At 38.8% G+C, this 123,415-nt stretch overlaps 1 protein-coding gene across 1 annotated transcript; it reads left to right on the plus strand.

The window, feature by feature from the left end:
* The first annotated feature begins 9,656 nt into the window (after window positions 1–9,656).
* TMEM131 (transmembrane protein 131) lies at window positions 9,657–115,351 on the plus strand. Its single transcript, XM_075737682.1, has 41 exons — window positions 9,657–9,893; window positions 30,236–30,297; window positions 42,903–42,943; window positions 52,464–52,532; window positions 62,514–62,637; window positions 63,604–63,720; window positions 64,569–64,691; window positions 65,405–65,485; window positions 68,803–68,953; window positions 69,069–69,125; window positions 70,115–70,176; window positions 75,276–75,384; window positions 77,272–77,380; window positions 78,216–78,369; window positions 78,471–78,641; window positions 78,970–79,080; window positions 79,167–79,301; window positions 79,783–79,887; window positions 80,946–81,032; window positions 85,208–85,360; window positions 85,515–85,590; window positions 85,705–85,822; window positions 87,788–87,926; window positions 88,036–88,145; window positions 88,531–88,597; window positions 89,577–89,728; window positions 90,446–90,588; window positions 91,723–91,909; window positions 93,051–93,236; window positions 96,750–96,908; window positions 97,473–98,065; window positions 102,551–102,726; window positions 103,927–104,054; window positions 105,471–105,595; window positions 105,745–105,900; window positions 107,030–107,207; window positions 107,552–107,673; window positions 107,781–107,877; window positions 109,387–109,484; window positions 110,677–110,840; window positions 114,302–115,351. The coding sequence occupies exons 1-41, from the start codon at window positions 9,731–9,733 to the stop codon at window positions 114,596–114,598; spliced, it is 5,655 nt and encodes a 1,884-aa protein (XP_075593797.1). The 5' UTR covers window positions 9,657–9,730; the 3' UTR covers window positions 114,599–115,351.
* Window positions 115,352–123,415: the final 8,064 nt, after the last annotated feature.

Raw genomic sequence — 123,415 nt, forward strand, 5'->3', positions numbered from 1 at the left:
CATGGTTTCTCATCTCTTCTCATCAAAATTTATAGATCTTCTGTAGAAACAATATTGTTCAAAGTCTCAGTGTTCCCTCTTCCTGCTTTTCTGTCAATGTAACCATTTTGCATCTCAGTTTTCCGGCTTTAAACGGATCACAAGACTTATGAACCACACAAGAATCTAAGAAATGTTCACGTACCAATATTTTTAAGTGTTTTGCCTTCCCCATATTTTAGAAGGGACATGGAGGTAAACCAGAAAGGATGGTAAATAACCTTGTTTTATGCAGGATCAAGAGTTTAGTACTTGCATATTCTGGACATGACCGGCCTCCACTGGGCTCAGACTCTCAATTACGATACTGAATGATCTTTGCTCTCTATCTGGCATGACATCCGCTATGCAACATTTTTATGCAGCTTTATTGTTAAAATGTAGGTTATCATGGCAAGTAGGTACTTTGGCAGCTAATTTGTTAGCTTGGTTTGTTCTTTTTCTTCTTGCAGATTTATTTGTTTGTTTCATTTTTAAGCGTGATGTGGCTTTCTGGATACTTCCAATACCAACAGATGTTGCTTAAGGGAGAAGCTGGACTCCCCAGATCCATCTGTCGCCGTTGTTTGCCCAAATGGTTCTCTGGGGATTTTTCTGTTACTAGTGTTTCCATGAAAGCAGGCTGATGGCTGGCTGCACAATCCCCAGCCAGGAAATCCCCTCTGCTGCTTTTCATCTAGTCCCTTTCTTCTGACACGTCCACTGCTCTGGTGGCCTACAAGGAGTCAGGCCTCCTCCTGGAACAGCTATTTTGTTCACCTGAGACGCTTGTGCAATCGCACTGTGTCAAAGTACATTGAGAAGCAGAGGAATGTTGGCAAGAGAAAATTCTGTATAAGCTATGATTAAGACATTAGCAGGACCACTTATTACCCAATTTTCTATCACAGCAACCAAGATCAGAGGTTTTGTCTTTTATTTCCCTATGAAAACCTTACCTGGATCAAGTTGAGTTGTAGTCAGTGCATAGATTTTCTGCAGGACTCCGTCCTACTTGGGTTTTTCAAGAACTTGCAAGTGTACTTTATTCAGTTCAGCCCTCTATGACCATCTCCTCCCCATTCACCACCTAAATCATTTCTGCACAAGTAAGTCTGGATTTCATTGCTTACTGCTTGTTTTGGAGCCACAAGAAACCCATTTGTCTTTGAAATGCTTAATTTCATTTCAAAGGAATTTTAAATATGTCAGTTTAGAGCTGCTCTGGTTTTAATTTTTTTTTTCCTTTGGTTTCAATATATTGTCATTTTTACATTTTACTTGAACAATCCAAAAGGGATTATATACTATGAAATATGAAATTATATACTAAAAGTGCTGTTGTCACAAGAGCAGTTTGCTTCCACTGAGCAATGCCTGCCAATTCACTCATGTATCCGTGTACAACTGCTGCGGAAGCCCTTGCGAGAGCTTAGTTAGACTACTGCGACTAACCGAAAGTGTCCATGTGGAGTGTTGCATGCAGTTGCTTGTGGTCTGAGCTAGCTGGATGTAAGCCAGACTGATCTGGATATCAGGTAGCTGCATTAACCAAAAGCTCAGAGCTGTGTTGATAAGTCCTGCAGAGAGAGCGGTTATGGTAAACGCGATCACAATGTCACACCGCTGCGGTTTCAGTTTTCGTATCAGCATTGGCCTGCATCCTGGTAGCTCAAAGTGTAAGAGTAGGCAAGCAACTCTCCACACCCATCCACGTAGACATAAACCCTGAGGTATGTATAAGTTCTTTTAATATTCCGTAAAGGACATCAGTTCCCAAATGCTCTGCCTTCTCTGGGTTCTTGATTCTCCCCCCTGTTCTTGCTGTTAGATGAAATTCCACCTCCATCATGATGCATGCCCAGACCTCTATACCTCAGTTCAGACAGGCAAGGCTGACAGCTCTTGTGCTGCTGATGGGAGAGCAGCACCTGGAAGAAGAGCAGCAGGTTCTTATTAAAAACAAACTTCAAGAAAATTGACTACTTATTCAGAAGCCTCAGCTCAGGCTTCCTTGGCCCTCCAACCTACCGCAGCTCCTCATCCAAGGCAGCGCTTCATCTTTTGAATCTTTTTGTACTCCGGTATATAACAAAGGACTGGGATGTCTCATGCTCAGCAACATCTCAGCTTATGCAGACTGGGGTTTGATAGACACTAGATGATACAATTTTGCAGTACTGTAAGACATGCTAGCCCAGTTAGGATGAGCCGGCACCAGGAACTGCAGCTAATTCCAGAACTACTGGCTATATCCCGTTTGCAGAACTGCTCAGCCCCACGCTGTTACTAAAGCCTCTTGCAGGAGTTGTGTTACTCCTGTCCCACTCAGCTGGTGCCAGTTCTCTTTTTCTGCCCTGACAGATCTGGTATCTCCTCTGAAAGGTGAAAGGGAGGACACAACACTCATGAGCTCCATACTTCAGCTCTGCAGACCACACTCTCTCCCCCAGAGACTGCAGCACAAAAAGGACAGCACAGCACATTTTAAAAAAAGTTGAGGAGGTCACAGATATACATGGAAGCTGAAGGAATAGAGCCTTGAACAATCACACTAGTACAGTCTATAGCCCTCGGGGCTAACCCTCACCCCAAAATATCTCTGCTTTGCTCCTTGGAAGCCTTTCTTTCCCAATGTGACAGATGAGATAATAAGCACTTGGAGACATGTTAAAGTGATGCCAGTCAGTCCACAGCAATAAAATACCAGGAAAGGTCTTTCCAAACCTACAAAGCTGCACCATGAGAGACTACCCTAGCTTTTGGTCTCATCTTTTTTTTTTTTTCTCCTATTTTAACATGCAGAACTGAAAGAGATGCTTACCCACAGCACCAAAGGGGAAGTCTAACAACAGTGAAGAGCCATCATTTATACAATCCAACCCAGAAACAGAAATGAAAGAGACAGCAGAAGACCAAAAAAGAAGAAGTGCATACCCGAGAGCCTGTACCCAGAATGCCAGTACTAATGATAACATAGGCTACCTGAAAGGACAGGAAAATCCAGGCATCCACCTACTCATTTTTCATATCATGTAGCATAAGATTCAGTTAAGATGGAGAAAATATCTAGAGCTGTCTGAAGGGCAAAGAGAAGCAGCTAATCATCAAACTATCCAAGTGCCTCCAGAAAAGAGATTTTAAAAAGATGGAGAAGATGCCATACCACAAGTACATAAAGCAAGAAGAAGCACATGGAGCTGCTTTCAAATCTTAAGGCATTTAATCAAATTCTACCATTGGAATTTCATCCTGCCTCATCCTCCAAGTTGATCTCCATGCGCAGATGTCTCTGACTTTGAGGATCAGGTCTCCTTCTTTGAGGACCAGGGGCCCAGGCAGCAACCAGAATCCACAGCGCCTGATGTGTGCCTTCTTCGCATGCTTCATCTATTCTCTGTTCAACTTGTGAATTGAAATCAACAGCACCTCACAAAAATGCCTTTCTATGCTATAGGGATATCTGGGTTCCACGTGCATTGCCAGGTAATCTGGGACTGAATAAAATCTGGCCAAGAATTTCAGGTGGAGGTGCCTCTGGCTGGGCTTCTGAATCTGCATGGAGACAACTGGATAAACAATCAAGCATGCTGACCTTTTCCAAATTGCCATGAAAATCACTTGCACTTCACCAGTCTGCGTATTATCTAACATCTTTTCACCCAGGCACGGATGCCCTTTGATGGCACTGGCACATCATTGCAATGTTGTTGGATGTGCTCATCAGAAAAGATACACATAGCTAACTATATCACCATTTTGGTCAAATCCCATTTAACTGAAAGATCAGATTTACAATGAAGTTTCAACACTCAGAAAAGCTTTAGGAACTTAAGAATGTCGCCTGTGTATCTTTGGGCTGAACAGCGTATTTGGCTGGTCAGCACTCTGTTCAGGCCCATTCATTTTCTATTTCTTCCTCTTTTCTCTGTCTCTCTATTGCATCAGTGGATTGCTTCTGCAGTCAACGGTGTTTTTGCACTAGATGCCTCCTCATCCATCAGAAAAATCAACATACAGCGTTCACAAGAAAATCAGCAGCTATGTAGCATAATTCTGTGGGTAGCACGCTATGATACCATGTCAGCAGTCTTGGTTTTCTACCAGACTACCATTGAGAGGAGTCCTGTGTTACGAAGTTCCAGTGTTGCTGAATCAGCATGGAGTACAGGGGGAATAAATATCACACACCTTTCTGTCACACCAAAATACCTGTCATAGCTACACCAGAGATTGTGCCAGGCTGCCAAAGATTGAGGGGGCAACACTACTGTGCTGGCAGCAAAAGGGGGCTGTATTGCCGTTCCCTTGGGGAATCAATCTGGAAAGTCTGCAGCACACCAGCAAGGCATCTAACAAACACGTGGTTGTTTCCTTCACTGACAGTACAGAGCTAACCTGGTGTTGACATCTGCTGCTACGTTGGACTTTCTGGTGGGATTGAGCCCTTTGTGCTGTACCTCCCAAGTTCACTATGTCCCAGTGCACAGCACCGCATGGGATAGGGCATGAGGACACTGACAATGCATTAGGTCAAGTAACAGTGATCCATCACCCAGCACGGAGATCTCATGTCACTGTATTACAGCCGCATGACACCCATTCCTAGCCAACCTCCTCTGGGTGCCTTCAACTTTCATATATCAAACCTCTATGCAAGACACAACTAATTAGGTCATCCCAGATCAGACCAGCCCACTCTGTCTGGTGCTAGGGTCACAGTAGGTGAGAGGGCCTATGATACGGCAATTGCATGACACTGATGTAGCAGCAGGGAAACTACTGTGAAGTAGTGGTCAAATGAATGAGGCTGATGCTTATTGCATGCAACTTTCCAGGTATGTATCCACCCCAACAGCTCACATTATAGTTCACAATAGTGATACTACAGCTAGCACTATTGCCAGCAAAATACTGCATTGTTTCTTTTATTAGAGGAAACAGGTAGATCAAAATCACACACAGCGTCACGGTTTTCATCATGGCAAAGCTGAAAGCAGGTTCTCATTGGGCAAGTGTGTATCATAAATGACGAGCCATATCAGAAGGTAATCATCCCTTTTTCTGAGAAACTAACTTCTTGATCATTACATTTAGTTCATAAAATGTAAAATTCTTATAGAAACAAAGGGTATTTTTTCTCAACAAAAATTATATGACATATCTTGGATTTTCATTTATGTGTTTGATCATATGAATGATTAAGTGAACAGAAAATAGAAGTAAAACAAATAATAACAAAGCAAATTTACCACTGTTTATCTAGAAAATAAAGTCATTAAGTAAAAAGTAACGAGGGTTCACTGAAAATAAATCTTGTAGACAATCTTGAATATTAAAACCCCAACATATCATATCTACTCTGTTTTCTTCATGCACAAGTTTCACAATGCCACGAAGAAAATGTTGGAAACAAAGCCCTCCAGTGACTTGAAGCTGGTGTATACAACGAAGCAGAGGAGGAAGCCCAGGGCCACTTGTCCTCACTGCAGGGTTGCCTTCAGCACACAAGTCCAGCCAAGTACCAGAGCTGCAAAGTATCAGCAAATAAAAGACACACCGCAGATCCACAGGGTGGTAAACCCAGTTTCAGGGTGTTCAAAAACGTAGCCAAGTGATGCAAAGCACTGAAGTGATGCAAACTCATTTTGGCAGCTCAAGCTTATTGAAACATTTCTGAAAGGACAACTTTTCCCTAGCAGACTCAATGCTGGTATGTGCATCGCTTCTGTGTAATCCATCATAACGTCGAGGCAAATGAGGCAATTTAAAGAACAGCAGCAAGAATTATCTGGAAGAGCGGTTTTATAGAGAAAGGTTAAAACTCCTTAATACATCCAGTTTTGTTAAAGCAGAGGTAGATGGAGGCATGTCTCCAGCCAGCAAATGCTTAAGTAATGCAAACCTTAAGGATGGGAGGAAATACTTGGGCTTATACATATGGGAACGAGTAGGAGTAAATGAAAAGAGGGTGGTGAAAGACTGAATATCAGAAAATCTTGTTGGCAGTGAAGAGCAGACCTTGTGCAAATTTTTCAGAGGAAGTGGTGGGAATTCTTTTTGTTATTTAAAAAAGAATTTGAAAAATAGTAATAAACAAGCTAGACAGGAGTAAGTCTGTACTAGCAGGAGAGTTGATTGGATGATCCAATAGTCTCCTCTCTCCCCATTTTTTTCTTTGCTTGGATTATTTTCAACCAATTGACCATATACAACATTTGGTAAAAGCAAATAGAAAGTAACCTGGGGCACATTCACGACAGAAATTTCAATGCCAATTTAAGAGACTGTGTTTCCCCCTGTGAGTTCCTATCCTCCCAGCAGAACCTGAGAAAGGGTCCCATGAAGATTTCTCATTTATTCAAGTGCAACATCACTTGGATTTGATCCACATCCCCCAGAAGAGGTAACCCCCTGCAGGAGAGACAAGGAGGTTCAAACATTTTATTATTACTCTTGGAGTCTATCAGGCAGATAACCTCTAATTAGTACCAGCAGTTGAAGAGGTTACAGCTTCTAACTAACTGCTCTGCCACTCTCCCAGAAGTTTCTGCCTCCATAGCAAAGGTGGCAGGAAACCACACATCTGTATTTTAGCAGTTCTGGTTCCTTGATCAGAAAAAAAGAGTGTAAACTATCAACGAAGGTAATGTCCATGACAGCTAGATGTTGACAATTGGGTGCACTTAGGAGGAATACTTTAAACTACCATAGCTCAATAAATGTCACGATCTTTAAGTACACACCTGTCCACTGAAGATAGGGCAAGACTGAAGGTAGACTGACCATATTTCCTCTGGTGTTAATTTTACTGTTTTAGCAATCATGCTAACAAAGCTGACAATGGCTGCAGAATTCAGAGTATGGCTCCCCATTTCAAACTCTTTCTGATGTGTTCTCCAGTAGAACAGGCCATTTCTTCATCTGACGAGTCAGCTGTTGAACTTTAGTTCAACAGCAATTTCTGTTTATCAACACATGTGCATTTCCAAAAGAACTACATTCTATGTCTCATCACAGTTTATTATAAGAAGGGGTTTTTTTTTTAGTATATGAATTGTTTTTTAAAAACTGTTCAATAGGCTCAAGCAATATTGCAATACCCAAATGTTTATGCACTACATGCATAAACCAACTTGAAGAGCCTTAAACATTTATGAAATAACATAACCCAGATTAATTCAGAAATAAATTAACAGAATGCTTTTTGCTTTATCATTTACAGACATTGAACCATATTGTATTGTTTTTTTTCTGCACAGAAAACAGCGGGAGTCCTGGACAAAGATGAAAGGGAGAATATGTACTGTGAGCTATTTGTTTTCTACAATCTGATAATATCTTTTGAAAAAGACATTCTGTATAAAGAACAATTAAAAACTGCCCATATTTTAATGCTGTAAGGTTTAAGATTCATACATACCATAATGGTAGGACTCACAGTTGTTCTCTCATTTATATCATGGCCTTTTTTTTAATAGCACAGTTGGCATTTCCATTTTTACTCCAAAGCAGATTTTGCCATCCTTACATCTTAGTTTCATTAGAGTTCCCATTCATTTTAGTGGGTAGGATGCTCTACAGCATGAATTAGAGCAAGAAAATTTGGCTGCTCAGTTGTGCAACACTGGATTTGAAATACAAGAAATAGAAAAAACTGACTTCTTTTTCCAGAAAAGTAATGCGTGTACAGCAGAAGCAGCCCTGTTAAGAAGGTAAAATCAAGATCATACAGGGTCCACTGTAATAAAGCAGCAGCACTAACTGCTGTTTGTCTTTCTGAGTTCTTTACTTAGATTTGATTGAGCTCTTTGATGTACATACCTATCCCCCACAGAAGTCAACATATGGGCTTCTGCTCATGGCGGTGATTGGGCTTTGTATTTACTGTGGTCTGGGTGGTTCTGAGAACTGTGAGCTCATGCTCCTAAGTCACTGATTCATGTATGTGCTTTTTCAATGCAGTGGTCAAAAGATTATGCAAATTTGAAAGATCAGTAATTGCACAGAAGCTTTTAACTTGATTGCTCACAGGTCTTCTGGAAATGATCACTGTTGCTGGGTAAGGTTTCAACCCAATGTTTCTAACTTTCCTTTTCTCCCTCGAAAATAAATCTAGTTGATGCTGTGGCCATAGTTCAACAAAACAACAGCATCCAGAATTTCAAGGCATCTTTGGGGTGTTCTGACAATAAAGAACAGTGTACGTTACGATTGTGTAAGAGCCATAACAAATTGCTATTTTACTATTTTTAGTTAGGCTGTGCATTAGTCAGTCCCTTAGAGACTCTGGATCTATTAGGCTATCCAAATCTATTACGCTGTTGTGACAGCTGAAATTCAACCACGTGTTCAAGCACTTCAAACCCAATGTAAGACGTTGATCACATAGGGAAGTGAATGATTAAGGAATGGAGCATGGGTGCATACAGCTTTTTACTCCAACAAGCTAAGCCAGTTCACCAGTGAACAGAGACAATTTGTACTACGGACTTTTCCCTCTGCCGCTTTACCTAAGATGACTTTGGCAGTATCAGACCTGGTCTTGGACAGCCAATATCCAGAGCAAGCCACAGCTGCAGTTCCCATCTTTTATCAACAGCCTCACCACACCGCACGCCTGGTATCACAGCTCCTTTCAGCACGCATGAAACACACCCACATGCCAGTGCAACGTTGCGTTTACATGACAGATATGCAACCTCGTACTTGCAACGACATGCCTTCTCCCCGGTTGCAAATTTGCTGCATGCATGTCACAAAGGCCCTGTGGCCACCCGCGTCGCTGAAAGGGATGGTGACAGGTATAGGTCTTCCCTCAAGAGCGGCAGACGTGTGGTATCACACCCCTGCTCTGGCACCGGGCCTCACACTACGCCTCAGGCGCGCAATACCTCGCTGTCCTCTGACTTTATTGCTGGCGAGGGTGCTGCGCGGACAGGCCCGGGAGCGGGGAGGCAGGTTCCCTCACCGGGAGGGCTACCGGCGTCCCTGCCCAGCAACCCCCGCGGCTGCAGCAGCGCGGCCGCGGGGCGGAAACGTAAAACACGGGAAAAGGGGACAAACACCGGAGAGGAACGTCCCCGGCGAGAGGCCGTTGCCCCTGCTGGGCACAGACCACCCCGCGGCAGCGGACCTCCCACCACCGCGGCTGGCCAGGCGTGGCAGCCCTGCGCGCAGCCCCTCTCCCGCCACCATCTTGAATGTGGGCAGAAGAAACCCCGATGCCCTCCGTACAGAAACAATGACAGCGACACCCGAACTCTTCAAGAGACGGGGAGAGGGGTGTACTTAAGAGGCGGGATGACCCCATCAAGTCAGCGAGCACCTACAGAAGACCTAAAATCACCTTTAAACAATAAAACAAACCAAAACAAGCACCCTCCCCAAACTCTCTGCCCGGGACAGTAGGAAGCGGTAGCTTGCCCGCACTTAAAATGGCACCTGCTTCCGCTCTCGCCTGGTTAACCCCGCCCCCTCAGGCAGGGGGCGGGGCAGCAGCGGGTACGCGCCCCTGTGTGCGGTGCGCGGCGCTGGCCACACACCCCCCCGGTCCCTCCCCCCCTCCCCGTGACACACGCGTCAGGAGACGCAGCGCGCTGCAGGGTGTCCGCCCCTCCCCGGCTCCGCCCCGCCCCTCCCCGAGCTCCTCCGCGCGCGCGCCGTGGCCCTGCCGGAGAGACGGCGGACCCGCACCGGCTGCGGCAGCGCGATGACGGCGCGGCGGGAGGCGGCGGTGGCGGCGGCGGCGGCGGCCGCCGGCTGCCACGGCTCCCCCTTCCCTCGCGCCGGCAGGTGGGCGGCTGCCTGGCGGGGTGCGGCGCTGCGCTTCGCCTTGGCGGTGCTCATCCACACGGCCCGGGCCGAGAAGGAAGGTGAGACCCAGATTTCCTTTCTTGTCCTTCCCTTCTTCCTCCGGCGGCGGTTGCGGGGCCGCTGGCGGCCGCGGCCCGCGCGCTCCCCGCTGGCGACTGTGGCGGCGGGGGGGGGGAAAGCCGGCGCGGACGCTTGCGGGGGGCGGCTAGTGAGGCCCTCGGCCTCGCCGCCCCTTCCCCCTCGGCGGGGCTGCCGCGTCCCGCTGCCCGCCGTGCGGCTGCCGCGCGGGGAGTCGCTGGCGCTGCCGTCGTGTCCCGTACCCGTCCGTGTCCGTCCCCGTCCCCCTCCGTCCCCGTCTCCCCCCCCCCCCCCGCCTCGACTACCGGGGTGCGCCGGCGGATCTGCGGGTGTGTGGGGGAGTGTGATGGCGCGGGGGGAGTCGCTGACATTGGGGCGAACTTGGTGGGGTTTGTCCTCCCTGACAGCGGCGGGGATGGAGCTGGAGCTGCCCTTTAAAAAAAAGGAGAGAGAGGGAAAGAAAGAAAGAAAACCCAAAAAACCCCTAAGGCTTTCTGGCGTTGAGCTGGTTTCCCTGCGTCAGGCTTCCAGCAGGAGACCGAGCCAAGCCAAACAGACGGGCGAACCTGCCTGAGAAAGGGCAAAACTGCAGGTTCGGAAGTGACGGAGAAGCCCCCCTTCACCTCCCCGAACTTTTGACAGGTGTCTGATGCCTTTGCGAGGTCGCTGGCGTTTTCTGCAAACTTTAGTGAAAGTCAGACGGGGACTTTTTAACTTCTAGCGTCTTTGATTTTGGCACGTTGTCTTTTCATTGTGGTTTAACAAGGAAAAAAAGCCCCGAGCGAAACACCTAAGCGTATTCCGTAGCATTGCTGAGAACAGCTTTCAAGCATTTCCAAGGTGCAGACTCATGGTCTACTTAAAAGTGTGGCTGCGTGGCAGCCTTAAAAAGTAGCAGATAAATGTCATATATTACAGAATCAGGTGAAACAGATTTACTTTGGCTGACACGAGAATTTACTTTTCAACCAAGTTGCTGCACTGGAGGAGGCTATGTTGGAAGGGGATTGAAATGTATCAGGCCAGATGGAGTCCGACAGGATGAAATAGAATAAGAATAAAAAGAATAATATGGAATAGGAGTTTAGTGAGGAGGCTGTAGTCATGTGTTGAGACCAGACTTGAGGGAAGAAACACATCCTAGCAATGCATGTATCAGAATAAAAGTAGATATGCCTTTCATTTTCTAATGAAGGGGTCAATTTGAGTAATTTCCTAGTAACCTGTTTTCACAAATACAATGATGGTGATATTAAGGTGATAATAGAAGCCAATCAATTTTAAGTCACAGCCATTCTTGTTCACTTGACTCTGTCTTCAGAGAATGTAAAGTTTAGAAAACAGTGTGAAGAAGATAGTATCCTTGGACTGATGAGAATTTGTAAGTTCTATCAGTTCAGTGTGTAGTGTGTTGAGATACTAGAAAAGTTCAAATGCTTCAAAAATACCTTTTGTTTTTTAACTCTGCTTTTGATTGTATTCCTTAACATGTAATAGCTTATATGAGTTTATATGCCTTATCAGTGATGTCATATACCAGTATGATGGAATTGATTCATGCCCTAAAAGTTGTAACATGGTCTGGCTTTGTTCATTTGTGGACGAGATACTGGTTTTTTCTCTATGGACTTCCTTGGCATTCCCAGATAAACAAAGGCAGGTTTAGATTCACAGAGTTTGAACGGATGTGATTGAAGTCCTTCAAGAAAGTGGAATAGTTTGATACCATTTCTTTCTATTGATACAGTCTATTACTTAAAGCTTATCCCAGCAACACTTCTGTAATTTTCAAAAAGTGAATGATTCTCGTACAGAACACAGGTTTCTCCAGTCTTTTCTGATTTCTGATACTAATTTTTCTTCCTGATTTCTGCTGCTTGAGTGTAGTCTGAGTAGTGCATTTAAGCTTACTAATAAGTCTTGGTTTGGTGTGGGGGTTTTTTGGCTTTGTGGTTTGGTTTTTTTTTTCTGTTTTGTTTTGTATTTTAATTAATCTTTTATGGATTCCTTAGAAGAATTCATTGATGTTCTGCATATGTGGATCACACATTGAAAACTGTTTTCTTGGAGTTCTTCCTTTTGCTGAGTGCAATGCCTGTTTCTAGCCCTGGATAAAAGAACAGTGGAGTTTTAAAGCAAGACAGGGTCAGTTAGTGACTTGTGAGATCCAGTCCCACTGGAGCTCAATCCATCTGCCAGTCTGCAAGGGGCAGTAACTGAGCATAGGAGAGGAAGGACCAGCTTGGCCAGCAGGCCTTCAGACCAAGGTAGGAGCTCAAAATGAAACACTGGTTCAGAAGAAAGGAGGGGAGGGTGTTTCGGGCTCTATCCTTCAGTGCCTTAGCTTCTGCCAGGTTGTGTCAAGTTAAACACAGTATGATACAGTTTTAAAAAAATAATAATCTGGAAGTAAGGAAATAGCTAGGAATAGCCTTTCCACCCCCCAAATGTGGACATATATGTCTCGCTACAGCTGCAGGAAGCAAGCTGTGGAGAGGGATTAGAACTGAGGTTGTGCATTCTTGCTCCTGTACTATTTCTACACTGCTGAGTCGAAGGTGACTGTAGTAAGACACAGTGCAGTTTGTATTCTGGAGAAGTTGCTACAGAAAAAAAAGATTGACAGACGCACGTGCTTAGATGAATGATAGGAGTGAGAGAAGAGTAGATCAGAATATCACAAAATAAAGTGAAAAATGAAGGTGGAGGACACTATTTTCCTCTTACCTTGCATGTGTGTGAGGAGGAACTGTGGGAAAGATGGAGCTGATGCACAGAAGAGTAATACTGGCTTCATGCGTCTATGGAGAAGGAGCAGCAAGCAGTTCTTTATGGAGCTGTCACTAGTAGGAAGAAGATTGATGCTGGAGTGTTCCAGATTGACGTGACTGCTTCTGGTCCCCAATCTTAGTTAAAAGAGTTTGAGGGTAAAAATGTGACATAAACAGCTATGCCATTTGTCTAACAGCAAAAAGCAAAACTGAAATCCTTTGTGTATACAAGCTGTAAATCAAACTCACAGGGAACAGTGATACTGCTGTATGATCTGTCTGTGCTACAGAAATAGAACTTGTGGAAAGTATCTGGTATCTGAATAAATATGAGAGCAGCCAAGAAAACTTAAACATCAATTTCAGACTAAACACTGATGTGTTAAATTTTTTTTTTTTTTTTTTTTTTTTTGTCTAGCTGGGTACTTAGTGCCCATGTATTACTGAGTAAGACTGAGAAGAAAATTGTAAATGTTCATTTCTCTTGGGCAATCTGTGAACCCATGGCAAAAGAATGATATGGCAGGACAAAAAATGGTTCTTTCAGTCTCGGAGAGCCTCTGGCCATCTAGGAGGGGCAAAAATATAATTTAAGAGTTTCTTTTGCAAATATATATGATTTTCAGGCTTTTTGTAAGCGCATCCTTTCCTAGTGTAATTATCACATTCTGTATTGCCACATGGTTTGGGGACAACTTTCAGTTTCTATTTGAGCATGTGTGGGTTTTGTTTTGGGTTTTTTTTTGTTTGGGGCTCTTACACAACAGCCTTCTAAGCTTCAGGTTGAAGGAAGCCATAGTAATAGCCTTAAGCCCCATGGTCAGTAAAATATTTTGAAGACAAATGTCTAACATCAGCATGCTTTTTTACCTGGAAATGGTTTTGTTGGTTTTCCTTTATATTAAATGTGTAATTTCCTTTTAAAAAAAAATAATCTTCATTTTATGCAACAGCATTTTTTAAAATGCTGCTTTTTATTTGGTCAGCTGACTGAAAGCCTGTTGAGGCTATTTTCATAGTTCTCTTACCTACCCTCCTGTTCACAATATTGGTGCAATTAGAACAAGGTTGATATTTAGGCTTGGTTCAATCCCTAACTGTAACTTTTGAGGTTACATCTTAGTGCTGGATCTAGGAAAAAATTCTATTTAAGCATCTAAGATATGATACCAGATAGGTCGATGAAAATGCTGAATGTTCTTTTAGTCTTAAGCTTGACATATTCTATACTAACATCCTAGAAACTAAGATAGTTGCTGGGTGTAAAGTAATCACAGGAGAGTTGAAGGGGAGGTGTTGTCATTACAACAGTGCACTGGGTTGCTGAATCCACTTTTGTCATTCCGTTTAATCTCGGGCAAGTAGCTTTTCCTTTTTGATTTTTACCAATATCTAAAATACCAATCCAGGGTACTTCATATGAGTATTCAAAGTGGATTAATGCTGGAAGGTAATGTGGGAGAAAGCTTATATATTTAAAATAACATTATAAAAATCTCTTCACATATACTGCTTGTTTGTCATGTCCTGCAGTCAGAACTAATAGAAAGCGTGCTGCCATTTATTTTAATGCTAATGTTTTGACCCTGACTTAAAAAACGATCAAGAAAGAATGACCTCAGTCAAACTGAAAACACTCTAGGAACTGAAGTAGCACATCGAAATCGTGAACAGTGTGAGGAAAACACAGTGCGTAAAAAATGATCATTGCTGTCTCACTGTGTTTTTGAAACTTAAGTATGGGAGAACTGATTAGATTCACACTATGTCTTTGTTCTTGTGAATGATAAATATTAACCATGTGCTTGGATTGAAAGGTCTCATACTTGTCTGTGGAATCTTTGGACTAAATTAAATATAGGGAAAAATTGTAATACAGTGTACAGGAAGTTGAGACCCCGTGTTCTCCATGACGATCCATATAATCTCGAAATGGTTGCTATTCCCTCCTCTGCATCTCTTTCTCCCTCGCCAGTCTCCAGTTATATTGCATGTGTGAGGCAGGCTGAGGTACCGTCACCTGTAGAGGTCGATTGAAGGATAGTGTGCTGCAGTTCAGGGCCCTGAATTGTAAGCTCTTGACGGAATTTGCTATGTATTTTTATAGTGTATTTGTATGATGAAGCCCCTCCAAAGTTTGCGGAAGTCTATAGACTTTATTTAAAGCTTTCAGTTGTGATTTTTGTGATTGCCAGTATTGCAATATGGGTTACTTTGAGTCTCTTGGATACATTTGTGCATGTTAAAATTTCAGCTGTTTGCAGTAAAGCTTGGACATTTGCTGTGTTTTACTTAATTTCAAAACCTACCCAATTTTGCTCTGCTTAAAGTGATACATGTTATGATTCCATGCTGTGTTTTACTAGGCTTATACATATAAAGAATCTTTCAAACTGTAAACTTGGTAAATGGTCTGGAAGTTCGACAGTGAATGGTGGATGTTGTGGTTCATGCATAACCAGCAGTAAAAGTTGTGTGACTGAAGCTCAGGCTAGAACCAGTTTGGTTTGTTCCTGTGTTTGTGTGTTCAGCAAGAATAAAAATCAATGAAGATCTGTTTTATTTCTCTTGCTAGTAACTGCTGTCCAGTGTGATGCCTCTGACTCAGTCTACAGCATGAACTTACCTGGGTGTAACAGGACCTGTGAGAAGGTGTCTTTTTTACTTTAAAAGACAGAATTGGAAGTAAATCTGTACTCTTCATGGTAATAAGTAGGGATACTCAGAACTGAACAGGGTAATACTTTGAGCAGCCTGCTCTAACTGGTCCCACTCTGAGCAGGTGATTGGTCTGGGGGCCTCTGGGGTCACTTCCAGCCTGTGTTATCCTCTGGTTCCAAAAGGTGAGCGCATTGAGTGCTTATTAGGAAAGCAACCGGTTTAATCCATTCACCTGTGGTAGTCACCAAATTGGAGTTTAAACTACAGATATTTTAAAAAGCCTTTCTGTTTTTTCTAAGAATTTTTGTTATTATTTCAGCATTTTTAATACCAAGGTAGAGGATGCAGAATTTCTTCTTGCGTAGAATCATAGGGACTACATCAGTGTGTTGCTGAAATGGCCTTTATTTTGTGATTGACTTGTTTGGCATTAGTAACCTAGGTCGTTAATTTGGAAATAGAAACATAGTTTACTCACTGTCTCTCACCTTTTTTTATATGGAGGAATTGTTAATAGTCCAGATATAGAGGCAGTAATTCTTGCCACTGACTTCCCTTTTTCCATTTTGTAAAGCTTGTAAACTGAAAATGTAGATGCCTGATTTAGGAAATCAAAGGAACCAATGACCATGAGAGTTAAAGGGGAGGTATTTATCTCTCTAGTCATACAGGCAAAGAATAATCTTGTGTCAGATATGAGTTTGTTAGAGGCAGCTGGTAAAATTTTAACATATGATGCAGGAATGTTGGGCATTTCTGTTTTCTGAAGTGTCTATATGGAATAATTAGTGATTTACTGACTGTAGCAAGGATGTGATGCAGCATCTGCATTTAACACTTCTACATCTGTTTTTAACACTTTCTGATAAGCAAGCTTGGATAACTTGTGCTCTGGAATATTAAAGGGATTAAACTAGGATTGTGTGCACTCACGCTCTCTTTATTTTTAAAAATCTTGGATGTAGTGGAGAAATAGCAAAGAGGTGAAGGATCGCAATGTAATTCCACTCTCTGAAGAGGAGAAAAAATTGAGGAGTTCTACACTAGTTTGATATTTTACTGCTATACTTACCAGATCTCTTTCTCACTAAGACTATCATAGAGACATTTTAATACCTCTCCTCCTACTGCTTGGCATGCATAGCAGTAGCGAACCATCCGAGAACAACTGGAGTTTTACTGTAGTTAGTGAATGGTTTTAGAGATACGTGAATGAAATGTGATGGAAGGGGGTGTGTAGGAAATGAAACTATGTACCTAACAGCTCCTTCTGTCTAGGTACTGAATGAAGTTACAAAATGTTATTTAATAGAACTGTTTAGCTGACTCTAATACAACATGCTTAGGTTTTTAAAGTTACTTGACCAATGTAGCCATTAACATTGCTTCATAAAACAATCTGCCTTAACAGTGATGCCTATCTGAGGTTTTGGTGGGGTTTTTTCAGTTGAATATCTAGATCTGTGTTGGACTGTACAGATTTGGTGTAATAGAATGTGCACAGACTTTTTAAAGTTACTTAAAAAAAAATCCCGAACAACAGCTTGGTTATAGGGTGTTTTTTAAAGTTATTTAAGTCAGGAAGTACAGCTAACAGTGGTGTTAAACAGATTAAGTCACCAGTTGAGGGAGTGATGATGGAACAGGAGACAAAGTTACAGGCAAACAGGGTACTGATTTAAATAATTTGTAACACTTTCTTCCACTAAACCTCTTATATGCCCTTTGATCAACTTCACTTTTTAGATCCATAGATGTGAAGTATAATGGGGTCCTTGTAGAGTAGGGCGGTAGTGAAGGAAAAAATAGCTGAGAGAAGTTCTCAAAGAGGAGGTTTTTAAAGACGGAATTTTACCTTTTGAAAATTGAAAGCTTGCTCCTTTCCTTACAGGCATACTCTGTTGGAGACATCTCAAGATAGTTTCTTCAGTGTGAAATTGGGTGACTTCAGCATAGTTGGATGTGACTGGCTTAGGGAATTTCTTTATTTTTGTAATAGATAAGCTGCAGACTGAAAATGTCTGGCTCATTGAAGATGGTGGAAGATACTGATATTGAGATAAAGCAATCAGTTATTTTTCATGACATCTGCTTCCAATAGGAGATTTTGGGTCCCCCATTTGAGATATTGATATAGTATGCTAAGTGAATTTAAAAACTGGTTATCTAAAGCTTATAAATAAATATTAAATCATCTAGCAATACAGAAAAAGTGTTAATGAATCAGTGGTTTACAACAAAATACTGTACAAATATTTGCAGGTGGAGTTTGTATATAATGGTAAAAATTATCCAGGCAACTACATAAACTGCAGGGTGTTTGGTTTTGGTTTATTCCCAGTAGTGGTTCATGCTCTACTCTGGAGGCTGGTTACAAGGATGCTAGCCAAGGCTGGCTCTATTCTGGGACCTGTCCTGCTTAACGTCTTTGTCACTGCTCTGGAGCTGCAGTGTACCAAATCTGGGACTGGTCAGTATGCTAAAGGGCAGGGCTGCATTTCAGACGGATCTCCCAGGACAGAGCAATGAGCTGACAGGACCTTCATGAAATCCCAAAAGGACAAATGGAAAGCCCTTTGCGTGGGACAGAAAAAAACCACTTGCAGGGGATACAAGCTAGAAATGCTGAAGATGAGTCAGCAGTGTACCCTGGCAGCATACAGGAGTGTAGCCACTAGACTAAACAAAGTGATTATTCCTGTTTACTCAGCACTTAATAGACCACACCTAAACCACTGCATCCAGTTTTGTTCTCTTCCATCCCACTGGAAGGCTGCAAAGATGGTCGGTGGGCACATAACCTATGAAGAAGAGCTGAGGGACCCAAAGCTGCATGGAGGTACCTGCTTTGAGGTAGAGGTTCATGAAGAAAATGGAGCCAGACTCCTCAGAGAGATGCATGGCAGGAGCCTGAGAGACAGTGGTCATAAAGTGAAACAGGGAAAGTTTTTTTTTGCACCAGGACGTGCTGGTCTGTGATGATCCAAGTAAGAAAGGCACTCAGGCACTGTAAAATATCATTGAAAATGCTATTTGTTAGAGCTAACGCTATAAAGAGAGAATAGTGTAGATAATCTTACATCTGTTTTGATGCTGGGAACTCTGAGTTGTGCAGCATCAAACAGGCCTCTGTCCATGTGCAACATACTGTGCAGACCCCATCCATAGAAGGGGTTACCTCTGATGGTCCTTTGAGCTATTGTTCGATTTCCTTAGAAGAAAACAATTCTATTACTAGTTTCTACTGTCAGGCAGAAAGGGTGCTCACATGAAAACTTCTAGATGCACCTTTAGATAAAGGCAGGGCCACCCAGGTAGTAAGTGGGAGCTGCCTGCAGGCTCATCCTGCAGCCGGGGGTATGTGCAGCAGAGCACGGGCCTGAAAGCCAGCCCATACATGCAGCACAGCACAGGCATGCACCTACTCGGGTTAGCTCTTGCCTGGATCACGAACTCCTCGATGTACTATGGTCTTCGGTCAGGATCATTACAATGTTCTGACGTGACGCAATGAGACCATATTTCACTATGAGGACAGTCAGGCATTGAAACAGCTTCCCTAGAGAGGTTGTGGAATCTCTGTTCTTGGAGGTGTTCAAGGCCCAGCTAAACAAAAGCCTGAGCAACATCGTCCAAAGTCACTGTTCACCGTGCTTCAGTGGAAGGTTGAGCTAGATGACATTGTCAGGTCCAATCCACCCTGAATTGCTCTGTCTCTGTGTTTTGGGTCTCACTCATGATCTCAAAAACTAGGTTGGAAGTTGCGATAACTTTGTCACAACTGATGGGAATATCTGTAAGACAGGAGAATTCTGGGTTTCCACGTAACTCCATGGTGAAATCAGTGCTATGGTAGTAGTAATTTAGATATAATTTAGATAGAAGCAGATTGTAATTGGATCCAGGAAGTTCCACGTGTCACTGCATCACTGAAGAAATGTGATCATAGAATGAAAAAAGGGCCCTGTCGGCCATTCCTTGTTTCTATAGTCATGCATCACATAGGCTTTATTTGTCCACTAGTTTTCATTCTCTTGAAAATTTGATTTCCACAGGAATATTTGTATCCTTTTTTTTCATGCAAAGGATAGTATAGCCATTAGTTTCCATCTTTGCTAGCTGCTGGCAATATGACAATAAATTGGATTGTGGTTGACATGTTAATATACAAGATGTATTAAAGTAATACTTAACAATCCGTGCAACTCATATGTCTGAGGAAATGCTGAGAGATCTGGATATTGAATGTTGCCAGGTTTGGCTGTTCCTTTTTTGCAGCAGGGGACATGGAATACTTGGTCCTTGCTGGAAACCATTTCCTTCTTGTATGTTTGCTTTGGTGTTCTGGACCTGTGTGTAACTTCAGTCTGTGGAGCCATCAATGGGCATAAATGACCATTATCTAGTGAGACCCTTGCACCTAGCTGTCCTGCTACTTGTTGTGATAGAAAGGACTGAAACACTTCTCGCACTCTGAATTATTGCTCCTAAATATAAGAAAGGTGTGTAGGGAACTTTTATATAATGATATAGCTGCTTTTGTATTATCATATAGCTTGCCAGTTCCCTTTCATATAGGTTAACAAGGTCATGATCTGCCCAAATAGCTTTGGCTTAACTGTATCTTCCAAAATAATGAAAAGATGAATAAATTCATTGGTTTTGGGGAAACCTGTTTATGTCTGATACCGAAGGAAAGACTGCTTTCATTGACAGGGACTGAATCTTCACAGTTGAAGTTACTTTGCCAATTAGTACTACTGAATATTATTATCTGATGGAGAAAAAACTGAAGCAAACTTGCAGTTCATCAGGGAAAATTTGATCAGAGTTCCAGTACTTGATGAGTCCCATGAATTCTTCCTTTGATTAAATTGAATTTCTCTAGGGAAAAAGACATTAGAATAAGGAACTCAGAAATTGAATAAAAAATTATTTATTTAGCATGATTTAATTGTTCTTTAAAAGTACTGGTATCAGGGAAAAAAATTCTAATGCTGGAGGGCCATTTAATCTAGCAAAGGTATGCATCTGGGTTGAGACTTGGTGCTAGGCATGTCAAAGTAGAAATGAGAGGTATTTTTGAGTGAAGATAATTGACTGTTGTCTTAGTTAAGGGGCAGCTTAGTGATGTGTTGTATTTGCAATCTTTAAAGTAGAATTAGATGTCTCTTCAAAATGTGTTCTGTAACTAAGCCTAAGGCTTTGGAATTATTGGGTGAAACTGTGATCTGTGTTGTGCAGGGTGTCAGCCTAGGTCATGATAGCAGTTTCTGAAAGAGTCTGCCCAGAAGAGATTGTTTATTTACTTCTGAGGGGAGCTTCCAAGGTACTTTGGGTAACTGAATTGAATTTCTGCAGTTAAACATACTTAGGCATTTCATTTCCGTATGCCTACTTGTGCCTTTAATTTCTTATTAATGTTTTCAGATTTTTTTCCCCTCACACTGGAATTTCCCCATTATGTTTCATTCTTCTTGCCCTATATTTTATCTTCTTTCAAAACTTGCTACAGTTGTTCTTCTCCACCCATTTCTTTTCTGGCTTTATCAGACGTTGCGGCCATCTTTTTCCTGCTGGTCTGTGTTCCTGCATGGCAAGTCAACAGACCGCTTTGCTAAATAATAAGTAGCATTACTGCCACATCATTAACGCTATGGCTTTAACGTTAGGCTTTTTCTACCTTTTCTTGACCTTTGATCGTTGTATTTATAGATTTGGTATGGTAGCTGATTAAGTATTATAGTGCTGCTCTTTTACTTGTCCTCCGGGCTTAATAGGTGTTTTCAGTGGAGAGTTGAGTAACAGTGGCGACATGAGCACGGAGAGGGTGGGGATACTGTGCTCCTCCCTCCGAATGATTCTTCTTTCCAGTTGTAATTTAGTCTTAACCAAGTTGCAAGTGTTATGCAGCAAAATCTAAATTAATGAGTTGTCCAAGTTCCCTTATTTTTCTATAAATTCGTGAAGCTATAACCTGAAAAGTGACTTTAAAAAAAAAAAAAAAAAAAGAGGGGAATCAGGGCAGGGAGGAGAGCAGAACTCTGTCACTCTGTAAGCCACTGTTGCTGTGTCATAATGTTGGTTAAGATGAGTGATACAAAGCATCCTCTGTGGCAGGTAGCAAGTTAGGAGTAAGGGTAGAAAACTGAGCAGTGTCCACAGAACATAGCTGTAGCTCCTACCAGATTGGAGTCACATTGCCAGCAAGATATTTAGATGTTGGGAGGTACCTGTCTGGTGCTGTAGTCTTCCTCTTCTGTGGGGTTTTTAGGAAACTCTGAAAATCCCATCCACCTTCCTCTTTTCTACAGCGTACACAACAATTCTTGCTCTCTGTGTAGGTTTAAGGTCATTAATCAGCCTGGATGTACCGTTTGAGTAGACCTTTGCACTGTGTGCAAGTTTGGAAGGCTGATGTTAATGGGAATAGCAACAATTATTGTCAGTTAATGCATTGTTCTCCTGAGGCTGCAGAATCTATGAACTGACTGCCATTTCTTGTAAACTACATTTTAAATGTTTCTAGATGCTGTAAAGGTTAGAATTCCGATAATCTATGTTGTCGGTGCACACATCCATTTGCAGTGCTACATGAGTAGTAAAACTTATTGCAACAATTTGAAGTTTCTGATCTAAAATTTGAGAACTAAAGTGTGGTGAAGATTTAAGAATAGTTTGGAGGGGCTGCTGCTTTCCATCCTTTCATTGCAGAACAGGTTATCTTGTTTTTGAAGCTAGTTACAATTATTTTTATGTCAGTACAAGCTCAATAATGACAAATTTATAGAGATATAACCTAATTTAGCATATTTTTAAATTTTTTAAATATTTTAAATCACCATCATTAGAAAGAATAAAAAGCTATAATTTGTGTGGCCCACAGCCAGAAAAAATGATACTATTTGCAGATGTTGGGTTTCTCTTTAACATCCTTTTAATTTTTTCCCTCTCTTTAAATGATTTATGAGAAGTTTCCATGAGTGTCAGAAGTATTGTTCTCTTTGGCTTAAAACTAATGTGTACTAAAGTCTTTCTCCAGATGAGACATTTGTCTCTTCTCTTTTTCTTTTTTTTTTTTTTTTAAATTAATTTAAAAATAAGTGTTCTCGTTCACACCCCCCACCCACGAAATCTTCATGAAAAAACAGAATTGGATATTATTTCCTGAGAAGTGTTTTGGAGCCAGCAATTAAACATCTTTGGAGGAACAGATGAAATTATTGAAATGTTTAAAAGTAAAGCACCAACTTAAAGCAAATGGTTTTAATAGGTATTTTAAAGCATGTAGCAACTTTTAAAGTGAAGTTTTATGATATTTATTGCTTCCATCTGAAATAGACCATTTTGGTCAGTGGCAGATAACTTTTAAAACTCTTGTTACAAAAAATTCAGGTTAAAATAAAAATTGTTCTAGCTGAAGTGGATGAAAATGCAAAGTTCTGTAAAGTGGAAATATAGGCTGAATACAGAATAAGCATCTGAGAATAAAGGTATTCGAATGATGTGTGATTCTTTTTTCTGTCCATCTAAAAATAATCTAAAGTAATTTTCTTAGAAAAATAACTAATGAAAGCAGACTGCTAGGTGTAGTATGTGTTACTTTCAGCGAGCTTTTTTGTTTCTAGGTATGTTTCTATAGTTTTATTGCAAGGCTATATCTATTTCACAACACATCCAACCAGTTCAAACTCTGTAAAAGAAGCTTTCAAGCGGTTGCACCATCTTCTAAACCCTGAAATAAATGTCGTGAGCGAGGTGTGTGAACTGCATCTTCAGGATGGAGACTCACTTTCTTCCTTTCTCAGACTAAGCAGTAGTTTCATTGTTTGTCTGGGGCCTGCGTTCTGAATCAGAGTGGTGCTGTCACTTTCTGTTTTGTGGCTTGCTTTAAAAACTGAATTGATCACTGAATTCCTAAAAAATCTGCATCAGCCTTAACTAAGGGGAAAAGAGATGAGTGGATTAAAGCAATGTGACAGCTCTCCTTACTAGGAAAGGGCCTCGCTGTGTAAAGAAGCCTGTCTTGTGTCTAAAGTCAGAAGTGACACAAGTAAGTTAGTGAAAGATTATATGCAGACTTAGTTGGGTAACAGTGTATACACTCAAATTTGTAGTGTTGTGTGCAGTAAAATGCAAATTATTTGACCTTTTTTCTCCCCTCACTGTGGAATAGTGAGTCATGCACTCAGGTATTGTGGTGCAAGTGATCTATTGTCTCTGTTTAGCTTGTACTAACTTGGGCATAGGTTGGTGCATATGAACTTATTTGAGTATGTGTTGTATAAAGTCATGCAAGTAATTTTTTATAATCAGTAGTACAAAATGAGGTTTTTAATGAAAATTCTATCTTTGTTATTTAACTTAATGCATTTCTTTTTCATTTCATATGATGATTAAAGTGCATTGTCTAGGAATGTTTCTATTTCAGCTAAAATGTAAACAGAAAATAAAAATTTAGCAAGATGGCTTTTTGAGGGATGGTAATTAGGGATTTTAATAAGGAAAAAAGAATTAGTATATTTCTATGTAAAAAGACTTCAAAGTGAGTTATTTTTGCATATGATCTGTATTAGTTTGTGTGTATTTACTGTCTTGGCTGCGATGGCTCTTCCTGAGGTCTGTTATTATCCAGTTCCTTTCGTTGTGGACTACTGGAAAAGAAACAAATGAATTGGCTATGTAAGCTCAAGAGAATTTAGCTGGAAAGGGAGCCTGTGGGCTGGTGGTTCTCTCTGAGCCGCCTGCCTGAGGTTCACTGGCTCATAAGAGAATGATCTTTTACATTTCCAGTTGTACATACCTGTTGGGATGTAGGCAGAAATTCAGGCTGATGGCTACACTGACTCTCCCGTCTTGGAGAATAGGCCTTTCTTTAAACAGCTTTTATTGTGGTGAACACTGAACTGGGATGTGTTTCTTGAGGCTCACCAGACTTTTGTTTTCTTGAAGCCTATAAAAATGGTGGCTTGTATTATGGTGTAATGCTGTTTTTCTTTATCCGTATAGGATTTAAGAATTTTCCTCCCGTAATAATATTATTTTATCATTCTATATCCACCTGCCTCTATTTCACATGGTGCTCAATTTTCCACTGTTCAAGGATGATTGAAATTGTGTGATTGTGCATGAGCAGTTAATTTGTAGTCAAAGCTTTAAAACCAACTCGTCCAGTTTTAGTTGTGCTGTTTAACCGGTAGTGATACAAATGCTGTAATTACAATTACATAGACAGAAGTGAATGACACTTAGCACTCTGTAATTGACTCATGTGGTTATAGTTACCTTGAAGTGAGCTTAGTCATTAAGACAAAGGGTTAGGAATTGAACTTTTAAAAAACTTGGTGTGAATTAGGAGAGATTTAAATAATCTGGCCCTGTTTTATTAAGTTGGGACACTATTTCCAGAATTTGGGGAAAATTCATAGACTAGATGATACCAGGTTGTATAACTACAGCTTATAAGAAAATTGGTTTAGACAAGAGTTAAGGGAGTATATGGCTCTTATAAGCATGTAAGAGCATATATAATGATGATTAACATAAAAATAAATGAAGGTACTGTATTCTGGAGAACTAAGTAGTATTCCAGAATAGTATTTTTATAAGCATATATGCCAGAATATATGTTCCTCTTGAAATGAAGAAATTGACAGCAGCTAAAGGAAAGAAAAATTTCACAAAGCTACCTTAAAAACCAGACCTCAGTCAGAAGTAGGCCTCATAACCTGTGAACCATGGAGAATTTTTTTTTATTGTTGTAGACCAAGAGTCTTGGCATATTCAGTGGTCTCACATTACATGCAAATTTATTCTGTTATGTGTAATTCAGGCACATCTAAAGATTGATGTTCGGTAAAGTGATTTTAATATTAAGTTTTGGGTTACTTTAGAGAAGTGTAGGATTTTAAAATTTTCTTCTAGTTACTTGACACTTTATAGGTCTGTACTTTTCTTATTTTAAGCTAACATGTAAAAGGCTGGGACCAGAGACAATAAAACCAGAAATGTGTTTGAGCAAAACTTGGCTGCTAGCTATGTAAACTTGTGACAAGATGCTGATTAAGCTTTGAGAAATTTAAGTGAGTTCAGTATCTCTTTAAGCCACTGTTGTGTCCATTGTTATTACTTCAGATATTTATCATCGAGCACTGTGATATTGTTGGAAAGAGCAGGAAAAAGCATTTAGAAATCTACTGGTAATAATGACTAGATAGTGTTTTTACTGTTCCAGAAAGCTGTGGTTTGGGGGCAGGGATTATGGCTGTGGTGATGTTTGTTTTGCCATTTTTTAAAGAGTTCGGAAAAAGTTTAGAAAAGTTTAGAAAATGCTCTCTGTAGAAAAAAGTGCTTTGGAGCAAGTGGAAAGACCTACATTCGCAGCTCTCTTTCTGATATTTTTTACGAACTTTTCATAGAGAGGCTGGCTTAAGCAAAGAAGTTGCACTTTAAAGGCTGTAAATTGAAAACAAACAGAAATTGAAACTTAGAGTAATTGTAGTGTTTGCTGTTGCTTGTATCGCTTCTGTTAATAGTGACCTACTGTCTGAAAAGAAGAAAACAGGGTACGCAAGCTAGAAGGTGGAAGAATTTAACCCTGAAATCACTTAATATCCTAGTAGTGAGTGTGACTGAAAATTGTCATGGATTCTCCTGAATTTGATAAATTTGCTTCTTGGGGGTGCTTGAAAGGGTAAAGGTTTTCTGCTGAGAGGGATCTGCGTATACCTCTTGGAAGAAAATATTCTGTTTGGCAGAGGCAAGGAGGAAAGGAGATGGTGATTCTTCTGGCCTTGAAATCTGTGGATGTGAATCTTCATCCTATTCCTTCTGTGGGCCCCCAACATGCTAATAGCATTTAAAGTTTGACTAATAACTATTATAATCAGCCTTCAGTTGCCTGCAGGGTCAGGAAGAAATTATTTTCCTAATGTGTAATTTGGCTTCTTGACCGCTGATTTGCACAGTGGCAGATCACGCTGTGACAGCTGAAATGCTTCCTACCCTGAATGTTACGTTGTGCCCCTTTCATAGTAGTTGCTAGTCATGTGGCAGGGGTGACCAAAATGGCACAATCAGCAGTTCTTAATTTGCTGCAGTTTACTATTCCAGAGTATTGAAGTATTGGCTACAGTATTAGAGTGATAATGGAGCATGATGGTATCAGCCCGGACTTTGGGCAGAAGTTTTTCCAGGAGAAACTGTTAGGGACTTTGCAAAAACAGTCATCTTCCTCTGTAGCACAGGGAATGGTTCACCTAATAAAGCATGCCCAAGTGATCTCATACTTAATTGTTTAGGTCTTTTGGCATTGGTAATAACCTAGTCTCTATTGGTGACATACATATTTTGTGTAAAAGGACAGAAAAGACTATTTTTGGATTTGCACTGCAGAAGTTTGTGAACTTACTTAGCTCAGGTAGTACAAGTGCAAATGGTGAGCAACTGCTTCTGATTCTGGAATGGGCAAAAGGAATACTCAGAAGGAAACATTCTGCTCTTGGGCACTGTCTGCATTTGTCCTCTCCGTGGTCCGTATTGGACAGTGCGAGAACTGCTTTTACAGGGATTTCGGTGGTTCTTTATGACTCGTCAGTGGAGCTTTTTTAAAATGTAATTGGCTTTGCCTCATTTGAATGAGGTGACTCGTTGCTTCATCCTGAATTGAGAGTCTGAGAAGTCAGTTGCAAAAACAAGCTTTCATCTCATGAAAATGTAGGTATTTACTTGTCACTTCCTTGCGTCGATGAAATAATGGATAAAGTAGAAAGAAACGCTGGAAAGTTAGTCTAAAACAAAGTAAAAGGTATAACCACAGAAACCTCATCACAGTCTCAGTTGAGATGTGACTGCTGCGAAATGGCCAGCAGCCAAGCTTTGCAGCGCATCTGACTTCACCTGGCACTGTCATCTGGTCGCTGAAAACATTTCTTAAGTGATACAGTGATGAATGGCACTTCTATTTAACAGTGTCATCCACTCGAAATGTTCTGTAACATCTGTTGCTTTGTTCATAAGTTGCAACAAAGATGAAATAACTGAAGAGTGGCTGAGAAAGTGTTTGGGGTTTACAGAAGGGCTGCCTGCATTCCAGCTGCTTGGGTAGTAAGCTCTGGCTACTTTCTCTGAGCTTCTCTGTGTGTTATCCTTCTGGAAGAATTGTTGCTCCTTTCTGTTCTTTTTACCTACAGTGCATCATATATATAAAACAGGTTAAAAAGTCTCAGGAAAATACTAAGGATTTGTGATGTGATGAAATACTCTTTCATGTTTTACTGGTTGTTGATAGATTATGAATATAAAAAGCTGTTTTCTAATGAATTTTTTTGTTTGTGCCTGATGTCACAGTCAAATTCTGTCTAGTCCTTGTTTCCAAAGCAGAAAGCTAGAAAACAGAAGAATGCAAAAAAGCCCAACCTCAGAGGCACCATTCCTTTTGATTACTAGGAAGATGTGCTTGTAATAATAAATTCTTTTATTAAATTGTGATCACTAAACTTGCAATAAAGTACATGAGAAAATGCAATTCCATTCTGGATTTCTCCCTAAATTAAAAATTGAATTTCCTCTCCATATCAGCTACTCTGTAATTTGGGTTTGTTTGGGTTTTTTGCACAGAAGATAGACATGACATTTCTATGAAATTATGATTAACTGTCATACTTTGCTTTTTAACCTAACATATCAAAGCTTCATTTTCTTACACCTTGTGCTGCAGTCCTCGTAAAGATTTTTTTTTTAAGTGGTTTTAAAGACAAAATTAATCAGTGACTTGAATGTTTTACATATGTATTGCCAGTTAAATTTACAAGAATCCACTTGTTCTTTGTTGCTAGGATTAAACTTTAAATTGACAGACCTACTCCAGTAATTTAAGTTTAAAGCCCAAATCTTTATAAGCTGTAGGACTTCATCTTGTAACAGCCGTTTAAATGCTCTTTTGGTTTGTTTCTTCTAATCTCTTGTCCTGTCTTCTGTGTAGTTCTTCAATATAAATGGTTGACCAAACCCTCAATTCTTGAATTAAGGATGACTTTTGTTTGTTTTGGAAATAATTAAGGTAGTAACAATAAACACACAAAACAGTTTTCTAAGATATTGCTGACGTGACTGACTAGTACTGCTCATGCCACTGCTAATATTGCAGGACATGCATATTGTTTATAATCTGAATCCCCCCCTTCCCCTGTGTGGTGATTTTCACACTTCCACATGAGCTGGGCTTTTTTTCTCAGCTTGTGTCACTAAACAATAGAATTCTGAGGTATGGCAGCTTGGAAAGTAATTGTATAAATTCTGTTGTTTGGGGGTTTTGTTATTTGTTTGGAGGTGTTTTGCATACCCAAAAAGACTTTTGGAGATAACAGCAGCAATCTCTGTTTTGTGTTAACTTTTACTTTTGGTCATATGAAAGCCAGGTTGTGGAGTTTGTACTTTTAGGAGAAGGTATCAAAATATGGGGGGGAGTCAGGGATGCAGAATGGGACGTGCAAACAGTGATATTTTAAATAGCAGATTGGATTTTAGCTGCTGAGTGAGGTGTCACTAAAGCAGCCAGTGAAGAAATGCTTGGGACAAATATGTGTCCAAAATACTGTTTCTCTGTGTGGTATATGCCTTTACTCCTGTCTGCCAATAATGCTCTTTCCTTATTGCTTTCTGAAAATAATGTCACTTTTTTTTTTTTTTTGGTGTCACTTTTCATCATAGACCCAGGTGGCAGTGTTGGTGACCTTATAGTAATTGTTCTTGTTAGAACACTTAGCTTCAAAGTGGGAGATGAAGGTTTAAATCTTCTCCAAATTCTATCTTGGAGAAGCACACAGTATGCTTCTGCGTGGTGGGAAATCCGTAACTACTTCTTGCTGAAGTTGTTCCTCTGTGTGAAAAGATGGGTGTTATCACTCTCTCGACTTCATCTAGCTGAATGGTACAGGCAGTCATGGAATAAGGTTGTAGGGTAGGGAGGAGTCATTTATAGAGTTGTTTGGGGTTTTTTTAATACAATTCTCTGGTTTGAAGTTGTTACTGTATTTTATTCTAAAGACCTGCTTTTGTGTGTGTGAATAGTCTTTTGGGGAGTAAAATTTAGACCTCTCTGAACTTTTCATTCCTCTTTAACTCATGTTCCTTCTTGTACAGATTATTATATTTCACAGGAAGGGCAATGCCCTTATTTCTTTGTCTTTAGAAGAAAGTAGCGTTCCCTACATTTTGAGAGGAACTGAAGAACAATTGCCTGACCAAACATTTAGCGGAAATGAGTGGAGGAGGAATGCTTAATTTGAGGATCCTATTTGTGACTGAGGCACGAACTTTTCATCAAGTTTACTCATATGATGCAACTGCTTCTAAACTGTTTCAAATTTACTTACTGTCAAGATGGAGAGAGTTGTTGCCACACTATTAGGGAATGGTGTGAACAAGGCAGTCCAAGTGTACAATTAAGATTTTAGATGTATAAATGAAACTGAAAATCCATTTGTAAGTGTCAGAAATTTTTGTGGGCTTAGATGTATTCAACCAGTATGACTGACTGGGTACCTAAACAACTGAGTTTAAGTACTGAATTAGCTTGGTACAGCCAGTCTTTGTAGGGAACCTAGAGGAAGTTGTTCACTTTGGAGTTAAACATTTTTATGCCAAAAGACTGATTTGCAAAATGTGGTGCTTATTAATATGAACATCTTGGAACTGGAGCTGTCAGAGAAAAATTAGTATCACAGATTTGTGTTTGGTATTTCATTAGACTCTGCATTGTAATCTTGGTTTGTCATAGCTCCATCTACAAAATGAGGTACAGCAGATTTTAGATGTTTAAGTTGCTCTTTTTAATTTAATAACAAAATGTTTTCCTGTTAAGTTACTTAGTTTTTTGTTTTTCTTTGCAGCTTTCATCCAGTCGGATGGCATAATAGAAATGCTACGTTTTGATGAAGGAGACCTATTGCAGGTATGTAGTCCAATTAAATCATCTCAACTAGCAATGTTTCATCCTCTTTTTGATAGCTGCTTTTTGAAACTCATGGGTGAGTGGATTTTTGAAAATAAGCAAACATCAAACTTAAGTCAAAAAACTTTCAGACCTTCTAGAGTTATTTTCAGCAGTATGCTTTGGTGTGACCTGAGGTGCTGGCTCCCTGATCTTTTGTGTTGAGAAACTAGTGAAGTTTACCACAGGTTCTGTCTGGCTTGTTTGTCCAGGTTTTTTTTTTTTTTTCCCTTCAGAAAAAGGAGGGGATGCTTTGTGTTTAAGACTCACCTTGACAGTAGAGTTGGGATGCAATCGGATAGCACAACTAGAGGAACTGGGAAGTGTTGCAAGATGCCCAAATATAAAGGCAGCCCTTGGGGCCAAGCTGCCACTAGCCTTAAAGAAAGTTCAGTTTAATGCAGTGAGGTAATTGCTGTTGCAAATACATTTTTGGGGGGTATAATGTTGCCATTCTTGTCAGCTTTCTTTTGGCATGAGTCAAAACAGACAAAAAGTTAACTTTAAAGAATACATGCTGATATTTTGAGATGGTGGTGGTAGTAGTTGGGATGAAATGCATAGCAACGTGGCTTGATACTTTAGAACTAACTACATAGTTCTGAAGTTCTATTGACTAGAATTTCATACACATGCGTTTTGTGGATTGTATTTATGTTGAGAATACCTTTTGTTTAAATTCCTTGATGATGTTAGTCCTGGTAGTTGAGAGGGAGGAGAGGAGAAAGAAGAAAGCAATTGTTTAAATGATTGGAACACATGGCATGTGACTGTGTTCAACTTCATTTGTTACCAGTGCAGTGCTTAATTTCTAATTCCTATCTCCCATCTAGAACAGTCAACAAATTTAAAAGCTGTATAGTTCTGGGCCTGTGATAATATTATTTGTTTCAGATTTATGAAGGTGGTTTTTTCTCCCCTCCCCCGAAGTTGTTTGGGTTTTTGTTTGGTTGGGGTTTTTTCCCTTCTTCCACTGCTTGGTCCTTAATGTAAATCAAGAATAACTTGCTATAGATTTTAAGATCACAATGTACAAGGATAAGATCCTTCAAAATTATCCACTCTGGTGTCAGAAAATGTTTCAGTTAAAAACTAACAAATAAACACACACACCCCCCCCAAAAAAAACCCACCCAACCCAACAAAGCCACAAACAAGCAAACAAAAAAGCCCCAGTTTCCTCATTAAACAGTTGTTTAGAAGTCATGTGCTAAACACATTCTCGTGGTAGATGCCTATGTAGTCTTATTTTTGGACATACAGAGTAGAATGGTGGAATTTTTCCATATAGTGGTTACAGTCGCAATTATTACAGTTTTTCACATAGAATTTCTTTAACTTGCATGGAGATACCACCAATCAGTATAAATATAGGAGAAAAAATCACGAGACTTAGTTTCTTTTCTTTTACATACTTTATCAGAATATATATTGTTTGACAAGAGAGGTTTAATAAAAATGACGGACAGTGTTGGCCCAACTTTTAAGAAAAAAATTATCTAGGTGAATTCACTTACCTACATTTTAGTTGTTTGTTTGTTTTCTCCCCAGGATTGTGGGTTTTTTAAAAAACTAATTTATTTTAATCTTACAAATCTGAATTAATTAATTTATTTATTTTAACACACTGTTGATCACTATAGTTCTGAGGACTAGAAAATAATGTTGCTGCTGTGAACCACCTCAATAATTAATAAAAAGATGGAGAAGTAAAATGGATCGTTAATCATTCCAACTTTATTGCAAGAAGCAACAGAGACAGGGAAATTAGTTTAAATATTATGGTGGGACAAAGTCAAGGAATTCTGGATGTTGCACTGTAAACTTTACAGTGCTTTGGATTGCATTTGGCTGCCGCTTATACACTGCTGAATATTTGATTTAAAACAAAGCAAAAGAGACAAAATTTCTAATAAATTGTTTTTATGTTTTATATTACAGTTGTGGCTCTTTAGCCAAAAATACCTACGTAAGTGAAACCAGTTCCTTTTAATCAGAATGATACAGCACGTTTTCTCTAGCTTACAATTTATTTGGGTTTTTTCCTGTAGATTTTAATATGGTGACCTCTTGTGACTACTTACTGCAATTAAAAGATAAACCCAAAGCAAATATTTTGTCATAAAAACAGATTTACATCTTATGAACAGCAGTTACTAAAGTTTTAAACCTACTTTAGTGTCATTGAATGTTTCTTTTTCAGGCTTTCTGTAAGTTCTCACAAATGTTTGTTGATTCTAGGTCATACATCATTACAGCACAAATATGATGTAGTAGTAATTGAGTATTGTCTAATGTTATGTCACCTTCAGGTCTTTCTTTTAATATAAAAAATAACTGATTCAGTTAAAATGATTAATAATCATTGAAGTGCCAAAGGCATCTCCAGTCTTGGTTTATTTTCCCCCCCTCAGATAATTTGATATCTTTACAATGGAAGCAAGCCTTTTTCTTGTTGGAAGGAGTTGCTTTCCAAGTAAGGTAAATCAAATGCCGAGCCTTACATAATTTAATCATTAGGGATTCCTGCCATCCCCCTCCAGATAGGTGAAACACTCCTTATGTGTTTCAATCACATTTTAGGACTTTTGTAGTAAAAAATAGATGAAATGTGTTGGAAAATTGGGTTTGACCAGACTGACTCAAAATCATTGTTTATTGAAAGAGCATAAATCTCTAAATATCTAAGTAACCTTGCATTTAGTAAAAATAATCTGGCAGTGGAAACTTCATTGGTTCATGCTAGTGGATAACACTAATGAAGTGGAGACTACTTTCTCGGTGTGGACTTGCAGTATGTGGATTAGAAAGTGCTACACCGTGTAGCTTTGCCGTCTGTCTTAGCAAAAGTGAGAATTTTATTCTTTAACATACATGTTTAGATTAAAGGTTTATATCTGAATAAATTTATGCTACTTCTGCCCGTGGATTCAATTACGATAATGAGACAATTTCCTAATTCTGTCTGTTCTTCACATGAATGGTCCCTGTAAGGACTCAACAATTTTTTTAACTCTTCAAATGATTTATTTGAATCCTGAACATAAGGTAAGAATTGTATTAGTGTAAATTGTCCATTGCTCAATGCAATGTAGGGTTTGGGTTTTTTTCTTCAATAGCAGACAATTTGCAGATGTCTATATAATTGGTTGACACTTCAGAATCATAGATTTCTTTGGTTGGAACAGACCTCAGGAGGTCACCTTGTGCTTTCTTCAGGTAGTGTTGTGTGTAGATGGACTACCCTTGGCAGATGCTTGACTGTTCTGTTCTTGAAACCTCTAGAGAAGTAACTTTCACAAGTTTCCTTAAGTGCATATTTGTTTCATGTCTAAGCTGTACTAAAAGACACCTGTAGCTTCTTCATGGAAATTTTTAAAAACAACCTGTAAGGTTCTTTACTGGATTTTTATTTGTTTATTTAATACTTAAAGCATAGCATTTAATTGGGACATTAGTACTCCGTGGCTTTGATAAAGGACAGAGTAGTTGCTTCCCTGTGTAGTAACACTTGTTTTAGTAATTCCAAAATGAGTTGTAAATTTTTGACAGCATTTTGTTGGCTTGTATGGTTTGTATTTCACTATGTTCTCCAAACACATTCTTTAGTGCACTACCACTTAGTGAGTTACTCCCAGTTTTAGATTTGAGCTCTCCTTCAGCTGAATTTTGCTTTGTCAGTGTCAGGTCATCTCCTCCATGTGTCCTGATTATTCGAACCCTTGTCCAGACCTGACAGATGCTTCAAGCCCCTGACAGTGATGTCATCTGCAAATATTAGGGGTGCTGAAATAAACTACAACAGTTACTTTTAATAATTTATCCTTTCATGTTAAGCCAGCATACTGTCTCACTTTTTGAGGACTTTATTTTGAAAAGCAAACAGTAAATTTATTTTTCAGAGCCAAGTTTTCATTTGCTTTGAGTTCATAAAGGACTGTTTCCCAGGTCATTCTATTTATTGTGAGAGTTCTTGCCTTGGGTATCTAATGTTTTCCTGCACAATGTAGTTGGGGCTGCTATTTTCCAGAGTGAGCGATCTTCTATTCAGACTAAGTGTTTAGAAAGTACTTCTGCTTATGTAGTAGTATTTTTAAAGTATCATATTCGTACAATGAAAAAAGGAAAATGGTAAAGCTCTTCAGTGAAATTCTCTTAATATAAATCACTACACTTACCCTTGCTGCAATAATCTTAAGTGTATGAAATGCTTTTTTACAGGCGAGCTCCTAGAAATTATTTTACTGATACTTACTGGTTTGCAGAATAGTTAAAAGAGGAGAAAAATAAAATCTGTGTGATTACATATACTTTATACATATTTGCTGTCTTTGTTCATAAACTGCTGTAAACTGCTAGTCGCAAAAGCTGGTAATGAGAATTACAATGGTCCTAAATGTCAAATAGACAGAACCTTAACGTGGCTTGTGGTGGCTTTGCAACGAGGAAGCTGTGGGACTGAGGTACATGCATGGGAATCAGCAATGCTGATTTCTTACTTAAGGGATTTTAGTATTTTCTACACGATCTGTACTTCATTCTGTATGGCACGGTAGAGAAGTATCTTAACAGAAGTGGCAACCATTCAGTTCTGGTGTATCAGCGATAGTGTTTTCAGAGTGTGAAGTTTAAATGTATTTTTTTTATTACCTTGAATTTTCATATTGTACATTGACTTTTTTAAAAGGCTTTTGATATGATCTCCATTGATACCCATATAGCCAAACGTCTAAGATACAGACCTCATAAGTGAGCAATAAAATGGCTGGACCATTGACCTCGATGGGTGTACTCTGTGGTACAAAGTTCAGCTGCCAGTTACCCCTCATGAAGCTTGATATTGAGGACAATACTGCTTCATGTCTTCGTTAGCAGCCTTGATGGTGGTATAGTGAGTACTCTCAGTAAGTTTGTGGGTGCTACCAAATTGGGCAAAGTAGTTGATACACTGGAAGGCAAAGCTGCTATTCAGAGGGACTTTGGCAGGCTGACAGGAGCCTCATGACATTCAGCTAAGGCAAATGGAAGTCCTGCACCTGGGAGAGAATAAACCTGTGTAACAGGACAGGCTGGGCAGGGACTGGCTAGACAGCAGCACTACAGAAAAGATCTGGGGGGTTCTGGTAGACAACTAGTTGAATATTAGTTATCCGTGTGCCCTTGTAGCAAACAAGGCCACCAGCCTACTGAACTATATGAACAAATGTGGAGCCAGAAGATAAGGGGTGTGATTTCCACACCCCTACCCCACCCCTCCCACCCCCTATCACTTCAGAACTTGTGGGGTTGCAGCTGGAGTACTGTGTCCAGTCTTGGCTACCCAGTAGAAGGAAGTCACTGACATACTGGAGCAAGCACAGCAGAGAGATACCAGGATGATCAGGGACTGGAATGCTTCTCACATTAGGATGTGTTTCTTCAGCCTGTAGAAGAGCAGACCAAGGGGAAAACTAATTGCTGTGGGCAGTGTAAAGTTGACAAAAGTCAGATTTTTCATTGTGCTTAGAGGAAGGATGAGAGGCTTTGGACACAAATTTCAGTGTGGGACATTCCAAACCCATGTAAGGAAAAAGGTTTTTATACTTCAGGGTGATGAAACACTGGACCAGGTTACTCACAGAAGTTGCAAAATTTCTATCTTTGGACATACTCAGAACTCTGGCACAAAGCTGTGAGAGACCAGCATTAACTAGACCTCCCCTGAGCAAGGGTTGACTAGGTGGCTTCTGGAGCTTCCTTCCAATGTGTGTGATTTTATAAAAGAATAAAAGCCATTCTAGTTCATTGCCATCACTTGCGAGCAGCTGAAGTCCTTCTGTTGCTCACTAAAAAAAGGGGCAGTTTCTTCTTGTAGAGGAAGAATTGCCATCCCCAGGCCTCAGTTTAAAAGTAATTAATTGATGCCCAGGAGTAAGCGACTGTTGCAAAGCCAATGTCAATAGCATGTGTTGCATCAGCTAAAGTCATCTGATGTTTTTGTTTCCTTATCTGAGTTTGGGTCATGAAGGAGCATGGCAAGAATGACTCAGTTCAGTCCACTTTCAGCTACCTCCCAAATTACAGCATTAAGTTTTTTCATTACCTTAAGCAAGATATTCATCGTTAATTGTGTTTTTTTAATTATCCTACTTATTAGCATAGAGCTCGTGAATGCAGCAGTGAAGATTTAAACTACCATCTACGTATCGTTTTCGTAGCTGCCTCTTAACATATAGTTGCAAGCAGCACACGGCTTCTCTACAAGAAGGAACCAGACTTACTATAAAATAACAATATGTAAAAGGTTTACACAGAATTAAAACTGGAAGAGTCTTTTAAATTACTGTGGATACTCTTATGCAGGAATACCGAAAGCTTTGGTTGTTGAGAATTTTGGTAACATTAAAGAGCATTTGTCCAGAAACCTCAGGTCTTGATTAAGAGCACCTCTCTGCTCTGTGTCGCCCTGCCCCCCGCCATCCTTGTTTAAGACATTAGGTCTTTAATTCAGTTGCTTGAACATAGATAAACAGTGCTATTTGAGTTGCCCTGGGCTGTCCCGGACATCTACATGGATCTGGCAGATATGGCACAGGGCAGAGGAGAAACTGTGTGCCCTTCAGGATGTCAGTCTGAGACCAGGCAGGTTGCCCTAGGACATTAATCTCGAGTGGCAGCAGATGCCTATGTTTAGATGACTGAACGCAGTGCTAGGTAATATGACCTCTTACCAAGAAGTGAAGAATAGCTATTATAACAAACTGATGAGACATTAAAATTAACTTCTTTTTTTGTTGGTTGTTTTTTTGATGGGATGTTTTTGTTGTCTGGCTGAAGTTAACAACCATGGGTATGTCTTTAGAGACAGCCTTCAGACTGTGAAGTGTGGGTTTTGATTCTCCATGTGTGCAAGGTTGTCTGGTATCATTCCACAACTGTACTGAGACTGTAAGGTGTGCTTTCAGGTACAGATTCTCTGTGAAATCTTTCTTAAGTGTATGAGCCTCTGGAGAGAAATTGTTTTAAGGCTGAAACTGGTGCTGGCTGACTGCCTTCAAATTTTCTAACTCACTATGTGCAAGTTGTCTCAAGATCTTTATTCTAAAATCCTTTTGGTTTATAGTTTAATCCTTCTAGGGTTATATAAGAGATAAATTAAGGCATGCAACTGTTAGTAGCAACAGCCTAAATGCATATGCTATCTTTAAATAAAAAATAAAATAATCTATTTCCAATACTGAAACACAACCTTTTGGGTGGAAGGATTATAAACCCGCAGTACTGGTAAAAGTACTCTTTTCCCTCTCCTGCTTCTTTTTCCCACTCAGTTGTATATTTCTGCTGGGTTTTTTTTTGTGCTGACCTTAGTTTTTATTGTTAGTCAGTTGGATCAGGAAATAATTCCACCTGATTTTTTTTTCCCTTGTAACTTAGCTTATTATGTCTCTTGAAATATTAATAGTGTGCACATGCAGCCTTGTTCCTGATCTGTACATTGTAAGGTAGTATTTTGTTATTTGTAATACTTCTCCTGTACAGATAAGATTTAATAAATTTCTCCTATAAATCATACTTTGCTAATGCTGCTCTATGACAGATGTATCCTATATAGGAGAAAAGAATAAACTGTATTTATTAAAGAACATAATTTTATTTCTCTTTACCTGATAAACCAGCAGTATTCAACAAAACCTACACTTTAAATACTGAATTGATCTGGTGCATGGTTTTAGTTCTTGGCATTTATGTTTGACAGTTTTGTGCAGTCACACAGGAAAAATAGCATGCCATACTGCAGCACAGTAGGTCCACAATTTTACTTAAAGATCAAATAAAATATTTAGAACATGTAACTGAACACATTTGTATGTTTTTTGTTTACTGCACGACTGTAAAGATTGACGTGTAATAAAAATGAGTGGTAATTATAGATACTACCACATGAGATTTATTTTTGGTTTAGTTCCATGATGCTGTGGCTGATGAGCTGCTGAAGTTGGTATGGTATTTCTTTGCTCTTGATTGACCCTGATTTAAAAAAAAAAAACCACAAACCAAACCCAATAAAAAATCCACCTAAAAACACAAAACAAAACCCACACAACCAAATACCCACAAAAAAACCCCAAACAAACAAAAAAGCAAGCAACCCCTTGCTCAAAACCCAAAAAGTGTCATTGAAATAAATTTATCATTTTGCTTGTATTTAACAGACATCTGAAAGCAAAAAACAGGCTTTTCTTTGTAAGCTTGAATCCTTGATAGATTTTTGCTCTTAAATATATTTCAGACATATAATGTCCTACCAAAATTATTCGTGATGTTAAACTTTATGTGCCGATATTAAACTAATATTTTCCTAGCAAATCTGAAATTTCAGAATATATGAGGGAAAACTTCAGTGTATGATCAGCTAGAGAATTCATTTCTCAACAGTTAACTATAGCCATGGCTATGTAGTAGTTTAGCTATTGTCAATGATATGTATTTCCATTCGTTTCTTTATTTTTCTGGAGTTAAATTTGATCTCTACTGCCCTGAGTCTAAAAGCTGGCCTGGGTGGGGTCTTAGACTAAGACTAATATTAGGGGTATTGGCTACCAGTTATGGTGCTGTAGAGCATAGATAACAACTTTCTCCACGGAATAATTTAAAACTTAATAGAACATGCTGTCTTGTTAGAGCCAAGGCTAGTTCTCAAGGATGGGATGGTCTTGGTAATGCCTATTTTCATTGCCCTGTCATAGGATCTGAACCTGTTAGCTCCATCATCTGACTGTCAGGTAACTGCTGGTAATTAAATTCTGTGCTTTAGTTACACTTCTAAAGAAAAATCAATTATTGAAAGGAAGGTTGTATTTAATTGTAGTAATAATGCACTTTCAAGGACATTGGTAAGGAATACAGGGTGTTTATACATCTGTTATCTTCACAGAGTAAGTTTGGTTGTTGTTGTGGTTTAACCCCAGTTGGCAGCTCAGCCCCACCCAGCCGCTAGCTCATTCCCCCTGGCAGGATGGAGGAGAGAATCGGAAGAGTAAAAGTGAGAAAACTTGTGGGTTGAGATAAAAACAGTTTAAAGTAAAAGCCGTGCATGCAAGGAAAGCAAGACAAGGAATTCACTCACCACTTCCCATGGGCAGGCAGGTGCTCGGCCATTTCCAGGAAAGCAGGGCTCCATCATGCATAACGATTACTTGGGAAGGCAAATGCCATCATTGTGAACGTCCGCCCTCTTCCTTCTTCTTCCCTCAGCTTTATATGCAGGGCGTGACATCATATGGTATGAGATATCCCTTTGGTCAGTTGGGCTCAGCTGTCCCAGCTGTGTCCCCTCCCAACTCCTTGTGCACCCCCAGCCCACTCACTGGTGGGGTGGTGTGAGAAGCAGCAAAGGCCTTGGCTCTGTGTGAGCACTGCTCAGCAGTAACGAAAACATCCCTGTGTTAGCAACGCTGTTTTCAGCACAAATCCAAACCATAGCCCCATACCAGCTACTATGAAGAAAATTAACTCTATCCCAGCCCAAACCAGCACAGTTGTATAACCGTATTTCACAGGAACAGTCTCAGCAATTTTTGATTGTCTCCCTCCAGTAGGCAGGAAAGTCAGTGGTGTGAATGCACAGCGTGGAGGAATGGAACTGGTGAAATCGGGAGAAGAATGGCTTTAAATGGCTGTGCTGTAGTAAAAAAGGGAGGGATATATGCAGTTGTTTGGTAGAGAGGAATGGCAGATGATTGCAGTTAGTAGAGGAAACACTTGAAATGGATTTGGGGCATTTTTTGGTACATCTGTATTACTGATTGTATTGCATAGATTTTCAGATCGCAACCTTCCTCCTCATCAACACGTGGAGCGTACCGCTTCCTACGTGCATCAGAGATGTGCAGAAAGCTCATAAATGCTGGGACTTAATGAGCAATTTGTTCGTTAGCCTAGATCAACGGCAGCTAGCTGTGGTGAAGATCAGTGTGCTTCTCAGCTACCATCAAATACCTCAGGCTCTTGAGTCCTCAAAAGCAAGCAGTAGTCTGTTGCTACTGAGTAGGCTGTGCAGCATCTCTTGCAGAGCCCTCAAAGCCAGATGTAGTCTGGTGTGCTTTTAGAGAGAATTGGTACATCTGCAAGCTGTAGGCAATAGTCACATAGCTTAAAATAAAAAAGAAGAAAAGAAAAAGAAAATTGGAAAGGCAGACAGTGATTCATGGTTGTCAGACTTCTGATAGAAAAGTAGATAATAAGAATGAGCATATGTAATTATAAGTAGCTGTTTGAAGCTTATTAAAACCATTTTTAAACTGCTCAAGCAATGCATATTTTCTGCAGAGCTTATGAAATCATGCTGTTGTGAACTAGAGGAGATCGCTGGCCTAATGGTTTGAACGAGTGCTTGTATGAAGGGTTAAACCAGCTTTTGACAGCTCAAGTTCTTTTTGGATGGAGAGAAAATCTTTTCAGCTGATTCATTTTCATTCCGTTTCTTACCTGTTTTTTAAATAGAGAAATTAATGAGTAGCAGTTTAAAACCAGAAGGTTTGCTCTCATTTTTCCAGTCTGATGAGAAAAAAAAATAAGGTATGGAAGGCAGAGGTATGTTTTCTGATTAAATTCTTTAGATTTTGGAGCTAATCAATTAACTTGTTAGGCAGTACTTCCTAGGAAGTTTCAGATACAAAACATTTTGTATCTTAAGCGTTCATCAGTTAACTAAAACTGATTTTAAATTTCTGTTTTCTTCATTTTAATTGCATTTCTCTTACTATTCTGAAACAATTCACTATAGATTTTTAGAATTTATTTTTATCTTACTGGAAATAGAAAATGGAGGGTGACATCAGAAATGAAGAAGCTGAACTAAAAGCTTGTCAGTATGTGAGTAGTTTACCTTAGCTAGGAAAACTTAATGGAAAGATTTGCAAGCCAATATATTTTAATGAAAAATAAGAAATGCCCTGTTTTCCTAGTTACAGTACAAATGTAATATGTAAGTTCAAACGAAAGCTTGCTGAGTTTAAATGAAAACTTGCCGATTTTTAAATTATAATAAAATCGGTAATATAAAACAACTTACCTTGTCTCTTAGCATTCTGTTCAGTAAGGAAAAAACTCCACTGTACTCCGATCATGTACTTCAAAGTGTAATTTCATGTGAACCCCTTCCTCCTGCAACAACCCTTTAGCAATGCAGTCTGCCCCTTATTTCAGAGGTTTTAAAACAAATAAAGCTAATTAATGCTCTCCCTAGGCATTTAAAACTGTAAATAAATCCTCAAATTACAAACAGATTAGCTTTGTTTTATGATATGCTTCCAGCTTTCTTTAGTTTGATACGAATTGCAGGGTCAGTAAACTAAATAATTTTGTTTCAAATCTGAAACGCTACTTAGATTTGCAGCCCAGAATTGGTCCTTGACATGAATCAAACATTAATGTTTGTGGATTAAGTGGTTTAATAGTAGTAATTATAACATTTCAAAGAAGTGTCTCCAAAAAGCAAAATAGAAATTCTTTTATTAGAGGACTTTTTAAGTAAAGATTTTTTTAAAAAAATTATTTTAAGAAAAAATACTTTTATCTTAGGAAAAGCAAAGTAGGAAGGTGTAATTTGTAGGTGAAATAGAAATTAGTGAAGTGCCCAGCCAAGGGTCTTGATTTTAGTTCTGAAATGAGACACGAAAAATTTGCGTTCCCCTTGCAAACAAATGACATCCTTACACTAGAGGTGGACTGTGACAGGTGAGCCAAGGTGCACCATAAACTTTATCGGACCTGTAAGCTTTCTTCCCGCTCCCAGAAGATAAATACTTGTCTTGGCCGTGGAATGCCTTTAAGAGTAGGACTGAAATCCTCAATTTGATCCCCAAATCCTATGGGAAGACACAAGTTTTCCAAGTCAGGTATGTTTTAATGTTAGCTGTATCAGGAGGAAATTCCATACACAGCCTTCTCAACCAGTTGGGATTTCTTAGACAAGGGTAAACTACTGGAATTTCCTAGACAACCCCATCCTCCTTGTTTTCAGGTAATCAACCGTACTGTCCAGCGGAGTGGTAGTAAAGGTATGAATAGTAGAGGCTAGAAGATCATTAGCAGGGAAGGAGATGAAGTTTCCTAATAAAAGGGAGATTATAGTGTTCTTTGTTTTCTAGTTCATTAAATTACACCAGTGAGATAATTGCTTGACTGTTAATTTGTTTTATATGCTTTTCTTTGTAATTTGTTTCTTACATCTATGCTAGGTTTTTCTTTTGCTCCCCTACGATGTTATAATTTCCTGTACTCTTTTCCTCCTCTCAATTTTTAAGTTGTTAAGTTGCTGCTTGTCTTACAGTTTGTAGGAGTTCCTGCCACTGGAACTGACAGCAGTTCTTGGCTGGGGCCATACAGTTTTTTGGTAGAGGCTTAATTTCTTTTAAGTAATTAATTGGAAAAAAACAATTTGCATTTTCTGCTCCAGATCAGAACTTTTCCTTTTGTCTTTCAAGATCTGATCTACTGATTGCTTACAGTTGCTGGGGTTTTTCCCACAGGAGGTATAATGCTGTCAAGTGTCTTAAATTTAAAATTATTTTTTTCTTTTACAGACTGAGAGAACTATAGGCCTCAGTTCATATCAACAGAAAAGGTAAGCATGAATGTCTAGAAGTTTAATACAGCCATCCTATTGCAAGATTTGTGATATTTTTTGTAAGAATAATAAAGTTTTAGTGTAAACAAGACCAAATACAAATCGTGTAATTTTCCCATTATTTGTCTCATACAGAGGAAATTTAAACTAAAATGTAAAACAATTTTTAATATTGGACAGCTAAATCACTTCACATACGGAATAAGAAATGGAAGAATTATTTAATTCACTTTGTAATGTATACCAGAGAGTAACTCTGTGTAAATGAAGAGGGGGTAAACTGAGACTGCTTGTAGATTTTTATTTTTATTTTTGAATCATTTTATTGAAGTCTTATTGGGAAAGGAGTGGGTTTGTTTATCTGCTTCAAAAGTTCTTGGGGTCCTTTTGAAGGAAAACTTTATGATGTTACTTTCAATAGGTTCTTCCCTATCCCCGCAGTCTGTGTCACGTTGTGTCGTCATGTTGTGTCATCCTGTTGTCATGTCGTTCCTCCCCCCCCCACCCCAAGCCATAATCCATTATTGAAGAACTTTGCATGTATAGTATCTGAGAAGGAAAAGAAGTGGCCTCTTGTTTTCCCTCATCCCTAATTTTTCTCTGGAGACTCCTCAAATATTCCTGTATTTTTAATGAGTACCTTGAACAGTAATAATGAAGCTTGTTTCTTACACAGTAGCATTCAACAAACTGTCATGTAAAGCATAGCTTATTTTCAGTAAATACAGCTAGATTTTTTCATGGGCTGCTTCCATTTCCTTCCCAGGAAATCTAGCAGAAGGATTATTCTTTTTCTCATTTCAGATGAGTATATGAAAAGTTCTTATTTTACTATGTATATAGTTGCTTAAACATGGGCTTAGGAGCGTTCTCTTTGCAACAAGATTTGAAAAATCTCTGGAAAAAAAGCAATGATTTTCATTTTTCACTTAAAAGCCTTGATCCTGTTTGTATCACTTGCCACCAGTCTCTGCTGGCTTTTGATTGATCCTGTGATGTAGATCTCCTGAATTGCATGAAAACACTGTAGACTTTGGCTTACCTAGTACTAGGTTTCTAAGTTTACTTGGAACTCAGCGTTTCAGGGGGAAAGAGTGAACATGAAAGCACTGAAGAATGTTACGAGGAAGTGGCAGGTCTTTCACTCCAGGTGAAATTAGAATTATAAATTCACCTTATCTTTATTGTGATAATCTAAAAGAGAAGAGTTAATATTATGTATTGAAATAAGGCAGTTACTTCATATTTTGATCTGAAGCTTGAGGCAAGTGTGTATTTTGGTAATGTGAATTTTGTCAAACTTGTATTATACGAACTTCTCATTTGCTTTTTAATTAAAAAAGTTGCACTTAGTCATTCTCCATAAAACTTGAAACTCTGTGGTGCTGTCTTCCCTGAATCTGCATCTTTGTCCTTCTCCAGCAATGGAGGCTCCTCTCTGGCCCATTTATTTCTCATCTCTGAAGTCCCTCAAATTAAACTTTCCACCTAGTGCTTTTACTAAACTATTTGTTTTCTACTTGCCTGTTAACATTGGATTAAGCAAGCAGAATATACATTTCACTAAACTGCTCCCATAAAGAATCACTTCCAAAGATGTATTCAGTACTGGTGTCTCTGTTAACCACTTACGCATACTATATATACACATCTGTGTGTGTAACTGTACTGTGAATAGGAGAGTGAAGTACCACATGTAAAGTTACCATGCAGTTAGAGTTACTTGAATTTAATTTTCCTGGTTACTGTGATCATACAAATCATAATGTTTTGGTCAACATAAAATCAAGTTTTTAAAGATCAAATTAAAACGATGCACTTTAAATAATTTGTTTACTAGGGTTTTTCCTCATTTTGCTATCTTAAACTGCTCATGTGAAGCCCTGCGCTCACCCTGCAGTGGACTCAGACTTTGCACAACAGTAAAAGAATCACTTAAATTTCATTACTGAACTTCTCTTGTATGTTGGAAGATAAATAAGATGATCCTTAATGCCTCCAGAAGAACACAATCAAAGCAAATAGGTTACAGAGCAGTATAATGAATATTAACTTCCAAAACTTCCATTTCCGGCAGCCAAGTAGCTTAAGCTGCATGATCATTGTGTTCTTCCCTGTCGTGGTTTGTAATACCAAATCAGCTGGACTTCTGATCGTTCATAACTCACAAACAACATGCTAGTACCCCAGTTGTTGTTTACCTGTCCTTTCTGGCAAGGATTCTCCCTCCTGTGACAGAGAAAGTGAGTATGTGTGCCTGCGGCTCAGATGCTGTAGTTCATGGTTCAGTGACTTATTTTACCCTTCTGGTGATGATGGGTTTGTACATGGATTGTGAACTGGAGCTGTTGTGCTGTGGGGATTTGTTGAATTCTTCCGTGAGCTGTTAGGGGATTGCAGAATGGTTGGGGACACAGCTGTGGACAGGAACTTAAACAGCTGTAGCTATGCACAGCAGTATGTCAGTCAGATTGCATGTATGAAAAAACATGCATTTAAGAATGACAGTTGAACTTCTGAGAACCATTATTAGTGTATTTTATGTCTTGGGTAGAGTCAGACTTTATAGAGATAGTTTAAATGGAGTAGTATCTTGTTTGAATCATTGAGTCTCAATGGCAGAAAGAAGGTGCCTTTATTGAGACCTATGGATTATGTGCAATTGTTTTGGCTGCCAAGAAACAACTGAGTTCAGTGGTCCTTGAGAATGAGACTGAGGCCATGGATTAGATACGATTCCAGGATTTATTATTTTAATTTCTTATCTAAGAAGATTGCTTTCTGTGTTTGAAATGTCAGTGTTCTAGAATGTGTTCTAACAAACCACCAGGTGACAGATTTGAAAAATCTCCAGGTTTGCCAGTAGAAGTAGTCCATTCCACTTCAGAGTGCTGGTCTATTTGGGGTTCAATCACAATATGATAAAGTTCTGTATCGCAAACTCTTCAATGCGATATTACAAAGTAAATACCCAATTTGCTGTTTGTTTCTCTCTCTCTCTCTGTTGTTATTGGGTGTACATGGATCCTTCTTTCAAGTACTTTTCAAAGTGATTTTTTTTCAGTGATGTTGCTAAAAACTCTAGGTTTCTGGTCCACATGCTTAACTTCTCTAGATGACTTGTCTTTCATTGCCCTTATTAGAAATTATAATATCTCCTTCCTGGTGTAGCTTGCAGATATTTCTTCCTTATCTAGACAGTTTATTCAATTCTTTGATCTGCTTTTTTAACACTAATTGGCAGGAGGGAAATGAACTAGCCATTTAATTTGTTTTGTTCTTGCCCATGGTCAGGTTACAGTGCATCTAATCAAGCTTCTCCCTGTTCTTTCCACACCCTTTCCCCAGATAACCCCCTCAGGAAGTATTAGCTTTGAAGTTTAATGTCTGATATCATGAGTATGTTTTCCTGATACCGGGTTAATGTTGGCCTAAGTGAGCCAACCACTAGCTGGGTGTAGTTTATGAAAAACTTTTGTTGCTAGTTTTTTTATTCATCTGCACTTCTAGCAGTGGCTACTGCCAGATACTGAAGTGGTCAAATGTTTTATGGGAGTTTACTTTCTCACTGAGGCTATGTTTAATACTGGTATTTCTAAAATAATTTTAACTATAAAAATTTTAATACATTTTCTGATATATGTAGCTCAGCCTTATTTTTAAATATTAACAAGTTGTGGATGCAGTGAAGGAAATATGATTGGTTACTTACTTTTTTAGCCAAAAATGTTTTGTCTTTGAACTGGTTCTTTCAAGGACATTTTGGCACAAAAAATACCTACTGTGAGGTATTTGCCTATTTGTCATTTTAAAAATTCACATGGTTATTTTTGGACACACTTTCATTTTATTTTGTGGCAATAGAAATAACAAAGTAGTGGCTTTCTAAGAGTTTGTGTTGCTAAATAAAATGATGAGATCTCTTGCTGTTTGACAGTTTAATACTGTTGTCTTTATTTCTTGACAATTTATGGCACAGGAGATGAAATAACACTCTGTAAACAACTAGTAAAGTAATGTGAGAAAAAAGGCATGTAGAGTAATGCTTGGATTTGAATTTTCCACAATAGCAATTAAAGATGGTACAGGTAAGATTCCACAGAGCACAGACCTCCTCCAGAAATCCCAGAACAGCTAGAAAGGTAAAGTAAGGATACAGAAAAACAGTTACTGCCCAACTTTGCAGAAATCTTTAAATACTATATTTGACAAGCATTTTCTTCATCTCTAAATGCAGAGACATGCACAGATTATTTAAAATTTTAAGTGCCTAGTACTCTGTGATAAACCATAAAACATTACAGAAGTGCTGCAGAATGTCCTCAGATGGAAGAAAATGGTGTCTCAGCACAGCTGGACTTCCATATCACGTACAGTCTTTCCAGACATTGATATTTTGACCACCTTTATAACTGCATCTGGGACTAACCTTATTGAGACATGAAGTTGCACTTCAGCAAATTGCATCTGGTAGTAGGTTGCTTCTGGGCAGTAGCAGTGTTGCGGTTTAACCCCAGCTGGTAACTAGGCACCTCGCAGCCACTTGCTCACTCCCCTGCTACCCCCCTGCCAAGGGGATGGGGAGGAGAATGGAAAAAAACTTGTGGGTTGAGGTAAAGACAGTTTAATAGGATAACAAAGGAAGAGAACAATAATAATGTACAAAACAAGTGAGGCACAAATGTAATTGCTCACCACCTGCGGAGAAAACCCAACTATGCCCCATCTGTTTCCAAGCAGTGAATCTGCTTCCTGTCTAGCATCCCCAGTTTGTATGCTGAGCATGATGTTCTATGGCAGGGAATATCCCTTTGGCCAGTCTGGGCCAGCTGTCCTGGCTGTGCTCCCCCAGCTTCTTGTGCACCTGGCAGGGCGTGAGAAGCTGAGAAGTCTTTGACTTAGTGTAGGCACAACAACTACCTAGCAACAACTAAAAACATCAGTGTGTTGTCAACCGTATTCTTATACTAAATCCAAAAAACAACACTATACCAGCTACTAGAAAGAAAATTAACCCTATCTTAGCTGAAACCAGGACAGTATCTACCCCTTATTCCATACCATCTACATCATGCCCAGGTCCTATACTTCCCAATACATTCCAGTTAATCACCATCACTTTTTCTGACTTTTGATATGTACATACAGATATCATTCCCCTAGTCTGTGGGCCATCCCTCTAAAATGTTTGTTGAGTTCATTTAATCCATGACTTTGGGCTTCATCTGTCATAACAGTCTCTCAGGGCACAGGAGATCGTGTGTGATGTTGGATTGTTGTGTGCTGCATCCAGACGTGGTGGCTGGTGTATCTGGTGTGGTCCATGCCCACAGTCTGTGGATTGAAGATGTCAATCTCGAGGAAGTTGCTGGGCGCTTGTTGCTGAAGCCACAAACTTCTGGTTTCATTACCTCTGCTCCTTGCTTGTTTTCATCAAAGGTCATTCTTCATTAGTCTGGGTGATTCTTACTGTAATCTGTTGTTATGGCATATAAAAATCCTAGTAGCGGTGACATGCAATATTATGTAGCAATCAACACCATACAATTTAAATCATTGGCTATTCTCACCCGGGGGAAGAAGAGAGATTTTCTTTGTATTGGCTAGATGCTTCATTCACTGTTGGTGCCTCTTCGTCCTTCCAGGCCAGTACTGCCAATGATTTGGCATACACTGGTGGTGTACTCTGCACAAACTTCAACCACATGGGTTGGGTACATTTAACTTCATCTGGATCTGTGGATAACTGTGTATTGTCCAGGTTGTAATAAATAATCTCCCACACAGCTAATTCCCTCAGGTACTGGATACCTCGCTCCGTGGTGGTCCACTTGCCTGGATGACATACATCATCTTCACTGAAGAGATACCTTTCCCTCATGCCTGACAGAAATCGCCTCCAGAGGCTGAGGGCTTGTGTCCCTTTTCCAATCACTTTGTCAATGCCCCCTTCCCTGGACAGGGATCCCAGCTGCTTGGCCTTCCTACCCTCTAATTCCAGGCTACTGGCCCTGCTATCCCAGCATCAGAGCAGCCAGGTGACAAGTTGCTTGCCTAATCAAGGACTGAAATCTTTCCACATATCTTGTAGCTTACTCAGGGACAGAGATCAAGTGGTTATCTCTGGTTCTGTCTCTTCCTCCTGTTCTTATGATGGCCCTGTTTTGCCATCCTTTACTAAATAAGTTGACTTTCGCATCCATTTCTTCTTTCCTATAGGGGTGACTGATATGGGTACTATTTGGTTCTCTAGTTCAGCTGCAGTGCTTCTTGCCAGGGCTTGAGTAGCTGCAGTGCTTGTCACTGGAGTTTGAGTAGCTGCAGTGTCTGTCACAGGGGATGATCTCTGGGTAGTATTTTTAAATAGTTGTTTAACCTTAAACAAGACCACATTCAGGAGACCTAGCAATAAAGTAGTTATTTTAGTAGTTGAGGTACACGCACTCTCACTTGGATGACAGAGTGGATGGTAAGGTAAGGGTAATGATTGTATCAGGGACTGCATGTAGTTCACTTTCAAGTCTCATTTTTAAAATCAAGATTCTTGCAGAAGGGAAGTATTGGGACCATCTTAAATCATTGTGAGGAGCTAGTCATTCCTGAAACTTCATAGGTTCAGTTGACTCCTGGCCAGTTTTTGGTCTGCTAGAGCTTGTTGGAAGATGTCAGTAGTCCTCTCTCATTCAGATGCATCTTTTCATTTTCAGGTTCTTCTTGACTTTGAAGGTTAGAAAACTTGGAGGGGTAGGGAAAGAAAAATGTTTAAATTCTGATAAAAGACTGGGAGCCATAGCTCTACATGCATACAATAGTAATTAATTTAAATGTCATTATGCTGTAAAGTTGCCCTACCCATGGGTGTATCTAGTCTTCAGTGAGCAAGCGCCCAGCAGAGCAGACATTATCATCATTTTCTAAGTCTGCTGCAAGTTGACTCATGTTGGGCCTTTCGGTAGGCAAAGTTTGGGAATTCCAATATTGCTTGTTCCCATTTGAATCTTAGTACAGTTTTTACTTTTATTGTAATAGTTGGCATTCATTATGATGTAGCTGCCTTTATCAAACTTTAGCCATTTAAAAATTCTGTGTTGTCTAAATGATTATCGAGGATAATACAGCTATGCAGTCTGAGAAAATGTTGCTTAAACTTTTCATGTTTGTGGATGAATTGAGCATGTCCTGATCGTTCAAGTTATCTCAAGTGACTCTTGACTGTATTTTCAATGCATTTGAAATAAAGGTCTTCATTATCATTTTTGTAAATACTGTAAATATATCTGATAACTTTTCCATAAAAGGAATTGATATGTCTTTTTCCCAATAATTACCAGTAAAAAAGAGGTGCTGGCTGACTGTTCAGAGTTTTGAAATTGGAAGAAATTGACAGAACTATTTTAACAGTAATTTTGGAAGAGAAGTAGTTTCTGTTTAGTGTTATCTTGATAGTGGAGATACGTGAGCTTTTTGTCCTTTTCAGTTTAAAAATACACTCTAAATGCTTTTTTAAAATTGAACCATAAGCGTTGAAAAGTGAGATGATCACTTTGAAGACTTATTATCAACTTGTTTTATTCTTTCAAAATATCACTGTTAATTCCAACTTTATTCCCTTATGTCCAGTGTCTCTGTAAACTTCATTTTGTTGCGCACTTGTCCGCAAGGTTTGATTTTAACCTGAGAAGGTACACCCAAGTGCTCTGTTATTCAACAACTGTAATGAGTTACAGCAGCAGTTAATAGTAGCAAAAATTGTAATTTTCTGTAGATCTGAATAGGGTTCTTCCTATTGGTGTGTCTTACACCTTCACTTCTACTGTATTGTGACTTATATATGCACACATGTATCCACATACATGTACAGGCGCACCAACACATGCATAGTATACACTAAAGCTGACTCTGCTATGCTTACTTTTGCCGCAGTAGTGTTTTATTATGTGGATAAAGCTATTTTTAATGACTAAGCTCTAAGTGCTATTGAAGATGCTTCTACATCCAGACTTAGAGGCCTGTAGATCGATCAGCATGAATAGATCTGCCTGTTACACATGTATTGTACTTGAAGTGTGAAGATTCAGTTGTAAAATACTATTTTTATTAAAAAAGGTGTTGATGGTGTTGATTTGTTATACTGTTGTTGTTGCCCAGATCTGTGCTATTAGAGAATACAGTTAGGATTTCAGACCCTATTCTTAAATTTTTACTCCTATAAACAGTTTCTTTGTTGAAGTGGTTCTGGAGTGTGGAAAAACATCTGAATTTGATCAAGAATTAGTTTTGCTGGAAGTATGCTTGATGGAATTAGATTGATTGAGTTCAAGACCTCAGCTTTCATAAGGCAAGCCACATGTGCCTGAGGGCATCTTCCATCTCCTGGCTTGTCCCTCTGCTGAGGGAAAACTGGGTAGTTCTGTTGTCCTGGCTGGGTTTATGGAGCAGCTTTGCTTACCCAGGACATGTGGCTGCAGCTCTGTCTTTGGGTGTCTAGGTTTGCTTGATGCAAAGTCAGAAAACAAGGATCTAAACCAAGAGTGCTATTCTGAAGATCAGTAGCAAAAGCATTTAAAGAAGAAAGCAAGCCATTGGTCTCAAGCCATTCAGGAACCATTGATCTTCAGCTATTCTTTAGCCTTTCTTCTTTATTTCTTTTTTGTTATTATCTCCATGTTTTATTGTATGAATATGATTTTTACTCAGCCCAAAATAAAGTGTTATTGCATTACAGAGATACTTAAGTGTGGTCACAATCACATCATTCTGAATAAGAAAATGTTTTAAGTCAATGAAACTGTCATGTATTTTTTTCTTGTAACTTATGTTGTGGGTTATTGATTGTGCTTTATATAACAGTACTGGTAAAATAAGCAGAGATAGGGAATGTTTCCAGATACTTTGTGGTCTTCACTGCTGGATTGTTTGAGTGGTATTTAAGTTTTAGTCTTCATCTACTAGCATTCTCCTAAAGAGTTCCCAGGGGGAGGTTAGTACATGCAAAGCTCAGGAATATTTCTAGAGTTGCTGTCTACTGGAGCTTATGAGTTTTTTACAGTACAGACATGGGCTGTTTTCTCCCATGTGGCCTCAAGTGCCATCAGGTGGGTCCAAGATTGTTTATGTACTAGTATAGATGTAGCTAGATAAACTCACAATTTGTATGTAAAAGACTTATACATTGAGGAGAATGTTTGGATATTGCTGTGAAAGATTATAAAAGCCTATTTAGACTACTGTTTCACTTAGCCATCACTGTATAGAGGAAAACTAACACTTCATTTATGTCCATTTCCAAGATTTGTACTCTTGCATCATTTTTCTTGGAGACACCAAGTAATTATGTAAGTGGCTGGTAAAATTACAGTATTCTGACTCGACAAGTTTGTCAGGCTGTTTCTTCTTTTGAATTAGTTGTTCTATTATTAATGAACATTTTGCTAAGTAAGGGCAATATGAGATTGGAAGGGAGCAGAAATGTATCATTTAACAGTGCTTTTTTACAGCATTTTAATTTTTCTTGCAGTGTATCCCTATATCGGGGAAATTGCCGACCTCTCCGGTTTGAGCCACCAATGCTGGATTTCCATGAACAGTAAGTTGAAAAGTCTTTTGATTTGTTTAGTTAAACAAATAAAACAAAACAAAACAAACAAAACCCCCCAAAAATCCAAACCCACCTCAATAGCATGAAAAACTGATGGAGAATGTTGTATACATAAATTGCATTGATAGATTGTCCGTGTGTGTAGTTGACTTACGTGTTCTGGAGAGCTGGTGTACTCAGCCTTGGACATCATGTAGTGACTTACTAGCTGCTGTGGTTTTGGTAGTGTAGGTACTTGTGCTGGCTTTTTAGGTATTTGCATAGCTGCTCTGCAGAGTTGAAACAGTTTTAAGTCTAGAACTTAATATACTGAGGTGAGATTACCTTTCTGCTTGTACATAACCAATGTCAGAGAGCATCTGCTCTAGCATGTCCATTTTACTATTGCTTTGGTGGCAAAAAAAAACTTTATCAGTGGATCTGCAGTTATTAGAACAGTAACGTAGAGTTATGAAAATACAGCCTCAAGAGCAAACAGTCTCCAGGAGCCTAGCTCCATGCTCCACCTTGCAGCTGGTTGCTATTTTGATTTTCAGTGGCTGAATGTAATGGTTTACAGCAAACTTATCTGTGAGTTCTCTAAAAGATAAAAGAAAGGGAGGAGGAGGTAAGTTTAACAGTTTCAATGATGTACCTGTTTGAAATCAGTTCCTCTGAGAACTACTTCAGTCTTAACTTTCCTTACCAGTAACTGGTTACAGTGTGTAGGTAGCTACAATCATTCTTGTTAACAGTGAAAATCAGTTCTGGACTTGGTGTACATGGATGCAGCCTCTGTGTGTGATTGATACTTTGACACAATGTGAACTGCAGTGAGGACTTTTTCGAAAGTTTTAACACCTCAACCTGGAAGAAAGAAAACAGCCCAGGTGTGCCTTACAGCCATATTGCTTCCCTCCCATCCTCAGCCAGTGCTACTGTTGGGTGAAAGGCTGATTTATTTACAAAAAGCCACAGATTATTAATAAAAATATAGTACTTCTTGTCTGTAGGAGAGACCATTGTACAGTGTGCTGACTAGAAATGTGCAAAGAAGCTCCTGAGTATTGGCATGGTGTATACTTCTGTGTTTCTGAAAGAAGAGAGGCTGTCACTGTATATTGTTTGCACAGAGTAGTTTTCCAGAAATAATCTTTATAGAAGAAAACAAATGTAACACCACTAAATAGCAAAGCTATAAGAAAATGCCTCATTTTACAGAATTTATCTGTGCTCAGTCTAACAAAACTTTAACTTTTACTTCTGAGTAAAGACATAATGAATCACTCTATCCCCTCTTCCTTATTCCTTCAAAATTTCTGAATCTCTAGCTTTTGATGTGGTGTGGTTTTGTTGTTTTGTTTTTTGTAATGTCAGTAAGTTGTCCTAGGTAAGAGGATATTGAGCTTCTAAGTTGAATAGTAAAATACCTAGTGGTAAGCCCTGCTCTACTACATGTCTGCTATGACAAAATTAGGTTGTAGTCAACAAATTATACTGGTGAGTGCAGTGCAAACTCAATCTTGTATAACAGTTTGCTCTTTGTTAGAGTTACTGTAAACTTACCTATTGGTTTGGTTCTAAGTGATTTTTCTCTTAGAATTGTAAAAATTTTGCAGTTCATAGTCATTACAGAATGTGGAATTTGAACTGTTTTATACACCTTTTTCTAATATGATTAAGTCTTTTGTTGATGTGCTCTGAAAGATCTTGCTTTTAAAGGTCATCTATGCTTTGCTTATCTGAAGAAAGCTACATGTGCTTCTTTGCTTTGTGGATTTCCAAAGATGTGCTTTTTTTTTTCCCCCCCTTGCTAAAAATAGATCCCAGACAGTATCATAAATACTTTACGCTGTTCTTCATTATATTCTGGCTTTTTATGTAAGCTGGTCTTGTCAAAGCTGAAAGCAATGAAGTAGTAGTGTAAATCGAGTACACTGTTAAAGTAGTGCAAATCTCCTGCTTAGGAAGGGCTCTGTACAATAATGCAGAACTGCAGTGGGGGATCGCTGCCTTCTGTGAGTTAAAATAGGGAACCTGTGTGTTAGATCTTGGTTCGTTATGTGTTCTGTTTATTTTTTTTTCCTAACAGTATATGATAATTAATTTATCTGTTGTAGTTTAGGTCATAATCTCAGGCAGAAATTGTTTTCTATTTATTAAAACTTCAGTAAGATGTCAAAAACAGTTTTAGAAGAGGTTTAGGTATGGAGCCCCAAAGTTCAGTTTAAAATCTGTACTTAGGCATTTAAATAAAAGTGAACCAACTCTGAGAAGTGCTGAGTAACTCAGCCTTATGGTGGGAACAAACTGCAGGTGCCAAGCACCTTGGAAGTCAAATAATGCAGATTTAAGTTTTTGGCTTTTTTACCTTTTGAAATAGACAGGATTTTCACATTCAAATTTTGGCCTTTCTTTGTTAATAATGGAATTTTGGAAAGGCATAAAATGCCTATTTAGTTTCTGAACAAGTATTGTACTTAAATGGTGTTAATAGGTAGCATGCAGCATTTAGAGCAAGTTTGTTCAAAGTTCTTGTTTATGCTGAGTTACTAACATGTGTCATTCCTAGGCTAAAGAAAATTGCAATATTTAATTTCAGTTGTAAGCTAACCCATTCTTTCTGTGACATTTTTGGTCTGCTAACAGTGTGTGGGTTTAATCAGATGTTTCAAAAACATGCCAACTTTAGCAGGAATAATATTTATTAAAAGTTGTTTTATCTAGGGATCTCATAAAATAAAAATCAGTATGAAGTTCATAAATAGGTGCTGTAGACACACTTCCTGTGTTCCACCTGGAGATGAGATTACAATGGCTTTATACTTCTGTTTTATAACAGTTGGGGTTTTCTTAATGCTGTTTTAATATAAAATAAGCACTACCATATTCTACCACTTTGAAGGCAGTCCAGGTAATCTCACATTTATCAAAAGAAATGTATGGATATGCAAAACTTTAGCTGACTTGAAGAGATCCCAAATGTTCTCTGTATACATTAAGGCTCTGGGAATGGGGTGGAACTGAGGCAGGTTCTCCCGTACGACTGTTCCAGGGGACTGCTTTGACTAAGTGGAGTAGTCATTTGGTTATTTAACGTGAAAGCCTCCTGCTTGTGTTTCTGAAGTGACACCAGTCGTCCGCTGGAGCAAATTCTGTACCCAGTTGAATTTTGGAGATTTGGGGCTTTAAAGAAAACAAACAAGCAAAAAAACCTCCACCCAAAACCAATTCCACAACTAACTGCTTTTATTCTTAGCTGTGTTCTGTTCCTTGTAATCTCTCTTTTAATCTGTTACTCTCCCCTGTCGTTCAATGGGAATGGAATAATTGAGATATTCTAACATGCAAACAGTAATCATTATGTCATGTTCCATAGCTTTGGGAATTGGTTACTCGGAGGATATTTTGGCAGAGCAGTTATTACCTATATGGCTTTCTGTGTTTGAGACAAGTCTTCATATTAGAACTCTTGTACGTGGCCCATCTAAGTGAAGACTGAAGAATACTGTTGCAGGTAGTTTATATTCGGTTATTGCACCTGCTTTGTGGGAGAACTTGAATCTTCATAGATCTTGATAACGTTGCCTTCATCTGTGTTGATTCAATTCTGACTATATCAAAAGTAAAGTTTGTAAGTTTTTCACAATTAAATTTTTAGTGGAAGTAACTTTTGGTAATGGAGCACTTGGGTATTGAGTATTTTAGGATACTAACACAATATAAGCTAGAAGTGCCTTACCATCAAAATTTTAGAATGTGGAGTTATTTTAAAGATGAAGTTGACATCTTACCCCAGCTTCATAGAAATGATTGGTAATATATGAGGTGATATATTTAGCAAAAGTAATATTTTAATCCTTGATCAGCATATGTTTCTGTGGTGAATGGAGGTTCTTGCTTCACTCAATTTGAGCAAGGTCCTATTCTCTAGACAAAGTTTTCTCATTGGTAGGACAGTATCCTAAAAATCTCTTTGGGTTTTCAGTTGATAAACAATCTCACTTTGCATTTCCTTTGAAACGTTTTCCTTAGGGGATTTTTGTAACATTTTCATGTTTCTTGTTTGTGAGCTCTAGTGTTTGGCAGGTTATTCTATGAAAGCTTGAGCTGGGCTTGAAGGCAATTGCTTGGTAATGTTCAAATATTTGAGGCTTTCTCGCAAGTCTTGAGACCTCATGTTACTTGAAGTAATAAAAGAGGGTGGGAAGCTTAGCAAATTGGTCTATTTTCTTCAAGAACTCTTAATCTCTTAACAGTAACTTTAGCAACTAGAGTTTATCCAAATCACCAGTTTTCTTACATTTTAAACAAGTATATTTACAAATAGTGAAAGGACCCGTAAAGTACCTATAATGTGCAGCCAAATGTTTACACAGTACATTTGATACACTTGTAACGTGTGAGAGTTTGAGATTGTTGGAATTTTTAAGTGTTGCAAAATGAAATTTTCATTTCCCTTGGAGTTTGTTAAATGTAAGAAACTTTTGACAGTAAATTGACATTTAGTTAGAGCTACCTCTGATTTTGTTCGCATATCATGCTAGACTACCAAATGCTGCCAAAGCAAATAATAGGTTATTACACTCTTAAATTCATTCAAATCACAGTTGGTGACATGATTGGATAGACTCTGCTACTAGTGTTTTGTGTATGGGGTTTTGCTAACTGTTTTGAAAAGGTATGATTTGTTTTATGGGGTCTAAGATTCCTAGCATAAAATGGGACATTTGCTCCATTCAATACGTTACATGGACACTAACTTTTTCTCAAGTGTAATATAAAAGAACTTTCTTGATTTGTTAAAAGCCAGTGAAACCTGGAAGCTGAGAAACAGTTGGTCTATAGGCTAGTACATACACAAAACCAAACCCCTTCTGTTTTCTTTTCCGAGTTAGACACGCATTTGCGTTCTCAAACTTATGTGCTTCAGTTACTCTAATTTCAGTTAAAGAAACAACTTGCCTGTGTTATTCAACCAGTGATGCATATAGTTTCATGTGAAACAGGAAGAATGCTGTAGTTACTCATTCTCTAGTCTTGTACCTCATGCAGGCTTCCTTCATGTAAGGAAATAGCATTTTCTTCAGAATGGGGTACAAAAGGAATTCCCTTTCAGTCTCTAGAGGTAACCTTGTAAGACCAGCTCACTTCATTTCATTAAAAGTAGCTGGATGCGTTACAAGTCAACACCCAAGTTCTTATTGTTGGAGCTCACTATCTCTGATCTTCTGACTGGAGAACAACCTGCATTGGTTCAGGAAGTTCCTGAGCTGCATATACGTAGAGGCTAGGAGGGTTTTCTGGGCACCTGACTTTGTATGCTTTCCACATTATTACACTTCTGTCCTAGGCATCTGCTATTCACTCCGGTCAGACACAGGATACCGATTCAACCCATGTGAAACTTTTGATATGCCGTGCGATAATTGGCCTTGCAATTGTTTCACCAGTTCATAGAATCACAGAATGGTTTGGGTTGGAAGGGACCTCAAAGATCATCTAGTTCCAACCCCCCTGCCATGGGCAGGGACACCCTCCACTAGACCACGTTGCCCAAAGCCCCATCCAACCTGGCCTTAAAGACCTCCAGGGAGGGGGCATCCACAGCCTCTCTGGGCAACCTGTGCCAGTGCCTCACACTCTAACAGTAAAGAATTTCTTTCCAACATCTAATCTAAATCAACCCAACCCTTCAGCTTAAACCCATTACCCCTTGTCCTATCACTACACTCCCTGATAAACAGTCCCTCACCATCTTTCCTGTAGGCCCCTTCAGGTACTGGAAAGCCACAATTAGATCTCCCCGGAACCTTCTTTTCTCCGGGCTGAACAGCCCCAACTCTCTCAGCCTGTCTTCATAGGAGAGGTGCTCCAGCCCTCTGATCAACTTTGTGGCACTCCTCTGGACTCGCTCCAACAGCTTGCTGTCTTTCTTGTACTGGGGCCAAAGATGCTAAAAGAAAAAAAATACTTTGGGGGAAATATACTTGTTAAGCTGTCAAATTCATGAGGAATTTATCTGAATTGAATATCCTGAATGAGGATATTTATCTATATTCCCAGCATTCCAAAATCTAAATGGGAAGCTTTTGGCTGACTTCAGTTCTCTCTCCAGTCTCATTAGAAAGAATAGGAGATGGAAGAGGAAGAATGTGTCTGCTGAATTTATATCCTTTGCTTTTCAGTAATAGATTTGTATCAGTCTTTGTAAATCAAGGAAGTGTTTTACAGAGGTGTCTAAACTATATGCAATAAGAAAAAATGTAATTATGCTTTTAAAAGGGCATTTTCTCAATCCATATTTGCTTCGCAGTGAGTTGCTAGCTATTTTTGCAAGTTAAGTTTGAGCCTGTAAGTCAAGGACTCATCTCTCCAACTTTTTGCAGGAGCTGGTTTCCTTTGTTAAAAGAATCTACCTCTTGACCTCTAGCGCAGCAATGAATTCCATTACATGGACATGCTTACAATACACTGCAGGTACTAACTCGGACTTTGGGAAACAGAATTGAGTTGCAGCCGTAAGGAACGTGCACACAGACTTGTCTACCCATTTAAACAGGCACCCCACCCTTGTTAATTACCATCTTCTCATCTAGGTTGTGATATCTGGTTTTTATCAGTGTAGAAGTACCTAGCATTATGCAGGGACAAAAGTTTAGGAGCAAAATCTTACATGCTTTGACAGGTCATGTTTGCCTGAAGGTGTGTGTCTGTACCAGCTTCTTGCAATGAAAAGTGCTAGCTGTGACCTGTCCAGGAAATTCTGCTGTAAAATTTGGCACCAGGTAACACTGTACTTGTGCAGATCATTGTGGCTTGATAATCTGCAGCCTGGAGAGCATCCCTTATGTGATTATTGCTTGGGATGTAGGTTCATTAAACATGTCTGGTGTAGAATGCTTTACCTGGATTTTAGATGGCAGAAAAAACAAGTGAGGTTTGTCCTATTTCTGTAGATTTGGTGAACATGAAGCTTAAAGAATATAAGGAGAGCTGTATCTGAGGAAAACATAATATTGAACTCATTGTTTGGTCAACAAAACAGTAAAGTAAAACATACTCCTAGCAACAGAATTCCTTTTTAGTGACTTCTGCCTTTATCACCTATAATACTACTGTAGTGGTTTAGTCTGGAATCTGAAGTTAGTGAACTGTGATGTCTGTCATGGCTGCTTCCCTAGGAGGCTTTAGCCTCTCAAATATATTGTCTTATCTTCCCCTCTTTTCAGAACTGAAAAAGCCTGAAGGCCTTAAAAGATTGTTAATATTTGAAACATTTCCTGGGATAATGAGTTTTACTTCCAAACTACCTTTCTGACAGGAACAGGCTGGCACTTCAGCGTTACCAGTTCATTCAATGTAGTTTTCTTGGCTTTGTGGTGTTTCACACATTATGCATCATAAAAAGTGTCACTTAACTCTGATCTTAGGTTTTCAGTACACAGCTGGTTCTCTGTAGAGACCACAGGTGATATGCTAGTCATGCCATTTGCTCACATGTAATACAGTGTTTAAAATGTACCTCATCTTCTCTCACTTCCTACTGTTCTGGTTGGCAGGAACTGTTGTGCCTGATTCTTGTTTTCGGTTCTCAAGCTCCTCTTATGAAGACTGGTTGGAGTGCGTTGTAATAGAAAAGGAGGATGGTTTCCCCTTCATGGGGAGCTACTGAACGTGCTCTGAGGAAGAGAAGTATCCAGAAAATGCACTTTGGCAAGCAAAAGACTTGCTGCAAGGTGCTGGGAGCATGTCTTCCACTGAGGAGAGTGAGAAATAGCAGTGAGAACTAGGGAACTGACAGCTGATCCTCAGGAGAGACTGACAGAGCTTTCTTTCAGCATTGGAGGAGTTGGATTATTTCTTTCTTTCTTTTTTCTTTTTCTTTTTGGCATTGGTAGAATCAGAAAGTACTTCTTTAAGGTATGACAACTTTCTCCGAACAACAAATTCACTGCAAAATTGCTGACTGTTATAAAAGCTTGCTTATACCTTTCACAGTCACCAAGCAGATAAAATACTGCAGCCCATCTGTACTGATGTCAGTAAAGGAGTGGTTGAAGCACAGGTTCAGGATTCAGGGGGTGCTGGGTAACTCCATATCGGCAGACGCTTTGCTCACTTGTGCTTTTGTGGGTGGTTTGGTGGTTGGTGTTTTGTTGTTGGTTTGGTTTTTTGGGTTTTTTTCCTGAGGTGAGTTAAAGAAGGGGAACTTTAGAGGGCTGGCGCTCATTCAAATGCCTCTGGTCTGATAAACTTTTCCCTAGTAAATGAAGAACAGGTGTATAGGTTTACTGGTTACTTCCATTGATCAGTAATGTAGCGGTTACAGCAGTTAATGCAAAACATCACAGCTGAAAAACCTTTTTCCTTTCTAATATCCCCATGCATACTGGCAACAGATACGGATACTTTTATGTGATGGCTTAACCTGGATGTTAGGTTTTGTATGGGTTTTAAAAGGTGAGGAGAGAAATCGTTATCTTCATTACAAGCTAAGTCAGAGAAGTTGAAATGAGATTTTCTTTTTGATAGTGAAAGAAGAATCAAGAATAAGTGTTTGCTGATGGAAACATGAAATTAGGACTCAGCAAGCAAAGAGATTTACAGTAGTAGAGTGCAGATATATTCTACTGTTAGTGATGATGCAGTTTATCAAAGGTTAATAATTGTGTCTTTGAATTAATATCATGGTCTTCGCCGTCTATCTCTTTAGCCCATGTTTCGTAAGTAGGAGTCTGTTACCACAGTCACTTTGTAAATTGTGGTATAGTTTGAGACTGTCACTAAATCCTCCATTCAGTGCAACCTTTATTTTACAGCAAACTTATCTTGCTCTATCTATTGAGACACACCTTCACTCCCAAGTTGTAAAACTGTGCAACCACAATAGTGCTTGTTAATTTGGCCTGTTAAAGTTAACTGAGGATGGCAGAACAACTGCCTTTTATTGGTCATCATCACTTTAGGTACTACAGATAGTAATTCCTATCAATAGTTCTGCGGTCCTTGCAATGTTTGGAGCAGGTGACAGGGAGGGAGTGCTACGCGGAATACATGTAGCCTGAAAGTTAAGAGTTAACTATTTCAAATTCCAAAATTTAATTTGTAGCAAATTGTAATCCACATGCTTTTATTCATGCTTTGGTGTTGATGCTTAACACATATGTGTTAAAAGACATGAAAAAAATTCTGAAGAGATACCAAAGTCTGGAAAATAATTGGTGAAACTAAAGCATTTATTGTCACATCAGCTGTTGTAAGCAAAAAGGAACAAGCCTCAAGCTTGTATGGAATAAATTGTTAGCATGTCTTGTTCCAGAAAAAGTGTGCTGCTGTTTAACTATTTGACTTCTGTGTTTTAAACTTCTTAAATGCTAGAATTTATCTAAGGAATTTCTTATTTTTTTCCTTAAGGTATGAATTCAAATGCAATATACAAATCAAATAGTTGTTGCTGCACATGTCTGTGCAGCATAATTAATTCTGTAGAGCATATTATAAAACAGAATACCAGAAAACTTCTGGGTTTGGATAAGACTACTTACAATCTATCAGGAAAAAAAAGAAGTGCTTAGACTTTTGTGTAGGGTGTGTTGTTTATTTTAAGTTCCTGTCTGCAAACTTTCTTAAGATAATTTTTTAGAGGTTCTAGCACAGGAATAGAAAATTTTGCCGCTTCTGATTCTGAAGTAAAAACCTGAAAAATAGAATTTTCTTCTGGATAGGTGTCATTTTAGAGGATGATACAATGAATGTTAGGTAAGCCTTCAGGAAAAGTAATCAATAAAATAATGGAAAAGATGTTTACTATGTAATTCTTCAAGGTAGAATTTATATATCTTACTTGAAAAAAACCAAATTTAATGCAAAGTTCTATTGTCAGTGTTCATCACTGTTATGTTCCTGTCTGGTTTAATGGAACAAAGCCCAATGCTCTATTTTCTAGAATTCTAACACTTTAAAAATATTCTCTCTTTCTTTTGACAGGCCAGTTGGAATGCCAAAAATGGAAAAAGTTTACCTACATAACCCTAGCTCAGAAGAAACAATTACATTAGTATCAATATCTGCTACAACATCACATTTTCATGCATCATTTTTTCAAAATAGGGTAAGTTCGGCTTTCTCAAAATGAGCTTTTCCTTCCCCCTTCCTACCCTGAATGGGAGCTTGATTTCCCTTCCTTCTTTAAATGAACTACTTACTGCAATAATTACATACCTAAAAATATTAAGATACTGCAGTTCTTGATCTCATCTCAGTTACCAAGCAAATTTGAACTGAGCACAGGAACACACAGAAACCCTACTAGAAGAGGAGGAATAAAATATTGCATAGGAGTTCTGACTACGTTGGAAGTGTATACTGTAACTGATGGTTTAACAGCAGATCTCCTTTGTTGCTGAAGTGTACATTGCCTTAGAGCACATAATGGAACAAGCTGTTCTTGTACTTTTTTCTGAAAATTGTAAGTTCAGAGGAGTGACGTTAGTGTGAAGCAGCTACTCCATTGCACTTATAACCACTGCAATCCTGTTACAGGAACGTGCAAGTTAAAGAGCATGGTGTCAGCAGGGTTAACTCTTAACCACATTATTGTCAGATACAGTCCTCTAGTTTCAGTTTTGTCTGCAGGGCCTGTGGCTTAGCAGGGGCCATGTAAACACTAAAAAATTCACAGAAGCTGTCTGTAAGCAACCTTTCTCACTTCTGGAAGTCTTGTAGTAATTGCCTTTCCCCAATGCTCTGTAGACTGTCAGTCCAAAATATTTCTGTGATAAGCTGAATTCTTAAGTTCAGAATTCAATATTAAAAAATCAATTAAATATGCTCCTGCACTATATAATAGTTGTAAAATATTGGTATTTTTATTATTTTGTTACACATTTTTATTTGTCTAAAACTTTACTTTTTTTTTTTTCCCCTGAATCTGCAGTAGACTTTCTAACTTCAGTTTTCCATAAAGAACACACAGAGATCTTCCGTAGCACAAAAACTGTTGTTCATCTGCAGAGCGGAACGTCTTCAATAAACAGTTTTGCTTATTCCTCTGCTTACTTGCTTTTATATTTTCCAGAAAATTCTTCCAGGAGGAAACACGTCCTTTGATGTAGTTTTCCTCGCAAGAGTAGTGGGAAACGTAGAGAACACTTTATTTATTAACACTTCTAATCATGGGGTATTTACATATCAGGTAAGAGAATTATACTCATTCAGGAAAAGTTGTGAAGTGTGAATCAACCCGAGCAGTATCTATGATGGCATGCTTAACCATCCAAGGATATTTGCACAATAGTGGGAGGTTTTTTTATCAGCCCAGTTGAAGAAGTTTCCATCCCTGCTGCTTGTTGTAACACAGAGGTATACCATTATAAATATCTGTAGGGCAGTACTGTAAGTCAGATCGATGAAATTATGTAGGGTTTAAAATCCTTCCAACAACTTTTGTATGTGTGTTATTTTAGTGGCTCATTGCAGTGACCTAGCTGATTCTTTAGCTCTGTACTCATCTGATGCAGTAACAAGACAATGTTATTCATTAAGCTGGCAAAAAAATTACTCAAGATTCAGAAAGATAAACCAGTCAGATGAAAGAGTCTGAAAAGTGAGAGAAACCCTCTTGTTGAAACAATATGACTCTTACTGTGGCAATGTTTTGAAAACAACAACAAAAACGCTTCCCATGTAGATTAGTCTGTTCCATAATAATATGATTAAAGGATATTTCACATCTTTTTTAAACTTTAGCTAGTATCTAGTGTTTCAGACTATCAGAAAAAAAGATGGTATTTTGACTTCCTGTGCTCTAAATATATCGGTGTGTAAGTAGTAGCTATGAGTAATGCCCTTTACCTACAAACTAAACCAGTTTCTTATTTTAGTGCTTTAGGATGATACTGATTTTTAAATGTTGGGTTAGTAATCTACCAAGTACTCTTTTTGATGAATTTTATAGTATACTTCTAAAATTTGTGCATGTATGTTAGGCTCTGCAACAGTTACATACAGCTGCTTAAGCTTGTTTTTCTTTTTCTGAACCAGGTGTTTGGCATTGGAGTACCGAACCCCTATCGATTGCGCCCATTTATTGGGGCACGAGTTCCTGTAAATAGCAGTTTTTCTCCTATAATAAATATACATAACCCTCACAGTGAACCTTTGCAGGTGAGCCCTAGAGAAAACCATTAAATGCTAATCTGTGTTTATGATCTTAAACTGAAATTTTGTTTGGTTTGGTACTTAAAATTCTGTTTTAACTTGAAAGCTATTTGAGGCCAAATCTTTCATATGATACAAATTTTTTTTGTTTAAATGCAAATCAGTTGTTCTAGAAATTTTAGATTATGCTCACAGATCTCTTAATTCGCTAAATTGAGGCTTTACCGTGAAATTTCTATTTTTTAAAATAGTCATAATTACTGCAAAATAAAGAATTAAACTTCATTGGTGATTAAGAAAAATACTGAAGCAAACAAAGTAACATAATCTTGTGCTTTTAATCCAGGCATGCCTCTTAGCTTCCGTGTGTTTTGCACAGCATAAGGTGTCTTTACGGTATACCCTAGTATGTAACATTGGCAAGCATTCTTCTGTTGAGGCAGGATTGATATCTGTACGTAACCAAAAAAGTAAATGAGTAGGCCACTGATAAACGTGATCTGATTCTGTTAAGCGAGTGATCTACAAACTGTGAAATGCTACAGAAAGCACATAAAGTGTAGCACTAGCAAATGGCTATATCATCATTAAAAGAAAATTTATAAGATACTCCAGTGGTCAAATAGTTGCTAACCCATGCCATTGCACATTATAATACCTGATGACTAAAACAGGATCCCTCAAGTTGAGTACTAACATTTTCCTGTTACCCACCTCAGGTGGTAGAAATGTATTCCAGTGGAGGTGATCTCCATTTAGAGCTTCCAACAGGTCAGCAAGGAGGTACAAGGAAGCTATGGGTGAGTAGTAATGTCTTGTAACATTTGTTGTGCTTGTTTGGGGAGGCTTTATTTTGATATGATTTTAGGTTTGGGGGGGGGTTTACCAGCTTTGTTTCTTGTCGTGTAATCACTAAAAATAACCCATAAAAATGAAATAACAGGGTCTGTTAATTGTATGGTAATAGGAATTGAAGGAAACGTTTAATTAAAAGAAGCCATGTCTATTGAGTGGTGCTTTTTTGAATGAGAGGAATAAGATGATTGCTAGTAGAATAAATTACACCTACCTAAGCATTCAGGACAATGTGGTCCTGATGGCCTGTAGCTGTATCTAACCCACAGGAAAAATATACACTTTTTTTTTATTTTACCTTTTTTTCCACATGAAAAAGTCCTTCCTGTAGATCTCTGTGAATGCATAAATGGGTTGAAAAAAGCAGATGAACAAACGTAGGGAAGAAGAATCTATTAAGGACTACTAAATAAAACAGCAGTGTGTCTAGCTGCAATAAATCCCTGGATCATGAGTCAAGAAACTGTTCTGGAGAATATTCCTATAAGCATGCCTTGCAGTTACTCTTTACTCTTTGTGTCTGCTGCTGGAGACAGGGTAGTGGGTTGGATGGACTCAGGCTCTGGCCCATTAAATCTGTTTTGTTGTGTTCTTCACTTAAAGATATCAGTATGTGTTAGTTCAAAACTACATTAAGTGAAATAAATTTTAGAAACATCCTGAAGGTAAAGTATTGGGTCTGTGCTGTATATCACACTGTTGGTAATGTCCCACTAGATACAGGACCTATTTTCCTCTTTAATTAGGATTATTCCTTTTGTTGATGACTGGTTTTTGTCTGGGAGAGACTTTAAAGTCATTGGGCTCCAAAACTTGTCTCTTGCTCAAGTGTATCATTACAGTCACTGAAAGTTACATCTGCTGTAATGAGTAAAGCCAGGATATTTCCAAGTGAGCTAAGAAGGAATATCACAAAAGTTAATTCCTGGCTTTTCTGGAACAAGTCCATGAGAATGGTGGTATCTTAGTTTTAGATACAAAAGTTGCAAACAATTGAGTATGAATACAGATCACAAGCATTTTAAAAAATGCAGTAGAAAGAGTAAACAGATGCTGAGGGTTAGATGTAAACATTAAAATGGATTTTAAAAAACGAAGGTCCTAATGTTTTGACACTGTTTTAGTCAAACAGCATTGCTTCTAAAGATAGCCCCTTCCTTGTTGTCAAAAGAACTCCAGGGGAATGTTGAATTCTGTAGCCATTAGTAGGTATGTAATAAATGTGTTGGAGCCACAAACAGAAGAATAGATTTTTAAATGTCTGGTTTATTTCTAGTTCTGTTTCTTGTAGCTTTTTCATGTAGCTTTTCAGGTTCTCTAGGCCAGGTTGCCAGTTAAAGTGATGATGACATGCACATGAAAGCTTCCAGTGTATTGCACAGCTTACTTGCTCACTTCCCCTTGTCCCTGAGGTGGGATGGGGAGGTGAATCAGAAGAAAAAGGTAAAACTCGTGGGTTGGGATAAGGACAGTTTACTGGGACAGCAAAGGAAGAGGAAAATAACAGCAACAGTACTTATAAAAGATCATATAAGGTGGGGGATATACAATGTAATTTGAGTATTTGTAATTTGTATATAATTTGTACCCACCTGGAGCCTGATTCCCAGCAGCAGTGACTTCTCCCCAGCCAGCTGTCTTTATATACTGAGCATGACATCATGTGGTATGGAATATCCCTTTGGTGAGTTTGGGTCAGCTGTCCCAGCTGTGCCCTCTCCCAGCTTCTTGTGAAAATGAACTCTATCTCAGCTGAAAACCAGAACAATTGCATGGAAAGGCTTTTAGGTTAATACGAGTCTTGTTTTTCATATCAACCATTGCCATTTTAAAACAATAAGGCAACTAGAAGAAATTAAACCAGTAGGAGGAAACACCCAGATGTATCATTGTGTTGGCTATGTCAAGAGCTGCACTGCAGTTAGAAAAAGCTGAAAGTAGAAGAAATTATTTGAAATATGATGATACTTTGACATATGGATGTACATCATTGTCTAAAATTGTTTTGATGCTAAATGCTTGGATGATTGAATAATGCAGTCTGCATATGCAGGAGTACTTTTGTAATCACTATTCAAAGTTACTTCAGGGATCTGACAAACCTTGGATCCCTGGTTACATGAACGAAGAATCAAATCACATCCTTTGAAATTAATGAACGGCTGCATTATGTTAGGTCTGTGAATAAGTGCAAAAACAGAACCTGAAAGCTTCTTAGTTTAGGCACTCACCAAGTAGTAGCAGTTGAAACTAGTTACTTAGGTATTCAACAGTTTTCAAAGAGTACGTCTACAGTCGTTGTGCCATGAAAATTGACCACCAGAGTGGATTGGTGTGAGTTTGTACTACAGAAAGCACAGAAGAGTTGTGTAAGACAATCAGCAGCTATATGGATTGCGTCCTGTCCAGTTTCCTTCATCAAAAACACAAAGAAGCTGTCAACTGAAACAGTATCAATTGATGCAAGGACTACTCATCAAAAATTCCTACTTTGTCATGTTTGTTTACATTTAAAGTGGAAGAAGCTCCAAATTTCAAATCAAGATTTTTATCTTCTATTTAAAAAAAAAAGGAAAGAAGTCGAGTTCTCCAGCTCTTCTGTAGTGTGATGGGGAAGAATATGCAATGTTAGTATTTCAACTGTGGTTCAGAAGCTAATCTTGTGCCGCAGCTGTATCCAGCAAATATAGAAAGAATTGTCTTTTAAACCCTGAATGCAGATTGGAACTGATGGAACAGGCTTGGTACAGAAACTAAAGCACATTTTGGCGTTTTGCTCTAAATTGGTTGGTGCCTAGTAAACCTGCAGCTTCTGGCTACTTGCAGTTCTGCACTACTTCAGTTTCTGTTTAGCACTGAAACTGTATGCCTTGTGTCTGCTTTGGAGAAAAAACAATTAGAATATGCAAAACCACTATTTGATGTTACTGCGCTCTATAATATTTTTATGAATAGAGTTTGTTTATTGGTAGAATCTGTCAATTTAGTCTACTGTCTTTTTACCACAATTTTAATACATAAAACTTAATCAAATGGGACGTGAAAGTCTTCTTGCATATACCTATTTTTAATCAGTGTCAGATGTTTACAACTATCCTTACTAAATTTAATGGTAATTTCAATAACATGCAGCCTATATCTTACTGCTGTTGCAGCTTTTTATCTTAATAGAATTGTACTGAGTGCTTCTGTTGTATTTTTTTTGTGTGGCAGCTTTTTTTGTAATTACTGCACTCTTAGATGTGCTTTGATTATTTATCAGGAAATACCTCCCTATGAAACAAAAGGAGTGATGAGAGCCAGCTTTTCTTCAAGAGAAGCAGATAATCATACAGCCTTCATTAGAATAAAAACAAATGCCTCAGACAACGCAGAATTTATCATTCTCCCTGTTGAAGTAGAAGTTACAACAGGTTTGTAGAAAAGTGGTTTGTTGTTGGGGGTTTTGGGGTTTTTCTTTTAAGTTATTCAGCTTAATTAACTTTTAGTATAGTAAGAAAATGGTAACTTTTCTTTCTTTTCTTAAAGCACCAGGAATCTATTCATCAACAGAAATGCTAGATTTTGGTACACTACGAACACAAGGTAAATGATACTTCAGGTCTCAAAGTATTTATATAAGGAGTAACAGGAGGGGAAAGCCCAGTTATCTTTGTACTATTCAGACTGGCTTGTGGAATGATGCTTTTTAAAAGCCAGAGTTTCAAAAGCAGGATAACAGTGTGTTACAACAGTGCACAAATGTATTCACCTGCAAGTATCCTTGAGAGGTGTACAAGCAAACAGTAGCTTGCACATCCAGTTATAAGTCTAGTAATAAAATTAGTCTTACACTAATACACTTTCTAGTTGCACGTGGCTTAGTCTAAAAACCATTGTCAATTTACTTAATTTGTAAACTTTGTTTTGAAAGATTGCTTTAAATCTGTGTAAGTTTTAATAATTTTCAGACACAGGGAATAGTGAAAGTATGCAAACTTAATCAAATTTGTTACTTATGATACGATGTTTTTGTTTGAAGTGTCACTTACACATTTGTGCCTAACACTTTACATTTTAAATTAATATTGTTGAGTGAAATAAAAAAAATAAATGTACATATGGCAAAAAGTTGTAAAACTGAAGGTATCTTTTGAAACTGTAAAAGGGACTCATTACTGAAGAAAAACAGTATATATCTTCTTTCAACTAAAAAAAGGTAGCTTCTGAAGTACTTTTCTTTGCAACTTAACATGTAAAGATTTTTAAATAAGATTAGTTTCTGCTGAATATTGGTGCATCTGGCAAAATCATTCCTTGTAGTGTTTTCAGTCTGTTCATTTCTTAATGTGTTAGAAATATGAGTGGTTAGCTGAAGCATGTAATACCTACTAATACACAAAAAATGCAATTTTTAAGTGTGTCAGGTTCTTGGGACTAGGTATTTTGACTGGCTGTACTGTCATGTTAATCTAACTTTTTAACACTGAAGAAAAGTGAATTTATATGAGAAACCAGCTAGTGCAGATGACTTTGTATAAGGTTCTTATGTTAAAATAGCCTAATAGCCAGGTGTGTTTTTTGTTCTTTAACAGATCTGCCAAAAATTTTAAATCTGCATTTATTAAATTCAGGAACAAAAGATGTGCCAATTACAGTAAGTTTTATTTCCTTTCAATTTGAAACTTTCTACTTGGATTTACTTTCTCTCATAAAAATTGGTCATTCACAGGTTCACCATGTAGTATACAGAATTAGAAGCTAGGTGATGTGTGACTGAAAACGTCACTTAATAGGAAGACAAATAATCTATATGCATGGTAAAATTAATTGCTTCATAGCCTTCTTTGAATGGCTGTTTCAGCATTTATAGGCTCTGCCTGCAATATCTGAGCCTCTGGAAGCTTTTATACTTGAGAACAGTAACTCCTGTTCAGTGAATGAGAGATTAATGCAGTCTGTGGGATTCTTTGTCCTCATCACACACTCTGTGACAGTGTATAAAGTGGTTGCCCAACATAATCTTTTAAGATGAGCAAAGAGTTGCTTTCAAGAGCAGACTGTAAAATGACCCTTGTTTTCTCAGTTATCTGCTTTGTATCTTGAAATACGAAAAAAGCCCACAAACACTCTGGAGCCCTTTCCAGTGAGATCACTGCAGCTGCACATAAAGTGCAGCCAGCTTCAGAATTCTAGGATTTGGATTTTCTACTTTCTATTTTTATTACAGAATTTTGGCTCTGGTCTGGTAGTCCGCCTTTACTCATTCATACCTTTTTCCTCTGTAATTTTTCTCATTGCCCACTATTTTTCTCACTTTTTCCTTCTCCCCTTCCTGTCTTCCTTGTTTTCCAGATTTAGTTGTATAGCTAGCTATATGTTGTCCCAGTGCACTTCAAAAAGTGTTAAAGAGTCGAAAAGAAACCAGAGGAGCCAGAAGAGTGACTGAAGGATTGGCAAAGGTTTCTTACTGACCTCTTGGAGAGCTTTTCTGTGTTTTAAACCTTATAGCTCTAACTGTAGGGAATAGTATTTTAATAGTAGAGGTCTAACAAAAACTTAAAAGAAACTGGAAACTGAGGCTAGCTGAATTTAAACTAGAAACAGGACGCATTTTTAGTAACAAGGATAACTTTCCACTGTGATAATAGTCCATTGCAATGCTTGCTAAGTTGTTGACAAATAATTTTCAAGTCGAGAGAAACTCACAGTATAGTGCAAACAGAATTTAATTCATCGAAGTCCTAATGCTTATTGCATTAATGAGGTCAGATGATCCTGTAAGGTCCCTCGTGGCCTTGTAAGCTATGAACCAGCTTCCATGGAGGGTTTTTATTTACAAAAAGACCTGTATATGATTTTTTTCCAATCAGAGGGTTGGTAAATTTATTAAATTATTTTTCTAGCTATGTCTGCTATCTTTACATAATGTCCATCTTCTCAGATTTGTCGGGGTTTTGGTATAGGGACAGTTTTTTGTGGTTTTTTTTAATTTTTTTTAAGTGTGTAATATACTTCCTGAGTACAATGCAAAGAACCATATATTCAAACCATCAGTATTACTTTTAGTATCTGATAGCGTAGTACCTAATTTGTACTCCTCCATTAAAAAAAAAAAACCTAGCCTTTTTTTCTAAGCTATGATCTTTGGACCACAGACTATAGACCATAGACTGCAGTCTAATGGAAGGGTATTATTTGGTAGCCATTATACAGACAGAACTTTTCCAGATGAATTATTCTTTTACAGTGTATCAAAGCAGTAAATTTGGTGGCCTTAAAGCTTTTAGGACTCACTTTTGCAATGCTAAAGTTACCACGTAGGTCCAGATATGATGTATTTTTCAGTGTGTCACATATGGCACATCAAGTCAGTTGTTCTTACCATTAAGACACAGCTTAGTTGTGAAGTTTGTAACCTTTCTAGCATTTGAAGCATTGTGTGAATTTCTGTTGCTGTGCCAATCAAGGAATTTCAAAGTGGTAAGTTAGAGTAAAGAATTTTTGAAAGGAACCTGGTGAATAGCTTACTTCTAGGAAAGCTGGAGAAATGGATTTCTGACCCTTTAGAACTAGGGTTTAAAAGCAGTGAGACAGAGCTCTGTGACAAATTTTATCTTAATGTCAGAAGAAAAGGCCAAGGCTATATTTAGCATATATTTAAGCTGGGCGCTGGAGGAACTAAATATCTTCAGGTCATCTGTGTATGAGAGACCGCTAATACTGTTGCCAGAGTTGTAGCTGTTCTACCTTTAAGTACTTAGTCATGCTGTGGTCCAACAAATTGGTTGAGAAAAATAAGGGCGAGTCACTTTCTCTTTTGACTTCTAACACTCTTTATAAAAACTTCCTTAATTACATTTTGTAGGGTTTTCTCCACTAATAGGGAGAATCATGTTTATTTCATGACTGGATGAACTGTTGTCATGCTGCAACAATTAAGTCACACTGTCAAAAATCTGGTAAATGTAGATTGTTGAACGCTTTCTTTTATCCCTTCTCTAGAATGAAAATTTTATGTTTCTTTAATGCAGTTTAAGCCCATTTGATTGCTAAAAGCAAAGGCACACTTTAGAATTTGAGCTCCTGATCACGTTTGATAGCATGAAGAACCAGGAATTTCAGGACACCCATATATTAAAGCTGAGTTTTATCAGTTTCAAAACAAAAGGGTTTGTTATAAGAAAGTACTTACTTACTTCTGTCACAATTCACATACTTTAGGGTAGATTTTTTTTTCTCTTATCAACCTGCGAGAAGTAGTTTACTTCTGCGTTATGTTTTCAGTCTGCACATTTGAGTGCACACATCTCAAAGTTATCAAGGGAAAGTTACCTTAAAGGATTAGTATCTAGTAGTAGTTTATTCCATGGCTGTTCTGGATGGTGCTTTATGGTGAAAGTGAACTTCAGTTCAGTATGTCCCTGTTATACACTGAAGGGCAAGTTAGTACTGACAAAATAATTGTGTCTGTAAAAGTGAATAAGACAGTACAGAGGTGGTTTTGGCAATAATGGAACCAGCCTTAATCTGCTGCCTGTAGCCACTGGGCTTTTTCTTCTTGCAGCAGGGTAGCCATGTCTTTACTATCTGTAAGCAGAAGTCTACCGCCTGCTCAGTCTTTAGAGCGATATGCTCGGTGGGCAAGATAAAACTATGTTTGGGAGCCTCCTGACAGGTAAACAGTATGGATCAACATGTGCCAGTGTTTCAACCCATACTCTTTAGTTTACTAGAATAAGTGTAATCTGAGAGTCTTTCCCAATAACTGCTGCAATAGCACAAAGCTTTCTCTCCACTCTGTGTTCTCTAGAACATTTAAGTTCCTCATTTTCTGCCTTTATGCTAAATATTGAATGTATCTTCATACAGCAGGGTCAGGAATCCTGACTGGGGCACGCCATGGGAGAGCCATGTGTAACTGAAGCATGTCTACTTCAAATTCTTCTTTCCCACAGAAGTTGATGTTAGGAGATTTTCTGAGAAAATTGGTGGTAGATTCTTGATGGAACTTGTTTTGCATGTATTCACACAACCTGTCTGTATTTGATGATTCTTAAGGCACATCTCAGGACAAATTTTGGTCGGGCTTTATTTGAAATAGGTTAAAACTTGAGGAAAGTGAAATTGAAAGGACTCTTAAGGATGTTTGTTTTTCCTTTAGTTGTATTAATTCTGTATTTCCTTTTGTAGCATGTAATCAAGCAACAAACAAGAAATGTGCATGATATAGTTGAGAAATTTTCAACAAAACAGTGCTAAATTCCTTCCTTAAATTCATTAGCTGTAGATGTTTTGAGTAAATATATCTAGGTTTGTTACACTTGTGGTTTAAGGGATGCACCTCTGAAACCTGCCATTTTTCTGGCAACAGCCTGTCCTTTTGAATATTTCGGATTTCATTTAGTAAATTTCATTTACTAAATGAAATCAGTATAATTTCAAACTTCAATAATTCAAAAACAGCCTTTTGCATGAAAAGAGCTCATTGAGAGAAATAGCAAATATCTGCACCACATGTATGCAGATGATTGACAAAGGTCAGTACTATGAATCCAAAATTCAAAACTTCTAGATGAGTTAACAGAGATTATTCATTAACTGCAGGAGCAGTGCTGCTTGTTTCTTCTAAGGATCATGCAGTCTGCAGAACTTAGTTATGTATGCACAATTTTATGGCTTTAATTTACAATCAAGGACAGCTTAGCTTGGAAGAACTGTAGCTGATTTGTACCACTAGCTGTCTGCCTCTGACCAAGAAAGGCTCAGCTGCTTATGAAGCAGGTGCTAAACCTCTGCAGCTCAGCATAAGGTAAACCAGCACACATTTCAGTTTCCTTAATACAGCATCCTGTAATTTGCAGTAGCTTAACAGCTGCTACATGAGCAGCTGAGCTGTTCTTACAGCAGGAGAAGACAGCTGCGGGGGGAGGAATCATGGCAGCCACCCTAATTTTAAGCAAAACAAGAAAAAGAGCATTTAAATGCTCCATGCCCAGTTTCCCTCCATGGAATCTAAATAAAGAGTTTGCTAGCAATCTTTATAGAAGTCTTCAGATGTTGACGTAGAGTCCGTAATCCTGCTGCCTAGCAGTGAGTATCTCTACAAATCAGCTCTGGCTAATAACGAACACATTTGCTATTCCATGAATGCCCAGTTTACCTTTTTCATTTAGTTTAAAACAGTAATCCTCCAATATAAAATGTAATCTTGTAAAATATTGGTATAGAATGAGTGTCATCTCAGATTTACAAAACCATTCTCTATACAGTTGGTGGTTTGTTGTTTTTTTTTCCTGTGGCAGCTCTGTGGACTTAGCATGGGATCAGAGACAAGGTAGATGCCTGTATCATCATCAGTAATTGCACAAGTCAGTTAACAGCTTTGTTAATGACTGCACTAGAAACAAATAGTTTAGCTATTGTAACCCTGCAGCATTAAGAATAAAAAATAAATCTTAATTTCAATGCAGCTTGTTTTCTGTTTTATTAACATGTTTCTGGCCATACTGTCACTTCATCCAACATTCCCAAGCAGAACTCTTTATTGCCCACTTTCCTGCATACTGAGTCATTTGCAGGACCCGAAAAAAATTTTTAAGCCTCTTAAAATGCTGCTTTGTTATAGGAAAGATGGACCTGTAAGGCCTCAGCCAAAACTAGTTGCAGTTGTATCACTTTGAAGGATACATGAAGGCTGCACAGTGTGTTAATAATGATAAATTTATGGGTGCTTCATATTTTGATTGTTTGCAGAGTGTTAGACCTACACCACAGAACGAAGCTATAACAGTACATTTCAAGCCAGTTACGTTAAAAGCCTCTGAAAGTAAATATACCAAAGTTGCAAGTATTAGCTTTGATGGTAAGTAGTGCTTCTGTCTTCTTGGAACTTGTCAAGTGCTTCTTAAAACTTGCTGAAACTTCATGAATCATATTCAGTCTCTTAACAAAATGTTATTGGTAATTTTGAGAAAGAAATGGAATTTTCCTACCTGGAAAAGGCTTACAGTTCTTCTAACTTCAGTTATTTCTGAAGGGATTGTCTCTAATCATAATCAGCAAGTAACTTAGACTGGTAAGTACTGGTGAGAAGAGAAGGAATTCTTAATTCTTCTATGAAACATAAGCAGTGTTCTTATGTTAAGGCACTGATTATTTAAAAAGTATTGTTAGTCCAAATAGGCATTGGTTTTTGAGAAATCCTGACAAACCAGGACATGTTCCTCACAGTAATGTGTATTAGAAGGGAGTATATCCCTTGGATTGCCCTTTGATCATTCCAAAGCTTAAAAAAGAATAAGAAATCTTTAAAAAAATTGCATTTTATGTTGGGATGCCCATGGAAATAGGGCTCTGACATGCTCTTGAGAACCTTACTGTGAACATTGGCTTATTTTATTTTGCTATATTGAATTCATATTAAAGAAAAAGTGAGATGAAGGTGGAAAAAACCTTTTACTGGTATCTTTCCTACAAAGGTACGTAATGTATGCTGATACTGACTTTCATTTATATCTTTATGAAAGAAGTGTCGGGTCGTTTTCTTCCTACGTAGTGTGACTGTAAATACTATGCTGACATTTTGTAGAAAGGCACCTCCATTTTTATAGATATTTTAAAGAACGATCAGAATGCTGTTGACCTACTCAGGTATTACTGGTTTAAGGTACTAGTTGGTGCTGTAAGTTTTTCTGCCTGGATTGCTTGAAAATGGAAGTTTATAGATGAAATGTTTTTCATTTCAGGTAGACATAATTTTAGGAGTTGTATGGATAGACAGTGAAGTAATGACTTGTAATGACACTAAGTGAAGTGATAGTAAGATGAGTGAAATATATTTTAACCTATAAATAAATTCTGAAATAGTTGAACTCTGTCAACCTGAGGTGGTAATATGTTCAGATTTTGAAGCTGGAGGGAATTGTTATATGAGCACCTGCTGACTAACATATGATAGATTTTGGAAGGAATGGTAGTTGGGGGAAAATAACCAGTCAAGCTGCTTAATGTGTTTAAGGGATTGACTTGGTGAAGCAGCCAGCCCTAAATATTTGCTATTTCAGCTGTCCTAATACATGGAGGAGCTTTAGGGGCTGGTGGTTTCTCCTAACGTTTGAATCCCTTGACTTTTCTGGCGATATTGCTACCAGGCTAACATTGCTTGTTCTGTGATCTTGGAGCACAGACCCGTGAGCATCATTCTTGGTGCCTGTGTAGTTTGGGTTCTTACATAGTTTCTGATTCTATTTCTGTAAAGTTTAGGATTTCTCTGATTTCTTCATTATTAAAAAGTTGCTGTGTTTCTAGCCCAAAGTCCTGCTTGACTGGTAGTTCCAAGTGAGGAGCCCAGCCATCTCAAGTTTCTGTTCTGTTACTGGAGGGACAGGTGTATCCCATACTCTTAAGTGGGGAATTCAGCTCACCTGAGTTATCCTCTAGACATGTCCAAGTTATTTATTTGACAGGAGCAGTCAGGCTTCCCTGTTGTAGATAAGCTTACTAACTCAGGCAGGTCAACTGATTAGTTGGTGTAAAGAGGGAGGAATTCAGAACTCAGATCTCTTACTTTCTGGACTTACCCCATGTAAGTTGCTTATTGAAATTTCCTTAAGATATGTTTTTTCTCTTCCATGATACTTCATTTCTGGGCTAGCTCTGTGCTTTTATTCTTTCACTCGTGCTAGCCTAACCTAATGGATCATTTTTTTTGGTCTGCTCTAACAAACTTCTTATATTCTTCTATGTACAGCGTCAAAAGCAAAAAAAGCATCACAGTCTTCTGGGAAAATAACTGTTAAAGCGAAAGAGAAGAGCTACTCCAAACTTGAAATACCATATCAAGCAGAAGTGTTGGATGGGTAAGCTTACAGTAATTGAACATAGCTCAAAACCTAAATGCTGTAAATTAGCTGATGTAGCAGGGAATTTAGCCTTTTTACAGGGAGAGGAGATATAAAGAGGTGATGCCCAAGTTTTCTGAATCTGGAGCTCATTTATAACTACAATTACTAGTTTGATTTTTTTCTGTTTTTACACTAGTAGATGAGGTCATCTTAGTAATGCATAAGCTAGTTTCAAGGCTGGGGTTCAAAGTGACCTTAGGGAGTTGTGTTTCATAGCAGTTGAAGGCTGCAGATGAGACCTTTAAAAAATGCAGTATGGGAAATTTTTCCAGTTTTGCATTTGCTGTTTTATCACTATATGAAGTAAAAGCAGAGAAAACATTTTTGGTTTTAAGCAAAATGTTGGAAGAACTATCAGTGCTTCCTTATTTTTTATTTATTTACAAAGTGTGACTAAGTTGACTTTAACATTAATATTGAAATGAGGTGCAACTTTATCAACAGACCTGACAGTATGTTAAAGGCAAACAAACTAAACCTTACCTATCAGAACTTTTGTGCTGCAGACACTTGATTTGGTTAATAAGGAATATGCATGCTTTGCAAACTGTCTTAATACATCAACACTTCCTTTTAGTCCTCCTAATATGGCAATTCACATATTTTCTTATCTCATTTGAATGACTTAATTATCAATATCCTTGTAGTGCTAATAATATAGTTTCAACATCCAGTGAGATATGTACCTTTTCTGCTGTTTGATTGAATGAATTCTAGTCTTTTGTGTAAGAAAAACACTTTTATGATTGAGGAAAGTCTTTATTTTTCTCATACTGTTTTCTTTTAATAGATATTTAGGATTTGATCATGCTGCCACACTCTTTCACATCCGTGACAATGCTGCTGATTCTGTGGAAAGACTGATCTATCTAACAAACACATTCAGTTTTGCAGTCCTTATACATGATGTTGTGTTACCAGAAGAAGCAAAACCAATGTTTAAAGTAAGCCTCATTTCCATGAACATTTTTACATAATAGTAAATGCTTAAATGTACTGCACTTTGTTAAATTGTAACATTGATCTTCATTGTTCATTGATCTAGGTCCAGAACTTCAGTAAACCAGTCTTAATTCCGCCTAATGAATCCAGATATATTTTTACACTTCATTTTATGCCTTCCACATCATCTGTTCATATTGATAATAATATTTTACTTATCACCAATGCTTCTAAATTTCACCTACCTGTCCGAGCATACACAGGATTTTTAGACGTAAGTATTTTCCTTTTTTTTTTTTAAGCTACTTTAGTCTAATTAGAGGCATACTTCATTGGACTGTTTTTAATTCCTTATTCTAATTCTATGGGAGGATGGCTTTTTTAATTTCAAAATTATTTTACAAGTTCTTTCCTTAAACAACTTCAGTTACTGCTGAAAAATTCTTTTTTGTTCCCTTTAGTTTTATATAGAAAATGTATAGAATTTTGAGATTTTCACAGTACTGCTGTATTAGACTTATTAATGTATTTGTTAATGAGCTTAGAGTTTGAGCACATTTTGTATTTAACCTATGCTAAAATACCTTTATCAATCTTTCTAGTACTTTGTACTGCCTCCAAAAACAGAGGAGCGATTTATAGATTTTGGCATATTGAGTGCAACAGAAGCTACTAGCATTTTATTTGCAGTCATCAACAGCAATCCAATAGAGGTAAGTGTGGATTTATTTTTAGTTTGCCTTTTAAAAAAATTACGTCAGTGTTGTTACTGAAAACAGTACCTTTTGTTCTTTTTAAGCTGGCTATAAAAAGTTGGCATATTATAGGAGATGGTTTGGCCATAGAACTTCTAAAAACCGAAAAGGGAAACAGAACAACAATAACTGCAAACCACCATGAACTACAAAATGCTAGTGCATCTGATCAGTCTTCAGTAAGTAATCCTTTGAATCCATTGCTTAAAGCTAGATTTGGGGGGGGGGGGGGGGGGGGCACGACAAATCTGTGCAACTTCTTCCAGTTTCATTTTAGCAGGGGGGAGGGAGGGTAAAAATTCCTAAATTTTGTATGAATTTGAGTATGATAAAGCATGTAGAATTTTTAAAATGTATTTTAAGAAGCAGTATTATGTTATTGGTTAGATTTTGAAAGGGGGAGCTTCAGAAACAGTAACCTCCATACCCTCAGATGATGCTTATCATTTGTCTGCGAAGAGTGGAATTTATCACCTCAAGGAACAGATAATTTTTTTGTTAGAAACTGATGTATTTGAATTTTTCCTTTTACCACTGACTATTGTTTCAAATGTATTTTGATTTAGTTTAAAGAAATAAGAGGATGTTGAGTATTTTTTTGTAGTGAAATTTCTTTCCAATAAATGGCATACAATGAATAACTTTTTCTACCATTTACAGGTGATACTACCATCAGGTTATTATGCTATATTTAGAGTAAAACTAATAGCGAAAGAACTTGAAGGAATTCATGACGGAGCTGTACAAATCACGACAGATTATGAGGTATATTTAGTGTATATTCATGGGTGTTGCCCAAATGATATGTTTAATTTTTAAGCGTGAAGTTTTAAGAGTTGTATTAGTGGACAGATTGCAATATCAGGGAGAAGCTGAGGTTGGAAGCGACCTCTGGAAGTCAGTTATCTCTGCAAGGTAACGACAGTAATGCTACTTACGCTGTGTCTTCTCTAAGGAATGAAGAATGACTTTCATTATGATTTTTCATCTGGCTTTCAAAAATACCCATTTAAATCTGACCTAATGCTTTGAGGTATGGGTTCTTCAATGACTTGACACATCTCAAAGCATCAATGCATGGATATTTTGGCATAACACACGCTGACAATGTGCTTTTGGTACATTATCAGTTACTGAAATTGAGCTATCATTTCAGAGGTTTTTCTGTCAAAATCCAATGTAAAAGTTGTTTTGGAGAAATCGAAGTTTGCTGACAGTTCGTGAAACAGAGTTCTTACACTAAGATTAGTAAGGGAGAGAACAACAGCCAGTTGGTTCTCAACTTCATATGTGTTTCCTGTTAATAAATCATTTTGCCGGAGAGAGAGATTCTAATACGTAATGGAATTTGTGTTTAATATCTTTGGGTGATATATGTAGGAAAAAGAAGTGACACACTGTGCTTATGAAACCAGGAAATTCTATAGGTTATTGTGTGGTTGTGATGAAACCGCAGAAAATAGGAAATTCCTTATTTCTGCCAGTTATCTAAGATTTTAAGCTTTTTTTAATATGTTATGAATTTCTTATTTTCACTTATATTTTAACTCTGCTTTTGTGTTCCACATATAATGGTGCTAAGTATGACTGAGCAAAGGTGTGCTTCCTGAGAGTATGGAGTGACTAATCTGAATATGATGATGTGTGGAAATCTTAATTCATGTCTCCATGTTTTAAATGTATACATAAGCCTAGGCTACATTAATTATAGAATTTCAGAGTTTTGTTATTCTATGCAATTCAGAAGTGGAAGAGATATCTAGAAGCTGATATTTAAGTATTTTTTCCTAAACTTTTCTTGTTCTCTTTTTTTTTTCCCCCAGATTTTAACTATACCAGTGAAGGCAGTGATTGCTGTAGGCTCGCTGACCTGCTCCCCAAAACATGTTTTTCTTCCACCTTCTTTTCCGGTAAGAACGTTGGATCATAGCATTAAATGTTTTCTTGCTGTGTTTTTTATTTATCTGTCCTTTTCAAGAGAAACTGCTCTCTTAAATTGTTGCATGTCAAATTGCTGGAGAGATTGTGCTACCGAACTGTTATGATTCAGCTTGTTGCTATTTTGGGGGGGTTTTCCCCCATACACACATGTCCCAAGCATGAGTTATCCCTACATCTCCTCTACTGCCCCCTTGAATGGGATCTTGGAATACTGATATGATCCCAAACCTGATTCGTTGCAACCTCATTCTAACGTAGCTGTGATCACTTATGTGGTTGTTACCAATTCATGTGCGTTAGCACCAAGAGTAAGAAGAGAGAGATGAAATTGCACAAATGCGTTTTTCAAATTCCTGAAGTGTACTGCCAAAGACAACAAAGTCAGCTAATAAACTGACATTTTAGCATAAGAAGTCCTTGATCTCTGTGAAAGCATTATTGTATTGTTTCCACACTAAAATTAGATTTTCTCGGGGGTACGTGGTAGAGTACCTGAACAGGAAGGCAAGAAAGCTGTGTGGGTCTACAGCTCTCTGCAAAAGTATGAACGGCTGTTTTCATCCTTGCTCCTGCAGTAGTGTTTATTCAGTGAGTGCTGAAAGCAGCTTCTTTGCTCAAGCTGGTAACCAGATAATAGTTTCTTCTCGCTTGGCATTCAGCATAACCGTAGAAGCATGGGCAGTCAAGGCATATTGACTTTGCAACTGGTATTTCATTGAAGTCTGAACTTTATGTGACTTTCAGATGAGTGGGGAATGTAATATGGTGGAAGTCATAGGGAGAGAGATTGAAAACTGGGGGGGGGGGAAATGAGCAAAAGGAGAAAGAGATGGCAGTTTTCTGAAAGGATAAAACTAATTCTGTGCGTGTTGGTGGAAATGGGTTTTGCTTCCTTGTCTGTTCTGCGTGGTCTCAGTCTGTCATAGAGCACTGCCTGTTCTCACCTCCTCTTCCGATAGCTCCTTAGTATCTCCTGCTTATCTTACAATTTGTGTACTCTTAAATAGTAATTTTTCACTGGCAAATCAAATGTTTTACCTCATGTCTAGTAGATAAATGATCATTTTTTGAAAAAGTAATGCAATAGGTTAGTCAGCAGGACTTCAGTAAATCATTACTACATTTGCCCCATTATCCATTCCATCTCCCTTCTGATCTACTTCACAAATTGTTCTGAAGTCTTTTGCTGCTCTTGAGATCAAATGGTCTTACCTACAGTTGCACAGATCTCTTGCTATTTTTTATCTTTTTATCTTTAGGATCTGTGTTTTGTATTTGACTATATGGACAGACTATTATGTGGATATTTATTACACTGACTACTGCTCCATAAGCCTTTGATGAATTGAAGTAACTTAAAGGTCCATTTCCCTTTCTTTCACTAAAGATATAGCAATTTCTATATTCTGTATCCTAATTTATATATCCTAATTCCTGGCAAGATCATTGTCCCTCTTGTATGCCACATTAACATATTGTTCCATTTTGGGCCATAAAGAATTTTTTTTTTTTTTTTTTTTTAAAATCTCCCTTTATTTTGTTCTAACTGGAATGGCTAAAGAGCTTCTTGATGTATCTTAATATACACCCAAGGTCTTAGTCAGCTTGTTGGTTTTTTTTGTTCACTTTTTTTTTGTTGTTGTTTTGGCAGGCCCTACTTCTTGCAACACCTGTGTTTCTCAGCCTCTAAGGCATAGCTTCCTTGCTGTCATCATTCTTTCTCATTCCCAGACTGCTGTGATTTTTATTGGCTTCATGCTCTTTACCAGAAATGTTTTCACATAATTATTTATTCAGGTGACCTTTGGACTCCTGCATTTTGTTTGGGAGTATAGATTCAGATATAATTATCAGCTTTGACAAGATTCTACACTGTTTTCTGTGTTCAAGCCCCAAGCTTTTCAGAGCAGTCAGCTTCACTTGCTACTTCTGTTAGTTGGTCACTTAGCTCTCTCGATATTTGAGAACATTGACAGCAGATTAACTTTTCCTTTTTCTTGGATTCATTTCAAACTAAACTTGTGATCACTGAATTCATGACACTCTTGCATCTAGTTGTTCTGTAATGCCACCATTACTTATGAAAATAAGCCTCAAATAGCATCAGTTCTTCTTGTTTCAGTGTTTGGTAGAGAAATTTGACAGCTATAACATCCAGAAATAACTAGGTGCTACAATTTTAGTAACACTTGCTCTTCAGTTCATATCTAGGATGTAATTCTCCTGCAGCTGCCTGGTTCCCAGTACTGTCTGTTTATAATTTTAGCGTATTTGCACCTAAGTCTGATTTCTGGTATTCTGACAAAGTTTGTCAGCAATACACTAACAGTGTATACAAGCCTTGTAAAGATCTGTTTAAATCAAGACACTGATCTTAGCTGTGTTGACTTCTGCTTCATAATGTCATTTTGTAGCTCACAGTGCCACCTCTCAACTCTTCCCTGATCAAAGCTCATCTTTGAGGACCTGTGTGCTGAATAGCGTTGTTCTGGTTTTCTTATTGCTGCTGGGTAAAGTCTTCTTCCCTTACCTGTTGTTTCATGTTTACATGCTGCGTAAGGGTCTTAATAAAATACTCTTCATTTGTTCTACAGAGTTTAACAAACCTTTACTGTACCCAATTGATGGCAGTTTGTTACTCACAGGATTCCACAGACTTACCTCCTATTCAGTTTAGCAGGACTGTACTGTTTAGAGATTTAATCTTGTAGTTTCTTTCCCTGTGCAGTTGCTATTATTGAGACTGTTATACTATGTCACTGTGCTGGTTTTGGCTGGGGCAGAGTTAATTCTCTTCATAGTAGCTAGTATGGGACTGTATTCTGGATTTGCGCTGGAAACCGTGTTGATAATACAAAGATGTTTTGTTTTATTTTATTGCTGAGCAGTGCTCACATAGAGCCAAGGCCTTTTCTTGGCCTTGTCTTTCTTGGGTTTATTTGCCTCTCTCTGTTATTTTCCTTTGTTGTTGTTGTTGTTTATTATTATTAAGTAATGAAACTGTTCTTATCTCAACCCACAAGTTTTCTTGCTTCTACCCTTCCAATTCTCTTCCCCTCATACTGCTGGGGAGGAGTGAGCGAGCAACTGTGTGGTGCTTAGTTGCCGGCTGGGATTAAACCACGACAGTCACTATTTCCTGAGGCAACAGTCAAATTTTGAGCCTGCAGAATGCATCTCTCCACTTCAGTCCTTACCTTGAGAACTTTTTAAAAAGCTGAAAGTATTGATTTAAGGGGACCATAGAAAACTCTAGTCATGTTCATTAGAAGATAGTGTTGGGTATTTAAATTTGCTTGTATTCATCTATTTTATATAAATCTGAAAATTTGTCATCAGTCTTGAGTTGTGTTTTTTGTTTTGTTTTTTATTTATTGTTTATTCTATGCTTATCAGGTTTGGGTTTTGAGATAAGGTGAAAAACATAGCCACAGAATCATTGATTTACAAGTGAGGGCAGGGGGAGAGTTTGAGCACTGCAGTGATTCTGATTACGAAAAACAATTAAACTTAAAAATGCTTAAAAGATAAAATAACGTTTGGCTCTGAAGAGGAGGCAGGGTGTAAAGGTGTGGGGAAAAAACTTGCACTATTTTCTTTTTAAATGTTGTAATTTTAGTACCTGGTGTCTTAATTTCATTGGAAGTGGGAAGGAGGATTGTACCTATGTTTTTAGATGCTCTCTGTCACCTGTAGTGTTTGTAATCTGCAGCTTCACTCTGCTGTTCTTTACAAGTTATTTCTAATTACTAGCAACTATGTACTAGACCTTTTACAAGAAACTTGTTTCCCTGTAGTAGGAGGCTCAGAAAACTGAAGTTTCCTCTTGCCTTTCCTCCTCTGGTACTTTTTTAAACATGATTTGATGAAGCAGAAGTGTTCTCCTAGCTCTTCAAGACACTTCAAGGGTGTTTATTTTTGAAAGAAGGATGAACTGTGAAGCAGATGTAGGAAAGAATACAAGTTCACAGAAACTTACCTTGAAGTATTACAAGTGGCATTTTTTTTTAAGATAGCATAGTTAAAAATCTCAATTTAACATTTCAGCTCTGCTGTGATCTTTGCCAGCCTGCATAAATAAATACATATGCTAGGGAAAATGCATATCCTGCCGACTTTTTTCATTCTTTTTTTTTTTCTTTAGGGGAAAGTAGTTCACCAGAGCCTGAACATTATGAACTCCTTTTCTCAGAAAGTGAAAATACAACACATACGCTCCCTGTCAGAAGACGTAAGGTTTTATTATAAGAGGCTAAGAAGTAATAAAGAAGATTTAGAGCCAGGAAAAAAATCAAAGGTTTGTTTATGCCTTATTTCTACATGTTTATAAGTTCTGTCTTATACAAAGCATATGTTAAGTTTCTATGGTCATCAGAAACCTTTATTTTTTCTTTGGTCATTAGATTTACTGTGCAGTTTTTTTAATTGATCTACTCTTCTCTGTTCTGCAGATTGCAAATATTTATTTTGATCCCAGTTTGCAATGTGGAGATCGTTGTTATGTAGGATTGCCTTTTCTGTCTAAATGTAAGTAACGTTCAGCTTCATAATGAAAATCTTTAAAAAAAAAAAAAAAGTTTAGTATTCTCCTTAAGCAATGATTTTACATGAAGAGTTTAAAAACCATGTTATTTCTTAAAGCGGAATCTAAAGTTCAGCACAGCATAGCAATGCAAGAAGATTCATGGGATTCTGACTGGGATTTGCATGAGAACTTATTCAAAGAATGGACAGAAATAAAAGAGAACTCAAGCCATAGGTAAGTATTTTATCCCTGCTACTTTCTCAGGCCTTAAATCACTAGATAATTCTGTGTTATGTATGCTTGTATAAAATATAGGATTTCTTCATATTGCAGTGCCCTTTGAGAGGGGGCCAAGAAGGTGTTACTTGGCCTTGTCTGCAGAACATTTTAGAAGTTAAAAAACCAGTAATAATGTCCTCAAGTCAAACACAACACTGAAAGTTACTGTTCACTGGAGTATGCTGCCATTCTTGAGAATATGGCAACAGCAAGGCAGTCTCTACTCTGCAAAAATTTCCTAGAACAGATTATACTGTTTGTGCAGTATCCCTGCTTAATCTGTTTTAAAGTAGTAACCTCGATATGCCTCTATGTTTTCATAAGGTTTTCTAGTGCTACTGTTCTGAGATTATTGCATTTCAGTGAATTAGCAAATTGTCTGGGATTTCTCCTGAGATTTGCTAAAGAGAAGGCAATTAATGACTGCTATTTAATTTTTAGAAAACGTCCAACTCTGTAGGCTGCTATGTACCTTTTAAATATCTGCCTTCTCATATATGAAGTGATTTAATCTCCAAGAGACCTAGGTTAGCATTAACAAGTACATGTGCTTTTGTGATGATAGCATCAAGACTAACGTTTCAAAAAAGGTATGCATATTTGCAGAAAAACAAAATGACTCTATGTACCTAAATAGAGTAACAAAAGCATACCTCCTTTATCACTTTTTTTTGTTCTAATGCTGGTATGTTAAGAATTCCTAAGCAAATTTGATCTAAACAGAATCCTCTATTTAATCATACTGGTAGTTTCAAGCATGTTCTATCACCTGCAGTAAGAGGACAGTAAAGGAAAATTCTTTTAAAAACTACTTCAGAATAAGTAGCAGTTCTAGCTGGAATATACAATGCTTTAATATTATTTAATATAATATATAATCTAGAATATATAATTCTCTTAAAAAGAGTTAAAATTAACCAACTATCCAAGGAAGCATTCAGCAAAGGAGAAACTGCTCCTTCTGAGTACAGAGGGTTTCTGACTTGGGCATTTGGAGTCTCTCCAAAATACTTCTCTAGGTTTGAAGTCTAGCGTTTCGTCTGTGTTGCTGAGTGGAGAACTCAATGCTGTTAGTCTTATTTCAGCTCCTCGTGGAGAGCTTGTAGGAGAACAGGAATCAAGTCTGTTGCAGAGGCTGGTTAATAGCAAAGAACTTCATTCACTGATGGAAATAGCTGACACCAAGTATGACTAGTTCAGATTTGCTTTAGATTTGTTAGACAGGAGTATACTGTCCAGGCACATACTCCATGTATCCGTTGCAGCTAGAATACATGTACAGATTTCCTGTATGTTACGCATGTGGAGGCACAATACATGTTCTGGGTAGTGGATGTCTGGATGTTGTATTAGGAACAGACTGTAGCAGGACTAGTATTTTTCCTTTCTACTGTTTATACCTTTGCAAATCATCAAGTATTTTTTGGGTCGTTTTCTTACTGATCTGAATCTCAGTTATATTCTCAAAGTCTGTTTCTGCAATAGTCAAGAGCTAGGCACTTCCTAATGAAAGAAAAAATTTGTGTCTCACTGTCCAAAGAGCAGTGATTTAAGAGAAACGCAAATGCTGCAAGATTTGTGATGCAGTGCCTAAGTCCTACGACGTTTTCTGCTCGCCTTTATCCATAAATAGGCCATAACAGAACTTGGAATGGATGGATGTTGGCAACAATACTTAAACAGAGAACATCTTTAGAATCTTTGGGTTGGTCTCATATAACATGTTTTGGTGGTTTCTGTTGCACTTTTTAATAGCGGTACATATGGACAGAGTTCAATGTTTTTCTTTAGTTGCATATAAATATAATGTACCATGCTATTTTTCAAACCAATGTTTTCAGGGTGCTTTTAAGCACTCTGCTTTTTCCAGACTTTGCTGATTTTACTCCTGTAAAGTAAGTTTTATAACTGTTTCTCCAGACTGAATGCTGTATTTGAAGTAGACACAGATCTTCAGAAGGATGTCTGGTTGAAAATTACAGCAGAAATGGCCTGGCCTTCCATACTTAGTTCACCACGCCATCTAAGCTTCCCTCTTACCAATACAAACAGTTCATCAGTAAGTTATTTTGTTGATAGTATCACTTTGTAGGGACTGCATTTTTAATAGCTGTTTCTAATTACTTCAACCCCAACGTAAACTTTACAAAAATTGTGTTTCTGAATAGGAAGAAGAGATTTTTCTAGAAAATCCAGCTGACGTTCCTGTGTATGTTCAGTTCCTTCCTGTAGCTCTGTATTCTAACCCATTCACCTTTGTTGACAAAATGTTAGAACGGTAAGTATGGTTTTAGAGAAGTTAGGCCATTCTCACTCTATAGCAAAATGCATTTTACAAAAAATGCATGCAGTTTTTGGCAGCTGTGTTGGTAGTTAGTTTTGGTCACTTCTAGAATTTGAATCATTAGCTCAGTTGAGAACTGAATCTAGGCTGATTAGCTCAGCAAAAAATACAGATGTGCATTCAATGGTAAACTGCTGTTTATATTTCTTCCTTAAGTTGAAGCATGAGTGGGAGAATAAGAAAAATTAAATGATCCTTTCAGGTCATACTGTTTGAGTCCTACCATCAGTTCTTGATTTGTGCTAAAACCCTTTAGTGCAAATATGTCATTATCTTCCCTGATCTGGGGGGAGGAAAAAAAAATGTATGTCTGTTTCAGGTTTAATTTGAGTAAGCCAACGAATTTCAATCCGAGGACTCTAGAGTTCCAGGTCTTCAGAAATTGCGTAAGTATTTAAATACAGTCTTTAAGTTTTTATATTTACATATTTTAAAGTTTTAATAAGAGTTCAGTCATACACGTCTTCAAATTTAGGTATTAGTATGTGTGAAAAATGTGATGCTTCTTTTGGATATTTTCAGAGAATTAGGAAAAGTAGGTATCTTCAAATGTAATAGTTAAAATGTCGCTTTTTCTGTATGCTTATGTTACAATAGGATTGCAGAAGTTACAGGAAAACTGCATTTGTTCATTCTTTTACTGATACAGGATTATTTTCTTTGGTATGGTGGTTGGTAGTTCTAAAATTAGCAAAGTATTGCGTTTTCCATTGCTTTGTTCTTTATTTTAAATGATTTGAGTTTTGTGGACAACTTTGGGTGTGCTTTTTCATATAGAGCATGCCACATCCTGAACGCTTTCTTTTCTCATCCAATGTATACACTTTTTCCCATTCATTCGCAGTTAGCTTTAGATTAGCAATTTGATGCTTGCGCAGTATCTAAAGGCAAACTTAGCAAAATACACTTTTTTCAATAGTTCTTCTATTTTAAGTTTGCTTTTCCCCTTTTTTTGCTTTACTTAGAAAAAACAATATTCTAAAAATGTTTTAACAATGGAACATTTTGAGCATAGAAAATATTACATAATGGCTTAATGCTGATTTAGTGTTTAAAATACACATTTTAAAAACTTCTCAACTCTTTTTTTTTCTGCTAGAGCTTTATGATTCCACATGTGTATAGTTTAGCTCAGTTCTGTCTTGCTGTGTTCTGCTGCTGAATGAACACAGATGATTTACTAATAAGTAGGGAAGTTCTTGTGCTATCAGACTTTCTAGTTAAAAACCCTAGTATATGTCATTGGGTAGTACACTTCTTTATAACAAGACCAATTTTCTAGCTAAAATAATATAATTTCTATCAAATACATGTAAAAATTTCCTATTTTTAAAAGTGTTACTTTGTTTTCTCCACTTTCTTAAGGTTCAGCCACTACACAGCACTGTAGGACTTACAAAGGGCCTGGCTCGTCATTCAGTTTTAAGCATAATATTAAAACCTGGTGAGAGAAAATCTGTCAAAGTAAAATTCACTCCAGTTCATAATAAAACTGTTTCATCATTAGTTGTTATCAGGTATGAGAGATATTTCCGAAATGAGTGTGAGTTTTTCTGATTTTTTTTATTTCTAAGATAATACTTGTGATCAGCTGTCAATAAGAAACTCTTGCATTTACCAGAATAATTGTAGAATCATATGTGTCTGGAGAAAGATTTAATTTAAGTGTAATTGTGATATGTTTTACAGTAGTTAAACTGTATCCAGTTTGTATATATTATATAGAAAATTATACTTTCTCATATAAATACATAATCCACTGTTATACTTGGAGGCTTAAATTCTTGAATACATACTACACTATCTTGAAAGTAGGGACTCCAGTTATAGATGCCATTTCCACCATCAGGCTGCAATGCCAGTTCAGTCTTTCCAGTAAAGAGCTCTGAGTAGCTATTTCACTTTGTATCAGGTGTAATACATTAATATGATGATGAAATACAAACTTTAATTACTACCCCATTGGGGTTTTTATTTGTACGCCACGTTGTGATTTCTTAGGTTTTTGTCTTGCAAACACTAAGTTTGAGACCCCCTGCTATTTACTTCTGTGTTGTGGGGAATTATTTGTGGAACTGCTTATATTTCTGTCCTCCAGATTTGGGATACAGACTTCGGATTTGTCCTACAGACTTCGTGGTCTGTAGAGAAGCTTGCAGGAGCAATAGACTTTTATGAATAGCATGAAAAGCATAATCCTTTTATGAATGCTTCCCTTTTTTCTTTGTACACAGAAATAATTTGACTGTAATAGATGCCATAATAGTACAAGGACAAGGAACAACTGAGAGCTTGAAGGTTGCAGGCAAATCTCCTGGTCCAGGAAGTTCTTTACGCTTTAAAATCACAGAAGCATTATTAAAAGACTGCTCAGAAAGTGAGTACTTCATGAGCTACTATGGTGAACAGAAAATAAATTAGTATTTTGCATGTATAAATTGAAATGTGTGTGGAAATATTTTTCCCCTGTTCTAGTGCCCCAGAAATTTAATTCCTTTATTTACATTAAAATAACTGCTTCAGGCAGAAAATAAAATATTTTACCTTTTTCATTTTAATGTGAAAACTAGGAAAGATGAAACAAAAGTCCTTCATCCACCAAAACTCAAGACAGAGGAGGTGAAGATCCTAGTACATTTACTAGGAAAATCTCTAATTCCTAAATTTAAGTACATTGTATCTCAGATGCAGCTTTGTTTGTTTTGGGTTGTTTTGGGGTTTTTTCCCCTCACACCTTCAGAATCAGTATGCACATAGCCAACAATGGAAAAAGGCAGGGTGTGTTCCTCAATGAAAATTAAATCCCAGCCAGATTCTATTCTGGGGTCAGAGGTTTTCTGCTCTCCAGCCCAGGCTTGCTTCTAAGAGGAGAGCCAAGAATACCTGTATTACCAAAGGAACCGGTAGAAGAGGTTTAGTTTTATCTTATATTAAAATCTGCTTTATTACTTTGCAGACTTCCAGACATATTTGTAAGGTGCCATGTAAATTATTATCTGAGGTTATTCTGATTTTTTTTGAGGGATGAGTAAGAAAACTTCAAGTAAAGCTTAGTCATTACCACTTACATGCTGTGCTTTAGGGATGTTTTTGCTAATAAGATATATGTAGCTCAGCCATGGATTTTATTTTTAAGACACAGAAAAATTTTAATTCTCCTCGTGCTGGGACTTTTTCACAGAATACCACAATACTAAGCAGTACATCAAAGAACTCTACAGCTTAGATGACTTTTTTTGTGAGGCAGCAGTGCTATCAGAGGTTTGGGGGTTTGGGTTTTTTCCTGATGAGTTAGAGGGCTCTGGAATTGTACAAGTGCCCTACCTGGACAGTGGTGAGAATCTGGCTGCAGAGATCTGTTCCTGCAGGCTATGTAAAGATTTCTGTGGGCCTTGCTTAGTCCCCTTTCCTGCTAGAAGACTAACAGAACTCTCTTCTGCTGTAGAGTATGAGTATAGTGAAGGATAGCTGTTTAGCACAACACTAATTACTTTCTGCTGTTTGTGTCTAGAAATGAAATACAAAGAACCGAATTTCACACTGAGAAGAACATTTAAAGTGGAAAACACAGGACAGCTGCAGATTAATGTGAAAACTATGGAAATCAGTGGCTATACATGTGAAGGATATGGATTTAAAGTAGTTAACTGTCATGAGTTTGCACTAAGTGCCAATGCCTCTAAAGACATTGTCATATTGTAAGTGTTTTTTCTTACATCTGAATGGAGTCTTACATTATGTATTCCTAATTCTGTTTTGGAGGAAAACAGTTAAATCTGGTTAAATTCTGAGGATTTTTACTTAAGCTTTGAGTATTTTGGGTTTTTTTTTAATACAACATAAACCATGAAATTTTTCTCTTGTTGCAAACACTGTTTGATTTTTAAATAACTTTAAGTTTTCATGACTGACTATAGTATTGCTTTTATTACTATCCAGTAAGTATAACTTACTGAGTTGGAGTAGTGTTACTGTGTAGACTTTTTATACATTTGCTTCACTTGGGTTGTGAATGCACATAAGATCTAGATTTACATATGGGTTTGGTGCATTGCAGTGTGTAGAAAAGAGCCTTTAGTCTAAGGATTGTTATCATAACACACAGCATTTTAGTCCTGAATATTTTGTCTGTTGCCTTAATGATAATGATTAATTCTGTCAGTTGTTGTTGTAAAAGATATCCGCACCAAACCCTAATCTTTTTAACACTGCTTGGATTTAAATTTAACTATTCAGAATATTGTATCTGAAAAATTCAGAAGATGCTTCTGTTCTGCAAGAGGACATACGAGATATTGCAGGCAGTGAAACTCCAGTAGTATTTCTGCAACAATCGGAGTTTGTGATGAGATGGGAACACAGTGGTGATGTTTTAGAAAAGGCAGGCAGCTGTGACTTAAAGGTGAAGTGTTTAAAAACATTATAGCTCACATAATGGTCGGTTCCATTGCTTGCTTACAGCTGCCATTAATTTTTTACTGCATTCAGAGCTTTCTTTTAACAGATTTGGTCAAAACTTAATTTCAGTTACTATACTGTATCTTCGTATGGTGTATCAGATGTGTTAAGCATAGGTGTTTGATGAACTAGTCAAACACATCTCGAGGTATTTGAAAGATACTCGTAAGTATTTTTAGGCTAATTGTGTGGATGGTTATTAGTTGTACTACTAGGCTATTTGTTATAAATGTTTGATTGGGATGCCATTCATGGCAGTAATAGGTCGAGTTTGTGGTTTGGGTTGGTTTTTTTTTTTTTAAATTTATGAATAATATAAATTACCTTAAACTTTCATGCTGTTCGTATGAAAAGTTCTAATGTGCTTTACTTTGTTTTCAGGTTTACACCTGATTTCACTGCTTCCAGAGTCATACGTGAATTAAAATTCATTACTGCAGGAGGCTCTGAATTCATATTTGTCTTGAATGCATCCCTTCCATATCACATGTTAGCAACGTGTGCAGAAGCACTGCCCAGGCCCAACTGGGAACTGGCACTGTACATAATCATCTCAGGAATAATGAGGTAGCGTGTGTATGTTTGTTCTTAGCGGTATACCTGCATGAACTACTACTGTTTGTACAGGTTACAGAGAAATATATATGCATTCAGTACATGCTATAATTGGTGTAAAATAAAATAGGGAGAAGTGCAAAAGGAGAACAAATTAAGAACTGCTCCTGTGTATTGAGTGTGAACAGTTTAAGGCTGAGGAGTACTGACTTTGTGCTCAAACTGAGGACAACATAATATACTACTTCATTGGGCCTATTTCTCTAAGTGAGATACATACTCCTGTTAATCCTGGTAATGTGTAGGGTTTTGATAAACAATTAAGCCAAACTTGAATCAAATTAGGTGTTAAAGCACTGCTAACTGTGACTTCCCATAGAAATGTAAGCATCCTTCTGGAGTATTGTGCTTTAGAGAGATAGGAGGCAGTGACTGTAATGAGCTTAGCAGATGCTTTGGATGAATTTAACTTTGCTGCCACTTGTCTGTGACAGACAACTGGTGATACTAATAATGGGAATTCTGAGAACCTGAAGGGCATTGTTTGCAATGCTGCACGCTCGGAGGTTACGTGGTAGCATATTAATGCACGTTTTTGTCAGCAAACAGATGTGTGTTAGCTATGACTGGTTGAAATACAAGTTGAAAACTCCATTGCATTTTCCTAGTCTGTCTTCTCTACCTATCTTTATTTATTTGAAGTCTGAGGTTACGAACAACATGTCCCTGCTCATCTCTTGGATGTGAGACACTTTCCCCCACTGCCTTTATCCAGAGAAAACCCAAGCATAGAAACATATCAAAGTTGTAACTTACCAGTAGCAACAAATGCTATTTTCCTTTTTCATTAGTGTTACGCTGATACCTTGGCGTGAGATAGGTTCCTGCTGTAGATGCCTGTGATGAAAAAGTGGTTTTTCTGTGTGCTGCAAATCCAAAGTATTATCACAGATATGTAATATTCCTGCATTATTTTTCATATTAAGATACTGACTCTTCCATTTTGCTGTACTATATTACATAAATGTTTGGTTAGGCCATCTTTCCTTCTAGGGATTGAGAAAAGAAATAGAGAAGATAAAGTTACAGCCTGCTGAATTTTGGTTTTTGACTCTTCAGCACATTCCTAAGTAATGCAGTTTTACTTAGGAAACTGCATTTTCCAAAGTAACAGGAGAATTTCTGTTATTTAGGAAATTTTGCTTCCTAACTAACACTGCATTACTTAGGGAAGTGCTGTGTAAGTACTTAAGTGATTATCTTCTGAATATTTGCTAGAAAGGTATAAGCTTAGCTTCTCTTTAGTTTGAGAGAGTGAGTAATGCTTGTCAGCTCATAAGTGTAGTTTGCATGGATAATTTTATATGTATTGTATTTGTTAAATAAACTTTACAAAAGAATACAGAACACTGATCCTTTCCCTCACTATGTCTTTTTCCTACAACTACAAAACATCCTTCTTAGCAGCAAATTAGAGAAAGAGTCCTAATGTCGCCATTTCATAATAGTCCAAGGATCCTGTGCACAGTCAGCCTCTAACGTTTAGGGGGCCATCATGTAAGGGTTTGTTAGTTGCCACTAAAACAATACTTCCATGTTGTTGTAAAGCTATCCTGAATTTCTAGGAATGAACAACTCTAGGAGTTTGTCTAGATCATGTTTTTAATTTGATAAGGAGATGTTTATTTGTTGCCTTCCCTAAATCACTATTCATCTGGATTGTTACCATACTTGTGGCTCCAAGTTTTGAAGTCCAGCTTGACAGGATATGTATGAGCATGACAAAGGAGCCAGCCCTTTTAATGAAGAACTTACCAACAAGGCACATGTGTGCTCCAGGATAAACCATGAGGGGAAAGAGGGATGTACCAAGATCATTCTTGGGTGTCTAGACCATGTTACTCCCCACTGTGTGGTGTTCCTCACATTAATTTATTTTATAATTCAAATGACATGAACACTTTAGGCTCATTATATTCTTCTCTTTTTTAATTTTTTTTTTTAAAAAGCAAAAAACCCAAACCACCACTGCTCCCACCACCACCACACCACCACCAGAAAGTGCAGTTAAAAAGACCACAAAACAAGATTAATTCTGTTTTTCGTTTCAAAGCTGGTATGTGTTTATCAAAATACATAGCTGGCTTACATAAAGGGAGTGGAGTCCTTACCCAGAGAGTGGCAGAGGAGGAGAAGCCCTCGAGGTGACTTTGTGTTGCAGCCTCCCCTGTACAAGCTCTGCAGAGCCCAGCACTGATACCATGAGGGCAGCACTGTGGGGTTGAGGAGGAAGAGCGTCCGTCCACCCAGCCCACCAAAACCCTGTGCGCTCCACCCCGAGTTTGTGTAGCACCATGGTGGTTGATAGAGGTGTGATGCTCTTGTGGCTATCAGTCTTGTGAAACTTTCAAATAGCATCATGGATTACACTTAATAAGTGAAAGAGATTCTACCTTATTCCCTACATCCCAAAGGTAATTCCATTTTTGGTGGTACGGTGCTCAAGGCAAGCTCTTTTGAGTAACAGTTTGTGTAGGCTTGTCTGAAAAAATCCCTTATTTCTTTAAATTTTCTGTTGCTAGTTAACATCTTGGATGAAAATTCTTTCTTACCTTCTGCTGTCTGGTTCTGCATCTAGAATTCTTTTCAATGCCTAGGGCAGGGAAAAAAGCACTGATAACCAGCTATCAACAGCTGAGTTGGTCTCCAGAGTTGCTTGTATTTTAGATGATAGTTAAAAGATGATATCTACGCTAGATTCTTTTAGCTGAAATTGAGCAAGAGGTATCTCATCCTTTTGTGTGAATTGATGCTGGTTTTTATACATTGGGCTTGGAAAAACTGGCAGTCGGCACGAGGGAGAACAGAAACTGAAGTTGTTAATTTAAAGTTCTTTTCTCATAAACTTTCTAGGGTAATAGGCAAGGCAAGCTTTAGTCATCGTCATTGTGTCTCCTCCCCCCGAAACTCCCACCTGTTAGAAGATGAAATCGATAGCAGTGCGATGAAGGTCTCTGCAGTGGTTTTATTGCTTCATTCAAAAATATAGTTCACTGCAGTGAATTATGTAATTGGAGAACTCCGAAACATGGTATTACAGCAGATGCAGTTTAGTTCTAAAGTTCCTTGAAATAATGCTCTTAAATGACACTTCTCTGAGCAGCAGTACAGTCCTTTACAGAGGGTCTCTGCGTTTAAAATGGAATTGCACCAACAAGCTGTGAGAGCTGCTGACCACTTGGATGCCGTTTTAATATTTTCGTTATAGCTCTTATTTTTCTTTTGGATTAAATTCTTGGCAACTGAGTGTCAGACTTGCACCTAGCTTCCATTCTCAGTGTTAGCTATGTGTGTATCATGCTAGACTTGTGTATTTTATCTTTCTGCAGACAAAGTTGTGGTTTGGATGCAATTTTCAGCTTTTCAGTACAAGATACAAACTTTTTGTCTTGTGTGATTAGATTCATTAACCTTAAAATGCTCCAAACTAAGAAATACTTAGATGACTGCCTCTCTTCTCTGCAGTGTGCTCTTTCTCTTGGTAATTGGAACAGCCTATCTAGAAGCTCAAGGAATTTGGGAGCCATTTAGGAGACGCTTGTCCTTTGAGGCCTCAAACCCTCCCTTTGACATGGGAAGGCCACTTGATCTCAGGAGAATAGTTGGAATTTCATCTGATGGAAAGTAAGTATATGTTTGGGTTTATGTGGGATGTTCCCCCCCCCCCCCTTTTTTTTTTCTTTAGTTATAAAGCCAGTAAGAAAGTAATACTGCCCTTTAGAACAGGTGAATGAATAAAGATCTTCCCAGTTATAAAAAGATGGCTTGGATAAAAAGATGGATTTTGTGATTGTGAGGAATATTCCTCTTTTGGAAAAAAAAGAAAGGAAAAAACCCCAACCAAACCCTGTCAAGTTTCCTGTTAATATTCTCAAAAATGAAAGGTATAGACTGCAGAAAAATTGCAGGCCACAAGTTCCTACCTTTGGTGTCTTCAGTTAAAAAAAGATAATCCCTCCGACATATATATTGACTGTCATTTTACTGTGGTTTTGTTCATATGTACAGCGAGCAAGTGAACAGGAAATGGTAAAGGCTACTGACTTGCCAAACAAGTTTTAGGCATTTTTGTGGGTCATGTGCCAAGAACAATGTAGTTCAAGGATGCTTTTGGACATAGTGATTCTTTTTTCATGTGGAAGAATGGAAACGTTGTAGAGTATATTTAAACACTTGTTGTTCTTCCAGCTTGAATGCGCTTGGATCAGATTCTAATCACAGTTCATCCAGAGGGATCTACGGAGCAGGCAGTTCGTCTTCACGATCCGCTGCAGGGAATCATAAACAATGCAATGCAACAGCACACCTCCACAGCAACAGAAATGCGCCTGACATTGAAACCATCAAATCCAAAAGCAGTTCCAGCATACCTAATAGGACTTCAGCACAAGCAGCTTCCCTGCAGTCAGTGAACAGAGCATTCACTGCCTTGGATTCAGGTGCCACAGCTCAGACTCATGCCGTGGGCAAAAGAGCCAAGGGGACGAGGCAGAACCAGCAGCCAACACAGCAGCAGGCACCGGCTTTGGCGGAGCAGCCTCTCCAGCAACCCCCAGCATCCGGGCCTCAGCAGCAAGAGCAACAGACTGAAAGTGCTTTGCCACAGCTCCCGCTTCTTGGCCCGCCTCATGCCGAATGTGCCAGCAGCAGGAGGCATAGCTCGGAGGATTCAGATCTCACTGGGCTCATAGAAACTATGGAGAAAGACTTTGACCACCCAGAATCCCCTTGCCCAGATGTGTTTACAGAGCAGCCCCCATCTCCACTAGCAAAAAACAAAGGTAATACAATTCTGCTTTTTTTAACGGGATGATTCATTACGTAAGCCACAGAACAAGATTTAATCAACTCTAAAGGTCATGTTTTCATAGCATGGAAAGTGATAGCTTCTCAGCTGTTCCCTACCCTGTGGTATGTGCCTGTGCCTTGAACGCTTCCTTTATTCATTTTATGGCGATGAAGTTCTCCATACAATGCTAGATTGTGATTCTGCCTGCAAAATCTTTGGAACGTTTTGATGAAAGCGAGTGTGAATATTTAGACATCTCACCCTCTGAAGAAGAAAGATACTTTTGGTTGCCACTCCTTTGCCTTTGGGTTAGCATCCCTCCCTCCCACCTCCGTCATTTGTACTTGGGGCTGGGGGCTGAGGAAAGGAGAAGGAAAAGGAAGTTGTCTGAGTGCATTACAAAAACTGAGATGGGGACAAAGAGAAGGGAGGAAGAGAGAGAAAAGATCTGTAAACCCCTGTGGTATCATTGGGGAATGGAATTCTTCATGCCCAGGCTTGCAGTTGTTGTAGAAAATCCTTGATGTCAGGTGGTCAGCAAATTAATATATAGCACTTGTGTTTGTAAGTTGTATTCATCTTTGTGTGCAGTTAGAGCTGAGTTTGAATTGTTTATGCGTCTTTTCGATTGTCTAATGCTTAAAATAATTTATTGGATTCCATACATTAGGTACATTTGGACTGTTAAAATTATACGTCAGTTATTTTCCTTTTTATAAACTCTTTGTTAGAGTGGAACGTCTTATCGTACTTTTTGCATTAGCCATTTCAGTTGTGTCCCAGAGTTACGTGGTTATAAATTTAATCTTAATGTGTTTATTTCTAAGTGATTTTTCGCTTTTGCTAACACCACCATTGTTCAGAAACAGTACTGATACTGTGTTGCTCATTAGAGATAAAGAAAATGAACGGTGGGAAGGCATATAAACCCTGAAACACCTGTATGACCATGCACAACCAAAGAAGAAAGCTTCACTCTGTTAAGTAGTAATGAGCAGAAAGTTCTTAATGATTTCAGAGTGGGTGTGATGATGCATCTGGACTTTCAAAGTGGAGACTCTGAAGTGATCAGAGGTTTTGGGATCCTGCTGAAATCATAGAATCATAGAATCACAGAATGGTTTGGGTTGGAAGGGACCTTAAAGATCATCTAGTTCCAACCCCCTGCCATGGGCAGTGACGTCCTCCACTAGACCAGGTTGCCCAAAGCCCCATCCAACCTGGCCTTGAACACTTCCAGGGAGGGGGCATCCACAGCTTCTCTGGGCAACCTGTTCCAGTGTCTCACCACTCTAACAGGAAAGAATTTCTGTCCAACATCTAAGCTAAATCTACCCTCCTTTAGCTCAAACCCATTACCCCTTGTCCTGTCACTACACTCCCTGATAAACAGTCCCTCTCCATCTTTCCTGTAGGCCCCTTTAGGTACTGGAAGGCTGCTCTAAGGTCTCCCTGGAGCCTTCTCTTCTCCAGGCTGAACAACCCCAACTCTCTCAGCCTGTCTTCATAGGAGAGGTGCTCCAACCCTCTGATCAACTTCGTGGCCCTCCTCTGGACTGTCTTCAATAGCAAAGTTGAAATATGCTACTTTATTTCTGGGCTGTTTTGGTTTTGGTTTAGACAAGGGGATGCAGTTGGGGGAATTAATCTTAAGAGAATTTGGACCAGTTTGTCAGGTATTCATTTCATAAAGGCTAAATGGTCCTCCAGCAAATGATGTGGCTGTAGGTAGGTTTCATAGGCAACGTCTGTGCTAGCAAGTAGTGTGGTGTTGGAGCTCTGGAAAGCAAAGTGGCTGGTAGTGAGGATGCCACGTCGTGGGGTCTGTCTGAGTGGATTTATGGTGGATTGATCCAGTCCACGTACTGAACACCTGAAAGGGCTGGGAGCACTTCTGGAGTGCGTCTTCCATTTGTGGTTCAACCTAAAAAGAAACCAGCTCTTGCTCTCCAGTCCTGCTGTATGACGCAGCTGGTACGCAGTATGTGGAGACCATTGAGTTTGGTTTCAAAAACACATTCCTGATCCAAATAATGTGGTGTACCTATGGTAACAGTTTTGTACCTATAGCAATTTCTAGCAGTCTAGGTATTGGGAGCTTGTCTTAGCAAATAGCTGCTTCTGAGTGTTGATAGACCTTTGATTACATTTTTTCCACTATATTTAAATGCATTTCCTTGAGCTGGGTGTTTCTATTGATTTGTCTATCAATTTCAAAAGTTGTTTAAATGATGATAAAATACTTAGTTCCTAACCACTTAGATGAGTTCCATTTTTTGGCATCACTTTCCTGTTTTGTAACTTTCTCCTGATGACAAATTCATTCAGATAAATTCACATTTTTCCTCCTGTTACAGAGGCTTTGCATCATTTGCACTTTGACATGGTGGTATACTGAACATTTAAACAAATTCTGTATTGCAAAGTGTATTACGAATGTTACTTTTTGCAATTCAGATAGTCTTCTTGACCTCTTCATCATCTTAGATCAATAAATCAGGTTTATGCATCTAAATTTTTTTTTGGACAAGCTTTATAAAACAAACAAACAAAAAGACCAACCCAAAATTATCTGTAAACTGTAACTTGACTCACAAAAGCTCTGAGCATCAAATAAAACTTGTCTGTTTCCATTTGCCCTCTTTAAAAATGTAAAACCATAGGGGAAGTTCCATTATCTATCTGGATCTACATACACACACTGATACTTGTCTTCAGATAAATAGCTCGAGCCAATCACAAACATTTGCAGAAGCAGCAGCTTCTGGACTAAAACTGGTTGTGCACAGTTCTCCTCTTTACAGTCTTCTGTTTCAGCTTCCTAATACTTGGGCCGTAGGAGGCTACTGCGGAGGCTGCATCGGATTTTTGTTAAACAGCTGCTTTACATTATATTTTCGTGTCATGATAACATTTTAAATAGATTTTCTAATGCTGAACACTAAACTGTTTAGCAATCCTGAATGTGGACTAAATTTGGCAGAAATCTTGGAGCGAGGCCTTCTGATACAAAAACACCCGATAAGGTAGAAACTGACCTCTAGAAAATTTCCAAGATCTACTTGTATTTACACTTTTGTTTACATTTGTGTCTAAAAGAATATTCTATTGCCAATATTTTTGTTGTTCTAGATACTGAAAACATTGATATTAAGTCTGAAAACCCCAAAGTTTGAAGGCACTGCCCTTTGATACGTATCTGGAATTTGCCAAAATCCTGAAGGCAAATTTATGTTCTGGTGCAAACTTTCCCTGAGGGACATTTTGCCAAATGAAATATGACGGCTGTCATTGTGCTTCCAGACTCAATTCCAACTTGAGCTGACACAAATCCCAGAAGAGGCTGAATCCACTTACTCAGCACAGGTCAATTGAGTCTTTACTTGAGGGAACTATTAGGTCCCTCCTGGCAACAGTACGCAGGCACTGTGCGGCTTACAAATGTGAATTTGTAAGTGGAAGGGCAGTATCTAAGACATCTTACTGGTGAAGGCATATATTACATCAAATGAAAGACATAAGAATATTGTGAATGCTCTCATCCTGTAAGAGTATAAGAAGAGGTGATGGTAAGATAATGATGACTCCACACACAAAGTTTCTCTGTATTGATGCTTTTTTGGATAACTTTTTTACTCCCCAGGAGCCTAATCCTGCCTATTTTGCAAGCCAGGACCTCTGGCTTGATTTTGAAGGTTCTTAAACCTCTACGTTTTGAACTTACACTGTGCTACCTTTCAGTTAGTCTGTACATATTGCAAGAAAAACATAATCAATTGTTCAAGTAGCATTGTTTGTTTATATGTGGATTGCTTCAAGAAAATTGATTAAACATCCCCTGGAGTGTCTAATGCATTATTTTCCCTACTTTGAGATGCAGTAATACTTTGATGTCTCAAGCCAAACAATTTTACAGTCAGCTTAGTCACACGTCTTAGAATAGTACACTCTGAAAGAATGAAAAGGAGAAATTATACTTGAGTGTGAGATTTCAGGGTTTGGGGGGTTGGGTTTTTTATTACTTTGCTGGACAAATACTATTAGTGATTTTTATCATCTGTTTTAGTCTGACCGCATGTTGTGTGGGGTTTTTTTTAACTGACAAGCATGCTAATCATTTCTGTTCTTTGTTTGTTCGGATGATAAAGCTTGTACCAACTTCTTACATGGTCAAACTGTCAAATTGGATTCTAAGGTGTTTAAAAGGAATGCCAGGAACAGAGCAGAGAAGAATTATAGGTAGCCAGGTGCCCACATCTACAGAGAGGAAGTAGGGCTTGGAGGTGGAGCCAGTGGAACAGTGGGACAGTTGAGATCAGGGTTCTTCAAGTTTGATGCTATTGCTCACATTTGGTGTGAAGTGGCTGTAAATGGTTGGTGTATGGTAACAGATGACAAACTTCAAAGGCTTAATTAATCACATGGGTTAGCCTCTGAGTACTGCTGCTGAGAATCTGAAGCATCCTTATCTTCCTAGGGAAAGGGAAAGCACTTCAGCGTAAGCCTAAGCCACAGAAGAAGCGGGAAGAAAAGGACAGAAGAGGGAAAGGAAAGCAACAGGAGGATGAACTGAAGGATTCCTTGGCAGATGATGACAGTTCTTCAACCACAACCGAAACTTCCAACCCAGATACAGAACCACTTCTCAAAGAGGTACAGCACTGCTCATAAAAGGAGGCTCTTGTGTAGCTGGTGGGTCACCTGTCAGAGCAGGAATACATCTCTTCCCTCAACTTCTATATACTCTTAATGCCTAACAAAGGAAGAATATTAATTAAAAAACATCCTTCCCAATCCTTGCCTTCGATTCTTCTCTATAAAGCCTGCTCCTCTGAGTGTGAACATGCTTGAATCATGCAGCCTCAGGACTGAAAGTGGCTGAGTGACTGCTGCTTGATGAAACCACCAGTTGTCAGCAGCACTTGGTAATTGTCGCTCTGCACACTCCTAGCCTATTCTATTTGCAGAATAAAATGCCAAAGTATGGACACTAATTTTACTCAATAATTAAGGTGTATGCTAAAACCATGCATTTCGTCACTTACAAAGGGGGTCAGTTCACTGGTGGTAACTTGTCAGCAGGTAGGAAACTTAATTACCTTTGACAATACCCCTACCTTTGTTTTACTCATTTGGCTTACATGCTTCTAGGTAATAAACTAAAGCTCTAACAGTTTATGTAGTGGTCAGCTTGTCTTAAATATTTTGTCCTAGAACATGTGCTAGGCAACCTAACAAAGCAAGGGTAATCACAAAGAGAAATCTTGACACGTCTTAAATTTGAACTTTGGAACTTTCTAGCTGGGGGAAAAAAATCTGTGTAATACATTTTAGAAGTTACACTTTAGTAAGTTTTCATTTGAAAATCACCTTTGATTCTTCAGAAAGGCTGTTTGGCAGTATACTTGAATTCAGAAAGTCTTGGAAGTGTGGTTAAAAAAAAGAATAAATTGAATGGTGAAATTGCTCGTATTCTTTGCTTTGAAGAGTCTGTTTTAGACATCCTGGACTGCGTACAACAGATGCAGTACAGGTCTCAGTACAGAGCGAGCATCTTTTTAAGTAGACTCAGAGGCCATGGCCTGAGGAGCTGTGTATTTGCAAACATCTGATCTGCTTGAAGCACATTAATTTGCTAGATATTTCAATTTCTACTTCTCCAAATAGGAAAAAATAGATACCATATTTAATAGGTATACTCACTAAGTAGTAAAAAGCTACCTTCTATGCTGCAAAAATGCACATTTTCAAATAGCATTCTTTCCTCATCCCTATTTATACTATGTATGTTGTGATGCAAGAGGGACTTTACTTTTTATGAATATTAACGTGTGGCTATAATGTCTTTTATAGGAACCTGAAAAACAAAAGGGAAAAGTTATACCAGAAAAACCTGAAAATGAAATAGTCCCAGTAAAACAGAAAACTAAGAAACTGCTAACAAGTATCAAGAAAGAAATCCCTGTAGATGGGAAACCCAGGTAAGCAAAACAAAGGATTTTTAGTAGAGAAGGCATCATGTTTGAAGGGAGGATGGACTGACAAAAATCTGTGTGTTCGACTGTTGTGGCTGCCAGTCTGGCTAATGCCAACAGCAGATAGCTTTAAGCAGCTTCGTCTTCCTCCCTGATATCAGGGAATATCTGAAACTTGTAAATAATAAATTATTTAATGGGAATACAGTGCGGAAATAAAGTGAGAACTAAATCCAGAGAAGAAAATCAGGTTAAGCATTGTTAAGCTTTTTGTAACAGATACCGCATACACAAAATAGGGCTTATGTTTCGACAGGAGCTTCTAGGGGCAGCACAGTATGCCAGCGCTAACATGAGTGCCTTTGGTTGCCTCTGGTGAAATTACAGTCGCGCAATTTTCTTTTTCATATCATAGAGTAAGATCAGAGCCTTGGATATGTTATTAGAGGAGGCTGCTGCTGCTGCCAGTCCCTTTCCCTTACTGGCAGGTGGTTGATTGCAGATTATAGAAAGGGGGAAAATGAAGAACCGTAGTCTTACTCTATCTGGTTCATTCTGAAATATTCTGAAATCAGATCACATAAGTAAATTTTACCAAATTGAGGCATGGTATATTGGCTTGTGCTTTCTCTCTTGCTGTAATTAATACTAGACTAACTGGGAATAGTAGTTAGTATAAATTAATTTTCTCCAAAATATTTCTGAAAACATTGTTTGGCAAAGTCTCCACCCTATCTTATTTATTCTTACCAGTATCTACTTTCCTTTATCCTCTAAATCACAAGTTCATTACATGGACAGTATTCAAAGGCGACAATGAGAGCTGGTTTGGAATTCTTCTGCAAGAAATGAGTAAAATAGTTCCTCCCTAGAAAGACTGAGAGACATAATCAGATAGCTGGAGAAAAAAACCAAGATATAGCCAAAGGAATTTGTTGGTGGGTTTGAGTAGTTTTATGTCATCAATTAAAAGATGATCATGTACATTCAAGGCAATAGTATATCTGGAACATGTGATCTAACAAGAGTGTGTGGGGGCAGAGTAGAAATACAGCAGTTGCCATCTCTTGTTTGCCTCTGTATAACCAACAGGTTTTGTAATCCTGGAGCTCCAGGATGAAAGCTACTCCTGGAAGGTGAGCAAGCCCTAATAAATGTATGAAGCAGTGTGGGTAGCAAATGAGCCAGGGCTAGGAAGGGTGGAGTTGCATATAGGAGAAATACAAAACTCTGCTTATGAATAGCTTTGAAGATCACCACAGCTTTGACTTGAGAAAGCCACAGGAGACCAGTCTTTTGTAAGACCATATGGCATATATATATTTATATATATACATACATACATATATATATATATGTATAAAATCTCCTCTTCAGCACTTCAGAGAGCTTAAAAATAAATGGATCTCTGTTTTCATTTAGTTCCTTGGAATTGTCTTATACTCCCCCACTGGAAAACAAGCAGCGCAAAACCTTTCCATCCAAGATATCTACACAGCACCTTTTGACGAATGGGTCTAAATCAAGAAACCTCCCCAAAACTAGAGGTAGTGTGAGGCTATTTTTTATAAATACCTCGAGAGTTTTATTTGGTTGTTTATATCCCTTCTTGAGTGCTTCATTTGAAGTCTGGTGTGAGAAGAAAGCTGTTCAGTTCGCTATCCACGGACTTGCTTTTCTTCTTTTGTTTGAATAGGTCCGAACAGTAAGTTAATGGAGAGCAGGCCGGTATTAGCAAAATTTCTCCCCAGTGGTTCTGGACAGGAGCTAGGAAACACCAGCAGCTCAGAAGGGGAAAAAGATTCTCCACCACCAGAGTGGGACTCTGTGCCTCTTCACAAAGCTGGCAGCTGTAAGTAATCGCTAGAGTATGACAGAATTACTTTTCTGCAATGAATATCCATAGGTAGGCTTGGTCTGTTTATAGATCTTCCTGTCTTTTTTTTTCACTGCATAGTTGTGCTCCCGTTTTCTGCTGTAGGCCTCATATTGATAGCATCTGGTACGATTTGGGAGGTTTGAAAACACTGTGGGCAAAACATGGGCCATTTCACAGTTCTTCAGTGATGAACAGGATTCAGAAGCTGATGAGGAAATTGAGGAAATGAGAATTAACATGTGAAAACAAAATATATTTTCTACAGCAGATGGGGTTTTGTTTGATCAAGTCTACTGCAGCCAAAGTTGCAACTAATTATATGATTTGCCCTTGAGAGGGAACACTGAAAACGCCTTAATGCAGTGGTTAGCGTGGGGCACTGTTAAAAGCTTTTTGGTTGCGTTGTAAGTCCCTTGTGTGGGAACCGAATCACCTTCCTCTTGGCTGTATGCAAACATAAAGTCATCCCTCCCCACAGCACTCACTTAGAAAGGTTCCCTCTTCCATACAAATCAGTTTACCTTGGTGCTTTTATTGCAATACAATCTCTGAAAATGGGTAGTAAACCTGAATAGTGATTGGTGAATATAGAGAAGAAGCTTCTGCATCAGTCACTGGGAACAGCCTTTGTCATAAACAGAGGATCACAGAATGGTTTGGGCTGGAAGGGACCTCAGAGACCATCTAGTTCCAACCCCCCTGCCATGGGCAGGGACACCCTCCACTAGACCAGGTTGCCCAAAGCCCCATCCAACCTGGCCTTGAACACTTCCAGGGAGGGGGCATCCACAGCTTCTCTGGGCAACCTGTGCCAGTGCCTCACCGCCCTCACTGTAAAGAATTTCTTCCTGACGTCGAATCTGAATTGACCCTCCTTCAGCTGAAACCCATTACCCCTTGTCCTATCACTTCACTCCCTCATAAACAGTGCCTCTCCAGCTTTCCTGTAGGACCACTTTAGGTACTGGAAGGCTGCTATAAGGTCTCCCCAGAGCCTTCTCTCCTCCAGGAATTCAAATAATTGGAAAGGATAGCAGAAGTTTGAGAAGCCTTTGTTTTAAAGTAAATACTACAGGAAGATGTTTTGTGTTTCTCTTTATAGCTACAGACAACCTTTATAAACTCTCTCTACAAACCCTGAACGCAGATGCTTTCCTGAAGCAGCGACAGCCCTCGCCGACACCTGCCTCTCCGTCTCCTCCTCCTCCTCCTCCCGCAGTGTTAGCTTTTGGGCCACGAGGAGGCACTTACAGCAGCATTGTGAACAGCAGCTGCAGCAAGTGAGTCCAGATCTGCACCTCCTACTGATTTCCCAAGCACAGAATACTTGTGGAACCCATGCGCTTCATGTCGTGCATCTCCCTTTCCTCAGACCCATTTCCTCTTCCCACGGAAACTGCTTTTTGCAGATATCACTGTGCAGATCTGAGCGTGCTATTTATATTTTTCTGGGGTTTCTTACAACTTGGTAGATTGGAAAAATGTGCAATTACATGAACTGTTGAGCAGTTGATAACATTTTCATGAATGCTAGCTTAAATTGCTGCTTTTTTATCAAAGTGCTGAAGTCTAAAACCTTACTCTTTTTTTTTTTCTTTTTTTTCTCCCCCCCCCCCCGCCCAAGTGAAACAAAAAGCAAGCAGCCAAGCGGTACCAAACATAAGCTGGCAAAGGCAGCTTCTCTTCCAGGCAGGAATGGCAACCCCACTTTTGCTGCTGTAGCTGCAGGTTATGACAAGAGCCCAGGTACTAGAACCAGTTTGGAGTTCTAAATATTCCTGAATATTTCCTGAATATTCTGTTACTTTTTTATTTTTTATTTTACTCATTTGATATATTCTGTATTCTTGCAGGTGGCAGTGGTTTACCAAAGGTTTCTCCAAGCAAGATGGATGTTTCCAGCAATATCAGCATTTCTCACACAGTTGTTGACAGTGATGGCTCTGACAGGTAATTTTTATATTCTCTAGGCAAATACTTAGGCCCCTAGAAAAGGAGATTGTAAGTTGTTAATGGCATTTTGAAGGTAGTGATGTGACAGAATTCATTCTGGTTCGTTTTTTTGTTTTTTTTTTTTCTTTTAAACTGTTTATTAAAGTCTAGGCACAGCATCTCTCACCTTGCAAAAAAATTTAGAACTTAGGAGTGACTCAAAAGTAGAGAGAAGGATGTTCTGGATGTGATGGGGACGTCCCCCGCCTCATTCCCAGTAACTCAACAATCTTGTGTTCCCCAAGTATCCAAACACTGAGAAATCAGCTTGGCTCAGGCTCTTTCAGTATTGAGGAGCATGAACCAAGGTCACTTGAAATAGTTTACAGGCACAACATCTTTCACTCCCAGTTTTAACACTGCAACCAGAACTATAACTGGACTTGGCGTTACGAGTAGGAGCATAAAAGAGCAGCGCTCAGTCACGTTCCCCACGGCACGCTGTCTTTTCTGACATATTTTGGCAGTGCGAGTCTGCCTCAGTTGTAAAAAGCAGTGAGTGTCTGGTAACCTTTCTGGAATAGGAAAGAGACTTGAATTCAAGTTTCGATACGCAAAGGAATTGCTTTTCTGAGCAAAGTTTGTGGGCGGGGTTTTGGTTTGGTTTTATAAATGTTTATCACTGGTTCCAGTTAACTCATCTGTAGTTTCAAGAAGCTTCCCCACAAGCTAGAGTGAGAACATTTGTATCCCATCTGAGTGGTTCTAAATTTTATCTGCTTGTCAAAAAAAAAAAACCTGCGCTATGGCTTAGACCCTGTAAGTTTTCTGAAAAACTGATCAAAAGAGCTACTCTCAGGTTTGTGTTGGAGCTCAGTCTACAGATTGAAGAGCACTGTGACCATAGCAGTGTGTTGCTCCAAGATGGGTATATGCATAGGAAAACAGTATTTCACTGAAATCTTTAGTTAAAAAAAAAAAAAAAAAAAAAAAAGGCTGATTTCTGAACTCTTGATCACCATTTTATGTATCTATTACAGGCTGAGAGAGTTGGGGTTGTTCGGCCTGGAGAAGAGAAGGCTCTGGGGAGACCTTATAGCAGCCTTCCAGTACCTAAAGGGGGCCTACAGGAAAGCTGGAGAGGGACTGTTTCTCAGGGAGTGTAGTGACAGGACAAAGGGTAATGGGTTTCAGCTGAAGGAGGGTCGATTTAAGTTAGATATTAGGAAGAAATTCTTCACTGTGAGGGCAATGAGACACTGGCACAGGTTGCCCAGAGAAGCTGTGGATGCCCCCTCCCTGGAAGTATTCAAGGCCAGGTTGGATGGGGCTTTGGGCAGCCTGGTCTAGTGGAGGGTGTCCCTGCCCATGGCAGGGGGGTTGGAACTAGGTGATCTTTGAGGTCCCTTCCAACCCAAACCATTGCGTGACACACATGCACCTTTGTACATGTACATTTATATATAGATCAGTAAGTTAATATTGTCAGTAGACTGTGTTAATTTCCCATTACTCTATAATATTTAGTTCGGGTTTGTGGAGTCCTGTCAGCAATCCCAGCAGTCCCGACTTCACGCCTCTCAACTCATTCTCTGCATTTGGACATTCTTTCAACTTAACTGGAGGTGAGTTTTTTGCTTTCAAATATTTTCCATATTCACGTACAGGTGAAGAAATAGCATGTCTCCATTCCACTGGTCTAAGTACAGTGCTCCCATCCCTGCCCGCAAAAAGGATGGCTATGGGGGAAAGTGTGTTCAAAACTTAGTGGTGTATTCTGTGTTTCAGCCCGGAGAGAGTTAGTGGAAACTCTTTAGAGTATTTGCTGGGCTAGAGATACTTGGTTTGAAGTTTCTCACTTTCAGAAAAATTTCTTGATAGTTGTTTTTTCATTAGGCTTCCTCCTCTCCATCCCTTCCCTTGAAGCTTTACTGTAGGTCTCAAAAGTGTGCCACTGGGCCTGTGGTTTCCTGAGCACTTAACGCCTCCATAAAACCATTGCTCTATAAATGAAGCAGTCACCCATCCCTCGTGTTGCTTTCCTCGTGTTTTCCTCTAGCGTTTGTTTGGCTGCATGATGAACTGATGCATACTAAAACCAGCCATTAATTCCTGTATTTAAATATTTAGGTAAACTTTCTGTAATTGACTATTGAGACAGGCCTTGATGCAGGCAGGCTATATTGTAGGGCATGGATGCTCTGTGTACTTACTGTGGATTTGTACACCGTGTTTGGGGATGCATGATAGTTTTTAAGGTGTCTGCAAAAGATGATAAGCAAAGCTATTTGTATGTGGCATTTGCAAAATTAATGGAATGTTTACTGAAAAAAATGCTATCTACTGAAAAAATTGTATGTCTACTGAAAAATGCTGGGTGTGTGCAATCAATAGCAGCTGCTGCTGTGGGGTTCTTTCATCTTCATCAGCAACACTTGGCACCAGCACTTGCAGTTAACTTGTTATGAGGAACTCCTGGTATTGCTGTGCTCCTGCCTGGTTCCCTGACTGTTTGCTTTCAGGTAAATAATACCAGGAGCCAGAGAAATCCCATAGGCTGATACTGAATTGTACACAGTAAGCATGTAACTCTTTTCCCCACCATAATCATGATTTTAACTTTGTAGTCACTGTCTAATGTGGGGCAGGTGAGATGAGATCTTTATTACTGTGTGACATTTTCTAATCTCAGTTCCTGCACTGCAGCAGGACCTGCTGGAAAAATATAGGCAATAACTGTGAAGAGTATTAGTCTGCTGTGGCTCTTTGAAAAAGAGGAAGAGTAATGTACTCAGTTGTATTTCATTTTATTTTTAGAGGTTTTTAGCAAACTTGGTTTAGCTCGATCTGCTTATGGGCAGGATGTTCAGAGAAACTGGAGTGAATTCAATAATGTTCCGTCATCCATCTGGGATCCTTCAGCTACAGATTCTGTACCCTCCTGGCCAACAAGCTCAAGTTCCCCGACTCATACAACTGCAGTAAGTATTCAGTCCAAATACAGCATTTTATTACTGTTACCAACTCATTCTGTATCTGCCATCTAATTTAATTTCAAGGATTTTTAAATTTGGATTAAAAAAATCAGCTGAAGAATAAAGGGAAAGGGAAGTTACATGTATTCATCATTCTGTGTAGGTCAGTTGACATGGCTGTTGGTCAAATTGTGATTAGTCCACCCACGTGCCAATGACGAATCCATGTAAATTGTTTTACATAAAAATATTTCTCACAAGAGCATCTTGCCGCAGTTACAAAAGCATGTTCCACTCCCGTGTGCTTCAGGATTGTAGAAAGAGCCGTTCTGCGCCTGTGCCATGGCTGGATGCTGTCTCTGTCACTGCCAGTTTGATGGACAATTGCAAAGTAGCCAATATGATAATTTTCAGACTTTGATTCTGCTTCCTGAATCCAGTGTCGCACCTACTTGTAAATTAAAAAGAGGTCAAAAAACCCCCTTATCTAAAAGTAAAAGACATAAACTGTATTCTTTTCAGCTTAGAAAAAACACTGAAGGACTAAGCATAAGGTGAAGCCTTTAAACTGAGTACTAATTTTGATGGAGATCTTGAGTATAGCCAAAGAAGAAGAAACAACTTTTACACAGATTGTAGCGCTGGTCTCTCATCCTGGTGCTTCTCTATCTGTCAGAATAAAACATACACCACAACAGCTGTCTTCAGTGCCAGCTGAAATCATTCTTCATCTTGTCTTCTGAAAATGTTTTTGTAGTGACTAAGAGGCAGTGTTTACTTCACCTGGTAGCAGTTCAGATGGAGCGGGGGAAGGTGGGGGGCAGGGGAAGCCAAAGAAGGTCACACAGCTTCTTATAGACACGTACTCACTGATCCCGCCCTTGTCATGCAGTTACAACCGTAGCTGTAACCTTACTACAACTACGTAAGGAGAGATTTTTGCGTTTTGGTCACATGGAGGGCAGATTCCTCAGCATATTTGATAGAAGGAGGGATTGAGGACAACCAAAACAATCTGTCTAGCTCCTAATTCCTAACCTATTTCCTGGCTGCTTCTGAAAAATAGTTGGAACTGTGCTTCAGGAAGCATCAAGATGGAAGCCAAACAAATGGTATAGAAGAATTATGAGTCTCTCCCTTTAAGTAGTTTGATTTGAGGTGCAAGGGGGAAGCATTTTAGGAGCTTATTCAAGGAGAAGATCACTTATTAAACAAGAAGCAGCAGAGAGACTGAAATGTTCAAAGCCTTTTTAATGATAGTGATTTTTTTTTTCTAAGTGCTTATGGTGAGCCAGAACAGGGAAATTTGGCTATTCCTTTCACTGAACCTCCTTGGTGTAGGTGCTAGATAAGAGAGCAAGTACCAGGCCAGGGCTCTGTCATTTTCTTCATTCTGGCACAAGAGCCAAAGCTGTTCTTGCAAACAACGATGATGTAGTGGCTTTCTTGTTACCCTCTTTTCTAGGAAGGTTTCTGGGGAGTTGATTTTGATCATCCTCCTTCCTTACTCCTCTTGCTTTCCCGTTTTATGCATCACTCTGCTTCTGTACTAAATAGCATTTGACTTCTGGGTCCTGTCTCCCCTCAGGCCTTGCTGCATTGCTGGTACTTCTTCCCAAGTTTCTTTCTAACCACAGTCCCTCGTTCCTCTTTCCTCCATTTCCCTGCGTGTAGTTCTGTCTGCTGGCCGCTTTGTACCTCCCTCCACCAGCCTTGAAAGGGAGTAGCACTCTCACCTAAGGTACTCTTCTCTGCTGCTCCTTTCCTCTATGAGCCTTTCTGTCAGGCTCTCCCAAACACTTTTGGGACACATAGGAATAGTTTCTTGCTCTTGCCCGCAGCAGGAAACAGGGTGGACTTTTAGCGTGTTAGGGTTGGTGAATGAGCAGCAGAATGAGTGTTTCCTGCTGTAGGCTTAGTAGTCTAATGCTTATATAGCTTAAATATAAACATTTAGTTATATAACAGTAATAAACTGCAACCCTGGTTTGGGTCAACTTCTCAGTGACATTGGAGAGTCCTAACGACGTTGGCCCAGTTAACCCCTGAGTGTGCTCAAAACTCCTGTCCAACCCTCAGTATCAAATTCTGTGAGGACATTTGGTAATGTGTTAACGTCCAACCAATTTCAGGTATGATTAGACTGAGCATATCTTCTTCATTCCAGGGGAGAAAATAAAAACCTGAAATGAAGCCATTTTCAGTGTCTACCTTTTTTCTTTTCTAAAGGGATTTTTATTTTAATCTTCAGATGCAGAGTACACTGATACTGGTTAACCTTTAGTGTGCGTTATCTGAGGGCAGAGATCTTGGGAAGGGACGTCCTATCTCCACCCAGTAAATCCAAACATAAGGATGTTTGTACCTTACAGCACATACTCAACAAGTCCACTGCCTTTTGGATGTATCAAGTTTACTGTATATTTGCAAATTGATTTTACAGCATATGTACATTAAATCTTTTGGCGCTGAGGTATGTAGTGCGTTAAGCCTACATGTAGCAGGTTCTGTGCTAATATTAGCATGAAAGTTATGCTAACCTTTCTCATCTCCATCTTTGGCTGCTTCCGGGTATCGCTTTCCACCACACCATGAGTTAGATTATTCTGCTTGTGGCTTGCTACTGTTTGGGCTTTGATAAAGCGGTTGACAAAATCTGGGCCTTTTTCATTTCTGCATGTGTTCTCTAGGCTTGCTGTACCTGTCATATGCATCCCAAATGCATTTGTGACATGTCTTGCACACCTGTATCTGCACCATGACCATTTGTCAGAGACTTCCAGATGTCTTGAGCCAGGACAGACTTACTGGAACTCCATGACAAATGGCCAGTTCTTCAATCTCCTCTCCCTTCATCTTGGAGAACTTTTGGATGGGGGAAAAAGTGTATACTGGGAATATGGGGAGGTACAGTGGGGCTGAACACAGGTAGGTTCATCTGAAATGTACATTTTTGTAACAGGTATGTCCGAATACTAGGAGAGAAGTTTGCAAACAGCAAAAAAAAAAAAAGGATCAAGGAACAGACTTTGATGCTACCATCATTACAACTTGAATTTTGTTGGGTTTTTGAGTCTTGAGCTATGTTCACCTACCTCATTCTAACTAGTTTAATTAAGCTTGAGCTTTTTGGCCCTTGTGTGTTTAAAGCTTGAATACTTGTAGTGCTTAAATTAGTAATGGTATGGGGATGTATAAGCTCAAATGAAAACAACTTAAAAACCTGTAATGTACTTGCACTCTGCAGCTCATTCAGTTACCAGATGTGTTCAGTGACCATTCGTAGTGTGGTTCCTCTGGGCAAGCTCTAGTAGAGAGAGTTTAAAACTCCCATTTTGCAGTGAAGATGGAAGGGGTTCCACAGCAGGCTTGCTGCTTCTTGGATACTTTTCTTGCAGGGGGGCTGTAAACAAGGTGAAAATAGAGGTTACCAAACTGCTATTTACCTGGCTCTATCTTTACTGCAGTCGATCCTTGGCAACCCAAGTGGCCTGTGGTCCACCACTCCATTCAGCAGTTCCATTTGGTCAAGTAATCTCAACAGTGGCCTTCCCTTCACCACTCCAGCAAACACGTTGTCAGGCATTGATCTAATGGGTAGTGAAAACTCCTCCGCTGCTCCTCCTCCGCCCGCTGCTGCCACCGTTGCCAATCCTGCTGAAGACATGGGACAGACCTACAATCCTTGGAGAATTTGGAGCCCAACAATTGGAAGAAGAAGTTCAGATCCTTGGTCTAATTCACACTATCCTCACGAAAACTGAAGTTAAGGAAAAGGAAAGAACTCTTATCCAGGTCATGATACAATTCTGAATGCAAATTTTTGAAACATCATTTTCAGGCTGTTGCTGGTCATAGCTTTTTTTTTTTCTTCCCCCCCCCCCCCCCCCCCCCCCCCCCCTTCCCCGCCAGTCATGCTTTCATCACTTGCTCCTTTTTGAAGTCTGTCCTGCAATGTGGTAGTGTGAGGTTGCAGATAAGCTTGAAAAAGTCAGGGTGTGGTCACAAATCCCAACTACAGCTGAAGCCTGTAAATCTGAACAATTTCTCTGGTTTCATATTTTACCATCTGCCATCTTTATTTAGGAAACAATTTGAACTATAAAACAGTCCTGGCATGCAATACTTTTATGAAAAGTACCAGTTTGGGTTTTTAAATTTTTTCCAGTATTATCCTTCAAGTTCTAATTTAAAATCGAAAGGCACTTTGTGCTAAAATGCAGAGTATTTTTTTAAAATAAGGCTGTCTTTGTTAACACAGGTTCTAAGAATGTAAAAAACCAACCAACCAACAAAACCAACACAAAACCTTAAGAGCAAAATGGCTGAATGTAAGAGCATTCTGTTGAGACTGTAATACACTTTCTGTGCTGTTTGTACATTTGTAAACCTGAATGCATTTTTAAGTTGAACTGAAATGCACACAGCCAAGACTTGTGGAAGAAACAAGATACCTTGTGCGTTTCTTACAGATACAACTTTGGGTTGTACTTTAAAATAAATACTGCTTTTTTCAAGATCTGTCTGCTGTAGTTCTGTTCTGGTATTTTCGAAACTTGTGCATGCATGAATCCACTTGGCAGTGGTAGCCTTCAGGCCAAATCTACTGCGTGTAGGGCCCATATTAACAGAAGCTTCACTGCAGATGAAACCTGGCTTCTCAGCAGCGTGGGTTTTGCATGGCAGTGGAGAACTAGAAATTGTTTTCAGGGTTATACGGTGCTACCCGCGCAAAACATTGCTGGATAGTAAAATGCTGGAAAAAAATGTCTACACTGTTTAAGTTTCCAAGTATCGGCATAGTAGCAGCTCCTGCTGTTTATGCTACACCCACATCTTTGTAACACTGTTCTTGTATAAGTCTGAACAAGAACTTAGACTATTTTTTAGGTACGATTTATCTGTCCCTTTAAAGTGTCTGTTTCCCTTCATTAACAGTCAGGCAAGCCCCAGTGACTACCTATATTCATCGGAGCTGAAGTCAGGTGAAAATGAACCCTGCAATTTCAAGAAAGCATTAACAGACACCAGCAACATAAATTTGCTTATGACTCAGTGGCACTGCTTAAAATTTGCAGCAGCAGAAATTTTTTTAGAATCCATGCTTTAAAATAGTAAGAACTCTCTCTTCTAGTTAAAACCTTTGTGCTACAAGGAATATTTGTATGCAACAAAATGAGGGTTAAATAAATACTTGAGACTAAGCGACCACTTTTCCAGCTCGCATTATGTAACCAAAATCTCTAAAACTGTCTGATTGCTGTTGTCTTGCTGCCACCAGCAGAAGCTTGAAGATACAGATCTCTGAAACAGGAACTTGCTGGAACTCCTTTGGTCTTAACATCTGGGTATTTCTAGAACTTTGCAAGGTCGTGAAATGTTCAACTTGGATTTGTGTGCAATTTCCCTCTGAGTAACTGGGCAAACAAGTCTCTTACTGCACACAAAATAAAGAATAAGTAGTTAAGCTACTGACAAGTCAGGGCCTGCCTCTCTGGTACATGGAACTTGGGAAGAAAACTAGCAGTAACTTCAAGGTGAAAGGAGCTGCTTAAGGTAATGTGCCACCTCTTTTTCCCAGAAGGTGTTTATATTGGAATTGATTCCATGGAGGATAGAAGCAGAAATGAATTCTGAGATACTAATAGTCCTCAGTGGTTTAAGCAGCTGTGAGGACAGGAAAAATTTTCTGCTTTAAAAACATTTCCCTTTGAACAAGACAAGGCAACACACAAGTAATTTAGACTTTTTCCCCCCAAAATGTGAGCCATTCTCTTGTGTTAATGCAAATATCCTCTGCCGCCTTTAAAATATTCTCAGCTCTTGCTTTTGAAGAGTTTCCTCTTGAGCACCAATTAAACATTACTTAAGTTCCAGGGGTGAAACAACCTATCAAGATCTTTGATGCACTTTTCAGTTTCCTAAAAGAGGAAAAAGCATGTCCTTGTCCCAAATGTATAAGGAAAATATCCTAGGCCTAAAGACTTCCTATTTCTGAGTGTCTTGTCTTCCTTCCCTCAAAGGTTATTTTGGAGAGCACCTTCACTCTGGTCTGCCTAGTTAAAGCAAGCAAAAGAGCTGCCTTCAGAAGAAATCCTAATTATAATTGACAGAATTTAGGTGAAATAAAATCTGGGCACAGGTTAGGTATTTCTAAAGAAACCTCTCTGCATGGTACAACACAGGTCTTGCCTTCTCCCTGAGGTGTCTACTTACCAGCTTTTATGGTGTAGTCACTCTTTACATGCATTGAGAACAGTTTTGAAATTGCTCAGCAGACATCACAGAATAATAGATAGGCCAGACCTCTCATGTTGCAGCCTGCTGGAAGGACAATTTAGGATAAAAGAATATGGGGAGAAGTAAGGTCAAAAGCAAGGGTGGACTGTGTTTTCAAAAGCAGACTGAACAAGACTGAAGCTCAGACCCTGAGGTAAGTTCCATCTCAAGTAAAAAGACTGGAGAAAAAACAGGTTACAGAGCTCAGAAGATGGGCTCTCCTGGAAACCAGGGAGCTCACAGCCCTTCTGATAATTTAAAACATTTCTTCAGAGTAGTATCAGGGCCAAACTACTATGAGTCAGTTCTCTTCCAGACCTGGAAGCTACTGGGAATACAAAGTTCACGGCAAGGAAGAGAAACAATTACTGTTAATTTTGGTAATTATTTTGGTGCTCCTAAAGGGCAGTTCTATTCTGCCAACTCTAACAAATAGCCTTTAAAAGCCTGAAAAGTTTCTGGCCTGTTACGAAAATTAGAAAGCCTGAAATAGGTAATTATGGCCCTAACATGTGAGATCAGTTTAATTAGCATGAGCTGTATTTCAAAAAGCTCTTGAAAGGCATTAGAGATTTTGTTAAAGACCATATCAGAACAGGTTATAAAGTTCCAGTCAAAGGACATTTAGTGTTTATTTCACAGATACGGACACTTGGAATGAACCAACATACCAATGAAAAGGTCTGGGCCCGGCCGTGGCTCTGTCAGCAGCGGTACGTACCGTAGCTTGGCCACTGCCCTGCCAGAGAAACAGCAAATTGGGGAAAACTTTAGGATGATGTCGGACGCATCAACACTGGAGCATCATGATCAAATTGTACTGAAGTTGTCCACTGCACTGTAGCTGACCATGAACTGTCTGCCCGATCCAATGAGAAGTAAAATTAAGAGCGCACAAGTGTTTTACCTTAATGGGGCTAGAAGTGATCTTTCACTGAAACTATTTCAGCCGGAGTGATGTTTTACACTAAATTAGCTTTGACTGTGCCTTGTCTGTTTTCCCAACCTGTAATTATGAGCAAGTTTTCTGAGCTTCAGTGTTTTGGCCTCATGAGGCAATGCCGACTTCAGCTCATGTTGAGTCAGTTTGTTAGAAGAGAGCCAAATGCTGGGATTGGAAATAACCCAGCTTCTACTGTATGGTTGCTGCAACTGGAAGAGCATTCAGTCACCTCATTTTAAACAGGTTCTGCTTCAAAACTGAGTCTTTTGCCCAGTGCCTGTTTTCATCTAACACCAGTCAAGGATGGACTTTATGTTCAACCAGTGCTTTAGTCACATAAATACTAAAGCAGTCGTCAGGGTGACTGGATCAGCATGCTCTTCAGCAGTCCTCTGAACACAACTGCTAACCATTCTTACTACTACTCGTTTGCTACTTAGATGCTGTGTGATCCAGCAGCAAGCAGAGCATGACTTTTTTTTTTTTAAAAAAAACATAGCAAAGAAGAAATGAAACCACCAGAAAGCGAAGCCACAAGCATCTACAGGAGCCAGAGAAAATATAATGAAGTACTAGCCTAAACTGTGGGGGACCAATAAAAACTTAGAATCTTAAGAAGCAATGAAAACCCTAATATTATATTTGCTGGAACATGAGGACTGCTTGGAGAAAAACTTTATTTCTTTTTTGAGCAGAACTGTGTAAAAGTAGCTGGTCAGATCCTAAAATGTCAGTTGACCTTACGCAGCAGATTACATTGTACCAAGAGAAATGCAGAAAGTAGAAGGAAGTGTCAAGAAAGATTTTTATGGCCACTTCCTAAGGAACCCCCCCTTGAGGTGTTTTTGATCACTAAGTAGCGGTTGTCCAGGAAGGACCCTGTAGCTGAGACCTATCTTCACTCTCCATCTGCCTACTGTGAAGCAAACATTTAAGTCAGAGTGTCATTAATGCTGGATAATATGGGATCTTCAGGAGGTACGCTCAGTCTCTCAGCGTTTAGAAGAAAACACTCAAGTAGTACTTGAGTGGCAGCGGGAAGTGAGTGGGACGTTCTAGCACTGCGATAACAGGATTCATATGGGATACGTGCCAGTGAGTACTTACAGGAGGTGAAGCAAACAGGCTGTCCTGGAGTCCGATCTGGACTCTCTTGCAAGCTGTGAAAAATCACAGTTCAATTACTTGCCCTAAACAAGACAGGGGATCTGGAGTCTGGCATCCTACAAGAGACAAAAGGTATTGGCTGGGGAGGGTATTGGGCAGGGGGCGTGGAGAGAGACCTCTAGAAAAGAGGAACAGGCTGCTGTCTATTTTATAATTCTGGGGCTAATCAAATATTCCCAAGGAAAAAAAAATCAGCTATTCTGGAAAGTTTCCTGGGCATATTTTGGTATGGACCCATGGCAGGATGAAGTCACTTGTGGTGTTTTGGCTTAGTTACAAGGAACTTGCTGGGAAGCAAGTATACCGGGAAAGGAGCACCTGGAGCAGCTTCTGCCTCGCCCAGTATTGCTCACTGGCCCATTCTGGAGTTATTTTCAGGGAAGACAACACTCACTGGAGAGAGAGAGAGAGAGAGAGGAGACGTTAACCTGTTTTACAGCAATGTAGAAGACAACAGAAGCTAGGGAGGATGGCTCACTACCTCTGAAGAGGGAAATACACAGAAGCTGGAATCAGATGACAGAATAAAATGCTCCTTGGTGCCCTCCTTCACTGGCTGTTGTTGGCTTTCTGGAAGGGAAAATGACTTTTAGCCCCTTCAGCTTTCCATTGCCCATCCTCCTGGTATAGCCTGTCCTTATCAGTCAAGTTAATTACCAGCAAAATTCTGCTAACATTGAAGAATTTGGCAATGAAGACTGAAGCAAGCCCATAAGAACTATGCAACGTTCTACATCAAGTGGGTATGATTCAGCTTGCAGCTCGCAGGGAAATTCCTGTTGTGCTGTATAAACCAGGAATTTTTTTCAGACAACAGTAATTTCAAGGAATATTCACTTATGTTTCTAGCAACACAGACGTTTCTTCCTGTGAGCTTTTCATGCAGGTCTAACTGCCATACCTCGCTCAGATTTTGCTTGCCTGTCAAATCCTATTCTGTGGCTGAAGACTCAGCCTCCCAGTTCAAGGGGAGGGGTGGGGGTAAAAATCAACAGAGCTTAAGAAAACATCAATAATGCCTTAATGTTTCAGTTAAACTAAGCAAAGTCCATGGCAGAATGGAATATCTTAATACTCTGAAATACTGAGGGGGAAAAAAAAAGACACAAGGAATAAAACAATTTAGCTACATTTAGAAAGTTAGTGATAAATTCAGATTTCATGTACATATGAGGAAGGGAGGGAGGAAAGGCAGAATAAAAGAGGGTTCCTTTCTTTGAAGCAGCTGAACTCAACAATCTAAAGAAAGGCTCCAAGAGGGTAACTCATCACAGCTCAATCAGAAAGCAAACGTCCATGCTACAACAAGTGGCACACAGAATGTCTCATGCAGAGCTTCATCTCAGATAGATAACCAAATGTGGGACCTGGGCACTGGCTGTGAGTTCAACCCATGGTTTCAGGTACATGGAATGAGAATGAAGCCCACTGTGTGCTGACTTAGTGCCCTTGCATTGATCAACTGCATGCAAAAATCTATATGATGTAGTTATTAGAACAATAACAACTGAATACTGCTGCCATCAGCAGGCTCAGCACCAGAGACCTTCAGAAAATGGACAGTATTTAACTGTGCTGGCTTTGTTTTTCAAATGGAGCCTCCTTGTGAAAAGTCACCGATTTGGTCTATACAGCAATATTAACTCATGGGGAAAAAAAATCCCAGTAGGCTTTCAGGAATTCTGATTAAAGCAGCAAAGTGGAAAACACTTCCCCTAACTCAATAAATTTGAGTAATGCAATTTCCTCTCGCCGCACAGTGAAGACTAAGTCCTGCTATTTAGATAAACAGCACCCCTCTGTGGCTACAAACTGCATTCAGGCCATCACAGCAGTGCCAGCTGGGCTTAACATTTCTTTTCTGATTTTTCCTGAAACCTTGAAAAAAAAGTTGTCAGCTAGAGAGCAGCATCTTGCTTTAACAAGAAGTTGTACATTTGGAAAATTAACACTACTTCCCCCACCTCCGGTCTATACAACTCTCAATAGCTCCAACAGGAATTTGCCAAAAATCCTAAACCAAGAGGAACTGGAAAATCTTGCAGTTCAATGGTGAAAGTCCACAACTCGGTGCACCCTGTTAGTCATAGCAGGCTTTTACTTCTCTTCAAGCATACCATCACATGCCAGACAAGCCTAATGCAATCAAACTATTTATTTCCTATATTTAAGATTTCTTTCATCAAACTATCAACAAATGAACCACTTTTCTTTCTTTCCCCTTCTACAGTCTTTCAGTATCTTTTCTTCTATATCTGCTCACCTAACAAAGTTATTTCCCCGATATGAATCCTTTTAACCACGTTCACGAAATTCAGCTCCTCCAATTCACACAGAACTTTTTTACAACTCATTTCTACACCCCTACTTGAGGAATTTTACTGTTATTTTGTATTTTTGGTTGGTTTCTGCCCTCCACTTGGTCTGTCTGCCCAATTTATCCTTGTGGAAGACCTTTGCTGAGCTTTTTTTTCCAGGGCTCCGCATTCTCTCCCCTCTATTTCAGTTCTTGTTTGTGCTGAGCCACTACCTAGTTTCAATAGCAAAGCCCTGCCGCAGCCCTGCTCTCTTCCAGGTTGTAATGGGAGCCTTACGGAAGAGCCTGTAGTCAAGGAGTTGTTAGTGATCTTGGACAAGCCGTGCCTGCCCTGCTGGGCCTCCTACTTCAGGCTTGTGAAGCCCATAGGTTAGCATGAGTAACCGCTGTATAACCCCCTGTACGCAGCACTGTAGGGGGACATGCTGGAATGTCCCGTGCCCACTGGTGCTGCGCTCTGGTGAACATCATGAAAGAGAAGACAGGACGGTCCTACCTGTCAGGAGGCGATAGATGGGTTTGTTCCTTACGCAAGACAAAAGGCACCACAGTGCGGGTGGGGACTGAACCTCCCCAGGGATGGGAGCCTGCCGTGGGAATCCATCTGCGGTCTGTCTGATGCACAAAAGCAGGGTTCCCAGCACGGGACAGGACATGAGAGTTACTTGCTCTCTATATTCCTCTTTTGAGTCTATCTTATTAAACTGGCAATGTTATTACACTATGTGCTGTTGTGCCTTTCTTCCTGAGATCCAAGTGAGCCTCATGCCTCGCCCGTGAAGAACACAGGTCACCTATACATCAAGATTTATGAATAAATATTGATTAATGAGCAAAATTTTAAACAAAAACCCACCCTCAGTCTAAGCACCTTCAAAGCTTCCTCCCTTCTAAGTACCACTTTGCTACTCAGTTTTAGCCCTGACTCCTGGCTTAGCTCTCCAACAACCAACCGAGCGCATTAACACAGTGCCCTGCACCTGCGAGACGCTGAAGTGGCACTGAAGTACTAACGCTGTGGATGACCCTGCATGCCCTCACATGGTTGTTCTCAATCACTGCAAGTACAGACTTTGGGCTGCTACCAAATCTTTCATCAAGTTGGTGAAGTGGTGGGACCAGAATAGCAGCTGACTTCCTCTTCACTCAGTCTTTCGAAAGTAGAATGAGCTCAAAAGTTTTCTTTCCTTGGAAGAGCTGCCCCCTTTTTTACTAAAACTGTTCAACAGTTCTGTATTCTTTAAATAACTGTCAATCTTGATATTAGCAATATGAAAACAAGAATAATGATCAAATTATTGTCTCTCTAGATCCATAGTCAGACAGTAGACAGTAAAATGTCAAAAAAAAAAAAAAAAAAAAGACCCAAACAGCTACAGTTTGTAAACAAGCCATCAACTTTCTAGTTAACTAACTACCTCCACCATAAAGACAAATTCATATTATAGGTTAATTCAGGTACTCCACGCACAACCTGCATAAGCCTCATAGTCCTCATTCTCTGAGGACTCAAACAATGACAGCCCAGAAAGATATAAAGAAATGAATACCCAGAGAAGGGGAAGTAGAGATAATGGGACACAATGGAAAGCACCATCAATCCATGGATTCATTCAGAGCTAACACTTCTGACATAGACTCTTCCAAAAATGCAAGTCATAAAAAAAAAAAAAATTGTACAAATACACTCGGAAAGCCCATGCTATGTTTATTCTGTCCTTTCACAGTTATAAGGTGAAAGCCACTGTCAGACAGGACATGAGGCTGGGCTGGTTTTCCTACCACAAAGTACAGATGTTTTGAGGTTCCTAATTTAGATTGGTAAGCCTCAAATCTAGCTGGCTGCCCAATCTTACCTATTAACTGCCTGTTTAA

Source organism: Balearica regulorum, chromosome 1 (assembly GCF_011004875.1).
Source record: "Balearica regulorum gibbericeps isolate bBalReg1 chromosome 1, bBalReg1.pri, whole genome shotgun sequence".
Classification (NCBI taxonomy): Eukaryota; Metazoa; Chordata; class Aves; order Gruiformes; family Gruidae; genus Balearica; species Balearica regulorum.

Bases quoted from the DNA above. Each gene is read 5' to 3' on its own strand.
- TMEM131 (XM_075737682.1), top strand. From the start codon at position 9,731: ATGACGGCGCGGCGGGAGGCGGCGGTGGCGGCGGCGGCGGCGGCCGCC. The intron at 78,642-78,969 runs GTAAGTATTTTC...CAATCTTTCTAG, and splicing joins CATACACAGGATTTTTAGAC to TACTTTGTACTGCCTCCAAA. The intron at 104,055-105,470 runs GTAAGCAAAACA...GTTTTCATTTAG, and splicing joins CCTGTAGATGGGAAACCCAG to TTCCTTGGAATTGTCTTATA.